The 136,496-nt window shown below is 37.3% G+C and overlaps 5 protein-coding genes across 5 annotated transcripts; 3 read left to right on the forward strand and 2 right to left on the reverse strand.

The window, feature by feature from the left end:
• Positions 1-5,976: 5,976 nt before the first annotated feature.
• LOC117306860 (dolichol-phosphate mannosyltransferase subunit 3-like) lies at positions 5,977-11,681 on the reverse strand. Its single transcript, XM_033791415.1, has 5 exons — positions 11,563-11,681; positions 10,446-10,589; positions 9,507-9,536; positions 8,270-8,347; positions 5,977-7,459 (listed from the first exon to the last, which is right to left on the reverse strand). The coding sequence occupies exons 2-5, from the start codon at positions 10,566-10,568 to the stop codon at positions 7,406-7,408; spliced, it is 285 nt and encodes a 94-aa protein (XP_033647306.1). The 5' UTR covers positions 10,569-10,589; positions 11,563-11,681; the 3' UTR covers positions 5,977-7,405.
• Positions 11,682-11,872: 191 nt separating this feature from the next.
• On the forward strand, positions 11,873-20,565 carry LOC117306861. Its single transcript, XM_033791416.1, has 7 exons — positions 11,873-12,045; positions 13,780-13,980; positions 14,280-14,416; positions 14,845-15,114; positions 16,183-17,167; positions 18,699-18,915; positions 19,891-20,565. Exons 1-7 carry the CDS (start codon positions 11,965-11,967, stop codon positions 20,514-20,516), a joined length of 2,517 nt encoding a protein of 838 aa, XP_033647307.1. The 5' UTR covers positions 11,873-11,964; the 3' UTR covers positions 20,517-20,565.
• Positions 20,566-25,017: 4,452 nt separating this feature from the next.
• Positions 25,018-38,536, forward strand: LOC117306862 (mitochondrial-processing peptidase subunit beta-like). The gene is made up of 12 exons (XM_033791417.1): positions 25,018-25,172; positions 26,639-26,791; positions 28,042-28,128; positions 28,643-28,772; positions 30,019-30,217; positions 30,597-30,789; positions 31,680-31,784; positions 32,775-32,813; positions 33,166-33,260; positions 34,750-34,901; positions 35,766-35,930; positions 37,032-38,536. Exons 1-12 carry the CDS (start codon positions 25,074-25,076, stop codon positions 37,094-37,096), a joined length of 1,482 nt encoding a protein of 493 aa, XP_033647308.1. The 5' UTR covers positions 25,018-25,073; the 3' UTR covers positions 37,097-38,536.
• A 1,787-nt stretch (positions 38,537-40,323) lies between these two features.
• Positions 40,324-111,508, forward strand: LOC117305213 (plexin-A4-like). The gene is made up of 37 exons (XM_033790035.1): positions 40,324-40,495; positions 42,872-43,981; positions 44,666-44,854; positions 47,326-47,451; positions 62,006-62,112; positions 67,691-67,823; positions 72,057-72,213; positions 73,622-73,721; positions 78,796-78,910; positions 80,042-80,176; positions 81,165-81,260; positions 82,066-82,162; positions 82,641-82,822; positions 84,836-84,990; positions 86,122-86,242; positions 86,700-86,839; positions 87,864-88,028; positions 88,480-88,573; positions 89,389-89,631; positions 91,945-92,124; positions 93,528-93,750; positions 94,420-94,562; positions 94,726-94,847; positions 96,528-96,593; positions 99,443-99,517; positions 100,502-100,568; positions 101,076-101,222; positions 102,636-102,792; positions 103,766-103,887; positions 104,344-104,416; positions 104,975-105,048; positions 105,971-106,093; positions 106,451-106,608; positions 107,837-107,984; positions 108,814-108,954; positions 109,555-109,629; positions 110,211-111,508. Exons 2-37 carry the CDS (start codon positions 42,935-42,937, stop codon positions 110,301-110,303), a joined length of 5,589 nt encoding a protein of 1,862 aa, XP_033645926.1. The 5' UTR covers positions 40,324-40,495; positions 42,872-42,934; the 3' UTR covers positions 110,304-111,508.
• A 7,282-nt stretch (positions 111,509-118,790) lies between these two features.
• On the reverse strand, positions 118,791-129,545 carry LOC117302698. Its single transcript, XM_033786699.1, has 14 exons — positions 129,171-129,545; positions 128,256-128,400; positions 127,591-127,762; positions 126,624-126,866; positions 125,667-125,784; positions 125,435-125,578; positions 124,801-125,005; positions 124,205-124,462; positions 123,054-123,287; positions 122,101-122,241; positions 121,454-121,620; positions 120,787-120,883; positions 119,758-119,907; positions 118,791-119,468 (listed from the first exon to the last, which is right to left on the reverse strand). Exons 1-14 carry the CDS (start codon positions 129,534-129,536, stop codon positions 119,239-119,241), a joined length of 2,670 nt encoding a protein of 889 aa, XP_033642590.1. The 5' UTR covers positions 129,537-129,545; the 3' UTR covers positions 118,791-119,238.
• Positions 129,546-136,496: the final 6,951 nt, after the last annotated feature.

The following is a 136,496-nucleotide window of genomic DNA, read 5'->3' on the forward strand; positions in this document are numbered from 1 at the left end:
AATTTGACACCGGGACCACCTGCCTGAGCCGAGCGATTATGTCATGTACATGTACGTATGATTCTGGTCCTGTAGATATTTTAAGCTACAAGCCCTGCGGACTTGTGGGGTACTGTTTATTGTATTAAGCAACAGAAGCAAAACCATATATTAAAGGCAGTGGACACTATTGGTATTTGTCAAAGACCAGTCTTCTCACTTGGTGTACCTCAACATATGCACAAAATAACAAACCCGTGAAAATTTGAGCTCAATTGGTCGTCGAATTTGCGAGATAATAATGAAAGAAAAATAACACCCTTGTCACATGAAGTTGTGTGTTTTAAGATGCTTGATTTTGAGACCTCAAATTCTAAACTTGAGGTCTCAAAATCAAATTCGTGGAAAATTACTTCTTTCTCAAAAAACTACGTCACTTCAGAGGAAGCCGTTTCACACAATGTTTTTTACTATCAACGCCTCCCCAATACTCGTTACCAAGTAAGGTTTTATGCTGAAAATTATTTTGAGTAATTACCAATAGTGTCCACTGCCTTTAAAGTTCTGCATTGATGTAAAAGTTAGTTTTTTCCCCTACCTCTTTGAAGGAAAATCAAATTTCCGGCTGTACTCATGCACATGTGCAAACACCTATTAATACACAATTTCAAACCATTGCCTTTGTTTAAAAGGTATTTGTTTAAATTCCCGCTTAACGTCTATTGCTTAATAGCATTTGTTTAAATACCCGCTTCTGATGATGCAAACTTTGTCCTTGGGATTGAGTGTGTGTAACATATGCTTGGGCTATCATTGCTAATGCTAGTCAAATATGTGCACTCAACAATGAATAAGACATTAGCTCTTATTGCAAGTCAAGTATGAAGCTTCTATGTGGTAGACAGCATGCTTAAGAGTGATTATATGCTTCTTAAAGTGTCCAAATATTTGAGGGAACTAACACTTCAAATGTGAATACGCGAGACTTCAGGATTTTATGTTTAATAACTCAATGTGTCTGTCAAATTCTACTCTTGAAAGTCAAACTTGGCATATTGATCTTATCAAAGACAGCAAATTCATTAAAAAAATTGTTTCATTTTTAAGGTGATATTGATTCCTGAAGGTACTGAGGAATAATACGGCTATTATTATTAAAATTGTTATTATTACTATTATATATTTCTGGTAATGAAACCAAGGATGTCTCATAAGTGAACTTGATTACTGTATCTCGCAAGCCCCTACACTTCCATGATAAGTGTTTTGGGGTTCTTTTAATGTATAGAAGACAGGACCTACATGTGCATGTATTGCTTAAAGACACTGGACACTATTGGTAATTGTCAAAGACCAGTCTTCTCACTTGGTGTATCTAAACATATGCATAAAATAACAAACCTGTGGAAATTTGAGCTCAATTGGTCATCGAAGTTGCAAGATAATAATGAAAGGAAAAAATACCGTTGTCACATGAAATTGTGTGCTTTCAGATGCTTGATTTCGAGACCTCAAATTCTAAACTTGAGGTCTCGAAATCAAGTTCGTGGGAAATTACTTCTTTCTCGTAAACTACGTCACTTCAGAGGGAGCCGTTTCTCACAATGTTTTATACTATCAACAGCTCCCCATTACTTACTACCAAGTAAGGTTTTATGCTGATAATTATTTTTAGTAATTACCAATAGTGTCCACTGCCTTTAAAGACACTAGACACTGTTGGTAATTGTCAAAGACCAGTCTTGAGCTCAATTGGTCGTCGAAGTTACGAGATTATAATAAAAAAGAAAAAAACACCCTTGTCGCACAAAGTTGTGTGCGCTCAGGTGCTTGATTTTGAGACCTAAAATTCTAAATCTGAGGTCTCGAAATCAAATTCGTGGAAAATTCCTCCTTCTCGAAAACTATGTTCCTTCAGAGGGAGCTGTTTCTCACAATGTTTTATACTATCAACCTCTCCCCATTACCAAGTAAGGTTTTATGCTAATAATTATTTTGAGTAATTATCAATAGTGTCCACTGCCTTTAATGTCCCAACCTGAAGGACAAAGCAATTATGGTAAAGTATCTTGTTAAAGGACACAAGAGCCATGACCGGGACTGGAACCCGAACTCTGTTGATCAGAATCACCAGCAGAGCTCGAGTCCTTGATTGATCAGTAGTACCCTTTTTAGGTGCACTAATACATGGAACCTACGTGTTTAATGTCCCAAGCAAAAGACAGGGTAAAGTATCTTGCCCAATGACACAAGTGCCATGACGGGGACTTGAACCCACACTCTGCCGATAAAAATTACCAGCAGAGCTCAAGCCTTTGGTTGATCAGTAGTAGAAATGATCCGAGAAAGTTGACAATAAAATAGTCATATGACAGATTGGTGGATATCCATTGCTGTAAAGCAAACATGTTTGCCGTTAACTAATACGATACATATGTCTTGTCAGCCTGGTGGTTTGTAGTTAGCGGAGGCTCCAATCCTAAACCTTAAGGTTGTGTGACATTGTTTTATTAGCGTCTATGTTTTAACTGTTGACAGTAATTACAATAATCCCCAAACCCAAAGTTGTAACTGTTGTATTGTTTGCATAAATAGTTTGCTTGAAAACGAGAACCAAATGAGTAAATAAAAATGCACATAGACTTAAGTAAACACAAGTTTGATTTTTGTGTTATTTATAAATTGTTAATAGTATCTGATTTTGTGGGTCGTACAGGTATCCAATCGTGCATTTTGACATAAAACAAAGATGGCAGTTTTGAACAAGAACTGTATTTAAAGGCATCATACACGTTTGGTAATTGTCAAAGACCAGTGTTCTCACTAGGTGTATCCCATCATAAGCATAACATAACAAGCCTGTGAAAATTTTGGCTCAAGTAGTCAGCGAAGTTGCAAGAAAATTAAGAAAGAAAAAACACCCTTGTTGGACGATTTTGTGTGCTTTCAGCTAGGAATAAAAGACTTCTAGCTAGAAGTCTTTTAATATTTTAGTGAGAAATTACCTCTTTCTCAAAAACTATGTTACTTCAGAGGGAGTCGTGTCCCACAATGTTTTATACTATCAACAGCTCTCCAATGCTCATTACCAAGTCAGTTTTTAAGTTAATATTTGTTTTGAGTAAATACCAAACTTATACCTTCCCTTTAACATGTTTAAACTAGCATCAAAATAGTAATTCATTGCTAAAAAATACATTTGAAAAATGTAATTGATCTGACATCATACTTGAAATTAAGCAGACAAAATTGAAAATGACAGAAGTATGATTAGTTGCAAAATGATATTTCAAAGACATGGTTTGCATATTAAAATATGAGTACATGCTTGAATTTCACATGTGAGCTTAATTGTTTCAGATGCTATGGTTTAAAAGAGACGGCGACAGTATGAAAAGTCAATTATACAGAACCAGTCTGGTTCTCAACTCCCCACTACTGCAGACTAGATACAAGACTCAATAATGTGATGTGATGAAGCAAAATGACTCCTTTGACGACCCTGGGTAATTTTACATTTTTTTATATATTTAAAAAGAGCAATAATCCATGCTAGAACCCAATGTTGATACCACCTTTGGTAAAAAGTTGTAAAAGTAGAAACACCAAGAAATGCAAAAGAATCAAACTGAGAGAAAGGTTTTATAAAGTCAAGCTGTTTATTGAAAATACATCAGCTAATAACAGTTTCAATGCTAATTTTGACCCCTCTTTGATGATGGTTATCAGGAAGGAAGTTGCCAATATCAACTAAAATATATAATTTATTTCTTTTTAATTCAAATTTATCAAAAAAATATTGTTGAAAATTTCACCCAGCTGTTGGCCTGTTTTGTCTTGTTTCTCCAACCCAAACCAATGTTTCTGCCAAACGACTCATTTTGCTTGATCCCACAATAGACTCGCCAGTATTCTGATAATCATTCAAGCTACCTAAATATCAATTACCTATTATTTGATAGGATTCACGTCAGAAAACCACCAACCATGCCATGCACATCAATAGATACACTCCATATATTGATTTCAGAACCATCTGGATATGGATTTGTTTCCGAGTACACTGAACAGGAAGTGTGTATTCATATTGTATTCAAAAAACAAAAATCATCCTAATTAGCATTTCTAACATGTAAAATTGCTGATTACAATGGATGGTTAGACTTGGGCACAATTTTGCTAAGCCTGAGAGCACAAAAACTTCCTAATCACAGACCGATACTGCTTAGCAGAAACCAGCTCCCAGCCTAAAGCCAATAAAGTGTACATTGTTTGACTGGCGCCTCGCCCATTTTTTGCTTAGCATACAAATTAGATAAGCAGTATTTTCTGCTTAACAGCTTTATGGGATAAGGACCTGATGGGCCCAGATTCTTTGAGCTGCTTATAAGACATAAAAAATGGTTTACCACAATAACATTATACCATTACTTGCCAGATTAAAGTAACCAGTCAAAATACCTTTCCACAAGCACCATCTGTAACTGGGTATCCTGCATATTTGTGCTTAGAGCAAGATAAGCAATATTTGCTGCTTCAGCAGCTTAATGAAATCGGCCCTGATCACTTTGTGTTTATTGAGATCATGTGATAACATTTGTTTCCTACGGGAAAATAATATTGTGGAATGATTTAGTTTTATTATGTGGGAATAATAGTGTGAGTGTTCCATCACAATGACACAAATCGTTTAATCTATTCTGGTTGTGAAGCTAAGGACTCTCAGAGTTTTGCAAACATAATCACTAGCTAAGAACCCCATGGAGAGAAGACAAAGAAGGAAGTTTCAGTTTCTGATGTGGGAGGAAAACCCAAGAGAAATATCACAGGAAAACCAAAGCAACAAGTTCATACGGGTATTTTGAGCAAAAGTGCATCCCACCCAGTTGTCATCAAATTAGCTTGGCTGTGCCATTTTGGGAGAAAATATCACATTTAAGGCAAAGCAAAATTTATGCGCACCCTGTCGACTCCCAAAATGGTGGGAATTGCATAGCTGCCGCTTGTACTGACATGCATGCACAGGGTTAAGAAGAGACTTTTGAGGACACTTGGTGGCAGCAGACTTACCAGGTAAGTCCACTGTTCTCAGAAATGTGCACAAGTTAAAAATGCATAAATGATTTGATTGATTGATTGATTGAAGAAACACAATGTGGTATGGCTGCTGTCACCTAGTGTTCCAAAATGTCAAATTATTGTCTCTTCTCTCTATAGTACAACTGAACATTTGTTTGAAAATAACATAAACTTTATTGTTGTGTCTTTTGTGTTTCCAAGCTCGATTGGTTATTACACCGGCCCCTTCCCTTACCCCCCCCCCCCCACCCTCCCCCCCCCCCTGTCCTGTCTCCTTCATTGTCTTGCTTCTTCCATATGCATTCCGCCTATATTTCACTCATTTCTATTAATTGACTCCTTCTGTTACACTATTATACTTGTCTAAAGTCATTATGTAAAGTAGACGTTAAGAAAGACTCTTCTAGGGTTGAAACATGGGGTCTTTACTAATTTGCTTTATTTTAATATTCAACATTTTATATAAATCTTTGAGTTATTGCCTTTATCAAGGTTACAAAAGGTTTTTTGTGACTTTAACATGTTTAAGTCAAATATTTATAAATCCTATCAAGTCACTAGCAAGTGAGATTTACATCAAGCTTGGAATAACTTGCTTAAAGGCAGTGGACACTATTGGTAATTACTCAAAATATTTATTAGCATAAGACCTTTCTTGGTGACAAGTAATGGGGAGAGGTTGATGGTATAAAACATTGTGAGAAACGGCTCCCTCTGAAGTGCCATAAGTTTCGAGAAAGAAGAAATTTTCAACAAATTTGGTTTCGAGGCCTCAGGTTTAGAACTTGAGGTCTCGAAATCAACCATCTAAACGCACAAAACTTCGTGTGACAAGGGTGTTTTTTTCTTTCATTATTATCTTGCAAGTTCGATGACCGATTGAGCTCAAATTTTCACAGGTTTGTTTAATATTTTATGCATATGTTGAGATACACCAACTGTGAAGGCTAGTCTTTGACAATTACCAATAGTGTCCACTGCCTTTAATAACAAGTAACTTCTTTAATTTGAATTCCTAATATCAGGCTAAAGATGGTTGCGATGTCCTTGATTTGGAGAAAGCTTTTGCGTACTTCAGAGATAGCAACCAACAATACACAATTCTGAATGAATGTGTATGGAACCATGGTCACATGCTTTGCCATCTAGAGGTTGCTTTATAAAAGTTTGACCCAAACCATAATGTAGCAACACTGTCTTTAGTCTGTGGAATCCAATTTGAGCTTTCCCTTGTGACCAATCAAGTCATTATGCCACTCAACATCTAACTCCCAAATCACTCATTTCACAAGACTAGCTTTACATCACTGAATTTTGAAGTGCGTGTTAAACGATAGCTTTGAGGGACGGAAACATATAGACATTACAAAACAAGCCCTACTGATTCCAAATAAAATCATCCTAACCTGTCCTGAGCTCTCCCAATCTTTACCCTGGTGTTGTCGAACTGACCAAACGTAGGCCCCGGCATATCAATCTTGAAGATTCGAGACAAGCAGATTATATGGTTCAAAATGGCAAGCCCATACCAACAGCTCTCTATAGAAAGAGATGTACACATGACTGTACCCACAAGGTGTTACCTCCTATAATCCAAACCATACAAATCTTCAAACCTAATTTATGTATGGGTGTTAGGGCTCGAATTTGGGCAGAAACTTGTGTAGCTCAAAATGTTTGCTTGACGAGAATGTAAATGGTGCTTAAAACATTGCAAGGTGTGGAGAATAAGAGTTACTATAAAAATAAGTATGAATAGTAGACTTGCGGGTACAACCATGTGTAAAATCTCTTGATGAGGGAGTGTTGGCTCTGAAAAGAGCCAGTTTGGTCTTGATGTTTCAAACGTTATAATCTGCTCATCTTCAACATTCTCCTGAAGACGAGCAGAGTATACTGTTCCAAACTTGAGACCAAACCGGCTCTTTTAACATGACTAGAATCAAAACGAGCACTAACAGAAGATCTAGGTAGATCTCATTTATCAAAACGTGTATAAAGCCTACTTTAATACTGTAGTATAAAGCACTGTATACTCAGTACTTTCCCCCGAGTTCTGTACAAACAAAAACCACAGGCATATTACTCGGGTGGGATTCAAACCCATGACCTTTATCTATCAGTCAAGCCCACAGTAGATAATATTGAGTCCAAAAGTAGGAGTTAAAAAACTACTGTTACGCAGCACTATGATGGTCGTGAAGCATTTGCTTAATAAAAAGTGCAAAATAAACATAGTGCTTTGCACGTATCATAAATTAAACAAGACGTTACCTGTGTCTAAATATTTGGCAACAAAATTGTGATTCTAGTTGGATTACCATTGGAGTCTAAAGCTGTTCGAGTGTCACGTAAACTTGAATCCTTTCCTTGTCAAATCTTTTCTTGCTTCCTCTACTTCCTGCAAATTGAGATAAAATTGGATTTAGTCAGATTCAGGTCATACTTTGTGAATAAAAAACAATTTCATGGCTTTGCTCTGCGGAATTCGGTGCTTAACAGCACTTGTGGAATTTGAGAATGATTGACCAAATCATGGCAAAGTAAACAACAATTGTTCACAAACCTACTTCACAATGCTGTGCCAGAGCGAAACCAAGATTTTTTAACCTTCGTATAATGATCCACACAAGTATCACTCAAAATTGCACGGTTTTCATATTACGTCGCGAACTAACACGGTCAGCCATTTATGGGAGTCAAAAATTTGACTCCCATAAATGGCCGACCGTGTTAGTCGACGAGGTAAAAAGAAAACCATGCAATTTCTAGGCATATTTGTGTAGATCATTGTATTCTACTTTTACAACATCTTTCTAACCATATCGATTTTATAACAAACGGTTACAGAACGCTTTTCAAAGACCAACTCGACCGATCCAAGGCAACGTGTTCCTTTAAGCAAGGCACTTTGACAACAATTGCTTCGTAAAAAGTTGGGAAGGTAGTGCATTTTGCTCTACCAGCCGGGCTCCTAGTGGATGATACCCATGCCTACATTCTTACAGACTGTGAAGGGGGTAGCCCCATTCCAGCCCCAGGAGTAGGCGGAAACAGGCCCATGATGGTAGATGTCTGTCACTAGCCCAAATCAGTTTAATGCAGCCCTCACCTTCAAGTGGCCATCCGTGGTCTTCAGGTGTTAAGCGATCTCTCGTAAAATAATATTTTAACAAAATAAAAAAAAGGAACAAATAATTTCAAAAATTACCTTTTTAAGGGATGCAGCTGCTTCCTCACAGTCATTAAAAGTTGCAACCCGGTAACCAATGGTTGCTAATGAGAAGCACTGGAATTCGGAATAAAAAAAACAAAGTAAATCATAAGAACAACTATAAATATAAACACAAATAGTAGACTTGCGTGTACAAACATACGTGTAAAATCTCTTTTGAGGGAGTGCTGGCTCTGAGAAAAGCCGGCGTGGTATCGACGTTTCGAACAGAATGCTTGTCTTCAGGAGAATCATAACAAATATTGGTCGGTCTATGAAATGTGTGCTTGGCCAGTGCAAGAAGAAGGGGGCGCGGCTTAATAGTCCTATCATTGTCAATGTGTTGTCTGTAATGCCATATAAATAAACTGTAAATTATTACTTGTTATAGAAAGTGCAACTTAAAATTCTATACAGAATGAGAGTGACCAATGGGCTTGCAGGCCCGATTCTTTACAAAGGCAACCAAGGCGATTGCCTCCATGCCCCATTGTCATTGCCTCCATGCCCCATTGTCATTGCCTCCATGCCCCATTGTCATTGCCTCCATGCCCCATTGTCATTGCCTCCATGCCCCATTGTCATTGCCTCCATGCCCCATTGTCATTGCCTCCATGCCCCATTGTCATTGCCTCCATGCCCCATTGTCATTGTAAAGTACAATTTCCTCATAGGGCACCCCTTATCAAGGAGAATATGCCTTTGTGCCCCTCCACTTTCAAAAATGAAGCATACAGACCTGAGCTTATAGCTCAAAACCTTGATTGGACCAGAATAAAAACATAATCATGAGGGGGGGGGGGAAATGTGCTGTTGCAATTTTGTAAAAATATCATTTTATTTCAGATGGAAATATTAGCAGCTCCGAAAAAATTGTTCTAGCGATGAGCTATCAGTAGCTTTCAGATTAAAAAACTCAAACAAAAACACGTTTTTTTTATCATTAACAATCTTGTACAATACTTTTAAGGGGCTTTTTACTGGTATTCCACTATTGTTTGCTTGTCTTGAAAATCACGTGGAAATTTGATTGGCATTTCTGTTTTTATCAAGGGATAAATTTCATGATAAGCAAATTTTTGTGCTTAGCAGCGCTACGAAATTAGGCCCTGCTGATGTTGTATGGTTTCAACAGCTGTCCAAATGTTTGAGTACAGCTGGTTTATAAATATACAATGTACAATACATTGTGATCAACACTGAATTTTTAATCATTTAAAATGTTTCAACTTACCCCAAACACTATCACCAAATAGACTGGCAGCTGTGAATAGAAAAAAGGTTGTAATTAATTTCATTAAAATGTCACTTATATCAAATAAATATTTAATGACAATGAAAAACTGTGTTTGCTATGTGACAACCTTTTTTTTTTCAATAATGCTAAGTGTGGTCGAAAACACCAAAGGAACTCTTTGAACTTGCTGTTTGAACCGTAAGGAAAGACCAAAGTCACAGTAAGGTCAAATGTCAAATATGTATAACAGAAAAAGATGACACAATGAGATGTACATTGTATTACTATACCTCATACATATTCATGATCGAGAGTCAAGTTCTTACTGGTCCATTCATCATCACATGCCAGGTGCTATTTTTGCTATTTACCGAGCATGTGTGTGAGTATTCACGCTCACAGTAAAACTAGCATGACAATAAAGAATAGCGCCCGGCAGCCCGGGTGCTATTCTACATGTACTTGTCACATGCATTTACCATGTGCGTGACCTGGCAGCCTGGGTGCTATTCTACATGTCATGTGCTTTATGATCGTGGTACTGTTCTTGTACACCACACAAACATCACTCTAGACATCCAACCATGGAGGAAAAAATTATTCCTCCATGATCCAACACATGAACAAACTTATCATGGTGCATTTTATTTCTAGATCTGGATATTATACTCCAGTAAAAATGGATACCCGCATCGCATCAGAGTTTTCACAGTCATTATTTTCCCTTGCTCCAAATCATGTTCCGGTAACTGAATAATGTATGAAGTATATTTAGACAAATATAACATTGTTTGTTTCGGTTGACTAGTAAATATGATCTCCACTTGGTATTGGAAGTTGGCAAACTAGTTTGTCAACTTCCAATACCTCGGAGAGCTCGTACCGACTAGTCGCCCGAAATAGACCATGTTATTGTGGTATACATGTAGTACTCACAGGAACAATGACTTCCTTTATTCTGGGGTCTAGTTCAATAGGAACCATATCAAAGACGAAGGCAATCCATATACTAGCAAATAACATAAACGCTGTCAACCATTCCACAAGTTTAGAAGCCATTGTCAGTTCAGTTCTCAGTTTCTGGAATAAGAAAAGAATTGAATGAGTAATGATTGTTTTCAATATGGTATTTATTGTTTCAGTTTTGTTTTCAGTTACTCATAAGTACCTGGAGGGGGGAACTTTGTTTGAGGAGTATGGGGAGGGTGCTGTACTCATTTACTTCCAAATTTGTCATTATTGGTCGAACTAGTATGACTCACGACAAATTTTGGGAAAAAAAGAATACAGCGCCCCAGTTACTGAGTCTAGGAGAGAGGTATAGAATTTTATAGGAGGCGAATTTGCAGGGGTGACTTTGTGCATGGAGATCAATGCGATGATGGAACCCTCCATCCTCCTACAAGGTCCTCAATATTAAGGGGGCAGGATGATTAGTTTACCTCAACTGTTTTTGACAAATTATTTGTTAAAAAAGGGATCACCAAAAAGAGTACAATTTTTACAAACCTAGCTAGAATGAGTATTAGGCCGTGTCCGAAACGGCGACTTCGGCTACAGCTACGGCTAGATCGCGCGCGTCTGCCTATTTTTTAACACTGGTAGACGCGCTGATCTAGACGTAGCTGTAGCCGAAGTCGTCGTTTCGGACACGGCCTTACATATCAACTATCATGGTAAAAATTAATTCAATTCATTCATTTGCGTACATGTATATATAACTTTATAAGTTATCGTTTTTCGATTCAATCATTCAATCAATTAAAGTTAAACTACAATACAATATTTATCAGTGACGAGTTGACACCCAACAATTTTGTAAACATTTACTGGGGTACGAGTTGACTTGGGTACGAGTTGTATCGAGTACGAGTTGACTTAGGTACGAGTTGACTTAGGTACGAGTTGACTTGGGTACACAAGATTACCTGAAATCATATTCAGTCTGACTCTGCTGAGTCTGAGTGTAAATAAAAAGTAAAACTGTGCAACTGCAAAATTTACACAAACTAATTATCAAATTTATAATGAACAAAACATAAAGGTCGATTACCCTTCTGCAACAATTTACAGCGAACTTTTCTTTCTTTATGATCTGATTTCGGTGGAAATAAGTTAAAACTAAACCAAGGAAACAGTGTCTGTCACTGATTGTCAGTGCAACGTCAAGCACTTGCGAAATAAACTGGTGCCGATACAGTTTATTTCAAAATAAACTGTTCAGGAGTACAGGTACCAAATCCACTTTGTTCCATCCTCGTTCTCAAAAAAATAAAATACATGTTTTGTCAAAGAGTGGTGCGTATCCCTGAGAACGAGCTCAGTTCATTGAACATCTTCTTCTCTCGTTCGTTCATCGATGATCTACAAAAGGCGGTACTCTCGGGTGGGAGAATTGGTTTGAATTTTAGTCACGAATTCCTAATCTTTAGTAATAGTTAGATTGTTGAGCAAAATGCCTGTAGAACTATGCACTATTTGTAGTCCTTCAGGACCAGTAGAAGAAGAGCAAGAGGCAAGGCTTACTCAGTTAAAGGTGAGGTCATCCTTCGATCAGGTTGATTTGCAAAAACTTTAAAAGTTCCAAACATCCCGCATCAGTGAAAACTGAAAACAACAACAAGACATTACATTGAGCATTTTTTAACTGCCTGGAATTACCTGTAAATATTTGTTGGTATTGAAAACCCATCTGTATCTCACTTTCACAAGAAAAAATGTAATTTTGTAACCAAACGACATTTTCTGGTATGTTTCAGTTGATATTTTGATAGTTTTTAAATCTCATTTGTTTGGAGTTGGTAATTTATAATAATGAATGGTATGGATGACTATATGAATAAAACATAAATCAATTTTGCAGCCTCGAAAAAGGAAGCATGCGGGACGCGAAACATTTTGTTTTTTACTTGGCCTTACATTACAAAAAATTACATTAAAATGAATTTTAAAAACAAACAAATAAACAATGTTTGTGATATTATTAGCTTCACAAATAAGTAAGTAGTTAAAATAAAAATTCAATATCCACAAAAGCACAACATTGTTTGTTTGTTTGTTTGTTTGTTTGTTTGTTTGTTTGTCTGTCTGTTTGGTAATTATTTTCTTTGTTTTTTTAGCTTTTTGGAGTTCGACTTGATTTCTTTGAAACTATTGTTGACTCAAAGAGAGACAATCAAAATGGGAAAAAAAATGTTCCTTAAATAATTAGTTTCAGGATTACTTATTCATATATGTGAGAAAACTAAAAAAGAACATATAAACATAGCCTAGTTGAGATATTGTAACCCTCCTGATGGCAAAGAGGAGAGTTACGTTATCGCAACTAATATAAACAATGACATGAACGTGTAGCCTAAACTTAAAACTGTGTACTTCATTATATTTATATGAACAGAATCGTAAGAAGTTTTTTAACGTCGCAATAATTTAAAGCAAATTTTACAAAAAAATACACAAAATGATGTAGTTAACTAAACTGCGCCAATAAAGTATCTAAACACTTACAAATGATCAGATTTATCGGAACCTGAAATAGTATACAAAAAAATAATTATTCATTTCTATTATCTATTAGGGGCTTTTGCAACTTTTGAAAGTCGACCTTAAGCCGCTCAAGTGTCCATAAATCCACTAAACAACATCGGAGCACAACACAAGATGTGTCAAAATGTGCAGATATTAACGCTGACTCGAAGGGAATAATTACTTTTTGGCATACTATTTCAGGTTCCGATATATCTGACCATTTGTAAGTGTTTAGATACTTTATTGGCGCAGTTTATATGAATCGTTAGACCACTATCCCAGGCTTTTCCTGTCGTGGGTTTACTGGCCCGGCACTCAGCTAAAATCACTGGCCTCAAGCGGGACTGTGGTCCAGTGTTATATTATTAATGTCAACTGGTCAAGCCCTGAATCTGTACAGTAATAGACCCAGTAACTGGGGCGCTGTATTCCTTTTTTCAAAATTTCGACATTATCACAATATCGGATCCGATGTCAAAATTTCAAAAAAAGGAATACAGCGTCGCAGTTACTGGGTCTACTAGTAGTAGTACAGTAAAGGTTTCGCCAACTCGCTGGGAATGTAGAGTAAGAGTATACAAGTAAGCATGGTAAGAGGCATTGCAATAACAAAACCCTTCTCACGACAGCGAAGTGAACAGGGCGAAATGGTCAACGCCGTCGGGAGGAGGGTTACGTTATCGCAACTTCATGTAGGTATAAGAGGGTTAAACATTCTGTGTTGTTGTTTGTATACTTGCAGAAGATTCTCCCAAACGATTTCCTACACAACCTGTGCTCCAACGAATCACTGGAGGGAAATAACTTTAAGTGTATCCTTCGACTGAAACTAACGACCGAGGTTGAGGCTAAAAAATGGCTACAGGCGTTCCAAGAGGCATCGTTCATGACGTGGCGAATTCTTAAGACCTATCCAGACGCTGGACGGTTCAACTCTTATAGGGTTTGTCAAGACTTAATTTGTTTTGGGGAAAGGTACTACTTGAGCTGCCAACTCTCCCATCTTGATTCTGCAGAAAAGTCCCTGATAAAAAAAATAATCTTATAACAACAATTTTTACATGTATACTAATTCAACTTATAACTCACCTCTTGCTTCTGTTCTGTATTCTGGGTGGCTGAAACATGGTCACGTAGGGTGAACTAATGTAATCTAGTGATCATGCGCGCGTGTTTTGCAGGAATATTGCCACGCCTACAATTAATTTGATTGTTGATTTGGTACCTTGCTTGTTCATGTAGGTGGATCTACGCTGCCAGCACTTCTCTCGTCCTAAAGCAGGGACAACGAGAAAGAAAGTTGGGAAAGACACCCAGTGTCCCGCCAGGATGTATCTGGTTGTTAAGAGATCCCAAGTTACTCGCAGACGTAAGTCCAGGTCAGTACAGCTAGACTAGGCCTCATTTTAGGCAGGGAATCCAGTGATTGTTGTGCATTGAGGGTTAGGCCTACGCCTTGTGCATAGTGCAATTATTGGTATGAACCCTTGACCCCGGTCTGTGTTTAGATATAATATTTGTAAAGACTTGACAGCAGTACAAGTTAGCTTGTCATTTGACTTGTCCACCGGTATTTACACTAGTCAATCTTTCAAATGATACGGATGCTTCTCAGCATTGAACTAGAGGTTTATTTCACTTTTGTCTTTCTCATATACACTTTTGTATGTTTTACCTAATGTGTGTATTATTGTATTGTGATATACCTGAGCAAAGCATTATTATCATTTACATTGAAAGATATTTCCTAATCTTTTTTGCTGTGTGTTAAAGAAAATTTGTACGTTCGTTAATATTTCTCATTCAGATCCCGAGATGAGCACATCAAGAATGGCTTCATGTTCATCATCAACCTTCGTAATGAGCACAATCATGATCTACTCAGCTCAGCCTCGCTGAGGAACAGGGACGTTTCTAAAGAGACGACGGACAACTTGAAGGCGTTGTATCAGAAAGGACACACCCCGTCTACGGCACTGGAGATTCTCAAACATAATCTACGCGAGGAATTCTCTGCGAATTACAGTCACGTCTTAGGAGACAGATCACTGTGTCCAGATCTGAATTATTGCTACAGGTTTGTCTAACATTTGTTATGTTTGTTTGTCTGTGAGTTACCAGGAAACACCATTTCATTGCTTTGCTAATTGCCGAAGTCTGTGCTTTCAAGTTTTATAAAAATACAACATGGTTTGAGGGTGATTGGTCGATGTTAGCTCCCCGAGGGGATTGGAAGTTGAAAAACTAGTTCCCGATGCGAACTAGTTTGTCAACTAATACCGATGGAGCTGATATCGACTAGTAACCCGAAAATAAACCATGTTGTTTACTATACTTCATACATATTCAGCAACTGTATTACTGTAACGATGTTACGTTGCGATGTTCATGCATGTATACAAAACAGTACAACCATCGTAACAGGTAAAGCGCATGAAAAGTAGAATAACGCCCGGGTCTGAAGTCGCACAATGGTATTGCGCATGACAAGTAGAATAGCTCCTGGGCTGCCCGGGCACTATTCTACTTCTCATGCGCATAAACCATGTGCGTGATTACTCACGTGCGTGCTTAGTAATATCAAAATTAGCACCTGGTACGTGATGATTCACGGACCAGTAAGAACTGGACTCTCGATCATGAATATGTATGAGGAATAGTAATGAAGAATACTTAATGATACCCTTAATACAAATAAGGCAAATTTTTAATAATACAATAGCGCTTGTTTGAGTTTAAACAGTTTTTTTAGGTTTTTGTTAAGATACTTTGCTCGTAATTAAGTTCTGGTTTTGCGAACAAAATTCTGGTCACAGTAAAAGCCAGGTTGTCTTGTGGGTTTTCACCCCAAATTCCAGACCTGATAAAGGGGTCTCCCTGAGTTGTGGTAGTTTTGAAATGTACCGGTAGTGTGATTACCTGACGTTTTGACCAACAGACCTTTACAAGTTACCACCGTCTTTGTCATGTCTCCTGTATTCAATAGCAGTAATGATTGTTAGTATTCATTGCAGTGAAAAATTCTTCTTCCAGCCCGATTTGGTTAAGTTGCTTCAGATTGAAGAAATCAAGGCTACAGCACCATGATGAATGTCTATTTAGTTTCTTACGCTATTTTTAATTGTTTTTGTTATGGTTTTTATAGGCTGTACTACAGATTGGCTAAGCAAGCTACTAAAGGCGCCTCAGGAGCAGACATCTACGTCAATCTGGAAGCCAGGCTCGCCTCCTACAATGAGGAATATACTGATGAATGCGCCAAGATGCAACAGACTAAGGACGGTGAAGTAGTCATATCCATCTGCACCCCACTCATCAAAAGGGTACACACTCACTTGGATCTCTGCGGTCAGGTGCTGTTTATCGATTCATCGTATAACAAAGAGGAAACCAAGTGTTACCTGTTTGTTTTGTTAGCGCACTCAACGGCTGGTGGGTTACCACTTGGGGTGATCATCACATCTTCAGAGAAGGAGTCGACCCTCACCGCGGGACTTGAACTCCTTAAGACGCAGCTACCAGATCGCGCGTTTGGTGGGCGGGGCACTCACGGCCCGGAGGTGGCTATAATGAGTGATTGTCTCCCTCTTCAGCGTGCACTCCACTCTGTGTATCCGATGACGGAGTTCATGCTCTGTGAGTTTCAGTTGTTGCAGTCAACTTGGAAATGGCTGTGGAACGACGCCAATAAAATCCTCCCAGACGACCGGCCGGCTTTACTGGCCACCACAACGGCAATGGTGAACAGTAACTCGAGTGAGGAGCTCATGGAGAAATTCACTGCCGCTCAGAGTGACGACTCCTTGAAGGAGTACACCGGGTTCAAAGTGCATTTAGCTGAAGTGTTTAAGAGAAGGAACGGGTGGGAAACATGTTGCTACGATCGGCTGCTAGTACTTCCAGAGATCACACTTGAAGTTTCCAAGGCTGCGATGCACGTCTTTAAGGATAAGATCCTGTATAAGCTGAAAAACTACACTCTAAGCCAAGCAGTGGAATTCATCTTGGGAAGGTTTGATGTAGTCTATAAGCGCCGTCTGATTGAGGTGATCAACAAAAAAGTAACTTGCCTACTGAATTCCAAATATGTACCTCTGGGACGGGACTTGGACTGTAAAGCTATAGCGCAGGTAATTTTACATTGTAGTTCTTAATCCTGTAGAGACCGTACAGGTGTGTGTTGAGTTAAATCAATCTTTATTGAGCAAACCAATATAAAAAATATCAATAGATAAAGGATAAAGAATGCACACTTAACCTAGGTCATGTATCATGGTCAACAAAGTTGGCCATGGTACAGTGCAGGGCAGAAAAAAAGAAAGCAAAAAATGTACACATAACACCGACGGAAAAGCAAATGAGCAACAACTGTAACTTAAGCTTTTATGCCCATATAGCATTTGCAAGCAGCTCGTACCATAATCCTCATAGTCATACAGTATAGTTAATACAGGAAAATACTGAATGTTGAAGCGCCTTGAGCAACACTGAGTGACGAATATGTGCGCAATACATGAAGCCACTTTTATTATAACTTTGTATTACCAACATGCCTTTTGTGGCAGCAAGCCGTTTGTACCAAAATGCCCCTTGTGACAGCATCAGCTTCTCACAAAATGCTCCTTTTGACAGCAAGCGGCTTGTACCAAAATGCCCCTTGTGACAGCATCAGCTTCTCACAAAATGCTCCTTTTGACAGCAAGCGGCTGGTACCAAAATACACATTACATTACATGTAGCAGTTGGAATACCTTGTACGAAAATTGTACAAAAAGTTGTCCTGTACGAAAATGCCCCAAATAATCTTATGCAAGTGTGGCTTGTCGTGGTCAAGCAGTTTTCTTCCCTCCTAACGAATCAAAAAATTGCAATCACTGGCTCTGTTACATGTAAATGTATGTGGTCATAGGCCCCTATCACTTGGGATGGGTCAATGTGGCTGCATAAGGCGCTTTCCATGTACATGCCATGTCCTTCGCAGTTCAGCTTTTCAGTTGACAGTAAGGATGTTATGCCTCCCCAGGGTTTATCCTTGACATTTAAAGCCATTGGACACTTTCGGTAAACAGTATTGTCCAAGGCCCACACTTCGTGTATCACAACTTATATATAAAATAACAAACCTGTTAAAATTTATGCGCAATTGGTCATCGAAGTCGGGAGAAAATAACGGGAAAACCCACCCTTGTTTCCGCACGTTTCGCCGTGTCAAGACATGTGTTTAAAATAAATCCGTAATTCTCGATATCGAGAATTGTGATTGTTTTAATGTTTTCTCAAAAAGTAAAGCATTTCATGGAATGATATTTCAAGAGAAGTCTTTCACCATTACCTTCTGTAAACCCTGTAAGTTATTTGTAAATCTGTGAACTTTTATTTTATTTTTCTGTTCCGAAAGTGTCCAATGGCTTTAAAGGACCAGCTGGCAAGTCTATTCTCTATTCCGGAGGTTTGTCCATATTTCATAATAATGGGGAGTGTGTTTCAATTCAACACCAAACTAGCCAGGCACACCACTTGCAGAGAAATTTAACTGGTCCTCCGATGTTTTAACCAGCATTTGGCCACAACCACTTATGCGGAGAACGCTGCTCCAAAAATATTATTGTTGAAGTATGAACCGGGCTAAACTCAAAGATTGTGAAACTTTAATGTTAACAGGTTGATAGCTCTCACTACACCGTGCCAAGTCTGTCTGACCAGCAGGACCATCTGGTCAACACGGACATCGGAACGTGTACCTGCCCACTAGGAATGAAAGGTGGCCCATGCAAACACCAGCATGCTGTCATCAAGAAATTCAAACTCTCTGGATATTTAGGCACACCAATACCACCAGAGCAGAAGAGCGTATATGGAGTCATTGCATCCGATCAGGGTACATATAATAGACTAATAGAGTGGCGACAAGATCTTAAACGTCTGTTAAAAACCGACAGGGTCATGGCTGTGCGATAAAGGCCCGAGCCGAAGGGCCTTTATTGCAGGGCCACGACCCTGTCGGTTTTCAACAGCCTTTACTAAGTTACTAAGGGAATTAAAGGGTAGCGGCAAGTTTTTTAACGGCCGTTTAAAACCGGCAGGGTCATTGCCCTGAGATAAAGTCCCGAGCCATTATCGCACGGCACTGATCCTGCAAGGTTTTAAACGGACAATAAGAACGAGTCACTACTCTTTTATTCCCATTCATAATTGCCCTTTTGTTAAAAAACGTCAAAAATACAGTTATAGACGCTTAAGGTTTGAAGAATTATTTTCAAAAACTTTGTGAAGAATCTGTGTGATGCGCGTGGGTTGTGTGTATGCACGCGCGCTTAGAGATAGATTACGCGCGTGCTTAGAAATAGATTGCGCGTTGTTACTAATAGCTATGAATTGTGCATTCCGCGTGATAGTATTGGCGTATGCGGGTGCCCGACACGCAGAAGCCAGCCAGTTATTAACAGCTCCAGCTGGTCATTATCAACCGTTTAAACACCCCCACGTGACGCGCTCTCCATCAAGAGGAGAAGCGAAACTGTCTGGGGTATTTATGAATACTCTTTTATTCCCATTCATAAATGCCCTTTTGTTAAAAAGTGAGAAAGAAATTATGACAATCTACTTCAAAGCGATTTTTTTTTATTTTGTGCAATTTGGTAACAATTCTGTTTGGGGCTCATTGGGTTGAGTGTATGAGCCTGTAATTCTGTAAAAATAGATTACACGCTGGTACCAATAGCTACATGTATACGCAGCGTACATGAGCCAGCCGGTTATAAACAGCTCCATTTATGTCTTTATCAGCCGTTTAGTTTCAGACTATTCCCTTATTTTATAACTATCATGGATCCCTTGGGGTTTTTTTTTACAGGAAAACCGATCTTTAAGGTTGAACCTGTGGATGAACCTCCCTCATCTGTAACATCTGCTGCAGTGGAAGCTGATGACGACTTCCCCATGCCTGTGACGCCCACCGCAGGAGATTCTGTGGAGATCACAGTAGCTCAAGAAATCATAGCCGCTGCTACAAACTTAAAGGCTCTTCCGAAACCAACTGAAGATACCTCAAAGACTGTGCAAGATCATGAAGATCATTCGTACGATATCTTATCAGTTATTCGACAACAGAAACCGTGTCTACCTTTCCTCCAACAGAACTCGTGTCTACCTTTCCTCCCTAAGAGGTCATCACTTTTGCCTCTGGATCAAAGACTCAAGAGGGTGTTCGATATTATCAAACAGAAGATCAAGAGTGAACCTGGGACCTATCGAGGTGCAATCAAGTCCTTTGTTACAAACTTTGAGAACCTGGACTCAGATAGTGCATTGGTCTCATCGCTGTATACATTCGGAAAGTCTTCTGGAGACACGTTGAAGGCAGCTAAGCGCCATAAGATGATAGCGTGGAAGTCACTACGGAATGCAAGTCATCTTAAAGAGGAGTCAACGGCTGTACCTGCGGAAGCAGAGGCAGAGCAGACTCAAATGGGACAATAGTCTTTAAAGGCAGTGGACACAAGTGGTAAATGTCAAAGACCAGTCTTCTCACTTAATTTGAGCTCGATTGGTCGTCAAAGTTGCGTGATAATAATGAAGGAAAAAACACCCTTGTCACACGAAGTTGTGTGCTTTCAGATGCTTGATTTTGAGACCTCAAATACTAAATCTGAGGTCTCGAAATCAAATACGTGGAAATTTACTTCTTTCGCGAAAACTATGTTACTTCAGAGGAGGTCGTTTCTCACACTGTTTTACAGCTTCCCATTACTCGTTACCAAGTAAGGTTTTATTTGGTTTGCGGTAACACCATGTGTGTATCTACTTGCCAGGTAGAGTTGTTCTTAGGGAACTGTCTTGCTTTATTCTACTGCCGTGGAGTAGATAATCGGAGGTTCGGGAGACTTCTCAGTTCTGAAAAGAATTGTACTGCTTTTTAACTATTACCAGGGCGGATGGTATAGAAATTAGACTGGACTACTACTTTAGCTTATAGGATCGTAATTAACTGTACTGCTGCGGAGTCAGTTTTGAAATTGGTCTCAACGTTTCGACTAGCTTGACAGTTCCCTAAGAACAACTCTACCTGGCAAGTAGATACACACATGGTGTTACCGCAAACCAAAAATACATTGATACCTCACCATGCAATGCCTCAAATCCTATATAAGTAAGGTTTTATGTTTTAAATTATTTTGACTGATTACCAATAGTGTCCACTGTCATTAATACCTCACAGTGCCTGAAACGTTCCCTTAGCCCTCTTTCTGACAGGTTACCTATCTCAATCAGCCAATATCCCTCATTCCTACATGTATGTCTCTAACATAAGTTAAAATGGGGGTTCTAGCCATCGTATTCGATACCCTTCCATGTGCGAAAATTTGTCAACATCCAAGATGATATCATTCTGAGAAAAATGGGTCTCTACATTTTCGTACGGGGATGTTTAAGTCCATTCCTGACTTTTGATAACATTAACATGTAATCAATACAGCCTTGAATTTTACATTTTTACTGACAAAAAATCCTCCTTGGATTGTTAAGATACCTTGGTTGTTGAAATCCAATAACGTTATGTTTCAAATTTCGCTCTAAAAAATTAAGCTGTAAACAAGAAACATCCCCTTACACAAATGTAGAGACCTATTTTTCTCAGAATGATGTCATCAGGACCATAAGCAGAGAATCTGCGCTTACGAAAACAGGGAATTCTGTGCTTACGGCAAGGTTATTTCACAGGTTAGCGGCAAATTTGGCTTCTGCGCGTGCGTACTCAATGTTACTAGGCGTTCTACGCTTACAAGGCTAGCGCAGAAATTCAGCGCTTGATGGTAAGCGGGAATCGTGATCGTAAGTGCAGAATTTTGCGGTAAGCAGAGCCATGAAATTGGGCCCTGATGTTTTGGATGTTGAATGGAAGAGTATCAAAAACAATGGCAAGTTTAACGTGGTGTTAGAGACTCACATGAGGTCTTCTATCTTTTTGAAAATGAGTACCCTTCTCTTCAATTAAGATTAAAATGTCTGACCCGATGTTAAGCAATAGACCTTTATCATGGTGCAGCCATCTTGATTTCTCCCATTGATATCATTGTTACCCAACCGAGGCTGGAAGAACAAAATAGTCTGGTTCTTATTTGCAAAATGATTGTTAGCATTCATTATTGATATTCGATACGAGGTACATGACCAAGATGGAGGCAGGGTGATAGAGGTCTATTGTTATAAGGGCTTACATGTACAGTCCTCAATCCTCCATAATTCTCAAATTAATGGAGAAGGATTTTAGAGGATCAGGGTGTAAAACATACTTTAAAGGGCTCTGTTTATCATTGGTTCCAGTCACTCTAAAGCCATGTTTCCAATGGACTGTTTCTGACGCTGCCACGGGGAAAGTAACTGTGTCTGGCTTTCGTATAATTCTACCGTGCGTTCCCCCCTGGACTTATATTCTGCGGCTATTGCATCGTGTTTCACAGTGTGGTCGCAGTAGTACAGCTCGGAGCTGTTCCCTTGTACTTCTACAGCTCTGCGTGAAAGTATTGCTTGACCTCTTTTTAGCCTGTTAGTTTTACATCACGGTCGCGGTTAGTTGACAGGGAGGTCAGTTTACCATTGGATTAAATGTTGTCATTCTACAGAAATCTCTTGGTACTTAAACAGACAAAAGTCTAAAGGGAACACTTCTTAAGCATTCAATTGTTTTTTCCTCTGTGCTCTTACTTTTGAAATAAAGACTGCCATTGTAATAGTCAAAAATCATGTTAAGATATTGTGTAGTTGAACTGCAGGAAACCTGACCCCAAGTGGCGCAAGCAATATTTGTCATGTGATGACTTCAGGTGATAATGACCAGTACAGTCCTCTCTTTACATTATTGATGTTCGCATAACAAGATTAAACCTAGAAAATTAGTTATCTCTGATGCAATTAAAAATGAAATGATCAGTTTGATGAGTGAACAAATGTTTTAATTTTCAAAACTTGATTTTTAACAAATGGGCATTGGGACCTAGTCAATATTCACAAAACTTTAGCAAACTTTCATTTTTCTGTTGGTTGCTTTTTTATGTTTCTGTAGCTTCTTTTTTATTTATGGGTAAGGGAATACTGACGGGTGAACTCCACATTTTTATTGATTAAAGGAACATGATGCCTTGGATCGGTCGAGTTGGTCTTTGAAAAGCATTTGAAAGTGTTTGTTTTGAAATGCAAATGGTGAGATAGATCATTTAAAAGTAGAATATAATGATCCACACACACATAACTCGAAATTGCACGGTTTTCCTTTCATGCCACGTACAAACACGGTCGGCCATTTTGTGGAGTCAAAATTTTGCTTTTCAAACACCAACTCGTTCGATCCAATGCAACCTGTTTCTGTAACTGCTTTGTTTTTTAAAGAAATAAACAAAAAAATGGCTACAGTTTTTTTTTTTTTTTTTTTTTTTTTTTTTTTTAAATCAAGTCTGCCACAAACAATGCTAAAGCCACTCTAGGTACGGGGCTATAAGAAGACCAACAAGAAGTAACTATAAATACTAATTAGTAATCTTGCGGGTACAATTGTTTATAAGATCTCATTTGTGGGAGTGTTGGCTCTGAAAAGAGCTGGTGTGGTCTCGACGTTTCGAACAATATACTCTGCTCGCCTTTAGGAGAAAATAATACGATACTCAGAGGGAGTCGTTTCTCACAATGTTTTATACCAACAGCTCTCCATTACTCTTTACCAAGTAAGGTTTTATGCTAATAATTATTTTGAGTTATTACCAATATTGTACTGCCTTTAAAGAAAAAATCTGCTTAAGCAGGAAAATAGCTTGCTTATTTTACACATATTGCTGGTAATCTAATTTTACTACAATGTAAGCCACGATGTTGTTTGCTTAAGCAAAATGTTGTGCTTAAGCAGCTCCATGAATTTTGGCCCTGGGTGGTCTGGGTCTTTAAAAGGGGGATCCGAGGCCGGCCAGTCGTTTTCAGGAATTGTTTTCGGTTGGAAAATTTGTTTCACTTGTCCATAGAGCAAGAAACTTGCTCTATGACTGGTCTAAAACTGTTGCTTGAGAGACGTTTATTGCTGGTCCCAATTTCATTGAAAATATTGCTTAACGATTTTCTGCTTAGCAGAAAATAGCATGATACCAGTCACAAATTGTACACTTGACATATGATAGCTTGGCCGGTAACCTTATTGTGCTTAGCTATCTTTTGTGCTTATAAGCTGCTCTATGAAATTGGGTCCAGGCCAGGTGTACTTCACATAATTATGTAAGGATATGTCCTAGGATTTATTTTATTTTATTTGAAGGGTTGCTGATACCTAAAGACCTCATTTTACAATTTGACTTTTCTTGTTTTGTTTTTTTACTTTGATTACATTTGTGGTTTTCCAAATAAACTTGAGCAATCAACTTGAGCAACCATATCTGTGGTGTGCATTTGTCTTTTTATGTAGCTTTTGTTTTCCAATTTTATATAAGTACCTCAAAATATATTATTTTGACTTATTTATGAGCTGCTGAATCACAAAATTATACTCTTATAATTTAATATTGTTCCGGTACCTACTGCTAAAACATCTCGGTGGTCACTTTTTGTATGACACTGCTCTAGAATTGCAAAGGTCGTGGGCTCGAATCCCACCCAAGTAATATGCCTGTGATTTTGCGCACAGAACTCAGGAAAGTACTGAGTTCAGTGCAACACACACAGGTGTATATCCGGATAAAACCAAAATGAATATTCTTCTAATGCTTTGTGGATTGTCATAAAAGCACAGATGATTTTGTGGTAGACTGCACATTTCATTTTCGAAGTGTGTCACCAACTCTAATTAATTTAAACCAGTTTTTAATTAACTTACACCAGTTTTTACAAGCCAGAATAAACCACTTAATTTCCACTTAAAGCCACTGAAATTATTGAAGAGGAATTTCCAATAAAAGGTGTTTTTTCCCTGATTATAAATTACTTCAAAGAATTGTACGATGATCTCCAAAGTGAACATGGTGAATGCCTTCCATAAAATAATTCATTCACCGTGACGTCATGATGCATATTCATGAGTTACCGGTCTTCGTAAAAATGGCGTCGTGGTTGGCGAGAACAGCACCTCTTCTCACACGAATTTCGACATCACCAGCGCTGGTATGTAACCCTTATTTGTATTTTTTTTTAAAGTAATATGGCATGAAACTTTTAGAGAGCTTTTATGTGTATGTTACAACAAGTTTTATGATGTTCTTCACAGTAATTTTCTGTTAGTAAGTTCTACGAAAGTTGAAGCCGAATCGAATGTGTAGTCGATATATATTCTGCCCAGTTTCCGGACATTGGTTGTGCTGGAAAGCGTGTAAAAATATATTATTTTTGCCTGTTTCACAACGAAAACCAAGTGTTAACGTTCTCAGTTTTGGTTATTTAATCCGTTATTACTAGCTTAGCTTGTGGTGGGAGTAGGCATTTGGTAGAACTGGTGGGTGGTAGCTTGGCATGCTTGGGTTAAATTTGTGTTGCGGTAATTTGGTTGGTCAGAAAAGGTGACAAATTCGAACTCCTCGAACGACCAGGATAAATTTCCATATGGTGCCACCACTTTTTCACATACTATATTATTTCGTATCGACCGAAAAAGTGGTGGCTATACGGAAACTTTCCCAACAACCATGTCGACCTCTGGAAAACTTTCGGTAACCTGTCGTCGCCACTTTTTTTCACCCATTTTCTCAAGAAGGATATGCCTATCTCATTTGAGTAAAACAAATAGATAGGGTTCACCTTACTCAAGACTCAGTCTCTCTCTCAATACTAAATAATACTATTTTATTTCATAACAAATTAAAAAGCGGTAGCAGGATGCAGCAGTAAACATTGACTTTTTAATGTTAAAATAGCTAAATAAAAAACTAGAAACTTGTTTCTAATACTATAGACATGATAGAGAGTAGAGTACAACTACAGATCATTTGTTGAGACAAGTTGACTGTTCAGACAACTTGAATAATTATTAATGTTCTGATCACCATAACCAGAACTTGTAGGTGTAACCAATTCTCACCATTGCTCAATGTTTCTTCCATTTCAGATATTGCCATTTGTAAATATGTTAATTTACTTTTGGGTGTGTGAAAGTTTGTTAACTTTATTTTACCTTTAAACCGGCTGTGATAACTACATGTATCAACAATACATCAGAAAGCTATATTTGTGGCTTGTGAATTATGACAATGTTTAGACCAAGTAACATGGGGCGCTGAACTCCTTTGTCGAAATTTTGACATTCTCGGTCGAACTAGTTCAGCCTAGTTCAACCGAGAATGTCACAACTTTGAAAAAAGGAGTACAGCGCCCCAGTTACTGGGTCTAGACAATGTTTAAAATCTGAGTTAATAAAACTTCCTGGGGGTCCGCTTCCTGGGGGCAAGTAAAATGCACAGTTGCCGCCTATATTAGACAAGTGGGCCATTTTACATAGAAAAACTGAAGTGCAAGTGTAAATGTATATAAGACTTTGATTGCTCTTATTGTATCATTTGGATGATGCGTGTATGGAAAAAATATAATAAAGAACTGATTGCAGATTTTAGAACTCTTACTGACTGCTTTATTTGAAGGCACGTCCAGCCAGTGTGACTGTCTGTCGTAGACATCGTTCCTCACAAGCTGCATATCAGCAAACTCTTGTCAACGTACCAGAAACCAAGACTTCAACATTGAGCAATGGATTCCGTATCGCCTCTGAAGATTCAGGGATTCCTACATGCACTGTAAGCAGGTTTTTTTATACATCTTGTTTCTTCTTCAAGAAGGATAATAATAACATCTCTTATAAGGATAATAATAATTAAACATTCTTATATAGCGCATCATCGTGAGGTCCCTAAGCACTGTCAGTATTGTCCTACAAGGTATATGTTGTGGAGCTGAGCTACATACACGTATGTACGTGTTGAAGCATGAGACCTACATGTATGATGTATTTCTTTACATAGCACCATAGTTCACAAGGTTCTGTGGCGCAAGGTGCAGCCGATCAAACTAAGAACCAGGAACACCGGGGCGAACCCCTTCATACGATAAGTTCACTGGGGTCTTTTATATGCATTCACAACATACGGAACCTATGGCTTTTTGTCCATCCGAAGCATGAAGCAATAATGGTCAAGTGTCTTGCTTTAAAAGTACACAAGTCTACATACTACATTGTATATCTATCCAAGTGTCATGACCGGGAATTGAACCCACACTCTGCTGATCAGAAACACCAGAGTCGAGATCGATGCTCTTTCAACCACTCAACCACGCGCACCACTAGATGCCAATTATTTTTAAAAGCTGAAGACTTGGGCACAGTGAGGGGCATAAATATGTGGGCGGTCGGACCAAGGAGACACAATAGAGAAATCACAGTTTTGGGGTATGGGTTATGTACTTTGGCCACTGACAGGTTGGAAGGGACATGAACACTTTGGGATAGAGGACTCATGTACAGGCCTGGAATTTCATCTTTGAGAAAACAATGCCATTTTCATTTTAGGCTATGTATGACAACATGTTTAAAGGGGCACACCATAGGCCAAGACAAGGGTAACAGAAGCTGCGGACTTGAGCCCTTTTCACACTACTCTATTCCACTGGGTTGCTTTATCCCTGGTCTGCCCCGGCAAATGAGCATACCCCGGGGAATAGCTACATGAACAAATGTAAGCGGTAAAACCTAGGGGTATACTTCAAGGCATATTTGTGTAGATCATTGTATTCTACTTTTACAACATCTTTCTAACCGTACCGATTTTATAGCAAACGGTTACAGAACGCTTTTCAATTACCAACTCGACCAATCCAAGGCAACGTGTTCCTTTAAGAGATACAATGTGATAAGGGCTTATGTGTAATTCCAGATTTCTTGTAAATCCAGGCCTGCAATTACATTGTTCCCTCTTCTCATGATCATCTACCTGTAGCTGAAAATATTTTCACTATTGACCAATAATATGATTTGATTTGTTTTAATCAGGTTGGATTATGGATTGATGCAGGGAGCAGATATGAAAATGAGAAAAACAACGGAACAGCACACTTCCTGGAGCACATGGCATTTAAGGTAAAGTAACATCTACTTATATGTACATTCAATTTGTGCACTTTTTATTTATTTTTCTTATTAAAAGTACAACTTCTGCAGATTATTTAAGTGAAGTAAACACATCACCATGATGAGTTTGACGGAACAAATCACATTACTGATTTTCGAATAGATTTTCTTTATTATTTGTGAAAACCTGAAAAGTGTCTTCCTGCTCATTACAGTACAAAAGCCTAAAAATAAATAATTTAAAAAAATGCAGCAACCACAGAAAAGAAAACAAAAAAAAAATTGGACAAGAATGTCTAATTAAAAGCAGACAAATGCAACATTATTTGAAGACAGCACATATAAACTATATTAGAGCTAGTTAGCCTCAAATGTGAATAAAACAGGCAATGACTGCAAATGTAGTGCAGATTTAAACATTGATATTAAAATGGCACAAATATAAAGAATCTTAAATTGTACATAAATAAAAAATAGTATTATGGCTAATGCAGCATTTGTTTTTTTATTTGACTGTAAACAGGGAACAAAGAATCGTTCACAGATGGAGCTAGAGTTGGAGATCGAGAACATGGGAGCTCATCTCAATGCCTATACATCCAGAGAGCAGACTGTGTACTATGCCAAGAGCTTCTCAAATGATCTACCCAAAGGTAGGTTTCATATTATTATGTGACTTGTTTACAAGACACTAAATAGTATTGATTTGACGTTTCAACTCTTAACAGAGCCTTACAACACAACACACATTAATCTGTTACGTAAGGGTAGCGGAAGCAGTCAAGTGGAAATACATTAATAATAACAATAATATCGAAGTCTTATATAGTGCATGTATCTACCAAACAAGGTACTCAAGGCACTGAGTATATACAAACTTTCAGAATGTGTTTGGGTTTTAAGAACAAACTCTACCTGGCAAGTAGATACACACATGATGTTACCGCAAACCAAATATATATTGTTTACAAGTCACAAATTAATAATGATTTGACGTTTCAACTCCTAACATAGTCTTTCTCTAAGGCTACATGACAACACAACACACATTAACCTGTTATGTAAGGGTAACGGAAGCAGTCAAGTGGATATTATACAATTAATGAATGTTTATGAGTGCAATGGTACGAATATGTTCATGAGTTGAAAGATGGAATGTTCTACTCAACAAGGCGGAGCCGAGTCAAATGGAGCATTTCATCTTACAACGAGTGAACATATTTGCACTATTGCGCGAATGAAAAACATTCATTATTTGTTTTATATAACATAAAGGTAGATCTTTGTCAATTTGATTGGAGGATACAACTTTCAAAATAAACAAAGCGTAGGCCTACAGTTTCTAATTGTGAAGTTACACCCATTTCTTTTGGGTCGGCCTGTTTGACAATGTGCGTTCTGTACAGCTATTTTGAGACACGCAGTTGCCAAATGCTAGTATGTGCCTTGTAGTAACACTGCTTCGTTACCAAAGACACGCGCACGCAGTGATGTTTTTTGCTCAGCGTGCAATAGTACTTTTCGGATGAAACGAAAAATGCACGCTGAGTGATGTAGCGTGCAGTAGTACTTTTATTTACTAACACGTGACGGACAATCCTCCAATCAAATGGCAAGGATCTGCTTGGGTGTTATATCAACATGAATGACATGAATTACGTCCATGTCACCTACATTCATTCCACACATGCGGAATTGAGTCAAATCCACATCACCTCGAACCAATCAAAACACAGAAACGGAAACCTAACGTCACTGCATGTTTATCCAATGAAATCATTGTATCTACTGAAATCAGTGGTTCTGTAAAACCAGTACCTGTCTTTAAGAGACCAGTCTAGTCCCAATGGAGCTTTGAAGGTTTCACTGAGTGGGTTTCTGTTATTTTCTTTCCTGCAGCTGTTGAGATTTTGTCCGACATTGTCCAGAATAGCACCCTTGGAGAGGCAGAGATTGAGAGGGAACGAGGGGTGATCCTAAGAGAGATGCAGGAGGTGGAGACCAACCTCCAAGAAGTTATCTTTGATCATCTTCACGCTACGGCGTACCAAGGCACGGCTCTGGGCAGGACCATCCTAGGACCTACTGAGAACATCAAGTAAGATTATGTGATGTATAAATTATGGATTGACGACAAATAAAAACAAAAATAATAGACAGAGCGCATTATGAATCACAAATTCCACAATGCGTTTAACAATAGTGTACATTTTGTTTACATAATAAGCATAATTTGTTACTCTGCAATTTGTTTGAAATAATTTTACTGTTATGAACATGTTCGACAAAGCAAATTTCTGTTTTTATACAATGAACAATTAAATTGATTTCTACATTATTAACAAATAATGACACTACCTTTAAAATAATCAAAATCACATTTTAAAGAGTTAAGCAAGTATTTATTGATATCATATTTCTAAAATCCCATATGCTTTGACAGATGATTTTATAATATGGATTTGATTCTCCTTCAGATCAATCAACCGTAACGACCTCGTTGAGTACATCTCGACCCATTACAAGGGACCCCGAATCGTCTTGGCCGCAGCTGGTGGTATTGATCATGACCAACTGGTTGGTTTGGCCGAGAAGCATTTTGGCAAACTGGGTACTGACTACGAGAATGAAATCCCAGTCTTACCACCGTGTCGATTCACCGGCAGTGATGTAAGTTGTAAATTTGCACCTTAAAGGCAGTGGACACTATTGGTAAATACTCAAAATAATTATTAGCATAAAACCTTTCTTGGTGACGAGTAATGGGGAGAGGTTGGTGGTATAAAACATTGTGAGAAACAGCTCCCTCTGAATTAAGGTAGTTATCGAGAAAGAAGTAATTTTCCACGAATTTGATTTCGAGACCTCAGATTTAGAACTTGAGGTCTCGAAATCAACCATCTAAACGCACACAACTTCGAGTGACGAGGGTGGTTTTTCTTTCATTATTATCTCGCAAGTTCGATGACCGATTGAGCTCAAATTTTCACAGGTTTGTTATTTTATGCATATGTTGAGATACACCAACTGTGAAGGCTAGTCTTTGACAATTACCAATAGTGTCCACTGCCTTTAAAGGCACTGGATTCGATTTTCACAAAGAGTTATTGGGATAACCTGTCTTCTCCAGTATTCCATACAAAGATACAGGGACATATTTTATGCAAACAATTACAGGCACTGCAGGAATACTGCACACACTGTAAGTTCATAAGTTCTCCTGAAAACGCGCAGAGTATACTGTTCGGAACAATTAGACCCCACCTGCATTCAAATTCGCAGACGCTTCTTAAGGCGTATGCGTCACGTAAAAGAATGACAATATGCTAAATTGAACAGAGCTAAAGGAATTTGACTCGACTCAAAACGAAATTGAATGGCCGAATTCTGAATGTGAAACGCAGTAACAACTGGAGAGGCAAAACAGCTTAATTCGAATGCATGAAAATGAAATTGCCTGCTCATTTTCTGAATTTGACTGGTAAAACCTATATTAGAAAAAACTGCATGAGATTTCATAGCATGAATTTATTATTATGTAATGATGCTATCCTCCATAGATCCGTGTTCGAGATGATGGTATGCCCTTGGCTCATATTGCCATTGCTGTAGAAGGTGTAGGTTGGGCTCACCCAGATAACATCCCCCTTATGGTCGCCAATACGGTGAGTATCCATCTATTACAAATATATTTAGCTGAACTTGTGCACCAATATTCCCCTACTCGGACTTAACGATCATCTCAACTAGTGCTGGGCGAATAGTGAAATTTTGATATTCGGATACCGCTGGCCAACTATCCGAAATTTACCGGATATTCAAATAGTTTTTTTCGCTGCTAGAGAACGCTATTAAAAAAAAAGAAATAACCAAAAAAAATTAAAATATTTTTTTTTTGCCGCTAGAGGGCACTGTTCGTTTGTGAATGAGATGGTATGGGCGGATTGATATTAGTTTTAGACAGTGTCACTCGGTTCATTCATAAAAATAACCGGATCTAATTTAAAGATGGCGATTGGCTTTTTCTTTTGATCGTGATTGACTCTACGTGAAGGAAAACTTTCGTAATCTTTGAACAAATTACGTCAGAAATGTCATTGTTTTAACTCTTCACGGAGGTGAGCATAGTTAAATACTTTATTTATGCTGTTTTAATAGAAGTTTCATAATGATTCAGACAAAACATTCCTATCAGTTGTCGCCCAACATCCACGGATATTCGGATATTAAAAGAATATCCGGTTACTTGGTTGTAACTACAGAACTATCCGGTTTATAAATAGCTATTCGCGCCCTATGCGGATATCCGGTTAAGAAAAAAAAGGCATTCGCGGTTACGGATAGGAAAACCTATTCGCCATTAACCGGATGTTTGAATAATTCGCCCAGGCCTAATCTCAACAGTCATTGCTTTCAACTAGCTAGCCGGACTGCCTTCGAGACAAGTTCATCCAAACAGAAATGTACAATTAACGTTTAGCTTGCATACGCTGTTTCAAGCTTAGAATTTATGGTAGTGCGAAATTACATTTCTTTTTGTAAGAAGATTTGGTTGCGAAAATACAGACAAATTTTTGCACTGTTTTTCACAGAAGTCAAAAGCACTTCTTATATGTACATTGATTAACTAATTCTCACCCCTGTTTATATTGCAGTTGATTGGAAGCTGGGATCGTTCTTTCGGTGGTGGTGCTGTAAGTACTCAATCATTATTGTCCTTCGGATGAGACGTAAAGCTGTTGGTCTCTGGTGTTTATGTAAAGCGTGTAAACTAAAAGTAGTTAAACTTATTGCCAAGAGAAGGGTTTTGCTGCAGTGTTTCTGTTGGTGGCTTCTGAAGACACCACAGCACCTTGTAAACAAGGTGGTATGTAAATGGGTCTCAAACCCAAAGACTTCAAAGACCTTTCTGAAAACAAATAATGATAAGCACTTTGAGACGCTCCTAGACAAAGCACTCTTAAAAACTAATTATTGTTACACAAATAACTTAATTAACTGAGGCATTTTTAATAAACTTGTCTATGTTTTTGAACGATTTCACAGAATGTAGCCAGCAGACTAGCGCAGGCTTCATATGAGGGTAATTTGTGTCACTCCTTCCAGTCCTTTAACACTTGCTACACAGACACCGGACTCTGGTAAGTGGAATCTATAGTTTGAGAAAGACCTGGTTATGGTCAAGTTAAAGGCAATTGCCCCTTTTTGTAATTAAACCACAGGTCATTTTAGTAAAGCCCGGTTCATACTTCCTGCGAATGCGAATGCGATACGAATGTTGACGTCACAAATTCGCAACAAATAATTCGCAGCAGTTCAACTTTGCTCAACTCACTTGCGAATATCGCTGCGAAAGGAGGGTTGTGACGTCAAATTTACGTCAAATTCGCTTCACATTCGCATTCGCAGGAGGTATGAACCGGTGTGGCGGTTTCAGCTTTCCGCCGTGTTCAGTTTTCCGAATGACCAAATACGGTAACATTACGTCATGCGATGCCTGCGCACAGCAAGCGAAAGTAGTCAATTTTTAGTGCCGTATTGAGTCATCCATGTTGCTCTCCGGTAGCTGTCATGGCGGCATTCACGAGTACAACGAGCGGCGAACGCGTGGATCTTATGAGAGAATTTGGTGTGAAGACCAAGCAAATTATCCTGTATTTATAACAAGTGGCACAAGCAGTGTGACCTGCTTAAAATTATACGTGTAAAGATGGGGGAAGAGAAATAAATATGACTAAACAGAAAAGAATCGTAGTAGAAACAATTTGGGGTCACTGAACTACACTACACTAGTGTACAGTACTCGCCAGGGTACTCGCGGCGGTATTTTTGTCTGACTACGTCACCCGGAAAACTGAACACGCCGGAAAGCTAAAACCGTTCGAACAACGTGCTGAAATGTCAGGTTACGTCACCCGGAAAACTGAACACGGCGGAAGACTGAAACCGCCACACCGGGCTTTAGTCAGCTGTTGTGCAATCAGCTAATTCTATTTTCTCTGAGTAAATTTGGATAACATGTTTTCTCTGGTTTTCCTACAAAGTAACAAGGACACCGTTTGTTGAAACAATTACAGGTACTGCAGTAATACTGTACACATGTGATCTGGTACAGCAAAAAACTGGTACTTTCCCATAAATATCCCTTCCTCATTTAGCGAGGTGACAGTGGGTACCAACTGCATTTCTGGCCGCAGCTTTCCCACACTGACACAAACCCTGGGGAAGCTGTTAACTCAGATTCAGATGTTTTATATTGATTTCTAGTAAAGGGGGAGTTACAGACAAAGTAATTTCACAGGATGCTTAATACATTACCATCATTTTAACAAGTTAACCTTCAAATAGAAATAACATCTTTTCGGGTCAATAGCAAAGTATATGCCTTTAAAGAGGTCTTCTGTAATAATAATGTTGAACATTTTTAGGGCATCATGTCTGTCAATGATGATACTCGTGACGCCAGAAGAAAACAAGAACTCTGCTTTATACGCAAAGACAACCAAAGTTTTGAAAGCTATGGTTTCTGAAATAGATATGGTTAGATATCGTTTTTAATTGAGAAGAAGTATCTAAGTTGAAATGGGACACTGCTCCAAAGAGATTACTAGTTTGTCTTTAATATAACAGGGGTCTCTACATGGTATGCGATGGTCTGTCCATTGAGGATATGCTATACCATGCCCAGTCAGAATGGATGTACCTGTGTACCAGCGTGACTGAAAGTGAAGTTACCCGCGCTAAGAATCTACTCAAGACTAACATGTTGCTACAACTAGATGGTAAGACTTGTTGCTCTCAAAGTAATTCAACATTTATAATATAATAAAATAAACAACAAAGGAGCAATCATGAGTTGAATAGGTGAGTTTTCAATCTAGTTTTGAACGTGTTGACAGTTGAGGAATTGCGGATGATGATGGGAAGATTGTTCCAAAGTTTGGGGGCACAAACGGAAAAGGCTCGTCCTTTTGTAGCGAGTATTGGTCAGGGGACCAGGAGCTAGTTGTAAGTGTGCTGTGGCTGATGAACGGAGATGTACTGAGGAAGTTTATAGGGTTTGGTGTGATAATTTGACAACACTTGTGGGTTTGAAAAATGTAATTAAGTCAAGGGGGGAATTAGTTTAGTCTAGGGTGACATGGCCGAGTGGTTTAAAGCATCGAATTCAAATTGTGGTGGTTAAGTCATCAATGTGTGTGTTCAGGTCCCGTCCATGACACTTGTGTCGTTGAGCAAGGTGCTTTACTATAATCTTCACCCAGGGGTTTAAATGGGTACATGCGAGGGTAGAGGTTGAAATTCTGTATGACAAAACTCTTTTCCAGATCTCAAATTTGATGCTCTAAACCACTCGACCATGACTAAACTAAATTCCCCCCTCATTTTTAATTAAATTTGTTAACTAACAAACAAAAAAACACAATTGTTGAACTACTTGTGTGCAGTGCACTACATTATGTCTCGAACCACCTGGCTGTGATATGCTAAATTGTATGTGGAACTCCATTTTTTTCTTCTTTTTCTTTTTCTTTTTTTCATTGATTGTAAAGTACAAACCCATACTCTGACTGCTCCTATAACTTGTAGACCCCCCTCTACTTTATTAAAGAAAAATCCCTTTTATTACTTAATTGTATGCGTAGGTTCTACCCCGATCTGTGAGGATGTTGGGCGTCAGGCCTTGTGCTATAATCGTCGTATCCCATTACCAGAGTTGGACGCTCGCATCGACGCAGTCAATGCCAAGGTCATCAGAGATGTCTGCTCCCGTCATATCTACGATAAGTGCCCAGCAGTGGCAGGAATCGGTGAGTCTTACTTTAAACTATCACTGTGACGCCACTCCATTGATAAAAATGTAGATTATGTTTACGAATCTGCCCTTAAATATAGATTCATTAAGAATCTACACACGACTGTTTCTTTACGAATCTACGCTTTACTGCAGATTTGTTACAAACTAAAGTGATAGGATTTGGGGCATGGTGAGGTATCAATGTATATTTGGTTTGCGGTCTTCTTGCTGGGTAGATTATGTTCTTTTGAGAACTTGCTTTATATTCTACTACCACAGAGTTAATGTTACTTTGTTATTGTGATTTAATAACTCATTTGAAGGGTCTACACGCCATTGATCATTTCTGGAATGTTTTTTTTGGTAGCATTAGAGAGGTTCCACAAGTCTAAGGCTACACAGCAGGCATAACATTTTTCCTATTTTAGTTTGATTTCCGATTTATTTGCCCTTGGAAAAATCTTAAAAACTGTGCTAAATAGCCTGAAAAGCCTACACCATACGTACATGCACATATGTAGGTCAGCCCTTGTACTCAATGAAATTCCCCTACAACAAAATATCATGCCTGTATATTGGGATACAGATATGTCAACACCTTGTGTTTTCACGGGATGCATAACCGGCGCGTGCATTTTTATGCTCGAATGTAAATAACAGATACAACTATATATTTACAATCGCATCGTAATATTCACTGTAATTAAGTGAACTTTTATTTATCAGGCATGCCAGTACAGAATTTACACGTTTACCATAATATGAACATATGCAATTTGACTCCATAAATGACAAGTGCAACTGGCAGTAGCCACACGGGGTCAATAACACAGTGTAGAGTTATCAGATTCAAATGGTGCTCGATATGGGGCATGGTGAACCCCCCCCCCCCCCCTCCAAATTTGGCTTCATTCTGTACTTGGATGCTCACAAATTCTTTAGAAGTGTTGTTGTTTGGGGCGGGGGTACTTCTGTACACAAGGAAAATTTTGTTTTAAACTAGGGGCACATTGGTGGTTGCTTTACCCTCTGCCCAATGTATGGCAAAGTGTAATCAGATTTCATGAATTGCATTTTTTAAATATTTTGACATTGTTTGTTTACTAACCAACAGGTCCAATTGAGCAGCTTCCGGACTACAACAGAATCAGAGGAAGCATGTACTGGATGAGATTGTAACGACACAGATACGATAATCTAATGCACTCAATCGTAATATCCTTATTAGGCCCATGTCGCTCGAGGCAATTTACAGGCAACCAGTTCCAGGCAATATCCAAGAAGGAAATTCACTCACATTTTGGTTTTCTGAGTATTTTCCATTGGGATAGTGAGATACAGCTGGAGATACAGTCTATTGTGTGGCAGAAGAGTTCCTGTATGTCCAGTGCGGTGGGTTGCCTACAATTGCCTGAAAAAAATGCTCTGTCGGACATGGCCTTTTGCCCCATGTCACATGGGGCAATTTACAGGCAACCAGTTCCAGGCAATCTCCACGAGGTAAAGGCATGCACATCTGAATGTCCACATAGATTTTGTTTGAGAAGTTACTCATGTGTTACCGAAGTGGTCCTGTAGCATTCACTGCAGTTGGTTGCCTCCAAGTTGTCTGTAAAAGTTACCTCATGTGACAAGGCCCTGATTCGTGTGCAGAACAGGGCCGCTGTTTAGGGCCAAGTTTCATAGAGTCGCTTAAGCAGAAAATACTGCTTAGCAAGTATCTGCTATTAGCTAAAATGAGCAAGATACAAAGTGTACATGTGGTGACATGATAGTTTGTCTGGTAACCTTATTCTTGCGAGTAAATTTTGTTGTGTTAAAAGCTACTTTTTGTGCTTAAGCAGCTCTATGAAACGGGCCCCAGAATACTGTCCAGTTTAGTTGTGTTCTTGGTTTGCTCAATAATTTGTGGAAAAGATTTTTATTTATAAAGAAATTATAAAAGACTCGCCTACAAAGGAAAGAATGTCAGGTCTACATAATCTTTTTTGTGGGACAATATTACTTCATTGTTTTTTGATGTGATTTGAGTAAACTTGACTACGACCAGATCGAAAACTGATAGTAATTCTACCCGGACGTTCAGATATGATTTTGTTTTAAATTTTAGATTATTGCAACTGCCGATGTCCCTTTGAAAACTCTGAAAGTGGTCAGACATTGAAATTATATCAAATTGAATTGCTGGGAGGAGTAACTGTTAATAACAATATTTTTGCCTTTGAATGTCTTATTTGCACACTACTAGTACAAAGTGCACGGCAACACCTTCATATATTGTCGCATCAGTTCAACAGCATCATATTTCAATTGTGCAATGATGTATCTCGCACTAAATGCTGAAAATGCTCTGTGCAAAAACATTGTATCTCAGCGCCTGTTGGTTTTGTGTGTACATGCCGGTTAATAGATGAGATATAATATTTCAACACTTTCAAACTAGTGTGTAATTTGAAAGGAATTTAAGGAGATTTAGCCTGGTTGCTCTGACACTGTGCGTTCAAGCCTTCTTATGAAACTTGAAACTCTTAGTAATGTATTGAATTTTAAAAAGCTATGTATGAAAGTTCAGACTCCTTAAAAATATTGAATAAATACCTTTTTCAATGTGAAGTTAAATGGAAGAAAATGGAAGAAATTGGTTTATTTCTAAGTTATATAGCATGAGTTATTTTCCACCTTGCCTGGAATTGGCCATTACCACATGCATCAAAGTCATAATGGCATGTTATGAACTGGCTGAAGGAGTCACAAATGATTCTGAAATTCCCATAGTGGCCACAAATGGCTTGTTCTAAAATGGCTGTAGTGGCTGCACGTTTTTCTGAAATGGGTGAGTGGCTACAAGTTTTTCTGAAACACTATAGTAGCCATAAAATGGCTTGTTCTAAAATGGCCGCAAGGGGGTTCTGAAATGGCCATAGTGGTGAAAATGTTGTGCAGTATGCGGAAAATGGTAATCGCAAGCGCAAAATTTACCAGTAAGCAGGGCCATGAAATTGGGCCTAGACAATACTGGTGAAAGGGCATTGAAAGGAATGACAAATGAGCATGAAACATCAACCTTCAGATCAATCCTTAAAGGCAGTGTACACTGTAGGTAATTACTAAAAACAATTGATAGCATACAAAACTTACTTGATAACGAGCAAAGGAGAGTTATTGATAGTTGTTGAAGTAGTTTTCCACTAAATCATTTGAATATCATTTTGAGACCTCAGAATTAGAATTTGAGGTCCCGAAATCAAGCATCATAAAGCACACAACTTCGTCTGACAAGGTTTTTTTTTTCTTCCATTATCTTGGAGCTTCGACAGCAAATTGAGTTCAAATTTGCACATGTTTGTTTTTTATGCATATGTTGAGATACACCATGCCAAGTGAGAAGACAGGTCTTTGACAATTACCAAAGGTGTTCAGTGTCTTTACAGCCCTCATTTAGATATGTTATTTGAAAACTCTTATTCAGAATCTGAATCAATTTCAAATTTTGGGAGATAGATATTGATATCTTTTTCCATATTGACATTACTTCAAAGTGAAATGATTCTCAAAAAGCTTTATGCTGTTGAAAGCTGTTGGACTTCTAACCAATTAGTAAGATTAATTGCCATTTATTTCAGGAGTATACCAAATACATATCAAAGTTTGGAAGATCAAATTGATATATTTTTCCATATACTATAACTTCAAAGAAGGGAAATGGTTCTGAAAATGCTTTACCTTAAAATTTAAAAAAAAAAGTGTTAAAACCCAGAAAATAAACCATTTTGGGTATCTGTGTTAAATAAAAGTGTTAAAATCCAGAAAATAAACCATTTCGGGGATCTAGTGCTGCAAATCCATTTCCGTCCGCAATGAAAGCTCACTATGAATTTACATTTTAATAATAGTTATGAATCATGTTAAAAATTATTTCCGAAAGCGCCACTTATCAAAAACAAAATTGATCATAGGGGCAGAGCAATAAAAATAGAGAAACAAACCAGGTTAAAAAGCTAGAAATTTGACATCAAAGAGAAGAGGTAAAATGTTAAAATAATGCAATATAATTATGTCCTGGAAGTGGCCCATGCAGTCATTAAAACATGTGTAGGATTCTATGCTGTGACATTTGCAGACAGATTACCCTAAACGAGAGGAAAATAATGAAATGCTGTGTCCTTATAAAAAAGGTAAAACAGTTCAAATAACAACCGGCGGTGATTTGACATTTCGAAAGAATCCCGATTCTTTGATGATGTACTAGCTCCATGCAGTTTCGAAATCGACGCCCTCTGGAGGGGAAACCCCTCTATTTCTTTAACGTCATCTTTCTTTTCTTCGTATCCGGTCCCTCATTGTGTTCATACAATGGAATCACCCAAACACGGAAATACGACGAACACACACACTGCAAGTGCAAGTGCTACTGGCACAGCAGACCAACATTTCATTAATTGGTGTACGGGACGGGAGCAATCGTCTCAAGTCATAACTAACTAGCGCTCCAAGGTTGTTGGATCGAGCAAAGGAATTTGAAATGAAATGTTAAAATCCAGGGACTAAACTGCTCACAGGAGGACACGGCTGTAGAAGGTAAATGAATTTGTATACAGTTTTAAACAGGCCAATACTCGTGGAAGTTGAAGTTTTTCAATAGACAATAATGAGAACTTGGCCTTGGGTCAAAGTAGCCCCAACTTTAGCCCACAACTTCTGTGGCCAAGGATTCTGAGAGTCGCACAAGTGGGGCTACTGCGCTATTGTAAATTTTGTTTTAGGTAGCACATTTTTGTCTTCGTAGCCCACGACCAACATAGGAATATTCGTACCGGTAATCAATTAGTGTTATCTTCAGTTTCCCTTTCAAGTTGTGTAGGGGGCTTGAAATTAATGACCATCACACAAGTCGTGCACAAGAAGTTTGATGATTTCCTTTGTACTTTTTTAAGTCTTTTCTGAAAAGTTTTATTCTCGAATACAAGAAATCTTGTTTCACTTGTAGTGTTCAAAGTCAAACGTGGCATCCTGAACTTTGTTCAAGACTGCTGAATCAATCGTGTGTACAGAACTAGTTTATTTGCTAATTGTTGTCCTTTATAAAGTGTCATTTTTTATTGTGATAAATGTTGTTGAACTTGGTTAGTGTTTGGTTTTGGATACTACAAATGTGTTGTTTCTAATTTTTATGGAACATAATGTCAAAGATTTGAAAAGTTAAAAAAAAGACGTTAACGAAAAAAAAACACAAACTCATCTGAAACATGCAACCTGCAAATTTTGCAGCCTCATTTTTCGCTTCCATTATTTAAAAAAGGGGTACTCAATTGATAGATTTTTCTTTTTTTACTTTCACTTTGATTGCAATATATGAGTGGAAATAAATTGATTGATTGATTGATCAATTTTTTGATTGATTTATTAATTGGTTCATTTATTGAATACATGTACCGGTAGTCATCTCAGGTGATCAGGTTGGCTCAGTGGGGTTTTTTTTCACCTCAGTTGACCCCGGTTCAAATCCCACCTCAGCATAATCTTAGATCTTGTCTTCATACCACAACATTCAAATATTTTCTCAAAACTTATCTTATGTCACAAGTTTTCAAGGACTAATTCTGTTGTGTCTGTTTTTCTTTGATTTTTTTTTTTTTTACTGCGCCTTGAACACCTAGCAGGGTGGATACGTGCACATTGCAAATCTTATTATTTTTACTGTGTGGATTGGGTTAAATTCAGTCCCTACCTGGTTACACCTGGGTTTTCCCCCTTTGGGGTTTCCTCACCAATCTTAAACATTTCTTCTTGTTTCCTGTCCATCATGTTATTGATGCTTATTGTGCCGGTTGTGTAATCAAATTACAAATAATAATATTTAAAATAAAATTTATATTTTCAAAAACTGGACGTCTTTCGGCATTACAAAAAGGGAAACAAAGAGTAGAAAAAACAAAAATGTTATAATTTCAGACACTCAATGAAAAAAAGGGCCTCTATTTAGTAATAGTTGAAACATAAAAATTTATTAGTTGTTGTCTAGAGCCAACACTGAAGCTAGGTGAGCATATTGCTACAATATAATCTCATTCCACTTATTGTGTGTGGCTGTGAACAATGACTTTTATTCTGAAACAGTGCAACATCTTTTAAAAGTCATTTAGGGAATTGTGGGGTTTTTTTTCAATGTTTGGGTCCAACAGTGAAATTTGTAGATTGGTTTAAGTGAACGTATGCTGGTATATTGGCAAATTTATCAACAAAGATGCGATTTAAGTATTGAAATTTTCAGCGGAATTCATTGTCAACCCTTTTGAGAATACAGCAAAAAATGTCATCAAGAATGTCAAACCCATCCAAAAACGAGGTGGCAGCGAGTACCAACCTTGTTTACAAACGGACAACAGGAAATGTGTTATCTCAAAAAATTTCCTTTAGGGGACCTTTGGAGATTCAAGTTTTCCATTGTTTCTTATCTAGGCCTAGTTGTTGATTTCTAACCTTAGGGGGCAAGAAGTCTGACAAAATATATATGTTGGTCTGGGAGGGCACATCTTTTTTGATGACAGTTTTTATTTTATTTTTTGCTCTCCCCTGGATGGCATATGTGCTTGTTTTAATTGTATTGTCCGAAGAATTTAAATAAAATAAATTGAATCAATACAATCATTTCTACTATTCCAAGTATAACAAGTATATGCTACTGGGTAAAATTTACACCAACTTTTCTCAGTGTCTCTACCAAAGTAGGACCCTACCTTGAAATGACACCCAAGGGAAGGAGTAATAGATAAATAGTGAGTAGTAGTTGAGCGAGAGGTTGTTTTCAGCAGACGCCATTTTGGGAAACTCTGATGGTCGCCTACCAAGCATCCCGGTCCAGCATATCAGCATCCTAAGCTCAACTGTTTCTTGTTGTGTTGGGTGCTTCCCCCAATTAACACTTTTGTTTGTACTTTTTCCATTTGTTTTTAGGACATAGCACTCTCTAAGATTATTTGCTGATGCTGAAAAGTTCCTTCTAAAGTCATCACAGCCATGGATCAATGTTGGATGCTAACGCTTGTATTAGTTACCTACTTCTGCTTATTTGAGTCTGCATCAACTGAAAAGATTGGAAATATCGCTACTTACAAGACATCGTCCTTCCAAAACCCAGACAGCAATGGCGAACTGAATCATGTTCTTCTTCATAACACCTTGGGCAATGTGTACGTAGGGGCGGTTAATACAATCTATCGTCTTGACAATAATTTAGAACATCAGAAGAACGCCAGTATATTGCCCACTTGCGAAGATGAACGGAATTGTGTAAATCACAATGAAATACTCTTTGTTGAACCTTTGCGGAATGCACTGATTACTTGTGGGAGCTACACTGGGCAATGTCAGCTGAGACATATAGAGGAATTGACGGTTACCGCTGAGATTGATAATTATGTAGCATCAAATGAAGACAAGACAACAATTGGCCTCTTGGCACCGGGACCTGGGAACATAGACTGGTTGTATGTTGCTGCTACATTTATAAGTGCTTTTCCCAAAAATAATATTCCTCCAGTATCGAGGAGAACTTTGGATCCGGCAGTACCAGATGCACTACTACTGTTAGCAAGAAAAGACGATGATACAGTCAATTTCAATAACCGCTATAAGACTGACCCTTTTGACATAACTTATGTGTATGGCTTTTCATCTAGCGGTTTTGTTTATTATGTCACTCATCAAAATGACTTGTCCAAAGTGGTACGGGTTTGTCACAATGCTGATAGGCCAGTGTCGACCCGTCCAGACTTGGATGCCTATACAGAGATTACCATACAATGTGGCCAAGGATCGAGTGTGTATCCCTTAGCCCAAGCAGCTTATGTTGGACCAGCAGGACCCAACATCGCTACGTCATTGGGAAAAGATTCAAGTGACTTGATGTTGTACGCAGTCTTCACCAAGGAGAACAACTCAGCTCTCTGTATGTTCAGTATGAGCGACATAGAAGGTGCATTTCTTGCTACTGTTGGTAACTGCATTAGGGGACCTGGGGGTATCAGTGTCACCCATCTGGAAGGAAATAAATGTGATTCCACTGTAAGTTAATCGAATGTATTCAAATCATCAATGCCCGTATATTTTACCGTGTGAGAGTGCTCTCAAAAATTTTTTATCACTTCCGAGGGAATAATCATTCATACCCAAAATAACCGTTGAAGACTGAAACACAAGGTAATACCACCACACACATCATATACCCATCATGGACAATAACACTAAAAAAAACACATCAAAATCAACTTAAGACTACGACGCACAGACATGACAGAATGCCGATGTTAAAAATGTGCATTGAATTGCGTATACCCCCTAGCGTTAATACCCCGTAAGTGATACAATTGAGAGTGCCCTCACACGAGTATTAAAAATTACTATTATTAGCCAGTTAAAAAAATAATAATTCTATCAGCTTACAAACCTGTAAAATCTTGAGCTCAATCGGTCATCGAAGTTGCGAGATAATAATGAAAGAAAAAACACCCTTGTCACACGAAGTTGTGTGCGTTTAGATGGTTGATTTCGAGACCTCAAATTCTAAACCTGAGGTCTCAAAATCAAATTCGTGGAAAATTTCTTCTTTCTCGAAAACTATGTCACTTCAGAGGGAGCCGTTTCTCATCACCAAGTAAGGTTCTATGCCAATAGTTATTTTAAGTAATTACCAATAGTGTCCACTGCCTTTAAATACAATTAAATCAATGACCTTTCAACCTTTCACAGAATGTTCCAGAGATCACTCCATATCTCTGTGACACCAGTGATCTGTATCAATACGCAGATAATCCTAATGCAGTTGAAGCCACACTGTTACTTGAGCAAGCAGGGACTATGATGTCATCAATAGCTACAAGCATTGAGATGAACTATACCATTGCTTTCATTGGAACTTCAAGTGGAGATCTTCTTAAGGTGAGGCAGGACCCATAACAATGTAGACTAAGACCCATGGAGGTTAAAGGGACGCATTGCCTTGGATCGGGCGATCGTGGTCTATGAAAAGCATTTGAAGCTTGACTGCACAAAACGGCGTACCGTGTTAGTTCACAACGTATAAGGATAAACCATGCATTTTCAAGCGTTTGTGTGGATCGTTATAAACTACTCTTGAAAATCTTTCTAACCATATGCATTTTATAACAAACAGTTTCAAACGACCAACTTGCCCGATCAGAGGCAAGGCATCCCTAAAAACAACTGGAATAAAGTCTTGCAATTGCCCCCTTGGACAACAATCAATCCGTCAATAAACCAACCGATCAATCGTAACATTTATTTGCTCTGAAGTTGTTCCGGTTGTGTAAAAGCATCATACGTTATTACCAGTTGTTACAAATTTGATGTACACATCATCTGGGACCAATTTCATGGCTCTGCTTACTGCAGATTTCTGCGCTTACGATCAGGATTCCCCGCTTACAAGCAATTACGTGCAATTGTAAGCGTAGAATGCCTAGTAGCGTGGAGTGCGCATGCGCAGAAGTCAAAATTTTCCGCTAACCCGTGAAATATGCTTGCCATAAGCACAGAATACCCTGCTTCCATAAGCGCCGATTCTGTGCTTATGGTAAGCAGAGCAATGATACAAAGTTCCTATTTTGTTAAAAAAAATCCTTATGAAATTTTGGGATTTGAGTATATAAAAAAAGTTCAATGTCAAATATAAGTTGAAGATTAAGCATTTAAAGAAATCTACTAGCATTAGTTGACACACAAAAAAACAAGTAATAAAGCACAAGCAGCGGCGTAACTAGACATTTTCATTTGGTGGGGCAAGTGGGGGCAAAGATTAAATTTGGGGGGGGGGGGCCAAAGAAGTGCAAGATTATTATTAAATAATATGTTAACTGATAGTTGATACACACCAATGCAGTTCTAAAACAGTCTACATAGCCAGCAGGTAACAAAAGGTTGCGAAAACAACAAAATCTTAGAGAACATGTCATTTTGTATAAGATGAAACTTTTCGACTGTATAAAAGGATTAATTTACCAACTGTGATCACCAAGTATCAATTTAGAGTTGTACATGGCATTCTCAAATAGGCTCTGTGGGTACTAATTAAATTATTGTTTGTATGTTTTATTTCAGTGTAAATACCCAAAATATAATAATATTAGGCCAAGTAAAAAAGACACATGTTTAGCGTCCCCACCCGCTTCCTTTTTACAGGCCGCCTCCTTTTTTATTTTATTTTTTATTTTATTTTTTTATGCACATTTAAAAAAAGAATTTTTATTGATTTTTTTGTTTTTGTTTTAAAAAGGGTTATTTTAAATGATCTCAGCAAAAACAATCTGAATGTGTTGTCTGAATGCCTTGACCAAAATGTTTCATTAATGTTTTGTGTGTTTCAGCAGTAGAAAAAACAATGGATATTTGACATTTTAACAATGAATGGCGGCCATCTTGAAATAAAAAATAAAAAGCCCCTCCTTCCTTTTTTTGAGAAACCCGGACGCTAAACATGTTTCTTTTTTTACTCGGCCTTATTGTGACAAGTGTAAGCCATTAAAAAAAATCAAAATCAAAATCAAAATACAGGATTGAAATTGTGGGTGTAATATAATCACATTTTAGTTATGAAACGGATATTTAAAATAGGCCTACCTCTCAATTCCACCGCTTGCTTCAAAGGAGAAGAATGGTCTAAGCAACCTTTTTCGCTGGCCATTTTGCTGTAGTAAATTTCTCCGTAGTGCATCTGACTAAGTTGTGTTACTGGAGCTATTGGTCTGCGTTCAGACCACCACGTATTAAACAGAACTTTGTGACTTCCTGCACTCTCTGTAACCGCAAAACCACAACATACATTTACCGCCAATACGATCGCGCGCGCGTTTGCATTTTTCATGCCTGCGTTATAGTCCACATACTGATATGAATAAAAGTTTTCCTTTTTACGGCAGCATTTTATGCAGCCTTAAACGATGTATATATTAGGGCCTATAAGAATATACTTTTTTGTGATTTCATATGGGGGGGGGCAAGAGGGGGGGCAAGGGTTTTGAGCGGGGGGGGGGGGGGGGTGCAGGCCCCCCTGCCCCCCCCCCCTCTGGTTACGCCACTGAGCACAAGGGAAACTGGCATTTAGTAAAATTATTTAACTAATTTTGGGTTGAACAAAGGAAAATATTGAGCATCATCTTGAATTTAGCTCTATATGTATGTCAGTCTCCCTATCTTTTTTGGAGGGTGCCAGTCGGAAGCACTTCCCGTAACTGCCCTACAGCCAGGGATCACACTCTGTGTAAGATACAACCTGGGATCCTTTAAGGGGATGTAACTTTTTATTTCAAATAAGCACATAATAAACCTCATGAGAAACTCGCTGTGTAAATTCTTAAAACCCAAAGTCAAACTATTATACTTCCTACTCTCAGGTGCATATCGAGAGTGGAACATCAGCTCGGTATTATGAGAGAATTGATCTTGGAGATGCCCCAGTTCTGAGAGACATTTCATTCGATGACACAAAGCAAGAGATAAACATACTCACCGAACAACAGGTATGTTAGTTAGAGTCTCGTCGCATGAGGCAATTTCTTTTTCACTGGCACTGTAGAGACGACCAACTGTTTATACGCCTGAAACCGTGGGCCTACTCCTTGTCCCTCTTTTGTTTGTACTCCAACTATTTTGCAACAGCTCCCATTGGTTTTGTACATGTTTTCCCAACTGTGGACCTTTCCCGAACAGTGGACCGTCTTGTCTTCCTTTGTTATATTAGTCCTTGGTTTGAATGTATATACCTACTCATCACCACTACTTGCAAGAGGACAATTCTGTTGTTCAACTTTCTTGGAAACTTTCTATCAGCAAGCAATAAGTATAATAATAATACAAAATTTTAAGTTTTTCCTATTTCTCTAAGGACTACGTCTAATTCAAAATATTATAGAAATATAAATGTAGATAAATACAATAAAACTAACATGTGAAAAAAAATCAAAAGGTGGTAGCGTTTTTGAGATACCACCGAAAATCTGGAGTGGTTATGTCTGTGCAGAAAAAATAATCTGCAATTTGAACACACAATAATGAGAAACGTTTCTCAGATTGAAATGTTTTTGAGTTCATATCTCTAAACCAAATTCCTTCGAAGGAAATTGTTTCTCAAAATGTTGTACACTATCAACAGCTGCAGTGCTTCTCACCAAGAAAGTTTTTATATTACAAATTGTTGGAGAAACTTCTAAAGGTATTCCATAGAAATTGTTTCTCAAAATGTTGGTCATTATCAACAGCTGCAGTGCTTCTCAACGAGAAAGTTTTTGTATTATAAATTGTTGGAGAAACTTCTAAAGGTATACCCTTCGTCTAAATGCAAAGTACAATATTTGTAATTATTGAGTAAAAGCAAAAATATGAGGAGTATTGTCTAAGATGGTGATTATGTTCAAGAGTAACAATCCTCCAGGGAAATATTTCTTTCTGCTGATTTTTGAGGAAGTAGCATATATGAAGACCTGTCATAATGGATTATATCAGTTGCCGCAATCTTGATACTTAAAAAATAAACATGTACTAAACTAAACTTCAACTGAAGAAGCCTTCAGGCGTCGTTGGGTTGATAGCGTTCCGACTCTCTCCGGGATTCCCGCGATATTCACTGGCGATATTCACGCGAGACTGCTGGCCCCACGGGACTTACTGCTCTTGCGCTGTGCAGGTTCATTAAGTAGTCGGCAGCCAGCTGCTTTGCGCAAGAGCAGTGATCTCACGAGAGCAGTAATCGCGGAAACTTAAACCGCCACGACTTTACTCTCACACCGCGACAGACCATTAATGACTTGTCCACAAGTCTAGCACAGGTTTGGACAGATGATGTATTTTTATTACCATAAGAAAGCTAAAAGTCGAAAATGCATAGCTCTTGAAAGTGAGGCTCCACGGTCAAAATTTTAGTTTTGTGATGCACTCCATTTCCAATAGATGGAAAAATGAAAGTCTCATACCTCGCATTAAAATGGCGTTAATTGCTTCTGTGTTTAATACCCTTACAGGGACATTTTTTGCGAAAATCCAAAAATGCTCAATGATGCCACTTGTGGTCTGTACATTTTTGTACAGAAAATTCTTAGTAGGCCTACACTGCTACACTCTGAAGGCCTACACTCTGAAGATACTCAATCAAAACAGTATGGAATTATTTTGAGCTTCTGACTGGCACTGAAATCCCTTTTTGGAAGTACAAACCCAAGATGACATTATATTTCAAATTTCAAATATAATTTTATTTTCCATCGAGGTATAGAGCAATAATTTTTCCCAAACTTTATAAAGACTCCATCTTATTTGAAAATGAATGCATTACAAAAATTAATTTTGACCTCGGAGCCCCTTTTTTGAAAACCCATCGATATACTTTATTTTGATTCCGATCTACTTTTGAATGCATAATACATTATGAGCCACTATTAGGATGTCATTCATGTATGACTGGCATGCGACATATGGCATGTGTGAGATCCAATAATAACAAATCTCCCTCGCAGTTAAAAAGGATTAGGTTTACAGTTAGATATGTCATTAAGGACTTATTTGTATTTTGTATTTTCGATTGTTTATTTTTTTTATTTTTTTTTTTATTTTATTTATTTATTTATCATTATTTAGCTGTTCCGAGCTTTCAGTCGGAACAGCTATTGTTTTCGTCCAGATTATTATTATTTTTTATTATTATTATTATTATTATTATTATTATTATTATTATTATTCTTTGTTTCTACCAAAAACCCATTGACTTAACACATGAACTTTCTTAATAACATAATATTAATTTACCATTATAAGAAACAAGTAAATGATATACCACATGAAAGCCTATGATTTGACTTACTTTTTAAATGTCGTTTGATTAAAATTCTTAATTAATTATTCACGTTACAGGGGTGTGAATATTTAATTAGCCAATTTTGTGACAGTCATATCTCAAGAAGTATTCATCCGATCCTGAAACTTTTTTCAGCTATACACTAGTCAGGTCCTGTTAATGTGATTTCCGACATAAAATTCTGGACGACGTCACCATGACGTCATGTAATGCACGTTTTGTGTCTGTGCACAAACACAATGTCTCTTGAAGTGTAAACAAACCCAGCTTTCCAAAACATAATTTATTCGATTAAAATTAAATTACATGTTGTACACTTCCCAAAATTGCTTTAGATTAAGATATATGTTATTGATGGTCATTTTAAAAGCATCAGAACTTATAGAAACAGTGTAATTATTTTAAAAAACCTGTATTTCCGGGGAAGTTTTTTCAAAGATCATGGGTACGGCGTAAAACTTGATTTGAATAGTCAAAATTGTAAAACTGTTAACTTGACCAAGTCCTTATACCATTTTCGACCGGTGTTATTGCGTTTTTTTGTTCAATATACATAGATTTCTTAAGGTAACCGACTAGCACAAGTCTAAACTTGTTCCCAAAATTTGACAAGCCTGAGCATGGTGCGTCGTGGACCGGGTTCATTTCAGCCGACGAGCGTGGACGACGAAAACAGACCGCCCGGGATTTGGAATTATTTACGGGTAAAGTCACCTTGTTCGCGCCGGGGACCATTTGCCTAAACTAATTCCAGTATTTCGCGTTACGTTCGGAAATTAGACCATGACAAACAAAAACTCTTTGACAGGAATACAAAAGCAGAGATTTTATTATGCTGACGTTTCTCTGGTGGTTGAGTGGCTCAGTTTTATAGAGCTGCTTATAATAAACAGGCAAAACATTTTGCTTTACAAAATTGCAGAAATTGAGCAGAATACCTGGATTCACAACTTGAACATGAGGCATGGTTAAGCTGCTTTTTGTGTTTAAAAAGCTATTATGTAGTTTGGTCCTGGGCCAATGGCTTTTAAAGGAAAGAATCGCAGCGCTTACGTAATCAGGGAACTGTGCTTATGCTAAGCGTATTTTACAGCTTAGCAGGGAATGTGTTCTTCACGTCACAATTCGCATAAAAATTTTTGCTACAGTTGACTAATTGTGCTCAACTCCTGCGAAACTTTCACTGCGAAAACAGTGACTTAAAAATTTGATTTGCATTCGCAGGAAAAACTGTGCTTTACTTGTGACAAAAGTAGGCAGGGGCGACTAGTGTGCTTTAGTGTTAAAGTCGCGACTACAAATTATTATTTGAGTCGCGACTACTGTTTTTCTCTACTCCGTTATAATCGTGTCCACACATCGACTACAAAATTTGTCCCGACTACCTGTTTGGTAAACCAGTTGTGTTGCTTACTACTATTCGCAACATAATTAATATTGCCCTTGCGGCATAGCGGCACAAAACTTGAGAATCTGTACTTTATCTCGACAAGTGTCGTAGTTAGGTTTGAAGTGCGACTAGTCGAGTAGTAAATTTCACTAGTCACACCCATTCGCAACATAATTAAAAATTTGTCCCGACTACCTGTTTGGTGAACCAGTTGTGTTGCTTATATTCGCAACATAATTTATATTGCCCTTGCGGCATAGCGGCACAAATCTTGAGAATCCGTACTTTATCTCGACAAGTGTCGTAGTTAGGTTTGAAGTGCGACTAGTCGAGTAGTAAATTTCACTAGTCACACCCATTCGCAACATAATTAATATTGCCCTTGCGGCACATAGCGGCACAAATCTTGAGAATCCGTATTTTATCTCGACAAGTGTCGTAGGCAGGTTTGAGGTGCAACTAGTCGAGTAGTAAAATTCACTAGTCACCCATTCGCAACATAATTAATATTGCCTTTGCGGCACATAACGGCACAAATCTTGAGAATCTGTATTTTATCTCGACAAGTGTCGTAGTTAGGTTTGAGGTTCGACTAGTCGAGTCATGATGGGAACTTGCTTAATGAAAAAGATTCAGTGCTCTGCAGAAGCATTGAATTCTGCGCTTACGTCAAGCGAAATAGACTGCTTATAGCAGGGATTTCTTTTGTTTGTGTGCTTCCAAGTTCGCACATTATTTTCCAAGCTTGCACATCACAGTAAAGCGGAAAATGGTGATCGTAAGCGCAGACTTTGGTGGTCATGAGAACCATGTAATTTTGCCCTGTTAGTAGGTTTGGTAAGGCCTACACTTCAAACATGTAAAGTCAAAAAAGATTGTTAGTACATGAGGGGAAATCTTGTGAATCTGGTCCAATTTGACTCTGCTTCACCGCGTAAGCAAAGAATTGACACATCAGAAGCGCGGATATTATCGTTTACTTAAAGCATATTTCACAGCCTAGCAAGGATATTTTTGCTTGTGCGCGGGGAAGCTTATCATATGTAATCTTTGCTTTGAACTAATTGTACAGATATTTCAGCGCCTGCACAGTAAGCGGAGAATGGTGGTTGTATAATAAATGGGCAGAGTTTGGTTGAAGCAGACAGAGCCATAAAACTGGGCCGTGTTCTACAGGGGAAATTATAGCTTGACATTTTGTGACAGTTTTGGTCTCTGCGACGTACACATACAAATACAGAGTCAGATACAGAAATTACGGTGCAGAAATCGTGCAATTGAAATGTCTCATAAGAGCGCCCCCTATCGGCAGGAGTAGGAAAATAAAGGAGTATCCTACAAATTAATTATGTGTTTTTATAAAGACGTAAAATAATATCAAATGGAAGCTTTAGGATGTTTAGCTTAATTCCTATCATAAAACATATTAAAATTATTTATTAATTAACCACCAGTGACCCTCATATGCATATTAATTAGGAAATCTTTGCAGCATCATCTCAAGAACTTCACGGCCGACTTTTCAACTGTTTGTTTTTAAAGACTCCTTGGGGGTTGGAGATTAATTTGAAAAAACTGTGACCTCAAGTTGACCTCTACTTCCGCGTCAACCGGAAGTGTCACCATATCTCAAGAACTATACAGCAGATTTTCAAAATATTTTCAGTTATAAACTCCTTAGGCATAAAATATTAACTTTAAAAAACCGTGACCTCAAGTTGACCCCTACTTCCTGGTCAACCGGAAGTGGGACCATATCTCAAGAACTATACAACAGATTATCAATTTTGGTTCAGTTATAGACTCCTTGGGCATTCAAGGTTAGTTTGAAACAACTTTGACCCCATGTTGACCTTTACTTCCGGGTCAACCGGAAGTGAACCCATATCTAAAAAAGTACAAAGCTAATGTTCAAACTTCAGTTGTAGACTCTTAGGCAATAAATATTAGCTTTGGAAAACTGTGACCCCAAGTTGACCTCTACTTCTGGGTCAACCGGAAAAGGGACTATATATCAAGATCTACACAACCGATTTTATAGACTCCTTGACATTGCAGATTATGTCATAAGGTTGTAATGTTTGTGAATTTTTGCAAATTCGATACACTTGCGACTTTTGAAAGGAAACGATGTACCTAATTTGATCTTTACTTGAAGCTTGAAATTAAGCAAAATTACCGGAACAGCTCTGTGATTGTTAGTAACAATCACTATCTCTAGTTTGTTATTGTTTTTTTTCCATATATATTTTTATTTTATTTATTTGTTTGTTTTTATTCTGATTTTTATTTTTTTTTACTTTTGTGGATTTTTTAATTATTATTTATAGATTTTTGTTATTTTATATATTTTTTTTTTTTGGGGGGGGAGGATTCATGCCTCAAATTAAATGGAGTCTACAGAGGCTATGGCCTCTGTTGCCCTGAAATTGGTCATGTTTAAAACATTTTCCCCTAGAACTAAAAAAAATTTCCACTGGAAGTGCCCTTTGCAAAATTAGTTATGGCCTTACCCTATCAATTCCAGGCCTGGGGGTAAACAAAGACAAGTTGACAAGAGTGGGATTTGAACCTGTGATCTTCAGGTCTTGTGCCGGGGCTCCACCAACTGAGCTAACTGGCCCCAGCCTGTATTGATGGTCTTTCCTATCTGTTAGGGGGATGGTGAGCTTGGGGATGCCAGTAATGATATGAGGTCGTGCAACCGTATACTTCAAGATAGTCAGGGATCATGCCACCCTAAAGGCTGAGTCACACTGCAGCGATAACGATAACGATAAAGATCACGACGCAAAGAGAACACATTCTATTTGTTGAATTGCTCCACGCAGAATTCCCACACATTCATTCAACCAATAGAATGCGTTCTCTTGGCGTCATTATCGTTATCGTCCTCACTTGGTGGCGCTATAGAGATGACATACTTGTCCTCTACGATAGCACTCTTGAAAACTTCAAGAGCCTTATTCATACTATGAATCAAATACACCCAATCCTAAAATTTACATTTGAGGCATCCGATACTTCCATCAACTATCTTGACTTAACAATCTTCAAAGGTACGAGATTCAATGAAACTGGTATTTTAGACACAAAGGTCTATACCAAACCCACTGAAACCTACCAATACCTACACAAAACATCATGCATCACACACCCCACATGTGTTCAAAGCATTCGTATACGGAGAAACACTTCGTTATGCTCGAAACACAAACAACAAAGATGATTTCTTACTCAAAGTCAAGAATTTTTCCGAAAAATTTACCACAAGAGGTTACAAAGCTTCGGAAATCGCCACAATCACTGGGAAAGTATCACACAATGAACGGTCAAAACCTGATTCATAAACGACCAAATAAACCAAAAAGCAAAACCCCACTTGTCCTAAGTACGACTAAGTACGAAGTACAACCCACACATCAACCATGGTGATCTAAACCAAGCAATCAAAAAACACTTGTCTATGATACAACGCAACTAAATACTCTCGGGAATCTTTCCGGATCCCCCCTTCGTTGCATACAGAAAAGACCAAAACATACGAGAAAAGTTGATCAGAGCTAAACTAAACCAGAGTACAACCGACTCAACTTCCCAACAGCTCAATCATACTTCACATGATTCAGGATTTATTGAAGACCCCGATGACACGCTTGACATCCTAGTTTCTCTACTAGAGGAACAATTCACCAATGGTCAGGAATTCACTCCCACAAATTCACCACCTTCACCCTGAACCTAGCGGCAAACACAACCAATAACCTTTCTTTCTCTTTTGAGATTAGAGACCTATAGATTCAATCTGAATCACCCACACCGCAACTGAAGAGTGCACGAAATTGAGGCACGAAAACATGTTATTGCTATAATTATAAAGGGGATCTGAAAAAATATCCCCGCGGTCTCACCCCAACCCACACAAACCAATGACACAACCGTCAGAACGGCTTCCTTGATTACCCCAAATATATCCACCCACCACACACTCTACGGTCAACCCAACTGACAGAGATTTATTTAAACTGACATGGGCCCCACCCATACACCTTGCAAACATTTTTTGGTTTGCAAACCTATGGTATCAAGTCAACAGTCTCAAAATGTCACTGAATTGGACAGCGCCATCATTTATTTACCATTTACTATTTATCATTATCGTTATCGTTCTCGTTATCCGGGTGGGACCGGACTTTATAACGCACAACCTGGGAAACAGCATTGTAAGGCAATCTCCTTTTGAAGATAAATTAATTCTTCTAAATTTGAAACAATAAACCGATGGGAAAACTGAGTGCGGGTAACATATAAATCACTTGTGGGTTAACAAAATGTGTGAAACAAAATGTGCATATTATCTGTTGAAAATACAATGTTTCATCTTGTATTGTGTTTACATTCGTACATGTATATATGATGGTGAAATATAATATACAGTATTAGAATGTCAGTGAAGTGTGACAGGCAAAGATGACATATGGCATATAGGAGATCAAATACTTTAATGAGAATTCTCCATGGTAATTGAAACAGACAAGATGAAGAAGTACAGTGTTATACTGTTACCAAGCCAAGATTTCATTTGATGTGATTTGAAATAGTATATTGATTTTTGTTTTAATTGTTTTCACAGCCAAAGGCTGAATTGAGACAATTTCGTACAGATATTTTCTGTTCGCAGAAATATTAAAAAATATATATATATAAACAAAAAGTTTACATAAAAAATTGTAATAGAAAAAAAAAAGCTTTTTCTATTTGGTTGAACAAATATTCAATAAAAATAGTAAACAATTACTTAGTCAAATTAAAAGAGCACCTTAGGATGACACCCTTTTGGGTGTGAAAAGCGACACAAAAACTGCGTAATATTATTATTATTTTATGTATAACCATAACAATAATAACTTTTTTAGTAGTAACATTAACTCCTCTGATGCACATGTTTTTCTGAATACTTTGATGTCATATAAGCCGGCGGATTGAATAACCTGAGATAAAAATTCTTCAGAGAAGGTGCTTCGCTAAACCCAGTGCCATACATAGAAAATAAGGATTTGAAACTGTGGCTGGGAGAATTTTGTTGGAAGAATTAGTTAGGATTTAGGATCCATTAAATTGATTTGTTTGCTGACTTGTTTGTTTTCATGAATGTTTATAAGGATAAACCTTTAGTCGGTAATTACTTCTTGGTTACGCATGTCTCTTTGAAGTTTATAGTCGGCACTGCAAACCCGATCAGCCAGAGATAAAAAACTCTTGTGTGAAAAGACTCACTAAACTCCCCTCCAGAATTTCATTTGAACAATGATAAAGGAAAGCATTTATCATGAGGTGTTGGGGTTGAAGTAGTGTGATATCTTTGATTGATTGATAATGATGATGCTGTCCAATTCAGTGACACTCCAAAACTGTTGACTTTAGATTTACACAAAAATGTGAATTAAATTTTGTACAAATGAGTTTTATGGTCAGGGTCTACGTCTGGGTATTATGTTCGTAGTTTTGTCAGGTCGACAGAGGTAGTTGACGAACATTAAGAGGAGCAGAAGAAGAAAAAAAACGGTTGACAAAATGTGTCATCAAATTGATTTTTAGGAGAGACCGCGGGGATATCTTTTTTAGATCCTCTCTTTGAAGCTCCACCTCTGGGTCCGAATCCTGTCAGGGAACTATATGGTTTGTGTTTTTAGTCCCTACCAGCTGTGTGTGTTTCCCCTGGAATAAATTTCTGGGGGTTTTCCTCTCGCATCTAAAACTGAAACCAAGCACCCTGTATAGTTATTGACAACTGCATTGCGTTCTTACTCACCCAGTTCAACCAAATTATATACCATTTGAAGTTTGTTAGTTGTTATATGTTTGGTTTGCGGTAACACCATGTGTGTATCTACTTGCCAGGAAGAGTTGTTCTTAGAGAACTGTCTTGCTTAATTCTACTATCGCGGAGTAGATTGTTCGGGTGTTCGGGAGACTTCTCAGTTCTGAATATAACTGTCCCGCTTTTTAACTATTACCTGGGCGGATGGTATAGAAATAGGCTGGGAATACTAGCTTATAACTGATTTCTGTCTTTTGCAAACCCTTAACAGAGATGTTGACAAACTCTAGGGAGACCACCAAACCTAGGGCTAGAGTGCTGGATGTAGGATGTAGCCCAGTTCATTTGCTTCCCATTTCCCTCTGTTTTGTGCTTGTCTTATCCACGTTGTAACCACTGAGATCACCCGTGCATAAACCCAGAGGTCCAAGGCTCGAATCCCATGTAGAGTGTAATGGGCGAGGGTTTAAGAGCATCAAATTTAAGTTTTGATGCCAAGTCACCAGAGTGTGGGTTCGAATCCCGGTTGTGACACTTGTGTCCTTGAGCAAGATACTTTACTATAATTGCTTCTCTTCACCCAGGGGTATAAATGGGTACCTGCGAGGGTAGAGGTTGAAATTGTGAATGAAAAAGCCTTTGGAGTGCCACGACAGCTCAGGGCTGTATACTCCCCAGGGAGCTGAGAAAGATTAAAGGGATGTTATTGGCCCAATGACCTGGGCCCTAGTGTAAAGCGCATTGATACGGTTATGTGAAATGCGCTATAAAAGAATTTGTTATTTTTATTGTTATTCTAGAAAAAAATTATTGGTTCACCCTAAGTTTAGTTGAAGCTTTGGTATCTAGACATAAAATTGGTAGCCAGTCGAATACCAAGTTTTGTGAATGTTCATTACAATTAAGAAATGCTCGTCCAAGTCATGTGTAATGGTCTGTTAATCAGCATGCAATAGCATTGAATGTGTATTTGTGATCATCTATGCATGATTGCATATTGTTGCTATTAATCATTTTCGTACATCAGAGTTTTAACCCATGTTTGTCAAGCGAATCCTTAGGCATTGGCGATGTAGGGTCCAAACTCTCACAAAATTTATGATTCATTCTCTTGGGAAATTAATGGGAAAGGATGCAAACTAATTTACCACAATTTTCACCCTTTATTTTAATTAATTACTGACTGCGAATGAAAAACTGGTGAAAAGCTAATTAATTTAACTCTTGAGATTTATCTCTTTATACTTAAAGAAGTGACACTGTCTGAGAAGTTTGTAAATGATAAACCATCTTGAAATGCCCAAATGTATACTAGCATCAGTGGGTTACATGTAGGTTATAGTAAAGCAAGTTTGGAGGGGGGGGGGGTGACTGGAGTAGATTAGATTTAAAGGCAAGTAGAGTACCTTCAGTCTTCAGTTTCTCCTGAAGGCGAGCAGAGTATATACTGTTTGAAACGGTGTCAGTTTTGCTCTTTTTGAGTGAAGTTGGAATGAACTTCATTCTAAATCAATTTGAAAGTACCCGTCTTTCTAAAAGACGTTATCCGCCATATGGGGGGCTCTTTGCAAGAGGGGTCTGGCAGGTAAAATGAGTGTTTATTCACTCTTTTATATTAAAGGAACACGTTGCTTTGGATCAGTCCAGTTGGTCTTTGAAAAGTGTTTGTAACCCTTTGTTACAAAATGCATATGGTTGGAAGATGTTTTAAAAGTAGAATACAATGATCCACACAAACATGCCTCGAAATTGCATGGTTTTCCTTTTACCTCGTCGACTAACACGGTCGGCCATTTATGGGAGTCAAATGTATAAAAAAGGTGCATTTTCCAAACCTCTGCTTTCTGGCTCTGGGCTTGATTTTATGTTGGAGAGACCAAACAAACAACTAATAATAAGTTCTTATATAGCGCATTTCACAATCACTGTCATTGGGTAACATTTCTTATTGTCTCAGCTCCCTGGGGAGTATACATTCTGGGCAACCGTAGCACTCCAAAGGCTTTTGCATACGCAACATCATTCTCTACCCTCGCAGGTACCCATATATACTAAATTTCACAGGTGAAGAGAAGCAATTATAGTAAAATTTAACACTGCTCCAAACTTCATGGGGACCCTATTAAGGCACTGGACACCTTTGGTAATTGCCAAAGACCAGTATTCTCACTTGGACATGCATAAAACAACAAACTCGTGAAAATTTGGACTCAATTGTTTGTCGAAGTTGCGAGATAATAATAAGACACCCTTTTCGCACAAGTTGTGTGCCTCCAGATGACTTGAATTTGAGACCTTAGCTGAGGTCTTTTTATAACGTCAAATATTTTAGCGAGAAATTACTTCTTTCTCAAAAACTATGTTACTTCAGAGGGAGCAGTTTATCACAATGTTTTATACCATAAACAGCTCTCTATTGCTTGTTACCAAGTAAGTTTTAATGCTTACAGTAATTATTTTGGGTAATTACCCAATAGTGTCCAGTGCATGTAAGCCGGAAATGAGGTTTGAAAAATTGCCCAGTGGTACCTTACTTTACAGGAAAATTTGAACATGTCATTGTTCCGTTGAATCAAAAACCACTTTCCACTTCCCGCTGTTAAAAACAGGAAGTTGTAACATCACACTCAGGATGCCAGTACACAGGTCACTCCCAAAAAACAATATCATGGGTATTGTTCTTTCTGTTTGTTGTTCCTGGTGTAGGGTTTATCCTATAAAAAGCATTGTTGGTGAAGTTTAGCCTGAAAGCCTACTGATTGTGGAGTTCATGATAGAGCCATTTTTTTCTTCTGTAAAATAAATCCCTCTGAAATGAAGTCACATATTCGAGAAATATTATTAGTTTTGAATGGATTGAGGAATAATTAATAGTAATTTGTTTTTATATAAGGGAAATAATGTGTGCTGAGGAGGTTTTCAACTAGTGGTTTAATCCCAAGGAGGCCTGGTTCTTGATAATTTTACCGAGACGAAGTTGAGGTTAATTATCAAGAACCAGGCCTCGGCGGGTTCAACCACTAGTTAAAAACCGATTCAACACACTTTGATTCCCATTCATAAATACCTTTTCGGTAAAAAAAACATCAACACTTTTTGGTCAAAAGTAAAATAAAAGCAAACATTTTAATTGTGCAATGATTTCTTTCAACACAACACCCCTCCAGCTATGAAATGGTAAGGCCCTCAGGTAAACAACTCCTTATAAGGGCATGTTGTATCGCGTGATGTGGCACAACTGTTTCAGCCGTTGCTCTTGACCAATAGGAATGAAGAAACTGTCTTATAAGCAGAGGTGCAGTCTCGCGTGTCACACCATGTTTCAACACTTTTTACTGGTCATAAACAAAGGTTTATACACACCCACGTGACGCGCTGTCCACCAATAGGAATAGCGAAACTGTCTGAGGTATTTATGAATAGTGCTTTATACACTGGCATCTCAAAGCACTTGTTGCTGTTTTTTGTCAACAGGTTTTAAACAAAATTCAATATGGGATTCACAGAGGTGATACTTAAAGAAAAGGAACTGGTTACATTTCCTCGTTGTTCTTTTTCAATTACACTGAGTTTGTTCAAAGTCATGAAGTTTGGTGCATGTGAAACTCAAGCCAATTGAAAGTTGCAGCTCTGGTTGTGTTACCACTAATAGTTTCCTAAGAAAACATGTTAAAGCTCCTATTGCTTATTCATTACAACGTGTGGAAAGTTAAGGATTATCATTAATTATTCTTATATGTGTATTAGTCCTTCAAGATTTAATATATTTTTATTTGTATTAAATTTCAGCAAAGGCTAAATTACATTGAGTTTTTTTTTTTAAGTGCGGCTTCAATGTCAAATTCAGTTTTGTGGTGTCCTTTAGTTTTCATCGCACAGTCCTTGTAAAAAAGCAAAAAACATCTTTTTATAATAGTCTCTAAATTATAACTTCACCTAAAACTGTTGTTAAATGTCATTTTTTCTGACACTCATCAAACATCAAAACAGATAGGTTTATACAATTCAAAGAGGAATTGTTTGTTCCAATCAAATGGTCAAATCCAATGTGGTTGTGATTAAATATTATCAAAATTTAGAAATGATCTGAAAATTATACAATTAAAAAGTTTACAGACCAATATCTAAAAAGCGTTGTCATCAAATATTATTGGTTTCTGACAAAAAATTGCACTTAAAAGATACAAACACTGTTTTAAGTTGACTTGTAAGTTTTCCCGTCCATTTTCATAAAGACTCTTGGGAAATGAATTTCCATACTCCACTGGGTTGCATTATGAAACGACATATATCATACAGCAAGGTCATGCTTACAGATACCAGTTCATATTTGCCAGGCTGACTTTCTAGGGATTGTTACAGACCGACGTGTTTGAATCTCTGTTCATGTATATATATTTGGTTTGCGGTAACACTATGTGTGTATTTACTTGCCAGGTAGAGTTAGTTCTTCAGAGAACTTTCTTTCTTTATTCTACTGCTGCGGAGTAGATTTATCAATGTTTGGGAGACATTCTGAAAAGAACTGTCCTGACTACCATTCTATACCCGGGTGGAAGGTATAGAAAATTGGCTGTGAGACCTGACGATGACTAGAGCAAGCTAGTCGAAACGTTGAGACCAATAACTGCGATAGTGCAGTTAATTACGAAGTAGTAGTCCCAGCCAATTGTCTTTGCCTTCCGCCCAGGTAGTAGTTAAAAAGCAGGACAGTTCTTTTCAGAACTGAGAAGTCTCCCCAACATTCGATAAATCTACTCCGCGGTAGTAGAATAAAGCCTAAGACAGTTCTCTAAAGAACAAAATCTACCTGGCAAGTAGATACACACAGGGTGTTACCACAAACCAAATATATATTGATACCTCACCTTGTAATGCCTCAATCCTATATCTCTGTTTTTGTAACAAATTTTCTCACACATTTCATTGCTTTATGTTTTGTTTTTCTCTTATAGAGGCTCCTGCTTTATGCTCTATTTAAGTGTTTTGTATTATTATTTATCTTCTCTTACTCAGCTTCTGAAACTTAAAGTGGAAAGTTGCGGCCAGTACCCAACGTGCCAGACCTGCATAGGGATGCCAGACAGCGACCCGTACTGTGGATGGTGCACACTGGAGAACAAGTAAGAATAATATTCAGAATTTTAACAAAACTGTTTGAAAAATTATACAAAAAATCACGAAACTGATTATCCAATGGTTGAAACAGTGATGTGGTTTTTCACTAGCTTAAACTTTCACAGGTTTACTATGTAGGCCCAACCGTGGTTTATGTAAATTGTGGATACTGATCTTTGGCATTAAAAGATTGTCAAAAGTGACTTCCATATACATCCAAAGTGATAACATATCAAAAAGACAACGGACACACATTAGTGGTGTTCACACGACAGCAATTTAACCAGGGTCGCTTGCTTAATTTTAGCATGGTTGTAAAATGAAGCAGTGTTTGACAAGCTTTGCAAGAGAACTTATACAGTAGACTTGTTTTTGTCCTTTCACACCATGTACGTACATTTCGTAAAATTATCCAACCATGCAACAATTAAGCAAGGGAACCTTGCTAAATTGCTTTCTTGTGAACTGGGCTTGATAGTTAACTTTCAAAAACCACAAAATAACTTGAAAAGCTTGGTTTGGGCATTTATTCTTCTGTTGGTAGGCGTACAGGGTCTGCCATCTTACAAATATCTGGGACAAACTTTATCTACAGAGAATGCAATAGGAACCTTGGCTTCTTCCTGAGCTGTTTCCTGCCCTATCAGGATGTGGACTGTTTATCAGACATAGCAGAGTTCTGCAAAGTCACATTATTTATCCTTAAAGAGGTGGTTCTGCATTTGATTAAAAGATTCGCTTTTACAAATCCAAAATTATGTAGATGTTACTTAAATACATATAATTTTAGAGTTTCACTCCTAATACCCCCTTAGCACAGCATTACGACCTTACGAAGATCATGCCAATCAACCCGATATCAAAAAAAAATTCAAGTCGGGGTATGATCGCCGTCAAAATCCAGCAATTTGGCAAATTAAAGACTCCGCCCAACTGTACTGCATGTTTCTACGTAAAAAGTGTTTCTGACTCGCTGTCACTACGACAAGACCAATGCCGACCAAGCGGTTTTCTACTTCGAAATGGTTGCCGACGATGCTGCTTTTTAATTACGACCACAGAGATCTCACCACAATGTTACCACGCTGCTTGTACGATAATGGCGCTCCCACTATGACTTTGCCCCACTTATTGTTGGCCGCGACCCAACTACACGTATTTTCTTGCAGCTTACTGACCTAGGAGATCCCACCCAACCAAAACACCCTCATGGAGATCCTCCAACTTTTGGTCCACGATTGGCCTGCGACTGGTCACGCTCTCGGCCACTTTTCCATCGTAGTAGCGGTGTCTGGGTGTGAACGGGGTATACGCTGGGAGCTTCTTCAGACTGGTGACCATGTCCAATGCTTATGAACTACCTTTTATACCCTTTCTTGGTGGACATAGAGGACGTTGTAGGCGTGGTTTGGACTAATTGGTCATGAATGTTCTGGAGATTGTATGTTTCGTAGCTTTGTTGAGGGTGTTCTACCCCTGCTTCTGATCCAAATGGCCTCCCCTAAGCCACCTATAGTGGTTTTGTCAGGTTCTGTGTCAACTACCGGAACCTTGTTCCATTTGATGGTGTGGTTAGTAGCTGCAGCATGGTTGGTGATGGCCATTGTGTGGCTTGGTGATGGAGGAAGAGCGAGTAGATTGGGTGTAGGGTTGATTTTCCACTACTTTTTTTTTATGTTCAAGTTGAAATGGCGCTACATAAAAAACCCTTGTATTGTATAGTATTGTATAAGGGTGCCGAAGGCGCGACCCATTTCACCGATGTACATGTAGGTACTGCGGCAAGCAAGGCAAGGAATTTCATAAATGGCCTCTGCTTTTTGAAGAGGTTGGCAACTTGTCCTTAGGGTGAACCAGCAGTTGATGCAGAGTGTGGTGTGGTCTGACAGCATGGGGGATAAATAACAACCATCCCTTTTGTGCAAGTGTTGTCATCTTTACTAGGTGGTTCAGCATTGATTTATTTATTTGTTTCTTGTTTGTCATGTGGAAACTTTTCAGTGAAAAGCTGTTTTCAACTGTTTTTTTTTTTTTTTTTGAGCCAATTATAACATTCATTAATATCAAAATAGCACATTGTATCAGAGAATACATGAGCAAAGAAATTACAGAGAACACAAACAAGTTTTAAGTTAACAGACAGTGAGACAAGGTTGAACAAAGTTAATTAACTGTATTCACAAACTGTTTTTAAATCTGGGCCAGCAAGAAGATAGGAATAGACCAAATATTTAAAATTGCACCTGTAGATTTGCATATTGGGTGGTCGGATAAGCGTAGTGGTATCTTTCCTGGCCTTCCACCTCTTGGACAAAATCAGTTCAAATCATGTTGGTGGCACTATTGGGTTTTCAGTCCCTACCTGACTGCGGGGGTTTTAATAAGAGACATTTATATAGGGCTCTTACACGAGGTACCACAGCGCTTTACAAGAAACTGTACAATAGCCAAATATTCCAGGGTTTTCCCTGGAATAGTCTACTGGAGTTTTCCTACCACATCTAACATTAAAACTTCCTTCCGTTTCTTAGCTCCATTGGGTTCTGGCTAGTAGAGTGATTAACTACGCTTTTCTGAGAGTCCTTGGCTTTACAACCCGAATAAATTCAATGAAATGAAATTAATTGCAGACAGTTAAAAACAAAACAAGGCCCACGTATGCCTAACATTAACATCTCAAATTCTTGAATTGTTGTTTATATAACTGCCTCAGTTGGAGGCACAAGGTTTAGTGAAAAGTAATTATTATTCAATTTAGCTCAGCTGTCTCGATGTATTTCTTCTTCTTTTTTCGTGCACCTTTTTTTCCCCCACTTAAACTGAAGTAAACTTGATGGCACGGTTGGCTTGTGCGTAAAGCGCTCGCCTCTCACCAAGGTGACCCCGGTTCGATTCCCGGTCGGGGCCATATGTGAGTTGAGTTGTGCGTTGGTTCTCTGCTGTGCCACGAGGGTTTTCCAGACAATCCGGTTTTCCTCCCTCAGGAAAAAATCAAACACTTTCGATCTTGGCTGTGCTCCGTGGTCATAATGGGTTGATGTGGCTGGCAGCTGAATGCGCCCTTGCATGCCTGCTTCTCGAACACGTTGTAGCCGCGTCCTTCGCAATTCAGCTCTTAGCTGCGAGTAAGGACAATTAGCCCCCCAAATTATTATTATTATTATTATTATTATTATTATTATTATAGTAAGCAAAGGGTAGGAGCCAAGAAAAAGGCTTTGATGAACAATTTTCCATCTTCTAGTTTTTACCATACTCCGTGTGCTGGGTTGTTTTGATGATCTTTCTTTTCTTTATACTGCTAATTCTATAGATTGAAGAAGAGGGTGTTTTTTCAATGACTGGCAAAAGGGATCATGTTTTAGTATGAATGCTTGTTATTTGAAATGAGACCCACCTGTTAGGAAGAGTCTTTTTTTAAAGGGCGTTGAGCGAAACACCTTCAAACAGGATATACTGTTCGAAACGTCAAGACCAAACTGTCTCTTTTCCGAGCCAACACTCACACAAAAGAGATTTACACATGGTTGTATCCGCAAGTTTACTATTTGTTTATATAGTTTCTTCCTACCTTCTAATTTTTGGCCATTTTCATCAGGGACATGTATAACAATGCCACTGATTGTTTGTGTTTAGTTTGTACCCGCTCACTTCCTAAGGAAGCTGTTCTCAAATGTTTTTGTTGTGGCCAGATTGGGCTATCATTCTTGACCCCTTTCAGCTATTGGAAATGAAAGGAAACCACTACTCTCAGTGTCTGGTTTTTGTTTTTGTTACTTTCAATTTCCAGTCGGTTAAAGGAAATTACAGAATTGGTAAGACAAAAACTTGTCTAAGATCACAGATTTGCATAAAACTTACACGGTCTAATGATGATGGTAGTAGAAAACATCCCTTGAAATATTTCTGTCTGAAATGTCATATTGATGAGAAATAAATAAAACCAATTTCCCGTTTGGAGTTTATCGCTCAGGGTGGGCGTTTTATTCTTTTTTTTTAATCGATGACATGGAAAATTTGTAATTGGTTTTTGTGTATTTTCTCATGACCGAGATGTCCGATCAATCTCAAACTTCTACAGGTTTGTCAGTTTATGTATATGGTGGATTACATTAAGTGCCTACACTGCCACCTGTTAGCAAAAATGAATTCTGTATTGTTCCTTTGACAATAGGTCAGAAGAATACCTATTGTCCTTAAAGGTATAGGGTCATAGATTGGTAAGTAGTGTAAAATGTATTTACCAAACAAGTTTACACTACAGCTGTTGAAAGCGAAAAACTGTTTTGAGAAAGAATTCCATTCAACATAATATCCAAGTAATAATGGTGAATTGGATGATTTTTCACTGCCCACACTTAAAACTTTAACTGAGAACATTTTGTTCTTTATCACATTTTTCAGTGCTTGTATTTTGTTCATCATATGTGCTTGATATTTTTCGAAATCAAGCGTCTGAAAGCACACAACTTTGTGTGACAATGTTTTTCTTTCTTCCATTATTATCTCGCAACTTTGACGACCAATTCAGCTCAAATTTACACAGGTTTGTTATTTTGTGCACTATGTTAAACAGCTACCTGAGCGGAATGTTTTCAACAGAAATGGTATTTTTACTTGTTTATAATGCACTTGTTCACCATTTTAATGTAATTTTGATATGTGTACACTTCTGAACTTTTCATAATTATCAATTAAAAAATCAGGCCCCTACCTAAAGGTTTTTTGAAAAACTGAAAACACTTCTGCCGTTGAGAGCGGGCGTCAAAGGACAATGCCGCTGACGTCATTTGTGGGAGTTTGCTTTGTTATACATCCACGCGGCAACAAAGCAGCTTTATCTACTTATGACGTTTTGAGAGTGATTACGTAACGGGGCTTTTCGCAAATCTCGCAGAAAAGCTCTGGACAAGGGCATACAAAATGATTGTTTTTTTACACAATTGAAACCTATTTATAATCATATGACTCGATTTCCTTATTCATCGAAAACATTTTAAGTGGAATTCAGCAAAGTTCACGACTTGACATTTTCGTTCAAGCAGGTCTTTAAGAAGACTGGTCTTTGACAATTACCAAAGGTGTCCAGTGTCTGTAAGTAGACTTGGAACACTAACAAGATAAATGACACTTCACAATCGACAAGCTTGCTTCTTGCGAATCCCCTCCAGATCTTTTGTTTAGTCATAGATAATTTACTTGTTAGGTAATAATAGAGAATGTACCTCATCTTTTTATTTTTTGCATTGATGTGGAAATTAAATGAATGAATTGACGTTTTCGATCAGTATATGCTCTGATCTTCTTCCAACGTACATTGAAGCATTTTTACATCAGTTTTGTGTATTGACCCCTTGCACGCGCGTCACCGCGGCGACAGATGCCACGCTCACCATGTTGGTGGTCAATAGGTTTACGTGTAAACGCTGTGTCGCCTAAAATGCGCTGTTCACTGAATAGTACAAGTTGACATTGGCCACCAAAATGGCACATCCAAGATTATTCTGATGATGATGTCAGGTGAATTGGGTCAATAAAAGCACTTATGGAGTTTCTCTTTCGTGTCCTCATTCTTGATTGTAGATGCTCCAGACAGGATGACTGTAAACTGGCAGAGGAAACCCGGCGGTGGCTCTCGTACAATGTGGTTCAGTGTGTCGAGATCAGTGCCATAACTCCCTTCAGGAGCTTACCAATCACAGAACCACAAAGAGAGGTTAGTCTTTAGAGACTGTTCCAAGAGTCAAACTATTTACTGTCATGATACAAAAATATTAAATTTGTTTTCCCGGTGTTCAAGGTAATTAAATACAATATGGGACATGTACAACGGTTGACAACAAGAAGCATAAAAATTATGAAAATTAAAGTGATATAAAAGGGTGGGAGTAACTATAAATGTAAACATAAATAGTCGACTTGCAGGTACAACCGTGTGTAAAATCTCTTTTGAGTGAGTGTTGGCGTTGAAATGAGCCGGTTTGGTCTTGACGTTTCAAACTGTATACTCTGCTCATCTTCAGGTGAATGATATTAAAGGGTGAGGGCAAGAGGTTTATACAAAACATACATAAAATATGCATGTATATACAGAGTAATTTTTTATAAGTTCTCCCCAAACACATTACAAATAAACACATAATAATGTCTATGTAATATGAAAAGACTTTAAGGTACATGTATAATAGGTATAGTTTGTAGTAGTGTGGCCCAGTTGTCAATAAAGATAAGTCACGTTTGAAAGTTTCAGCTTAAAAGTTTATATTTTTTGTTAAGAAAACAGCAAAGAACTCACTGTATTTTTATCAGGCATGATATTTTTCATATTTGTCTGTTTTTTTTAAGTAGTATTTGTTAACCCTTGGAAAACAATATCAATTCTTGTTATTAATGCCTAACAAGTCTACTAAAGCCGACACCATGTATTGTATGTAGTATTTGTACTTCATAAAGTGTTAGTAGGATCAAATTTCATATCTGTTTTATCCATGTCCTATTTGACATTGTCCTGTGGTTCAAACATGATTTATCAATTTTTATAGGACTTTTATATAAGTCATTAATCATTCTGATTGTATTTAGTCCGTGACAATTAATAGTAAGTGAATATAGCCCCCTCCCTCCACCGAAACCGAACTGTTTTTGTTTGTACATACACTTCCTTGCTTAAGTTGTATCTATTGTTAACACTACATGTATCTCAAATATACAAGCATCTTCAATCAGTCATATGTAAGGTTTTGGTGGAAAAAAAATTCAATTCAATCAGTATCGGTGTACATTCGGCATAATTGTTTATTTACATAAAATGTTGTATTTCCTGCCAGATAAGAAGGGGGTCTGGGATAGACATGCGATATGTTGAATATCTGAGCACTCATATTACTGGTACTTGTTTTTAAAATAACTATTATTATTTTCTTGGAACCTGACATCCTATAGCCATTATTTTAATAGTCCAACCTGCGGAACTCAGATAACATTTCCAAAAAGGTTCAGGTTTCGGGTTTATTTCCATGCCAATAAGCCAATACAATAGAAGGGAAAACTACTTATCAGAACTTAATATATAGTTTTGGGGAGGTCTCAGACAAAAAGCCTAAGCTTTTACAAGGTCTGGCCTCTTCTGGCATCTACATGTAAATAATAAGTTACATTCATGAGTTTTCAAATTAAGCAATCATGAATTATTATATGCTCTTGTTATTAAATTTAATAAATTCATAACCTGGTAAGGTTTGTGTAGGACTCTCGAAATACAAAAGTGGAACAATAGAATTGGCTGTCAAACTGAATACCAACCCAAAGGACCTTATCATGCACACACAAAAATCATTAGTTTCCTGACATTTCACCCTAGCAAGAGTCACTCTGCTAGAATGGAAACAAGAGGGCCCACTTTCAAGCACGAACTTGCTAAATTCAGAAAAGCAGAATCAAGTTACCAGCCCAAATTACATTAATTTTGTGTTGTTGTGGCTGGTGTTCAACTCCATGTTTTGCCTAGCAAAGAGATTTGTCTAGCAGTATTTTCTGCTGAACAGCTTTCTAAAATTGGGACTAGGTCATTAACTTCATTTTTTAGCAAAATACAAAAAGTAAAATACAAATCTTAAAATAACGATACCAAACACAATTTGTCAACCTCCTCCCCCCCTTTATTTGAGGGTAAATAAATAACTTCAGTGTGATTTTATTGAGTGAGAAACTTGACATATGGTTGGAATCCACATGTAATCTTGGAATGCTATATTGTTGTCGTTGGGTGCATATAAGCATGCCCAAGCAGTAATTTGTAATTAGGAAGTACCACCCACGGCCTCAGCAGTCTGGTGATCCATCTATAAACCCATGGCCGTGACTTTGGGATCCAAGGCCTGTTAAACAGATCAAGATCTTATCTCTGCTGGATAGGATTTATGGAAGGGATGACCGGTTCCCTATTTTTGTCACAAACAGCTGCCACCGTTTTTTTTATAGTTTTTTTTTACAGGTCCAAGGGCTTTAAGGGCACTGGGGTGGATTTTACAAAGAGTTAGGACAAGTCTTATCTCGAGTCTTAGGACTAGCCATGCCTTTTTTTTCTCTTTTTTTTCCCTGGAGGGGGAATTTTATTCAAGTTACTTCAATGTACAAAGTTACACAAAATACTGGTAAAACCAACTACTTAGGGAACGGTACAAAAATAAAAAAGGCAGATGGCAAAAGCAGGAAATTCGATGATATGCATGGCATTTAGTTAGTACATAGCAATACAAAAGGCTCCCATTTGGTATTGAACTTGTGTAAGTTGTTATTCTTAACAAAGATCCTTTTTTTCCATAACAAAATAATGATTTATTTCTTTTTTGTATCTCCTAGGACTAGTCCTAAGTTAGGACTAGTCCTAACTCTTTGTGAAATCAACCTCAGGACACTACTGGTAATAACTCAAAATAATTGTTAGCATGTTGAGGAGACCAAAGAAAATGTAAAAACACAAAACGCAAATGCCCCAACGCAACATTTTGGACGGATTCGCCACTTTGTGAAAACGGCGACAAAGTATTTAGGGGATAAATTGATGAGAACCCATCCAGGCTTTTTCTGACAAACCAAAAGGTTAAAGGTAACATGAGTTTTCTGTCATACAACTCTGACTTTTTGATGAACTGGGGTGCAGTTTTGCGGTCGTAACCAATATCTACATGTATTTCGGTTGAATTTGCCCCTTGTTTTAATTAAATTTTTGTATGCAAGTTTGTTTAAAGTTCGCCATTGGTTAATCAATGACCGAAACAGTTATCGAAATTAAGACCCGCCAAAACGCACCCCAGATTTGGTGATCAGTGACAGGTAAATCTTGATCAATGGTGTGAAACCCTTCCACACACTCTCTGCCAAGAACAGTCAAGATGTAATTATGATGATGCATTACCCAGCTGCTTGTGACCAATATGGCCTTGTTATAGGTAGGTGTGCATTGGTGCTTGACCGAGTCTGTCCTGGATATGTCTGGCTACTGGTTATTGGCTACTGGCTTTTTGGCTAATTGACTACTGGCTAATTTGCTACCATGTGTAGTTGGCTACTGGATAATTTGGCTGTTGGCTAATCGGCTACTGGCGTATTGGCTACTGGCTGCAAGCTTGTGGCGTTAATTCATTACCAATATTAATGACAAAATTAGTAGGCCTACTTATCCAAACTAAACATGTTAACCATACCAGTAGTACTTTTCAATGGATAATGTCAACACAACACACATCGACATGTATATTAATGTAATTGAAGTAGTTAAGAAGGACCCATAATCTATTTTTTAAAAATTGAAGAATTATGTTTTTGAACTTTTTGAGCTTCTTGAGTAATTGGTTTTTTGGGGGAAATATTTAATTTTATCATGTGAGAAACATGAGTAGGCACTCTACACTGGCAAGTGTATAGTCAACTGTCCTGCTTCCAGCAAAGTATTTCGGGCATTAGAAAATGTCCGCCATAAGTCACACAAAAAAAAACATTCCGGAGTTGTACAAATAAAATTTGACTAGAAGTGGGATTTGAATCAGCGACCTCTGGTTTATTCTGCCAGCGCTCTACTAACTGAGTTATCTATCCCTTTGTTCTTTCCAGGTAATTGCAGGGAAGGTGTGGAATGGTCTAACACATTCCATCAGAGCCATCCAGAAAATAGACACTTTCAAATCAACCCTGATCGATGAAGACCCATCTTGTTCAAAGACATTTCAGTAACACTCACTAGAAATTGGAATTTGTTCTTGTTCTTTGCACTGCTGGAGAACTACCAAGGGGAATATTTTTATTGGAGCAAGCACCATGAGCACTTTTTTGTGGATACCGGCGCTATAGAGGACGTCATTATTATTATTATTATTATTATTATTATTATTATGTTGTCAAAATTAAACAGATTGAATAGATTGATAAACTATTTGTATGTTTGTTTCAGATCACACTGACTGTAGAGCAGCTACCTGTGCTTCAAGATGGCCAGACATATAGCTGTCAATTCAATGATCTCCAACGAACTCAAGGGACGACGGTTGGAGATACTGTCGCCTGCAGCATACCTGAAATAAATGCTCGACCACCAATTCCTGCATTAGGTAACAACAACTCTCACTCTTGCACATCATGTTTATTCTTTTTGAAGAGGCAAGGTACTAACTTCAGGCTTCTTTTCTGACCTGCCCATGAAAGACACTGGAGACTATTGGTAATTGTCAAAGACCAGTCTTCTCATCACGTGGCGTATCTCAACATATGCACAAAATAACAAACCTGTGAAAACTTGAATTCAGTTGGTTGTCGTAGTTGCAAGATAATAATGAAAGAAAAAACACCCTTGTCACACAAAGTTGTGTGCTTTCAGATGCTTGATTTCGGGTCTTCAAAATCTAATTCCGAGGTCTCGAAATCAAGTTCGTGGAAAATTACTTCTTTCTCTAAAACTACGTTACTTCAGAGGGAGTCGTTTCTCACAATGTTTTATACTATCAACAGCTCTCCATTGCTTGTTTCCAAGTAAGTTGCTTAAAAAATATTTTGAGTAATTACCATTAGGTTCCAAAAAGGAGTTTTCCTTTATATTTTACTGCCTGATGTAATGGAAATAAACCTGAAAAAACTTAACCTGAAAAACTGAAACCTGAACCCTGAAATATCTTTTTGGAAGGTTTGGTTAACAGCAAAGTTGAAAACATAAGCTGCTACAACCATTGTGTGGCAGTAAGCATGCTGCCATCATGTAGACTAGGCGATAAATGAAGTATTTTGTTTGAATTTTGCTTCAAATGTGCCAGAAGTACTAGGCCTAAGTCCAGCCAAGCCCTTTCTCACACAGCTGTCTAGAATAGGCAGGGTGTGGGCCCAGAGTTAATGTGGGCTTTCTTGTACTCCAATTATGTTTTCAGTTACTTAAGTTGTCCTTTATTTCCCCTCTTTTTGTGGTGTTTTTCTGTATTCATTTTGTGTTTGATCGATCTTAAACATCTCTCAGCGCGTCCACAGTATTTCGCTTCTTTTGTTTCCCCCTAAGCTTCCATGTTGTAATTGTGTCCGTCTAGGTTGTCCAAGCCTTGTCTTAATCTGACAGCTAGCCGCTTACTCTAATCTATTTACCTTTGGGCACAATTTCATGTAGAGTTGCTTAGGCAGAAAATGTTGCTTAATATTTTGGTTTTCCTAAGTATAAATGAACAGGATACCGGTTACATATTGTGCATACAGGTTACATATTGTGCATGTGACATTTTAGTTTGGCTGGTAACCATGTTCTGGTAACATCGTTTTGATGTCAGTAGCTACCTTTTGTGTTTGGAAGCTCGTTGAAAGTGGGCCATGGTCTTCATAGATTAATAATATCCCCCCTCCGTTTGCTGCACTGGCTGTTTCTTCTGGCCTATGTCATATTTTGTGTAAAAAATTTTTTATTTTGACAAGAAACAATTACTTTTGATCCAGCAATTGAAAGTTGCATATCTGTAAATTGATTGATGTTTTTTTTTGTTACAGAGGACAATGTTAAAATGACACTGAGCGTTTATTCAGCAGAGACTTCAATGAATTTTGTTTTTGTGGACTTCAACTTCTATGACTGTACTCGACATCAAAAGTAGGTTGGAAATTATTTATTCATTAGGGGGTAAATTTGAGAGAAAAATTTACAAGTCTGTAGGGCTTTTCTGTTTGGGAACAGAAATCTTTTTACAAGATTGGGAATTACAATGAGAAAGATCTTCCAGAGTCCTGAAAATAAAAAACTGATTTGGTAAAAAGAGGTATAGCAGCTTTGGAAGGTATGAATCCTTGCAGAATTCTTCGGAAGGTATAATGCATTTTGAGAAACTGTTCACATCAAAGTACTGCAATTATAGAAAAAGATACCACTTTTTATCCCCCAAAATTTGAATCTGAGAAGCGTTAATGGCATTACAGTTTTTAGATTGTGTATTAGAATTGCAGATTATTTGTCCTTCGTGGACATTACCATTCCAGATTTTAGGATCTCGGCATTGATGCTACCACCTTTTAAAATGTAATTTTCACTGATTCGTTAAACGGTATGTAATACCTTCAACCATATAGGATTGTACAGACAGTGGGTTCAAATTACCAAACATTTAAGTATTTCATTTCATCACTCAACAGAATTGAAAGGTAATGTTCACACTTAAAGACACTCACACGAAATTATCTTTGAAGTTGCGAGATAATAATAGAAGAAAACACACCCTTGGCACACGAAGCTGTGTGCTTTCAGATGCTTGATGCTGGACCTCAAAATCTAATTCTGAGGTCTCGAAATCAAATTCAAATATTTTAGTGGAAAATTACTTCTTTCTCAAAAACTATGTTACTTCAGAGGGAGTTGTTTCTTACAATGTTTTATACGGTCAACAGCTTCCCATTGCTTGTTACCAAGTAAGTTTTTATGCTAACATTTATTAGAGTAATTACCAATAGTGTCCAGTGCTTTTAGGCAACAATAGAGTTTAATTTGTTTCTGTTCAAGTTATTACACAGTAAGGTATTGATATTGAGTGGAATAACACAGGACCACTTGTCCATTCATAAGATTTTTGACCTGATGCTATACTAAAACCTTTAGCCTTCGGCGTGAGCTCCATTGTAGAATTCGAGCCCTGTGTATCTCTTTCTCTGTCCTGTAGACTCAACGTATTTCCACAAACCTTAAAGGCAGTGGACACTATTGGTAACTCAAAATAATTATTAGCATAAAACCTTACTTGGTAATGAGTAATGGGGAGAAGTTGATAGTTTAAAACATTGTGAGAATCCAGCATCTGAAAGCACACAACATCGTGTGACAAGGGTATTTTTTCTTTTCGTCTCGCAACTTTGACGACCCATCGAGTTCAACTTTTCACAGGTTTGTTATTTTATGCACATGTTGAGGAACACCAAGTGAGAAAACGGGTCTTTGACATTTACCAATAGTGTCCAGTGTCTTTAAGAAAAACATTAGAATTGTGAAAGTGAAAGTAACATAGGGTTATGTTTGATCATGTTTCAATCCATATCTCTCTGATAGTACATACACAATGACATGAATCCTTGCAACATGTAAGGCAACACACCTCTGATTATAAAGAAAATCAACATCTTTAGGGAAACAAACTAAAAGTAAAGTTTGAAAATGTTTCAAGCCCTACCTCTTTGCTGGGATATTGAAGCCCACATGCACAATTAAAATGGATCTATGCAAATTGCATTCTGCATTTATTTTATTTTGCAATGTGCACTCTGATTAGAAAAAAATCAACACAATTGTAAACATGTTTTTCAGTGTATTGTTACTGAAAACCAACCAGTTCCGTATTGTTTCATGATGATAATAATAACAGTGGTCATTTTTACTGCGCAATATATGTCTAAAAGACACTCCTGGCGCAGGAGAGATACAGATTTCAATTCAATTCAATCAAGTGAGAGAAAAGGAAAATATTAAAGGAAAGGTCCAGTTTAGTAATTCATCATCATCATCATCATCATCATCATCATAGCCGTCCTCCCTAGGTAGATCCCGGAGATGGCTTCCCAACTAAGAGTCTCCATAGGTCTCTGTTCCTTGCTAGGTGTCCTGCTGCTGCCACAGATGGTATGTCAGCCTCTTCACAGAAGTGCTTGATATCTTCCAGCCATCGTTTCCCTGGTCTTCCTCTGGGTTTGTTTCCTGCAATGTGGCCTTCTAGAAGTATTTTGGGGTATCGGCCATTGCCCATTCTGTTCACATGCCCACAATACTTGAGTTTAGTTTTCCCAATTGAAGTTGGAAGATCTTTATAGTAGTGAAGCAGTTCACGTACTCTTGTGTTGCGAAGTCTGTCCCTTCTGGTGACCCCCAGTATTTTCCTCAAGCATGCCATCTCGAAAACCCTTAATCTCTGTTCATCTGCTTTCTTTAGTGTCCATGTTTCAGAGCTGTAGGTGGCCATTGGTAGAACCAAGACTCTGTACTCAAAACAAAATATTAGCTTAAAAACTGACTTGGTGTAACAAGCATTGGAGAGCTGTTGATAGTATAAAACATTGTGGGAAACGACTCCCTCTGAAGTAACGCAGTTTTTGAGAAAGAGGTAATTTCTCACTAAAATATTAAAAGACTTCTAGCTAGAAGTCTTTTATTCCTATCTGAAAGCACACAAATGCGTCCAACAAGGGTGTTTTTTCTTTCATCATTTTCTCCAAACTTCAATGACCAATTGAGCTCAAATGTTCACTGGCTTGACACCAAGCGAGAACACTGGTCTTTGACAATTACCAAATGTGTACAGTGCCTTTAAACTTATTAAGTACAATTCTTTAAGTAAAAAAAAGTCAACAACTGGTCAGCGAAAAAAATAATGAAAATGAAATGCAAATAATATAATGGATACGGAGGAAAACAATATGGGGGCATTTACGGAAGCCAGAAAGGCAAGTGGGTCTACAATGAGTTACAAAGTAAAAAATAATTTAATCAACTTTTCCAATAAGTTTTAAAGGGACGGTACAGGTTTGGTAATTGTCAAAGACCAGTCTTCTCACTTGGTGCATCCCATCATAACCATCAAATAACAATCCTGTGAAAATTTGGGCTCAATTGGTCATCAAAGATGCGATAAAATGATGAAAGAAAAAACACCCTTGTTGGAAAAAATTTGTGTGCTTTCAGATAACAATAAAAGACTTCTTGCTAGAAGTGTTTTATTATATAGGGAAGAAATTACCTCTTTCTCAAAAACTATGTTACTTCAGAAGGGGTCGTTTTCGACATTAATCCAAGACAAGTTAATAATTTGTTTTGAGTAATTACCAAACATGTACCTTCCCTTTAAAGCTGTAAATGTAGTGACTTTTTGTTCATTCCATCTATTTATTGCACAGCAGGTTGAGAAAGATTTGTTCTCATGACCACATATCAAGATCTGGTGTCATGAGTGCCTGATCAATCTGTGATCCCACTGCATGCAGTATGTGAACACCAAATTTCTCAGTGCACTGTGGGGAACAATGAACAGTAGGAATGGTGTGAGCAAGCCAATTATAAAAACAACTAACTGTTTTTATTCAGTGGCAAGTCCCATAGAGATCAGGGCACTGCCAGCAAGCAAATATTGGGGAAAAAAAACTATTTTCCCTTAGGGGAAAAAAAAAACCGAACACACTCTGACAATTCATCTCAGGTGTTTTGTTTTCATTGTGTAAAAAAGGTTCAACACAAAGTTTAGGGGAATGCATGGTCAATAAAATAAAACAAATATAAGTTAATGTTGCAAAGTTTGAGCGGTTGTTCCAACTTTTCCCACGGATAATTTTTGCAGACGAAAAGACGGGGATATCAGTCATACTTGTTTTTTTGTTCTGCAATGTTTATTCTTTTAAATATTAAAATATTTATGCTGAAAATCCAAAATGACAAAAGACTCTTTGTTGGTTGTATTAAAGCCAAGATTCTAAAGTTATACTGTTTAAATTCAAAACGTCCTGGATGCTGAAGTTTCACTGAACTGATAACATGATAAAACAAAAACCTTAAAGCCATTATTCCAAGTATAGGTGGGCTTCGTAACTTTCATACCCCTATTAAACACACAAAGTATCTTAATAAATATAATAATGTAATAGCGCACACAGTATAGGTGTGCTTCGTAACGTTCATACCCCTATTAAACAAGAAAGATCTAAATAAATATAATAGTGTAATAGCGCACACATCCACCAGTAAGGAACTCAAGGTTCTTGAACAATCAAAACATTTAAAACAGGTTTGTTTGGGGTTTTTTAGACAAATTTATGCAGCACCTGGCACAACCAGCAGGCACTGCAAACACCAGGGCAAACCACTTCATTTAGCAATAGGTGTAACTGGGTTGTTTTGTTGCATTAAACACAACACACGAGACCTACAGCTTTATGTACCTTCGGAAGGACAAAGTAATAAGGGAATAAAAGTGTAGCGACGAGTTCTTTCACGGCCGTTTAAAACAAGCAAGGTCATTGTCGTGTGATAACGGCCCGAGGGCCTTTATTACACGGCAACGACCGTGCAAGGTTTTAAACGGCCGTTAAAGAACGAGTCACTACTCTTTTATTCCCATTGATGAACGCCTTTTTGGTTAAAAAGGCGTAATAAAGTAAGAAACTCTGTCAAACTTATGCATTTCCGATATGCTTGAGCTCTGTATGTACATGTACGACGTCCATGTGTTGCATTGTTATGAATGAGACGCCTATTTCCAGCAGTTGCCGGTTCCGTTAGTGCATGTATAGTCTTGGTGCAACATGTTCCCGTTTTCCTTTTACACACAGCACCGCCAACTCACAGACGGTGCCGCATCGCCCGTAGCAAGAAACGTCTTGCACCCAGACTAGCGCGGAGTATCCGCTCACAACCAGTTATAAACACTGGTCATTATCGAAGGTTTAACCCCCACGTGACGCGCTCTCCACCAATAGGAATTGTGAAACTGTCTGAGGTATTTATGAATAATGGTTAAAAAATAAGTGTCTTGCTTAAGTACATGCAGGTGCCACGACCGGGACTCACGAACCCACACTCCACCCAAACACCAGTGCTTGAGTCCAGTGCACTTGACCACTGATGAGCCACAGTTATTTTAGAACGTTCTTGACCATGTGGACAATTTTTCATTTATTCATTTGTAACTGATTTCAATCCTCAGGTGCGGTGAGTGTGTTGAAAGCTTTTGGGACTGTGATTGGTGTGTATTTGACAATAAATGCACCCACCGTAGCAGTGAGTGCAGAGCTGCAGAAACCATCGTCACTGGAAACAATGCAAGTTTCACTCCTTTTTTTATCCCTTTTTTTTTTTACACTACTCAATAACGGATTTACACATGGTGCTATCGCAAACCTAACCTGATTATTCTCCCACCATGCATAGTTTCTTGTTTTATCTCATTCATATAAAGCACATTTTGAAAAACTCGGCTAAGGCTATCAGGCTCCATTGGTAATCTTGAAAATTTTGGGTTGAATAAATACATTTTTACTAGAGCGGGACTTGAACTCGGGCTAGATGGCTTATACCAAAGCTCAACTGAACTGAGATGATCCCTAGTCATCGATGTCTTTGTTTGGAGGTGCTAGTCAGAATCTATACTGCATAGCCCGTTTGATCAGACCCAAGTCGTACAACAACAATAGATATAATAAGAACCCCCCCTCCCCCCACCCATCCCAACCCATCCCAATGAATTATATTATATTACTATATTATATTATATTACTATATTATATAGTGAGTTTGCCTCCCTACGTGACTGGATGAACAGGCTTTCGAGCTACAGTGTTTAATTATACTTTTGTTGATCCTGGCAAACACATAAGGGTTGTTTTGTAATTTCCTGTGCCCTTACTGTTTGTCTTGCTTTGTATTTACTTTTGTTTTTATATTATTTATTTTACATACTGTCCGCTTGTATATTGTTATTGTTTAATGGCCAAATAAAGAATAAGAATAAGAATAAGAATTGAAACTCATGAAATCAGATTTATTGACACTGGACACTTTTGGTAATCACTGTTAGCATAAAAACTTTAAAAAATCACTTGTTAATGATCAATGGAGAGCTATTGATAGTAACAAACATTGTGAGAAACATAGTGTAACGTAGTTGTCGAGAAAGAAGTAATTTTCCACTAAATAAATTGACTTTGGTTTCGAGACATCAGTATTTGATTTTGAGATCTCGAAATCATGCATCTAAAAGCACACAACTTCGTGTGACAAGGGTGAATTTTCTTTCATTATTATCTTGCAACTTCGACGACCAATTGAGTTCAAATTTTCACAGGTTTGTTAATTTGTGCCTATGTTGAGAACAAACCTAGTGGTTTATGACAGTTACAAAAGGTGTCCAGTGTCTTTAACTAATCACGATGACGATTAATTCTAATTTTCAGAGTACGGCTGTTGGCGAAAACCGAGGACCAGAATTCTGCCCTCAGATTCAACCCCAGGGTGGAGAGGTTCTTGTTCCAGTCGGCATTTCAAGACAAATAGCCGTCAATGTCTCCAACTTGCCAGAGACTGACATGGTATGACATTTTGTTTTCTTAAATACAAAATTATGAAATAAGTATCAATGATTTTTTTCATAACTGTTAAGTTTGCATCAGGGATATTGAATATTATTTAGTTTTACCCTTTGACCGACTGATTTTTTTCTGTTCTAGATCAGGACAGGTCATGGGTTCAAATCCCACCCAGTGATATGCTTGTGATTTTTTTCCACAGAACTTGGGAAGTACTGAGTACTCTCTAAATGTAAATGAGTGAAAAACCACTCTTTCAAGAGCCATATGAGGGACAACTCTTTTTCGAGTGGTCTTCCACTCTTTTAGATTGAAGTTTGCATCTTTTTGAGTGATTTTTCACTCTGTCCTGGAGTGAAACTCCTCTAAAAGAGTTAAATAACCACCACTCTTTTTAAAGATTCATATAAGGGACAGCTCGAAATGTAAAAAGTTGTGTTTTTCACTCTTATACATTTAAAGAGTATACAGTGCTTACAAACATCGTTGTAATGTAAGGGTAAACGCAATAATAATGGAGTTATAAAAAAAGTACATTATGGGTTTGAATCCCACAGGAGTGATTTGCCTTTGGAACACACTGAGTATACAGTGCTTAATACACATCAGTGTAAGGGTAAAACCAAAATACAAGATTTAACTTTAAGGCAGTGGACACTTGGTGTATTTCAACATATGCACAAAATAACAAACCTGTGAAAATTTGAGCTCAATTGGTCGTTGAAGTTGCGAGATAACGATGAAAGAAAAAACACCCTTGTCACACGAAGTTGTATGCTTTCCGATGCTTGATTTTGAATGTGAGACCTCAAGTTCTAAATTTGAGATCCTGAAATCAAATTCATAGAAAATTACTTCTTTCTCACGATCTTTTATACTATCAACCTCTCCCCATTACTCGTTACCAAGTAAGGTTTTATGCTAATAATTATTTTGAGTAATTACCAATAGTGTCCACTGCCTTTAAATAATCTTTATTCTTTGCTGGCAGATCATCTACAAGTGTTCCTTATTAGTAGAAGATGTACCACAGTCAGTCGGGGCAAAAAAAGTATCAGAAAATGTCATCGAATGTAATAGTAAAGCGGTGAGTATATGAGTTGATAATATGAGTTGATAATATGAGTTGATAATATGAGTTGATAATGATAATGGGGTTCAGTCTCCTGACATTGACTAGAGCAAGCTTGCCAAACTGTTTAGACCAATTCAAGAACTGACTCCGTGGTAGTGCAGTTTGATCCTATAAGCTAAAGTAGTAGTCCCGCAGATTTTCTATTCCTTCCGCTCAGGTTGTAGTTAAAAAGCAGGACAGCTCTTTTCAGAACTGAGAAGTCTCCCAAACATCCGATAGATCTACCCACGCCGTAGTAGAATAAAGAAAGACAGTTCTCTGAGAAATTCTACATGGAAAGTAGATACACACATGGTGTTCCTGCAAACCAAGTATATATTGATAATGGTTTTATTGCACACACAGATCCATGCCATATGATTGGTCGAACATGCATAACATGTCATCTTGTTTTTGACAATGTTTACTGACATGATGTTCAAAACTAAATATAGAAGTCCTATTTGGATTATTATATGAAGCTTCGTTTAGAATACATTTTGAATGAGTTATGGGGAAATGGGCAAATTTGAATGTGTGGGAATGAAACTGAAATAATTGTTTTTGCTGAAAATGGAGAGGAAACCACAAACAATTTATAACAACAATAAAAGTAATAATGATAATAATAATAGTACAAAAATTTATAGAAAATTCTACTCAAATCAGGACATTAATTTGTTCTCCCCCTCCCCCAAGAAAATAAAAACGCAAACGAAACCAATGCGTCAAATTAACAAACTTCTTTATTCTAATTTTGATTATTTTAACTTCATAGTACACCTATAAAGCAGACGACATGAATGAGTTGATTGCCCAGTTGTCCATCAGTTGGAATGGTACCAGGGAATTTGATGATTTCAACATATTTAATGGTGAGTGAGGGTTACTTCTTAATGGCACAGGGGTGGATTTTACAAAGAGTTAAGACAAGTTATTAAAGACAAGTCTTATCTTGCGGACTAGTCCTAACTCTTTGTGAAATCAACCCCTTGAAAGATATGCATGAAATAGTAATTGAGTAAATAGTTTGTTTTTACCCTTCTATGTTTTTATAGTTAGTGTATTTTGTGTTTCTCTACCACATGTATTATATTCTTCCTTCTTATTAGCTCAGGCTTGCATTTCAGTTTTGGCTATTGTAGATGTGTATGTTATTAAGGAGTAACTATGACTATAAATATGAATAGTATACCATGAGTAAAATCTCTTTTGAAGGAGTGGTGGCTCTGAAAAGAGCCAGTGTATGTTATTGTTTGTATTTAGCGCCATGGGCACTTAAAAAAAAAATCTGTGCACTTTATAAATTTTCTATTTAATTATTATTATTATACTTTTGTTTTTGTTTTGTAGTTACACTGTACAAATGCGATGTAGACCGGCAGGATTGTAGTCGATGTTTGGCAGTGGAGACAGCAAGACCTGAGCTTGAATGTCGTTGGTGTGGTACGCAATGTTCACACATTGACAGTACAATGTGTTTAAGTAGTGCTTTAGCACCAGGTAGTCAGTGTCCAGCACCTGAGCTTGAAAAGGTACAGAGTCTTCAGTTTTATGAATACTTTTAGAAAGGAGCATTACAGAATTGGTTTTTGCTAACACATTTACTGGCAGTGTCAGCACTTTATTTAATCCTCCGTATGTGATGGGCTCTACAAAAATGAGTTGCTTGTCGCACAATCCACCTTTCAGTACAGGGCTGTTGAGTGATGGGGGGGGGGGGTAAAAAAAAAAGTTACCTAAATAAAAATGTTAAATGTGGTTTTATGCTTCTTACAGGCTATATTGTCACATTTTTTTAAAATAAAAACTTGTTTTGGTCGATGAAGGTGAATAAAACTGTTCTTTAGTTATAGAAGAGTTTGCGGTGACACCATGTAATAACTATCTCTAAATGAATTGGGGTGGTTCTGAAAAGAACGGTTTAACTGTTAAACCAACGGTTCTTTTTAGGGATAGTTATTACATGGTGTTACCGCAAACTCTTCTATATCTTATTTCCACCATGCAAAGTTTCAAATCCTACTGTTCTTTAGTTTATGTTTTTCTTACTAACAGGCTATTTCCCCAGGAAAAACAAGTGTTTAAGATATGGAAAAACTAAGCTTGTTGTATGCTCTTTTCAGCCATGTGTAGAACTCAATAAAAGTTAATTGCCCCCCTTGTGACTCATTTTCACAGCGTTCATCACATACACATACACTGACAAACCTGTAGAAGTTTGAGAGCGATCGATCATCTGGGGCATGAGAAAATAGTGCAAAAAAATGATTACACATTTTGCATGACATCGATTAAAACGAAAAATGAATGAAACGCTTTAATACTGCGAGGTAAACTGAAACTGGGAAATTGTTTTTATTTACTTTCTCATCAAATATGATATATTTCATACAGACAAATTTCAAGGGATGTTTTCTACTATCATTGTCATTAGACCGTGTAAGTTTTATGTAAATCTGTGATCTTAGACAAGTTTTGTTCTTGCCAATGCTGTAACGCTCCTTTAACTCTGTATGTCAATAACTGAGAATCTTTTTCATCCTACCTTATATGTTTTTTTATTATACTTTTTTATATTCAGGTTCATTTATCGGTTTAATCCAGCTGTCAGTTTGTTTGTTGTTCTAAGTTTTGTTTTGTTTTGTTTTCTGTACTTTTTGAATCAAGGCCAGTTTTAGTGTTGGATATTATACACATAATGAATGTTTATGAGTGCAATGGTGCGAATATGTTCATGAGTTGAAAGATGGAATGTTCTATTCAACGAGGCGGAGCCGAGTTGAATGGAACATTCCAGCTTTCAACGAATGAACATATTCGCACCATTGCACGAATGAAAAACATTCATTATTTGTTTTATATAACATCCAAGTAGATCTTTGTCATTTTGATTGAAAGATACAACTTTCAAAACAAACAATTTCAACTGTAGAAGCTGAATGCTAGTAATTTTACTATGCCTTCTTGCAGTAACACCTGCTGCGTTACCAAAGACACGCGCACGCAGTGATGTTTTTACTCAGCTTTTTCGTTCCATCCGAAAAGTACCATTGCACGCTGCCAGCGTGCAATGGTACTTTTCGGATGGAACGAAAAAGCACGGTGAGTGACTCAGCGTGCAATGGTACTTTTATTTGCTATCACGTGACGGACACTCCTCCAATCAAATGGCAAGGATCTGCTTGGGTGTTATATAATAATATTTATCTTATCTTGGAAAGGAGTTGAAACCAACGGTTCTTTTCAGAACCACCCCAACTCATTAGAGATAGTCATTACATGGTGTTACCGCAAACCTTTCTATATTATCTTATCTTACCAATTATCTTACTGGTCTCTGAACAATGTTTTGTTAAGATATATATCTTATTTTTGTTAAGATATATATCTTATTTTTGTTAAGATATATATCTTGGCATATTGAACTAGACAACACTTTGATGGTTTCGGTTTTCCTTGTTTTGAATTTTGTTGAAAGTGCGTTGGAACATTTCGTTTTTTGATACCATCATTGATTGATTGATTGATTGATTTCTTCTGGATAGGTTTTTCCAGAAACTGGGCCATTGGAAGGCAATACTGTCATTGCAGTAACGGGTACCAACATTGGTCAGCGATTTCAAGATGTCCGAAGTGTTATGGTTGGCCAACAGGCATGTAACCTGACTGGACTGGAAGATCAGTATATCACTGGTCGAAGGTAAATTCGGTTGTGATACTATAATAACTGATATTTGGCCTTATATTAAATCTTCAATCAATCTTCCTGCATTCACAAGAAAATTAAAAAAAAAAACTTCTTGATGCTTATTCGTAGGTTTATTTAAGTATATTGTTAACTTACTCACCATCATATATTAGCCTCTGTCGTGTATTCTGTTTGTCTAGTCTGTCTTGTGTTTTCTTTCTTCTGTATAGTATTTTATGTTGTTTGTCTGTCCATAGGTTAAGGCACAAAAGCCTCTGCTTCACCCTAACCTAATTGTTGTCCTACTTTAAAAGCTTCCTAATATATAACTATCTAAATCATTGTAAACTTTCATATCCTAAGATACTAAGTAATACTGTAAACTACTCATAATTTGAATATATTTATAAAACTTTGTAAAATGTGTAAGTTTAAATGTAGGGCAGCAATGAAATAAATGTGTGCAAATACAAATACAAATACAAATAATGTAAGGCCGTGTCCGAAACGGCGACTTCGGCTACAGCTACGGCTAGATCGCGCGCGTCTGCCTATTCTTCAACACTGGTGGACGCGCTGATCTAGACGTAGCTGTAGCCGAAGTCTTCGTTTCGGACACGGCCTGAGCTGACTTCAGATCAAAAAAAAATCTGTTCTTTTTACTCCTAATATTTAATAGATGTTAAATTTTCCATCGAGGATAAAAAATATAGATTTTGGTTTTACCAATACACACCAATGTGTGTTAGCACTGTATACTCGGTACTTTCCTGAATTCTGTGGAAAAAAATCACAGGCATATTACTCGGGTGGGATTCGAACCCACGACCTATAGCAGTGTCATGCCAATTAGACTTTATTATTATTTTTTATTTATTTATTTTATATATATATATTTTTTTTTTTTTTTTTGGGGGGGGGGCTTTTTTTAGGCTATTCACTTAGAAGTCAAAGACTTTACCTTAAAATTAGCTGAAAGATCAAAAACCATATTGACAGTTTTGTATGGCTGAAGATGTCAGCTTTTTGGTTAGAGAAAATCTTATATAAAAAAAAAACATGAAATGTGTGTAACTACAGCTGCTATGACATTTCCCTGTGGGTTTTTTTTCCTGATGATATTATTTTACAACTCGTTTTTAGTGTGAGCTGTCTGACTGCTTCAATGAGCCCTGACATTGAGCAGACTATTACCATCGCAGTGGCTCCGGTAGACGGGGGTGCAGACCTTGCAAGCACGGGAACGGTGACGTTTAATTACAGGGTAAGTTGATGTTGTCAAATCTATGAATAGGGGTGCACCCCACTAAAATAAGGAGAAAACACAGTGTGAGCTCTTTATAAGTTTGTGTAGGCCCTCAAAATATTATGGTTAAGTGCCTTGGTATAACCTCATCGAGAAGCACTGTTTTTGAGTCCTGTGATAGAAAACATTCACCCTGGTTGTGAAGCAAAGTTAATCACTGTACTAGCCAAGATCCCAAGATCCCAATGGAGAGAAAAAAAGGAGGAAGTTTTTGTTTTAGATGTGAGAGGAAACCCCCTGAGAATTAGTCCAGGGAAAATCCACACAGTCAGGTAAAAGGGACTGTAAATCCAATCTCTCCCCCCCCCCCCCTGGCATGATGGGAACCGGGTTCCTAGAGGTAGAAGGCCATGAAAGATACCCAGCCCACCCGACTACCCTCATGATTTATTTTGTTCGTCTTCCTTGATGACAGAATCCTGAAATAACGAGCTTTGAGCCGGTGGTTGGACCAGCTGCTGGGGGTACTCGGATTAAGATCATGGGCCAACATATGAATACCGGCAGAGACATCACAGCTATGATTGATACAAACGTAGCATGTGACGTAATAACGTAAGTATGTCAGCTTCATGTAGGGTGCATTCGATTAGCTTCCCTGTGTCGACCCAACGGTGCTCATTCGGGTGAGCCCAAGAGCTAATCAAACGGTCACTTGCCCTCTCGAGGTGATGTCATGCACCTTGGGCAAGCCCCAAGTGACCCGTTCCACAAGCAGGGCACTGGGGGCTGACCTGGGTGAGCCCCTGGAATGACGACAAAGCTATTCGAACATACTGGGGGCAGACCGTCGACCCGGGGAAGCTAATCCAACGCACCCCATATTGTACCCATTTTTTGAATTAAAGATATGACACGATGAGAACGGAGTGTTAGTTGAAAGAGGAATTTATTATGATACAACTACAGAAATCATGGCACATGCCTTGGCCGTGCAACCGAGCTGGCATGTAAAAATGCATGACAATAAAGATTCTACACTATCCCTTGTTCAACTAATTTTGAATGAAAATAAGAGAAAAAAAAGAGGGTATTAATGCCCTGCTGGTTTAGTGTGGTCCAGCATCCCTCTCCACAGGGTTAGGGGTGGTGTAGCAGCAACAGTGACCCCCCCCCCCCCTATACCTCGCTCCCCAACCCCTGTTTTGATAGACGAACCCTGACAGGAGGTGTACGGTGTTTTGTAATGACCAGTTGTGATGAAAGGTGATATGACTTGGGGGTTTTTCACTGACAAGAACAACATCAAAATAAATGTTGGGTATGGTTGTATTAATTATCTCCACTTAAAATAATAATGTAATGGGAGACTTTTGGACAGTCTTTTTTCTTAGTTCTCACCAGTACTGCGCGTGCTTAGAGCTACGCGTGCAGCATGCAATATTGAGCATGTGTGCGCAAGCTAAGAGCCGCAAAAAAAAAAAACGTTTTGTCTGCTGCTGCCAGGGTCTCAAACGTCTCATTGAAAATAATCTGTACATGTCTTACCACCATCATTAAATAAATATTTATTGAATTGAATCAAAAATTTCAATACCGAAACTACAGTAACAATCTTCGAATTTTGTCTTTAATAAAGTAAAAACAACTCCCAGATTGTGTGCCATAGTGCAAATTCGACAGTGGGCAGAAGTGGTTTGATCTCTGTGACATTTGACGGAGCGGAGAGGAACTCGCAGGAGAGCTTCACCTATCAACCTAATCCAACGGTTTCTGCCATACAGCCTCAAAAAAGTGTTGAATCGTAAGTTTCTCATACAGTGTAATACTGTAATTTAATAAGACGTTTATTCCGTACTCTTGTTGGAAAATCATGAGAATTGATCAGTATACATATAGAAAGGCAACCAAATTAGAAGCGATAGAAAGGCAACCAAATTAGAAGCGATAGAAAGGCAACCAAATTAGAAGCGCAATATAAGTACAAATGATAAATAAATGACTAGTAAATAACTATTTACAAGAGCTTCATGCTTCTCCTCAATGAACCCAAGTCTCAACACTTCTGGTGTGACAGGTCTTTTTCTTCGGCTGCGCCACGCATCTAGAACTCTCTACCACTTAATTTTAGATCTTGTCTTTGTACTACAAAATCCAAATCTCTCTTGTTAGGGTTTATTTTGCCTCCACCAAGAATTGCGACATTTGACAATAAGGCATTCAAAATGCTGTCTCTTCTTTTTTATCTCTGCCAGAGGTGGACGTTTAGTGAATGTGACAGGTGTGCATTTCGAGCAGATTCAGTCGCCAATGATCGTAATGAGTGCAGATGGTGAAACTTTCAAAGAAGTACGTTGGTAATTGAGGCTCAGACGTGGTATTCTTCCCACTTTAAGGCCTGGGGTCGACTTCACAAAGAGTTAGGACTAGTCCTAACTTGGGACTAGTTCTAAGAGATATCAAAAACGTACAGCTATAGTCTTAAGTTAAAGTCGACTAGTCTGAACACTTTGTGAATTCCACCCATTGTCAAAGACCAGTTTTTATTTTATTTTATGCAAACCGCACGACACACAAGGCCTGAAGGCCACTTCAAGGTGTGGGATACAAATAAAATTTCCAGGGGCACAGTGCCACCTACTCCTAGGGCTGAAACAGGGTGTCCCCCCCTTTACAGTACACATGAAAATAGTACTCTCAATTTGGTATCCCAACATATGCATAAAATAACAACGTGGACTAAATTGATCATCAAAGTTGCAAGAAAATAATCATTAATAAAAGAAAAAACACAATTTTTGCACAAATTTGAATACTTTCAGATGCTAATAAAAGGCTTCAGGCCTAAAATCTTTTGAGTATTTGGGTGTAGAAATTACCTCTCTACTATAAGAGATTTTTTGGTGCAAAGTTTAAAATTTTAGAGCGTTATTTTATGACAAACAACATGCCATGCTCAAAAATCAGAAAGTTTGCACCGACTGTACGCCAAGTGTGACGCAGTGACACTCACACTACGCAAAAAGTGCATAATAGAAACTGGGAGTAGGTTTTAGCTTTTTATTCACACTCCGGTTCGAGCATCTGACTGGAGGATTTGCGGTCACCGGAAGATAAATATAAATAAATAAAAACCAAAATCTACATTTTTCTCCCACCGATAGGACTGCACTATGGATACAGACACTCTGATGATGTGCAAAACCCCCAATGTGATCTCAGCATTTAACGGATCAAGGAGTGCTGCAGACACCGAGAGTCAAGATGCTGGATTCACAGTGGGTTTCATACTGGCCAACTTATTCATCGAGCTAGACACGTTTACTTATGTCAAAGACCCAGTATTTTACCGATTTGAAGGAGATGGTAACATCCAGGACTTGGAGGGATCTAAACTACAAATACAGGTTAGTTTATTATTCTGTAACATTTATTTCAATTTTGTATACAATATAATAATGCACAAATACAGGTTAGTTTATTAATTCTGTAACATTTATTTCAATTTTGTATACAATATAATAATGCACAAATACAGGTTAGTTTATTAATTCTGTAACATTTATTTCAATTTTGTATACAATATAATAATGCACAAATACAGGTTAGTTTATTATTCTGTAACATTTATTTCAATTTTGTATACAATATAATAATGCACAAATACAGGTTAGTTTATTATTCTGTAACATTTATTTCAATTTTGTATACAATATAATAATGCACAAATACAGGTTAGTTTATTATTCTGTAACATTTATTTCAATTTTGTATACAATATAATAATGCACAAATACAGGTTAGTTTATTATTCTGTAACATTTATTTCAATTTTGTATACAATATAATAATGCACAAATACAGGTTAGTTTATTATTCTGTAACATTTATTTCAATTTTGTATACAATATAATAATGCACAAATACAGGTTAGTTTATTATTCTGTAACATTTATTTCAATTTTGTATACAATATAATAATGCACAAATACAGGTTAGTTTATTATTCTGTAACATTTATTTCAATTTTGTATACAATATAATAATGCACAAATACAGGTTAGTTTATTATTCTGTAACATTTATTTCAATTTTGTATACAATATAATAATGCACAAATACAGGTTAGTTTATTATTCTGTAACATTTATTTCAATTTTGTATACAATATAATAATGCACAAATACAGGTTAGTTTATTATTCTGTAACATTTATTTCAATTTTGTATACAATATAATAATGCACAAATACAGGTTAGTTTATTATTCTGTAACATTTATTTCAATTTTGTATACAATATAATAATGCACAAATACAGGTTAGTTTATTATTCTGTAACATTTATTTCAATTTTGTATACAATATAATAATGCACAAATACAGGTTAGTTTATTATTCTGTAACATTTATTTCAATTTTGTATACAATATAATAATGCACAAATACAGGTTAGTTTATTATTCTGTAACATTTATTTCAATTTTGTATACAATATAATAATGCACAAATACAGGTTAGTTTATTATTCTGTAACATTTATTTCAATTTTGTATACAATATAATAATGCACATTTTTGTAGGAATTGCAAAAGCAGTAATGGTTTTGGTTTAACACTCAAATCGATGTGTGTTAGCACTGTATCATTTTTACTTTCCTGAGTTCTTCTGTGAATAAAAATCGCAGGCAAATAACTTGGTTGAGGTTCGAACCCACAACATTTGCAATTCTAGAGCAGTGTCTTCTGTGAACAAAAATTGCAGGCTAATTACTCGGTTGGGGTCAGTCTACCCGCAACCCATGCGTTTTAATGAGCTTTTGCCCGATTTTATCTGCAGTGCTTGGTGTGTTTTTTCATGTGTGACCTCGGTTCGAATACTAATTAGTGCAATGTAGCAGTACATTGAAGTAAAGAGCATATCTGTCGATTTGTATGAAACAAATCGGTGCAACTCAAATTTTAAAAAGAGAAATTTGTATTAAAAAAATGGCTTTAAAAAGAAAGAAAACAAGTCACAAAAACACGACAAATTGTCCTGGTTTGAATGTCAGCAACAGTCCCAAAAAAAAAATACAAGGATAGATTATTTAATATTCTTCCTTGAAATGTTAAAAGCGAAACCGGATTGTACCTAGTCCAGTCAGGATACAGCGATTTCCACCAGTAGTCCAAAGCCACGTTACGAAAAAATCAACCATTAAACAGCATGGTTTTCCTGCACGGTGGTTGGCCGAGGATGGCACCATCCATAGCAGCTTGCTGTTTTTCTTGGGTTTGGTTCCCCCGACCGCCAGGCTAACGTTAGTCAATAACAAAAGTGCCTGGCTACTATGAGCTACTATATACATTTTGTAGTTCTTTCTGTATTTTCTGTATTTTCTGTATTCAATATTGCTGGTTACACTTGTTCACTTGAGACTTAATTGTTATTTTGCGCTATATAAAAACTTGTCGTTATTGTTATTGTTATTATTATTATTAGTAGTATTATTATTAGTAGTATTATTATTAATATTGTTATTGTTATTATTATTATTGTTATTATTATTATTATTGTTATTATTATTATTATTGTTATTATTATTATTATTATTATTATTATTATTATTATTATTATTATTATTATTATTATTATTATTATTATTATTATTATTATTATTATTATTATTATTATTATTATTATTATTATTATTATAACTTTTTTTTCTTACATGGTGTAGGGGGAGAGACTGGATGATGCACTGACTGAATCCGAAGTGAAGGTGTTTGTTGGTAGTGAGAAGTGTACAGTAGATGTCTTGGCAAACTCCATCTTAACATGTACACCACCCAAGAATCAACCTCGACCCATAGACTTTAGAAGTAAAACAGAGACCAGTAACTTACTACCAACTGTATATGTGAGTCTTCTTTCCATTTTTCATTTTTATTTTGTGTTTTTTATTCCTTTTAGCCATTTTAAATCTCTTCTCAAAATTGATCTGATGTCACAGGTTTTCAAGGACTCATTTTGTGGTGTCTGTTTTCTTTGGTTTTGTTTTGGGTTTTACTGCGCATTACAAGCCTTTGTTAGTATTTTTATTATTTACTGCTTGGGATTTGTGTAGGAACAAAACTTTTACTGATGGGGAAATGGAAGTTTAATATTAATGTTTAAAGCCATTATACACTTTCGGTACAGAAACAAAAAAAAGTTCACAGGTTTACAAATAATTTACAGGGTTTACAGAAGGTAATGGTGAAAGACTTCTCTTGAAATATTGTTCCATGAAATGCTTTACTTTTTGAGAAAACATTAAAACAATATCAATTCTCGATAGCGAGAATTACGGATTTTTTTTAAACACATGTCATGACACGGCGAAACGCGAGGAAACAATTATGGGTTTTCCCGTTATTTTTTCCCGACTCCGATGAACGATTGAGCCTAAATTTTCACAGGTTTGTTGTTTTGTACATAAGTTGTGATACACGAAGTGTGGGACTTGGACAATACTGTTTACCGAAAGTGTATAAGGGCTTTAAAAGAGCCGTCTTGCCAACAGCGGGTTTGTAAACACAACTAGAAAGTTTGTTTTACATACAATTAGTGGTTTATATCTATGTTTAATTGATCAACCAGGATTTTGAAGTGCATTTAAAACTTGTCAGCAGTTGTCGTTATAGTTGATCTATAAGACTTTAAAAGTAGCGAAGGACCAATACGATCAGAGAGAACACTCATTATTTGGCATAAATAAATAGTGCCAATCTTCTTTAATCGGACTTACAAGGAGTTGCAGAAGACCTATCTGAAGGCACCTTCAGGTATTTGTAATTGTAGTTTTTATAAGATTTGTAAATAGATTGAGACAAATTAAGAACTCACTCCGCGGTAGTGAAGTTAATAAGGATCCACTAAAAGCTAAAGTAGTAGTCCCGGAGATGTTTTACCTTCCGCCCAGGTAGTAGTTAAAAAGTAGGACAGTCCTTTTCAGAACTGAGAAGTCTCCTGAATTTTGAAAATCTACGCCGCAGTAGAATATGAGGCAAGACAGTTCTCTACAAAACAAATGTACCTGGCAAGTAGATACACACATGGTATTAAACTAATTCACCTGATTTCATCATCAGAATAATCTTGGATGCCATTTTGGTGGTCAATGTCACTGTGCGTTATTCAGTGAAGTGCGCATTTTAGTCAACGCGCGTTTACTTGTAAACCTATTGACCACCAAATTGGTAAGCGTGGCACAGTCGCTGCGTGTGACATTCGTGGAAAGAGTCAATAACCAAATGTATAATGAACCTGAATTATCCCCAGGTCCTATATGGTGAGGAACAAGTCTTGATTGGCTATGTGAGATATAATACAGAACTTAACCTGGGTCTGTTTATTGGCATTGCTGCTGCAGTGCTACTCCTACCAATCGTTGCGGTTGCAATATTCCTGTGGCGCAAACTACGAGGTTCTCGGAAGGAGATTGGGGAGATTCTGCTCCAGATGGATGATCTAGAGAAAGGAATGGCTGAGGATCTTAGAATAGGTCAGTTTGTGCTGCTGGAGTAGTAAAAAGTGTTTCTTGAACTCTTATTTGTATTATTTCATCTTGGAAGTTAAGTAAGAAGAACCAAGAAAGTGGGGAGTCCTCTTTTTTCTAGTTTATCTGTTGATAGTATAAAACATTGTGAGAAATGGCTACCTTTGAAGTAATGTAGTTTTTGAGAAAGAAGTAATTTTCCACGACTTTGATTTTGAGACCTCAGAATTAGATTTTGAGGTCTTGAAATAAAGCATCGATCTGAAAGCACACAATTTTGTGTGACAGGTTTTTTTTTTTTTTATCATTATCTCCCAACTTCAACTACCAATTGAGCTCAAAATTTCAGGCTTGTTATTTTATGCAGAAGATAAACCAAGTGAGAAGACTGGTCTTTGACAATTACCAATAGTGCCCAGTGTCTTTAAGCATTTTGTGGTACATCATTTTTCAACGAAAAATGTTGTTGTCACAATGAGACCCTGTCTTGATAAGCGGGTTATGTATAGTGTAAACTATTAAATCGATCTAATAAATGAAATAGTTATCTCCAGATATTTTATGAGTACAAACCTGCAAAATGTGGAGGACATTATTCAAAATATCTTTTGCTTAAAACAGGAATGAATAATCGATTGTTTTATTATTACAATATTTATGTTTTTTCCCCCACAGCCTTTGCTGAGCTACAAACCAATGTAACGGATTTAACCCATGATCTAGCTGGTACTGGTATGCCATTTGTCAGCCACCGACAGTACGCTACCAACATGTTATTCACTGGTCTTGACATCCAACCTACGACCTCTGACCCAGAGGTGAGTAAAAAATAAACTAATTTCTAGTCATTTCTTTATAAATATTTTGTGTTCAAGTTTGGGTAGAAAAAATGTGCATAGTAGAAATGAGCATGTTGTGACTGCTTGTGGAATGCAATGTTTCTGATGTCACTCTTTCTGATGTACTTTTATTTGTGTTTAGAATCCTGAAGAGAGGACGGAGAGGGCCATGGTACAGTTCAATAAACTACTTGTCAACAAAACCTTCTTGCTAGCCTTCATTCAAGCCTTGGATGATGATAAAAAGATCACTGTAAAAGACAAGTAAGTCTCTATTGATCTCTTGCACAAATGTCACACACAGCTTAAAGGATTTGGGTACTTTTTGTAACACAAAACACAATGTCTACTGATTTACATTAAACTTACATTGCTTGAAGATAATGATAGTAGAAAGCGTACCTTAAAATATTAGTTGCTGAGGTGCTGTAGTTTTTGAGAAATGAGTAAAACAATGTCATGAAAATACGCTTTTACATGCTAAAATAATTTTCGTCTCATGATCACTGAGACGAAAATTATTTTCATGACATTGTTTTACTCATATCTCAAAAACTACAGCACCTCAGCAAGTCATACTTTTACTGCTTTCTACTATCATTATCTTCAACCTGTGTAAGTTTAGTGGACATCTGTGGACATTGTGTTTTTTTTTTTGTCCTACAAAAAGTACATAGACCCTTTAAAGGGTTGGGGTATCTACAAACAAACAATGTCCTCAGATTTACATCAAACTTACATGGTTTGAAGATAATGGTGGTAGAAAGCTTCCCTTCAAATATAATTTGCTGGGTTGCTATTTTTTTTTTTAAATGAGTAAAGCAATGTCACAAAAATGTACAATGTATTGACGCGACTCTCCTGAAAACATTGGTCTGTGATTTTCACTTTTTAAACTTGACAACTATCGGTATTAAAGCTGAAAACTTCACATCTTCATTCACAGTGAGTAGGGATTCATGTGGTGGCCAAAATTTTAAAGATGTTCCACAAAAGGTATCAAAACCCTTGGACTGATGTCTGACATGCTGGTTATTTTGGAGTACGATGGCAAGCATGTTGTCCTTCCACTAAAATGCATACTTTAGTGTGTGCCTCGCACACACATTAAACTGGCGCAACTCAGATTATTGGGGTTAAACAAAGACAATTTGACTAGATCAAAACTTGAATCTGGCACCTACATACTAATGTGCCGGTGCTCTGCCAACTGAGCTATCTACTAATCCTTATGCTATTACCAACAGACTCAAAGCACCGTGCTTGCAAACATTGGATCTATTACAAATCTGTATAATATTCTTCATCCCCAATGCAAATTTAAAGCCATTGGACCCTTTCGGTACAGAAGAAAAGAAAAAAAAAAAGTTCACAGATTTACAAATAATTTACAGGGTTTACAGAAGGTAATGGTGAAAGACTTCTCTTGTAATACTAGTCCACGAAATGCTTTAATTTTTGAGAATTATGAGAATTACGGATTTGTTATAAACACATGTCATGACACGGCGAAACGCGCGAAAACAGGAGTGGGTTTTCCCGTTATTTACTCCCGACTCCGATGTCCGATTGACCCTAAATTTCCACAGGATTGTTATTTTATATATAAGTTGTGATACACGGAGTGTGGGACGTGGACAATACTGTTTACCGAAAGTGTATAATGGCTTTAATATGTGTTAGATCATTTGCGTACATGATTCTAAAACATAGGATTCAAACTGCTTCTAGCTACCTGGCAATTTTGGTGGTCTAGTTGGTAAGACACTGCTCGAGAATTGCAAAGGTTGTTGGTTCTAATCCTACCGTAGTATTTTGGCTGATTTTTTTCACAGAACTCGGGAAAGTACTGAGTATACAGTGCTATTTATCGGTGTAAGGATAACACCAAACATAATTTACTTATCTCATTATTTAATTAACTTTGTATGTGTATAACTTCAGGTCAACTATAGCATCCCTTCTGACGGTTATTATGATGCTGGAGAACAAATTGGGATATCTAACTGAGTAAGTAATTTTTGTTTTATTTTTTATATTAGCCCAACTGGAGGTTTAAAAAAATGTTTTACTTTTGTTGGGACGAGCTTGGCGCAAATTTTTGTGTTTACAGGGAATAAACTTTTCAATTCACAGGGGCTTTTTGGCAAAAACTTTGATAAATGTAGATAACTCCCAAACCGAAAGCGTCAGCAAACTAACATTTTGGATTTATTCGTTTGGTATGATAATGTAGCACTCTAATTTTTTAGAAGAAGATCTGAGAACCCATGAATCACCACTTGGTACACTCTTACAGGCAGAGACTCTTGGACATTATATAATTATAGGCTGCAAAAAATAGTTTGGGCCTGACGTTTCGACCCTATCTGCTGGATCGAATCGTCAGACCATAAACTATTTTTTCCATTTATAGCATTGGTCCTTTTGGTTGGTAAGCAGTTTGCAACAGATTATTTATTTTCTCATATATAACGGCTGTCACTTGTAGGATCAGGTGTGTGGTTTTTTTTTTCAAGATTTAACCTGATTTTGAGGTTTTTGCACTGATCTCCCTGCACAATCAGAGTTTTTTTTAAAGAGACTAAAAGTGTGCCATCACAGAGTTAAAAAAACTTGGCCCTTTTGACCAAACCAGATATCTATTTAACATGATGTAGGGAATCTGTAAACCACTTCAATTATTTATTGGTTGTTCTATCGGCTTTATAACTTCACACAAACAGACAATTTTCAAGTTGTTAAGACTTTTCGTGTTCGTACAATCTTGGCCAGGTCTTTGTTTTGTGTTTTCATTTAGTTTTCATAGTGGTTTTCTATTGTAGTTTTTTTAACTATTGTAATGTTTTTAGGAAATTGAGTTTTTTTGTAATTCACCAGTATGTTGCGATTTTTTAAATAAATAAACCATAAAACATTGTGTGTTTTTTTTAACAACAAAGAATCAAAAGATACAGGAAATCCTGAATTGGCAATCGATACTGTAAAAATTAAGATTTTTTTACTTTCAATTTCATTTTTTTGAAAAATTCAAACAAGCTTCTAGGGTTTTTCTTCTAAAGAAGACAGGAAATATACAGTTCAATTTGATGTACTTATTTTCTTGTTATATTTTCACCACCCACATGAGGTATATCACAAAATTTAGTTTGACATTTCCCTTGCTCTTTAAGTGGTTTATGGCGCAGCACTAGTACAAATCTAGGGTATATTCCTATACAGTACAGACTTACATAAGGGAAATAAACCAATGGACTGTGTGTGCCTTATCTTCAATTATAACACCCCTTGCAAGTATTCTGCCTGCTCATTGGTTTAGAGCGCGTCACATGACATGTCTTAATTTTGCTAGACGACGGCCGTGTGATAGTGCGCCGTGTGCTAGTCCGAAGACTAGCACACGCCGTGCAGTACCCAGAGGTCCGTTGCGTGTACGAGGATGATAAATTAATAGTCTGTAACCATTTCGGATTGCACGACACTACATGCAGCACAGTAAAAGTGTTTGCAATCTGTATTCGCATCGTCCGTGGATTGTAGCATTCAGGTCTGTAACTTAATAATAATAGTACAGTATTTAGAAATGTTTGGGGTGTTATAAAACAAATATTGACTGCTTTTACTCATGCAAAGGTTAAAAACTATGACTCCCTCGGTGATCCCACGTAGCGGGAAAATAGAACGCTCCGGGATCACCTCGGGAGTCATAGTTTTAATCATAGCACTCGAAGCAGTCAATATTTGTATACTATCTTCCTTGCATCTAAATATTAGTTGTAGCTTATATTGACTGCTCTTTTGTATCAGGAGCCAAATAAAAAAGATTATCAATTGCACAATGTAAATTAAGTTCACAAATGCCCCTATTGGGAATTACAGGGTTTGTGTGGTTGTGATGGCCCTGTCTGTCTATCAGGGATGAGATTTGTCAGTCTTTTATCTGAATTCAGACTTTTGATGTCGGCTTTGTGAATAAAATCACGCGAAATGTTTTCCACATATATAAAGAATTCCTGCTGTTTGATCTACTTCTCTAAAAGCTCCTCTGAATCTAGAACTCCTTAGTTCTTTTTTTTTTCATTCATAATCGGTTTATTATTTTAAAAACAAATTCCCATGGCGACCGGAGGTCGAATTACAGGAAAATATACAGAGATTAAAAAATCTGAAAAAATCACACTATTTCACATTATATTAAGAAATAATTGATTAAGGAGAGACAAATATTTGCAATGTATAAAATAAATTGTTCTGAAAGTTGCGGGAAAAAAAAAAAACCTGGATAAAAAAAATTGCTGGCACAGGTAGACAAAGGGCGCATAAAAAGCTGCATTCTATTGCAATTCAGTTATTAAAAAGGCGTGTGAGGTGAGGGAGAGGGCTCTATCTATAGCGCTCTGTTCGGCATTTCTGGTGTAGTCACCGGAGTGTGGGTTCGAATCCCGGTCGTGACACTTGTGTCCTTGAGCAAGATACTTTACTAGAATTGCTTCTCTTCACCCAGGGGTATAAATGGGTACCTGCGAGGGTAGAGGTTGATATTGTGAATGACAAAGCCTTTGGAGCGATATCAACTGTTGCCCAGGTTGTATACTCCCAAGGGAGCTGAGAAACATTAAAAAAGGGATGTTATTGGCCCTATGACCAGGGCACTAATGTAAAGCGCATTGATGCGCTGTATAAGAATTGGTTATTATTATTTATTATTTACCAAAAGGTGGAAATGGCATCATTTCAAACAAACCTTAGAATTTGTATCCCTGTTTCAGAGTTGTTTGTTATAACAATGACTCTCAGCCCCTGGTCTATTCAAGTGCTCCATCCAATGTATTGTGATTTATGTGATTTTTAAATTTCAGCATCATGATAACGCTGATGTCAAATCAAGTAGGGGAGGCTGTAGATAATAACAGACCAAAGCAGCTGTTCAGAAGGTATGTAATATCAAGAACTTGGGAATTAAATAACTCTAATACACCAATCCATTAGGCTCCACCCTTGGCGCACGCTTCATTGAGAAAGATATTTTCATCTTAAACATTGTTCTTCTTGTAGCCCCTTACCATGAGCGGCTATTAGCCATGTTTGGAGCAAACTGGCATGACAACAAAATAAAAAGAATTAAAGGGTGGCTGCAGTAGTTTTTTTATTTTATTTAAACGATTAAACATGACTTTTTAAACCTGAAATATTTTTTTATATTTTTTTTATTGGTTTTCAAGAGATTAGGGGAACCCATCCCGCCCCTAAAAGGGAGCCTTCTTGTGACGTCATGTCGGGAACCCGAGCCGTCGGGTCCCCTGGCTGTGTGCATATAGAGACGTGTGCACTGTGTGGCCTGGTACCTAGGCGCGTGTAGTTAGGAACCAGACTCTTTTTGCCAATATGTTTGAATTCCCGACGTGACGTCGATAGGGGGGCGGCAACAATCCACAAAAGGGGGGGGGGCATGACTTATTCGCTAATTACGCAAGTGAGATATGTCGAGGAAAAAACAAAACACATTTTATTAATGTTCAATACATATATCAGAAATAAATGACAGCAAAATTAACTGTTTTATTTTAATTCACTGCAGCATCCCTTTAAAAAAATCGCAACTGCCATTCCCACTTTTTTAGGAGTCAATGATTTTCTGAACTTAGGTTTCATATTTGTTAAGTTATTTGTGATCATTTTTAGCTTGAATGTGTCACTACTAATTATTATTAATTGGAGTTAGTTGTGTGGGAATTTGTTTTTCTTCTCCAATTTGCTTTGGGCAAATGTGTTTTATTGTCTGTGTGGTGTTTATATTTTTCTACATTACAGAGTTTCCCTCATAGTTTTGTTCGGGGGGGGGGGCAGGGGTGAAGGGATCATTTCTTTTTAGATTTAGATTGATTTGTAAATGTTTACTCTTTTCTGTTTCCAATTAGAACGGAGAGTATTGTTGAGAAGCTTCTGTCCAATTGGATCGCACTGTGTCTTTATGATCAACTTCAGGTAAAAACTTAAAGCCCTGTCGCATAAAAATGCTCTATACTATTGAAAGCTGTCGTAGGCTTCTCTTACCAATAGTTTGTATTGCCATTCATTTTACCAAAAGTATTCCCTGCCCTTTAATTCATGGCCTGCGAGAGCACATTTTTTCCAAAGGGTCCTGGATTTTCCAGAGAATCGGCGAGCGCGGAGTGACCATCATTTTAACTTTCTAACTATTTTGGCCATAGAGTTATTTATAAGACCTAGATGGCACTCTGGTGATGCTGCATGCACAAATGCGGTGGGAACTCAAGGAGACAAGTGCGCCATTTTGTAAGATGGACATCTTACAAAATTCTTATAAGTAACTCTATGATTTAGGCCTACTCTTTCTCTAATGTACGCCTCATTTTTAACATATAAACATATTTTATATTGAATTGCCTATGCAGGGACAATAAAGTTTTATCATTGTATTGTATTACCACATCACTTGTACTAATTTTTTTTTTTAAATGATCTCGACAGGACCGCACAGCGTTCCCCCTCTTCCTTCTCTACAGTGGAATAAAGGTCCAGACAGAGAAAGGGCCAGTCGATGCTGTTACTCGGCAAGCTCATTTCTCACTCAGTGAGGAACGTCTTCTGAGAGGAAGTGTTGACTTCAAGGAGATGGTAAGTAGGTCAATCCATCAATATTGTTTGTGTGTTAAACTTTGGCTGGTGTTTTATTTATCGCCTCATTTGCCAGGATACCTACTAATTAGTTCTCTTAACAATAATAAAAGTCACTAGTAAGGTTAAAAGTTTATTGTTTCCACGGTAACGTTGTAAAACAGGCAATAATATATACATGTTCCAAATAATACAGTTTAGCGAAGAGGAAAAAATACACTTTTATGATACTGCAGGGGGGCTCACTAAGAAAAAAAACTTATAAGCGTGAGTCCCAGACAGATACATCCCTTGAGCCCGAACCAAATACCCATGTAAGGTATTACAGGGCTCGTCTTTAACACTACCTTCCCCTTACGGCGTACATTGTCTAGTAAAAACTGCTACCACTTCTCAACTTGCCCTACTAAAACAGTTCAACCTACTTGTTTGAAATGCTCATATTTCTTCCATTCAGATAAGAGTAACACAATTTTTTTTATTTATTTTCGAGAGTTTGAGTATAACTTTACTTGCCTATTATACTGGTTGTGGTTGCTACTATTAATGCACCAGCAAAATGCAGTTGTGACCATACGTATTTTAAAATCAGGGCAAGTAAAACTCCTTGGGCGCAAGTGATTTTATAAACCCGGTGCCTACTTAACAAAAAGCTTAAAGACACTGGACACTGTTGGTAATTGTCAAAGACCAATCTTCTCACTTGGTTTATCTCAACATATGCACTAAATAACAAACCTGTGGAAATTTGTGCTTGATCGGTCGGCGAAGTTGCGAGATAACTATGAAAGAAAAACACCCTTGTCACACGAAGTTGTGTGCTGTCAGATGCTTGATCTTGAGACCTCAAGTTCTAAACTTGAGGTCTCGAAATCAAATTCGTATAAAATTACTTCTTTCTCGAAAACTATGTCACTTCAGAGGAAGCCGTTTCTCACAATATTTTATATTATCAACCTCTCCCCATTACTCACTTCCAAGTGAGGTTTTATGCTGATAATTATTTTGAGTAATTACCAATAGTGTCAACTGCCTTTACAAGAGCAAGGCCTGCAATTATTTCTTATAAGTAAGTCATGATGTCATAAAGATCACAGCGCTCAGGCAAACATAAAACCTCAAGGCTCCAAAGGTTTACCCAATCCCGTGAAGTTGGGTAAACGTTTGAAGCCAACTTTGTTTGTGTTTTTGCCATTTTCTGTTTTGTTTTTTAATATTGTTCTAAAAGTAATTAGTTACTGTTTTTAAAGAATTTAATGAAGATTGAATAAAATTCCTCCTTCTGGGGAAATAAATAATGAAATTTTGAAGCCTCAAGGAGTCAACTGTCTCCCCAAAATCTGTTCACACCTCAGTGAATGAAGCACCACCATGAATCCCTTTTAACTCCATTCTTATCTATATATTTTTCAGACATTGAAAGTTGTAGTGGACAGTGAAGATGGAGAGAAGAAGGAGGTACGAGTGATGGATGTAGACGCAATCCCACAGGTCAAAGAGAAGATTCTAGACTCAATGTATCGCAACAAACCTTACTCTAATCGACAGAGAGCATCTACAGTCAACCTTGGTAAGTCAAATGCTAGATAACAAAGTAAAGATTTTGACAGAGGTATTCTCCTGACAATTATGACTAGAGCAAGCTGAGACCAATATTTTAATAGTGGAGCTCAGCTGAGTAAGTCCCAACAGATTTTCTACCTTTTGCCCAGGTAGTAGTAAAAAAGCAGGACCGTTCCTTTTAGAGTCTCCTGAGTTCCGGAAATTTGCTCGGCGGTAGTAGAATATAAAGCAAGACAGTTCTCTACAGAACAAAATCTATAAAGGGCAGGCATTTCTGTCACTCGGGGCAACTTTTACAGGCAATTATGTGTAGCCTTCACCTTGAAGTTGCTGCCTGGTCCTGTGATGTTTTTTTGTTTTTTGTAAGTGTTTGTCTTTTCTCTGCTCATTAGTTTTAACCTAGGAGTTTTACAAAGGCACTGTACACTATTGGTAAACTACTCAAGTTAATTGCAAGCATAAAAACTTAATTTGTAATGAGCAATGAAGAGCTAAACAAATATTGACTGCTTAGACACCCTCGCATGCACACAACAACCACAGTTTGTAATACACCAGATGGTGGACTGTACTTTTACGGAAGAAGAAGAAGAAGAAGAAGAAGAAGAAGAAGAAGAGTGGCGTAGTAAAACAAGTCACGCGAGGTGATCCCCGGAGCAGCCGTTCTTCCCGGGGCTTTGCCTCAGGAAGATAGGCTGCTCTGCTGTGGGGATCACCAAGATCTTAAAATAATAAAAGACTTCAGACCTGAAGCCTTTTATGGGCATCTGAAAGCACACAAATTTGTTCAACAAGGGTGTTTTTTCTTTACTTTATTCTCTTGCAACTTTATTCTCTTGGTGTTTTATGCATATGTTGGGATACACCAAGTGAAAATATTGGTCTTTGACAATTGCAAAGGTATTCAGTGCCTTAAAGCTGATACATGAATTAACCCTTTCATCCGGGTTCTTAAAATAATTCCCTTTCAATCTGAACAGAATGGCGGCAGGGCAGATCTGGTCGTCTGGTCTTGCAAGATGCAGCCCTTCCTCAAATGGCACTCGGAGATGACAAGCAGACTGAGAACTTGCAGAAACTCAACACACTCAAAGAACTTGGGGTGAGTAGTCACAGTTATTGTACAAATATAATAGAGGTTGGTACCTTTTGTAGAGCCCCAACTCACTGTCAATTAACATGTTTGTAATGCAATATATCTGTAGAATGTTCAGCTTCGTAAGTCGTCAAGTTTTGTGGAAAGAAAACAAAAATTATTAAAATCATTCAGAAGAACATTAGTTTGGTGACATGGTTTTACTTTCTTAAAAACTGCAGCACCTCAGCAGGTAATATTTTATGCTGACTACTATCTTTAAAACGTGTAAGTGAGAGTAGTTGGGATTCATGTCAGGTTCAAACACTTGATCTACAAAAGGTATCAAAAAAATCGGAGCACACTGATCGAAACATTGAATTTTTTGTGGCTATAGTTCTTTCCACAGCTCTAAAAATTATTACATGTTGTTTCCGTCGTGCAAGGTTTCAAAATCTTACTTTGTGTATTGTTCTCTTTCAGATTCCAGATAACTCACTCATGGCGCTTGTCCCCAAAGAGACGCTCCATACCTCCATCAATGAAGCTACCTCAGGTAATTCAACAAAATGTCAACCAAGAGCCTTTTATTTAATTTTTTGTTTTCCCACAGTTTTTATTACGCGTTTTTATTACTCATTGATATGTTTACAGTTATTTACATTTATTTACTTCTTTTTTTATCTTCATGCACTTTTTTCTTTGCAATATTTGTATGGTTTTTCAAGGCCAAATAAATAAAAATTATAATAGAAGTAATTATAAAAAGTGTTAAAATTCAGAGTTTGAAAACATCAGGAATATCAAATGTGAGGCTGACTGTTGGTGTTCAGGCTGGTTCCAATTTCATAATTTTCCTGATTTTGTTTAATTAATGTGTGCTTAGTTTCTTGTCATTTACAGTAGTATTCTAATGTATTTATTTTTTTATAAAACATTGATTTTCAATATTTGATTTTTGTTGTTGTTATGTATTTGTTTTAGGACTCAATTCCCTTTGTGATCAGTTGTCTTTTGAAACACCGGGGTTAGGTTCACTTGGTCAGATTTCACCAAGAGCTGAAATTGCTCCAATACTTATTTTACCAATTAATTTTTTTCCATTCTACATAAGGTTATGGACCAAATGACGCAAACGTGTTTCCTCGAGATACTGAACAGGAAAATGGTACAGTCCTCTGGCATTTGGTAAGCACCTTGCTTTGAGGGACGCCCGTTAGTAATACTACAATAAGTAGTTTTTATACAGCGCTTTATCTATGGTGTCTCAACACACTTATAATGTATCAACATGATATTTCTAAAGAGGTTTTTGAAGTTTTTGAACGTTGAGACCCATTTGTATCACTTTAAAAGGGTTTACAAGGTGCTGCGAGGCATTCAGAATCCATTGCCAGAAACTAAGGTGCAAAACCCTGATACAATTTGAATAATTGAATCATAAATCATAAAACATTACACAAAATAAAGTAAACAACTATGTTTTGAAAATGTATTTGGGATTTTTTCTTGAAAGTTGGAAGAATGGTATGCATGTACCTTTCCACAAACCAGTGGCGTACCACAGAAAGAAGTGTACATAACGATTTTTAAAAATAGCTGTTTGGAATCAAATCAAAACCAAACGTTGTTGGGTATTTCGGTTGGCTCAGTGGTTTCTGTCCCTGGCTTTCACCTCTGTGAACCCTGGTTCGATACCATCCCTGAAGCCTTGCATGGTCTGGGTTTTAGTCCCTGGGTTTTCCCTTTAAACAAAAACATGTTCATGTACATCAAAGGTACACAAATTAAATATAACATAACAAAGCCTGGAGTTAGACCAGTTTTTAAGAAGGTAAAACGGAGAAAGATGCAAAAGAAAACTGAAGAACATCGTAAAGTGACATTCATAAATACCCCAGGCAGTTCTTAATCGCTTTTCCTATTGGTGGAGAGCATGTCACTTGGGGGTGTTTAAACGGTTGATAATGACACAGCTGAAGCTGTTTAAGACCGGCTGGCTTTATCGCACGACCACGACCCTGCCGGTTTTAAATGGCCGTTTTAAGAACACGTCGCCTACTCTTTTATTGCATTATTAAAATGCAAAGTTTTGATTTGACTGTTGCAGGAAAAACCTCAAGATGATGTTGAGGAGTCTGAGAAGCAGAAGAAGAAACGGCAGAAGGAACTAGCTCTGACTGGAAACAAGAAGAGCAGAGATATTACGTTCCCTCGTCTGCTCACCATGAAGGTATGTGTGTGGGAGTGGATGAGGTTGGTAATAAGGTAACCTTGTTCTCAGAGCTATATGGTCAATTTAAAGCAACGTCATGTGCGTAATGATCAAAAGATCATCTGAAACATGGGGATACATTTCAAAAACTAAACCAAAATCAACAAATTAATGTTTCCCCTTTCACTTTTGGTGTCAAAAACATCGTTCAAATTCCTATGATAATTTATTTCACTTTTGACCTTTACAGGGTATAAATCATCCAGGATTATGTAGATAACATGTTCCAGGCTATCCAGACGGTAGAGAGCACCCCGCTGGCCATCAAGTATCTCTTTGATAATGTATTTGACCTTTGACCTTTGACCTTTCCAGGGTATCATCCAGGACTATGTAGATAACATGTTCCAGGCTATTCTGACTGTAGAGAGCACCCCGATGGCCATCAAGTATCTCTTTGATTTCTTTGATAGTCAAGCGAGTCGTCATGATATGGAAGACCCAGATATTGTACATATCTGGAAGAGTAACACGTATGTATTTAAAGAATTAAAAAATGTCAATCAAAAATGTTAACGGCTTTCAGCCAGTTTAGATATTAAATAATAATACAAAATAACCTGTATTCATTTGGTGCCAAAATCCGCCTTAAAAGATGTAAAACAAAAAGACAATAAACATTGCGATAAATATAAAACTTGAACTGTAAACTGAAACAGGAAGTTCATGAACCCCTCAAAAACATGGAACTATTAAAAATGGAGTCCTAAGAAGGAGTGGAAGGAGAACAGTAATACACCTCATGGATTCAGACAATGCAAATTAGTAAAAGAACTCATTAAATAAAGGAGTAATTAATTAAATAAAAGGACATAAAAGTTAAACACACTAAGGACCTGGCTGTTCCAAACTACTGTAGCAAAAACAATAAACAGAAAAACAATGACTGAAATTTTTAATAAAAGGAGTAACAATGAAAGGTATTTCAAAGTGAATGATTAAGAAAGTTTTTATCATAAGTAAAGCATTATAGAAAGTTTGGCTGGGAAATATGCTTTTCTGATACAGGCAGTGGACACTATTGGTAATTACGCAAAGTAATTATTAGCATAAAACCTTACTTGGTAACGAGTAATGGGGAGAGGTTGATAGTAACATTGTGAGAACAACTCCCTCTGAAGTGACACAGTTTTCGAGAAAGAAGTCATTTTCCATGAATTTGATTTCGAGACCTCAGATTTAGAATTTGAGGTCTCAAAATCAAGCACCTGAAAGCACACAACTTCATGTGACAAGGGTGTTTTTTCTTTCATTCTGATCTCGCAACTTCGACGACCAATTGAGCTCAAATTTTCACAGGTTTGTGTTTTTATGCATATGTTGAGATACACACCAAATGAGAAGACTGTCTTTTTCATTTACTATTAGTGTCCTCTGTCTTTAAAGCTCAATATCAAATATTAAAATGTCCACAGATTTACACATGACTTACATTGTAAAAAGATTTAAAACCTCTTTTAACATATTTTTGCCCGACATGCTATATACTTTTGATGCTTCTTGTTGCTCTCTTTTGTTCAGGTTTCTTGATGCTTCTTGTTGCTCTCTTTTGTTCAGGTTTCTTGATGCTGCTTGTTGCTCTCTTTTGTTCAGGTTTCTTGATGCTTCTTTTTGCTCTCTTTTGTTCAGGTTTCTTGATGCTTCTTGTTGCTCTCTTTGGTTCAGGTTTCTTGATGCTTCTTGTTCCTCTCTTTTGTTCAGGTTTCCGTTGCGTTTTTGGGTAAGCAGTATCACCCATCCAAACTACATCTTTGACATCCGACCTACACCATCTGTTGAGTCAAGCCTAGGGGTCGTAGGTCAAGCCTTCTATGATGCATGTAACAAATCTGACCATCAGCTTGGATGGGTAAGTAACTTTGTAAGATAAACATTTGTTTTAAATGAAAGCCCATTTTGAAGTTTACAGTGAGAAGTACACTGATTTCATGATTTCAACATAATTTCAGGAGCTATAAAAAATAACAGTTTTGTGGTTCGCCCACTTTCTTCATAACAAAAGTTGATAAAAAACAGACTGCAATCTCCATCAAATTTAAGATTTAATGACGTCTTCCATTGAGCTGTGTGCTAAAATCGTGCCTGCAGGCTGTAAAACCTGGCTCTGTGTCACTGCATGGAGGTAGATGGTCTCTGTAACTCTTTGTGCTCATTGCACGGGATATGCTTCAGGATATGAGATGACATTGGTAGGGATTTATTATAATAACAATATTAAAGTCTTATATAGCGCACGTAGCTACCAAACAAGGCTTAAGGCACTAAGTATATACAAACTTCCAGAAAGATAGGTTACTACAGTGATGAATTCTGAGACCCAATTATTTAGCACCTTTAAAGGTTTTACAAGGTGCTACAACGCATTAAGCAGCCACAACGAGAAAAACCGGGGCGAACCCCTTCTCTTTCGATAAGTGCACTGGGTTCTGTTACATGCGTTACACAACACATTGGACCAACGGCTTTACGTCCCATCTGAAGGACGCAGCAATGTTTAAGTGTCTTGCTTTAGTACGCAAGTGTCACGGCTGGGGATTTGGGAGGGTATTCTTGGGTCAAGTGTCCTAACAATTTTGGCCCGGATTGTAAGTCTTTTTATGGTTTTAGTGGTTTACTGCTTGCTTGTTTATTTGTTTTATTATTATTATTATTTATTTATTTTTATTTTTTTCCCCCAGGAATCCTCAGTCAATAAGCTTTTGTATAACCGTGAAGTAACTAGATACCGTGGTCAGGTTGAGTCCTACTACCAAGGCATTGCAGACATGGAGAGGATTGAGACCAGCGACCTGCAGAGGGAGTTTGATAAGACGTGTCAGGTTAGTTCACAAAGAAATTTTGTTCCAAAATGAGATAATTTCATTTCAGGGACCTGTCTTATCCCTAGGGCCCATTTCCATACTGCTTAATAGTGTTCTGCTTAGCAGAAATTAACTTGATACCAGTCACACATTTTACATATTGCATTTTGGTGGGTAATCCTTTTTTAAAGCTCCTTTTGTGCTTAAGCAGCTCTATAAAATTGGGCCCAGTTCTTTACGTTACCAGTTTAGAACCATTGTTTAGCTTGTTATGTTTGGTGTTTGTTTGGTTGTTTTATTTCCATTCATACTTTCATACATACAGATAAAAAATAACATATGAGCAATACAAAATGTATCATAAATTGTAGAACAATACAATACAGTATGAATGGGGCTGACATACAGAGATGTACCATCTGCACCTGGCATCCTGCTCATTTGTTTTACTTTGCCGAGAATTGTTACGAAATATTCTGCCTGGTTTATTTGATGAGATAAGTTGGTGTGATTAATTAGAGCAAACAAAACAAAAACACTTACTCATACACACTCATCAAGGCTTCGTTTTTAAGCAGCTGACTTTTAGTCTGTGATTTCCTTGTATTTAATCCACAGAACTTTACAGGTTTGTTCAGCAAACTCAGTACCTTGCTGCAGCTTTACGAGTTCACCAATCGCAACAAAGATTTGGTAAGTTCATCCTTCATTCTCCTTTCCCTTTGTTACTTTGCATTATTGGCTTATATTTATAGTCTTGGCATTTGGGTCTGAGGCAAGTTAGGCTTGAAGTCCAACAAAGTGATCATGAAAAGTAGAGCTTTAGATTGTTAAGTCCTCCAAAAATCAATGACCAATACAAACTTCTTGGTTGAGAAGCACTTCAACTGTTGATAGTATAAACTATTTTGAGAAAGGATTCCCCTTCATGAAGTAATTAATATAAACACCAAAACTTATGAATCTGAGAAATTATTCATGCATGAATCATTTCTCAAATCTATCTTAAGATCTTAAATAAAAGGCACTTTGTATAATTAAAAAATAATAAATGCATCAGTGGTAAAGAATTATAATTTTGTTTATCCCTTACCCTGCTGTGTGATTGTTATTTTTTTAACTGAATTTAGTGTTGAGTTATCTCCTTCGCAATATTGCTACTTTTTAATGGAAGAGAAAAGAAAAGGATCACTTAAAATCAACAAAAATGTAAATTTAAAAAAACTGCTTGATTAGATTCAAACAATGACTCAAATATTTGCCTCCTTTTTTAGCTTCTCAGGGCCATGGAAGAGGATGACATCTGTGAGCAAGAGAATCTTTCCTACGAGCTTGAACAAGTGGACACTATCCTACAAGATGAGTAAGAGGACAATTCCCACTAGCCACTGGCTGTGTAGGTTTTCCTACGACATCATCATCACCTCATGCACGTTTGTTCGTCACATTTTTAGCACTATGACATTTTCAGTACTTTGTAAGCTATCTGTTATTACTTACATTTGGTGCACAGATATCGAGTGAATATACCTTTATCACGGTGTGGTCATCTTGATTTTACTCCATTCCAACTCATTGTAACCAAATTGAGGCTGGACGAAATAATAGTCTGGTGTCAGCATGCGCGATGAATGTTAGCATTAATTACTGCTATTGGAAACAGGGAACATGACCAAGATGGTGACAGCATGATAAATGTCTATACACCTTGTACATGTATATGTATGTATTTTCTAAAAGAAATTATTGTATTTGTACTTGACACTTTATAAAGCACCTGTGACCTTTTTAACAAAAGTATTTTATGCAATGTAAAGTTTATTATTACTAATATTATTTTATTACATTTTATTACTACTGTAATTGTTGTTGTTATTATGCATCTATAATATATATTGACCAAGAGAATCTTGTCTTTGACAAATGATAACCAATAATGACCAACTGGTGTGAAGCTTGTCAGCTCATTGCCTTCAACTCAGTTCAAGTTACCTCACCGAATGTTTGACTGCCATAAATTGCCGTTTACTTATTATTGTGGAGCGGTCTGATAGTCTAATGCACTGCAATCCAGTCTGGGTATCATCCTTTTCATGTCGCATTGTGCTGTTGTCTTTGGATGTGAAAATCACTCACTATGTGCTCCACTTTCTAGAAAGTTCTAGAACTTATTATAGTTCAAGTTATAATGAATTAGAATAACAGTAGAACTTATTGTTCTAGTTATAATGAATTAGAATGAAAGTTAGCTTGATGTACTGTATAAATATTTACTACTTTTATTTTTAGTGTACGATATGTCACAAGAATGTTTACTTAAAGTTGTTATTAATCTGTGTTTTACTTACAAATCCGCAAGGAACTCGAGTTTGAAATTAAGTGGTTTGTGGATTGCAGGGTATAAAGTATTGACCATCAGCCAAAACAAATGGTTTTCTTGATTACATGACTTCATAAATTAATTAATTATTTCATTTATGAGGCATCCTTGGCTGATAAATTCTGAAAAAAATTATGACTTTGAAGTTTCGTTAACTTTAAACCAGAAGCTGTTTTTCTCTTGCCAATATAACACCAAATCTGAAAACTTTATAAGTGTTTAATTCTAACATTATTGCAGTTATTACAACCTTGCCAACTTCTTGATTGCTTCGGTCATCTGTAGGAGAATTATGAAATGGAGAGTGACAACTTATTTTGAAGAAAGAAATTCTTCCAAAGTATCTAGCGCTCTTACCACACTGAATTTGGAGGAATTGAATTGTTGTTGACTGCAAACGAAAATAGTGGAGCAGTCCAACATGGATTTAAGATTAAGATAGACAGGATAGAACATTTGGGGTTTGAAGTGGATTTATATGTAACTGCACTGGTCAACCTCTAGGGATCAGTCTAAACAGGAGTGTGGGGTTGAATTTGAGGATCTTAGGATTTCCAGTGTTAGTTACGGTGTATCTGTATTGGGCAGGCGTGTCGCAAAAGGCAGCTGGCCATGTCCACCTTACAATTTTGCATAACACGATACATGCGATGACTATATGGTAGAGTATTAATTTTGGTTTCACCCACATAGTTATAATAATAATAATAATAATAATAATAATAATATTGAAGTCCTATATAGCGCACGTATCTACCAAACAAGGTACTCAAGGCGCTGAGTGTATTTAAACTTTCAGAAAGATAAAATTATGTTATTGCAGGGATGAATTCTGAGACCCAATTATTTAGCACCTTCTAAGGGTTTACAAGGCTACAGCGCATACAGCAGCCACAGCCAGGAACACCGGGGCAAACCCCTTCTCTTTTCGATAAGTGCACTGAGTTCTTTTACATGCGTTACACAACACATGGGACCAACGGCTTTACGTCCTATCCGAAGGGTGAAGCAATGGATGTGTATTGGCACATTTTCTCAGTACTTTCCCGGGTTTTGTGAAGGAAATCACAGGCATCTCGGGTGAAGCAATGGATGTGTATTGGCACATTTTCTCAGTACTTTCCCGGGTTTTGTGAAGGAAATCACAGGCATCTCGGGTGGGATTTGAACCCACAATATTTGTAATTTTAGAGCAGTGTCATACCAACTGGACAATATGGTACTTTTATACAAATATATACAACTCGTGACTGCCACCCCACCCCCCCCCCACCCTTTAACTGAATGATTAACTTTCTTCTTATGATTTGATAGAATCAAGAGCCACCGAACTTTCCAAACATAGGTGCAGTACTTTATAAAGTAATTAGAATGACATAACTGTTATGTAAAGATATTTAATATAAAGTATAATTGAAATAGTAGAAGTTATGAAGTATTTGTATTTGATTAGCTAGCCACTAACATTTGAGTATTTTTGGAGCTGTATGACAGGGTCTGTTTGTTTATATGCATGCCAACGTTTGTTTAAAATTTCAAAGATATGTTGTTGTTGTTTTTGTTTTTTTTCTTGTCTTTTTTCATGAATTGGATGAAGTGTTTTATAGTACTTATATGTGTAGTTGATGGAGACGATAATGATTTGGATTCTTAATAGTGAGATTAATGTTGTTGGTGCATTTGAATAGTTTGTGTGGCAGTCGTGTTTTTAGGCAGAGTATTTGTTTTATGCAGTTTTTACAAGGGTGAATCAAAGCATTGGCCCCTTGCGTCTGTACCTAGGAGTGCGTGTTCGCGGTCAGAACCAATAACTGTCACGGTGAAATCGGCCATAGGTTTAACACTGGCCAATGACCGAAACACGTACTGGTGACAGCTTCTAACATTTAGACATGTAGAAGAATTATGTCTTTTAAATATAACAATCTGAATTTGTTCTAAAGTTACTGATCTTGCCTTTGATTAAGAAAATGCAAATGACAATTTTCAAATTGACAATATTAAAGACAGTGGACACTATTGGTAATTGTCAAAGACCAGTCTTCTCACTTGCTGTATCTAAACATATGCATGAAATAACAAACCTGTGAACATTTGAGCTCAATCAGTCATCGAAGTTGCAAGATAATAATGAAAGAAAAAACACCCTTGTCGTACGAAGTTGTGTGCTTTCTGATGCTTGATTTCGAGACCTCAAATTCTAAATCTGAGGTCTTGAAATCAAATTCGTGGAAAATTACTTCTGTCTCGCAAACTACGATACTTCAGAGGAAGCCGTTTCTCACAATGTTTTATACTATCAACCTCTACCCATTGCTTGTAACCAAGTAAGGTTTTATGCTAATAATTATTTTGAGTATTTACCAATAGTGTCCACTGCCCTTAAATTTATTTTAATGAGGACGAAATTTTATTAAAACCCATACGGACTGAAAATTGAAAATATATTGTAACATCAACGCACACCACCGATCTTGGTTCTGATAAACTGTTTAGCGCATGTTCTTAACATTGACTGATCTTGCCTGTAATTGTTAAGAAGTTGCAAATTACATTTGTAAAACTATTGTTTTAATTCTTTTATCAGAAAGAAAATTTTATTTAAACCAGTCTAACTGAAATTGCAAATAAATCATGCAGTTTCATCAATGCATACCACCGATATAACGGTTCACATGGACTTTGAGGTAATCTTGAAAAACATTGACTGATCTTGCCTGTAATTGTTTAGAAATTGCAAATGAAAATTTTCACATGACAGTATTAATGTTAATAAAAAGGACATTTTAATAGAAGCTGGTTGAGCTAAATATGCAAATGTATTATCTGCATACAATCCATACCACTGATTTAATCCACACAAGCTTAAAGTTAAAACTGTTAATAAATAATTGTTAAGTGTTCTAATCGCAAAATCAGGCAGAACCATGGACAGTTGGTCAAACATAGAATTTGTAGTAGATCCACAAAGAAATGTAAAATATGTTTGCAGTGTTGTTTGTTTTATTGTAATTGCACATTCCATTGTTTAGTTTTTACAATTTTACGATCAAAAAATGTATTTGGTTAAATTTTCTATTAATATAAAGAAAAACAATTTAAGTAATTTCTAGCTTGTTCAGCTTGTTAAACTCGGTGCTTTCCTGCGGGAAGTCCGGGCGAATCCCAGGTTTCTCAGGTGAGATTCGAACCCACGATTCTAGAAAGAAATGGTCTACGTTGCTTTTGTTGTTTGTTCATCATGTGTCTTTAAAACAATTGTGTACCTTGGGTCTGTGGTAGGTGTATCGTGTGCTAGAGTATAGTGTTGCAGGTTATGTGTTATACTTGTAATAACCAGAAACAAAGCTAGGTTTATATAACGAATATTTATTACACAGATATTTTGATGACCTAAATTTAAATGATTACAACTTTCCATTAACTTGTAAAGAAAATGATGACAATCAACCTATTTTTGTGTTTTTTAATGCAAAATCAATGTTTGATTGCATAAGGATTCTTACGAGAAACACTACACCAGGCAATTTTGTCTCTAAAAACGTTTACGATGCGGTTACACGTAATGATAATCTCTTAACGAGTTGGGGTGGTGCTGAAAAGAACCGTTGGTTTCAACTCGACGTTTCGATCAGGATGCTCTGATCGTCTTCTGGAGAAAGCATTGCACACCTTATATGTCCATCATGCAATGTTTCAAATCTTACAGACTATAGTCTTAGAATGACAACACATTTCTGATCCTAAATCCGAATGGATTCTTGCCATCAGATACATTATGGAGTGTTCATGTCGATCTTGTAAGAAAACAATTTTGTTTTGAATACTCTTTTCAAAAAACAATGATTCAAACTAAAAGATTTCAAATTATTTATCTCAGTTTTCCTTTTTGCCCCGTAAGTCTGTTTTTATTTGCACAGACACAAGTTTTTGATCACTATACTTATAGCTTTATGCAATAACTGTACTATTTAGTGTACTAATATATAAAATCTAACTGTCTTAAATTGTATATAAATTGACACCTGGTGCCATTTTCAATACTCTTTTGTACTGAATTTGAACAAGCATACTCTTTAATAGTGACTTTAATAGTGTTTGCTATTTTTTCACAATCTTTTTATGTCAAAAAAATAAACCTGTCTGCTTCTACAACAGAACTACCTGGAAGTGTCCTTTTGTCTCGATTTGTATTTTTGTGTGTGAAGTTCAGGTCAAATGTAATCGTCTTGCTTATGACCCCCCCCCCCCCTTTAGTTTTTAATAAGGGAATCAATGTGTTGTGAAGAGGTCTCAACTAGTGGTTTAAACCCAAGGACGCCTGGTTCTTGATAATTTTACCGAGACGAAGTCGAGGTAATTTATCAAGAACCAGGCCTCGGCGGCGGGTTTAAACCACTAGTTGAAAACCGATTCAACACACTTTGATTCCCATTCATAAATACCTTTTCGGTCAAAAACATCATAACTTTTGGGTCAAAAAGTAAAATAAATGCAAACATTTTGATTGTTCAATGTTTTCTTTCAACACAACACCACTCCAGCTATGAAATAGTAAGGCCCTCGGCCTGATCGGGTAAACAACTCCTTAAAAGGGAATGCTGTGCGCGTCGCGCGTATCGCGTGATGTGGCACAACTGTCCTGACCGTTGCTCTCGACCAATAGGAAAGAAGAAACTGTCTTATAAGCACAGGTGCAACCTCGCGTGTCACGCCCATGTTTCAACACTTTTTACTGGTCATAAACAAAGGTTTATACACACCCACGTGACGCGCACTCCACCAATAGGAATGGCGAAAACTGAGGTATTTATGAATTTATTTTATACTTTTTGTTTTGCCCCTCCACAAGAAAAAAACATAATAAATCAAAAGTAAAGGTTTTTTTTGCCATTGTGTATTTCCCCGCTTGCCCCCAGGCGAAAATGTTTGGGTAGACAACAGCCCTAATTAAACAACAACAATTCAAAATCCATCCTGTTATTATATGTTTTACCTCTGACTTTACCTACCCCTCCTGATTGTTTGGTACGGTCCGCCCCTCGCATCCTCAACACCCCCTGGCAGGGCGTGCATCAGTCCATCTCTTCTTAACCGCACACCCAGGCCATGTGAGCCAAATTCAAATGAACATGTGCACACAGTCTGCTGGTGCTCCGTATAAAGTAATGGAGCAATAGTGATGTATTGCTAGTATTTTGGTGAAGGGCTCTATGTGCTGGTGTATTTTGACCTGGGTGTGACCATGGAGGTAGACAGAAGAAAACCTTGCTGCTGTAACCAAAAGCATGGGTAAGTTGCAGATCATAAACATAATACTTAAGATGTAGGGTCATACTTTGCTAATGTCCACGAAATTGTGTAATGTCTATCCGAAAGCTAACTTGAAATGATACGGTAATGAAGGGTCCAAGCCCATGCTCGACTCCTCCGTTGCATCATGGAGGTAGAAATAATATATCTATTTCTACCTCCATGGTTGCATTACCCTACTGAGCATCCCATAAAGTTATAAAAAATATTTGAATCTGGAACAAAATATTATTAATGCAAGATCGTTTCGCAGCTTTCTGAGGGTCCATTCGCTAATGCTGCGGCCACGTATGCGGTTGATACGGGATTCGACGTTCGTGTGAAAATACTTTGGACATTTTGTTGCAGATTTCACAAAGTAGACACTGTCATTGTACTCGGCTGAAATTTTCACAGTGAAAAAAATCATCGGCATCGTTCACATTAAACGATCTCAATGACCCTGGAAATATGGCAGTTCATAAATTGTGTTCATCAAGTCATACAAACAGTTTATTTTTAGCATTTACAATTTAAAAATATTGCATTTCTTGAAAACTCCAGGATCACTGAATGAATGCTAAGCGTACTGATTTTTTATTGAAGAGGTTTAGTTGTCAAACTTCAACTGTCCGTATGCGATTTGTCGGGATTTTGTTTGCATGTCTTCTTTCTTCTTCAAACTTTCTTCAAACTACATAGGGCATATTGTGACACGAAAATACCATACCCGACAAAACTTTCATAGGATTTGTTGAAATATATTTTCTTAGAAAGATTACCCAACTATATCCACAGATGACCAGCTACTTTGAAATAATACAAAGTATTTTTGTACGGTGGTCTGGACAGTGCTACACGTTGAACGCCATTATAGTTGCTTGTGTTCCGTTCGCGTGATGGTCACGTCCCTCTCCAATGTGAATAGTCAAACATTTTGCATAAATTCCACATCCGACCCGCCCCTTCTCAGCAGAGTAAATGCAGTCTTTGCAAAGGAATTTGGAGATTAACCTATTTCTAAACGGGTAAATTTCTCCCTGTTCAATCACTGGTCAGTTAGCAGCTGTATGGCTTGTGACTGCCCCCACCCCCCCCCCCCCCCCCCCCCCCCCGCACAAAGCAAAGATATTCTGTCACACAACAGGTAGACTGCCAACATTATGGCTGCATGTTTTCAGCTGTTTATTAATCTGTAAGTCGCAGGTTCCAGTCCTGCTGCAGCCAATTTTTTTGTTAAACCCCAAATTGTTTAAAATGTACCAAGTCAGTTCCCCTTGTACTTGAGATTACGATTAGCCTCAAACTTTGGAGTTTCATTACTAAATGTACACCCGAAAAACACACACGCAACATGTTTTTTCTTGCATTTCTGGTTGTTTTACAACCATAATTGCAAGGAACAATTTTACAAGAAAAAAACAACAAACAAAACATATTATGATTCTTCATAATCAGTTGTTTTATTATCATTTAGGCTATGATGACAACCATTTCGGTTATCAGCAAATCTTGCTGAAACAAAAACTTGCACACAACATAGACCTATATAAAAAGCCATGTTTTAAACAGTATGCTTACAATTATACGCGTTCTCGTGTACATCTGTACATAGCAATTAGAAGAATCTTGTACAAACGATTTCATCATTATGTTTACGCCAGTTCAGTCTAGCGCCCTCTTGAGGTCGCTCTTGGTTCACTTCATGTTATGACATCTCTGTATTAGTCACCGATTATTCCTGACCGGTTGGCAGTATTAAAAGCCGTAGTTTCTCATGAAAACGAGTTCTATTTTGATCGTGTATGTTTAGACATCCAACTACTACTCCTTTAGTGGCGTGGTGGCAGCGGTGGTATACGAACCCACGCCATCTATATTGAATTTAATCCAGGGTATTTTATTATTAGCAGCCAAGTGTCAATCAACAAGCTCCACATGAATTGCTTATCACACACCGAGTCAGGCATGAATTTTGACTCCCCCTATTTTTGTTACTGTTAAAAAAAGATCCTGCAATTCTTTGTCATTTTACCCCTTACCCACCCAACTTTGCTAAACCACTATCCTCAGAATTTTTCATAATATTTGTTATACTTAAAATTTAATATAAACTTCTACAATTTGTTATTTTCATACACATTTCGTCACATTAAAGGCAGTGGACACTATTGGTCATTACTCAAAATAATTATTATCATAAAACTTATCTTTCACAATTACCAATAATGTCCAGTGTCTTTAACTTAATAAAAATAACCTGCTGTTAAACAAACATTCCACCACTTACCGTTTGTCCAAGCTACAGGTTCTTGTTGTAGCTTCTACTAATTCCTGCTTTTGAAGATATGTTTGTCAACATAAAGCTATTTCACTTGCTGATCAACATAACAGCACACGTTTTACAAAAAAAGGCATTACTCATAATTATATCAGGAAATATAGCAGCATATTTTAAAAAACAAATTAACACTCTACAAATTAATTCTACCTTGATTGGATGTCACCGTTTACAAGAAAAATAATTTTATATTGTTGAGAGATTTAATTATGTTATAAGAATAGTTGAACATTCAAGCTTTAACACCTGCAGTTGTTTAACAAGTGCTGTCCCAATGGGGTGTTTGTTACTACTGTCTGTGCCTAAGGCAACTTTCACAAATACAGATATCATGGACCTCAATAGACTTGATCTTTTGTACCATGCCGTCCAAAGGCTCGACACAGCTGAAGGAATGATCTTCCATATGAGACGCTTCTACATCGCAGCCTGGAGGACAACGCATAACAGGGTTATCCAATGCACAGCCTGGCACGTGGGCAACGGGGTAAGGGATGACTGTTTCAATAGGGTTGCATCCTATGTCACACACACACACAAAAAGTGGAGGGAAATCATTATAACCAGGCATGATATTTTACATTGAAAAGATTCAACGAATACAAAAAATCAGAACATATTAAAGTTGCGGGTTCAAACCAGCAGTTGAAATGAAAAACTTAAAAAGAAAACACATAGGCTAGGCCTTATAAATTCAGATTGAAATGTAAAATTTGATGACATCATTCACTCACATTTTGTTTTTGTAACGTGACAATACTGAATTTCTAGTTACATTCTGTAGTAATTACTATTCTGTAGTACTCACCACAGACCAAACATGGCCTCGATTGCGTCAGAGTTTGTAATCCACACCGCCTCCTTCTAATCTGAGAGCCACGCCCGCACATTCTTTCCCCTTCAAGCTCACAGTCCAACCAGTCACCCCATTCCTCGGTGCATTCTTCTGAACTCTCATCTGCTGAAAGATGTGGTATATTTTTGATAACCGTCTCTCCAAACAAATATATTGACAAAATAGAGAGACCGCCCATAGTAGGGCTAGATTTGATAGCTAAGTTGGCAGAGCGCTGGCACATTAATAAAGAGTTCGCAGGTTCTAGTCCCACTCTAGTAAATTTGTCTTTGTTCAACCAAAGATTATGTTATAAGTGAGTAAAACTCTCCTACATTTTCAAGCAAGTTGACCATTTGAAACCATTCATTCAACTGCATCGGATGCGTACGGTGGAACACTGCTTTGGACCAACGTTGCACTCTTATCTGTGTCTGTGTGCACAGAGGCATTGCATGATGGTATGGTGCAGGGGATATTGGATTTCAGACAATGAGAAGTTTTGTTTTTTACACGAATATAATTTTAAAGCTTACTTTCTGTCTGACAGTCATTTTTGGTTGACTTTTTTTTTTAATCTTGCCTTGGTTCAGATCTACATAAAATAGGGTGGAAGTTGTCTCAGTATACTGCTCCTTTGTGGTATATAATGCTTACTGTATTTGAATCAATAAAATCATTTCAGTATATCATTTAAAAATTTATCATCTGAAAAATTACATAAAATTGTTACTTATGCCTTACTCTCTTTTAATCAATGTAATGTAAAGCATTAATCAAGTGCCATTTTGGGCTCAATTTTAAAGAGCTACTTTAGCCGAATATTTAGCACAACAAAATTATGCTTTACCAAAATAAGGATTACCAATAAAATGTGACGTGTACAATCCGTGTCTGGTACCTTGCTTATTTTTGCTTAGCAAAATAAATTTAAGCACTCTAATTTTCTGCTTAAGCAGCTCTATGCAACGGAATCATGATGCTAATCTAACCACTACATACCTCTTGTGAATGCTTTCTCAATATGTGCTTTGCAGACGATATCCACAGATAAATCTTGCAGAAGTGAATTCCCCTCTGGGTTACGTGAAGATATAATCTACAAATAACAATAACAACTTCACAAAATAATTTAACTTCCAAGAAGTTTTTGGACAATTGAAAGCATTTTGCACAAATAATAGGTAGCCTAAAGGTCTGACGTCACACTTTCAAGGTGTGTGAATAATGCCAGATACCGGTTTATAGAGCCTACTGGTGGCATGAACAGACGATTCATGTACATTTGACTCACTTAATTGTTCATGCATTTATGCTGTAGGCCCTAATGCTTGTATACTGTATTGGTCTTAGCACTATATAAATCCAGTTATGAGTATTATTATTGCATGTATAAGTCACTCTAATTAAACCATCTTTGGGTTTTCCTATGCTATAACACACCTAAAATGAACCTCCTTATGTCTTCTTTTCATGGGGTTCTTGGTTAGTATGGAGATTAAGTTCGCTTTCTTATCATTGCCTTCACAACCAGTAGAAATAAATCAGCAAATAAACACTGCACTTGAAATTGTGTGCCGTGCTCAGAGAACAAAGAGAAAAACTAGCGGGTATGTTAGTGCTGCCAAATAGTGCCAGAAAGTCTCCATTAATGTGAACCGATTCTCACCTCAATTCTGACGGTATCATGCTCTGTCATTATCGGCCCAGTGTCATGAGTCTGGCATGGCTTAGGTAAGTAAAACAAATTCTCCGCCTCCAGTACTCTGTTTAATGTGCTGATCTTCCCATGCATGAATACATTGGTAGAGTTCGGTAACGCATTGACTGTAGCCACTGAAGAAACGTAAAAATAAAAAAAAAAGTCAAAAGGAAAATCAAATGTGCATGGCCGACTTAAGAGCACCGAACAACGAGCACCCTTATTCTAACTATGTGAGCGATAATAACTGGTCATACAGTAGGAGGGTTGACTGTGTACTATGCATAATATGCATTCACCACCTGATATCATACAGGCTGAAAATAGTTTATTTAGCATTCGAAAACCACAGTGTGTGATATAAATGGTAACAAAGTAGAAGAGTCGACTGTACTATACTGTGTAGATGCACTCAACAATAATAATATCACACTGCAGACTGGCACAGTTGATCTATCAATTGCATATTTGCATAAGGCACAAAACCATCATCCAATTACTTGAACAGTAAAGCAATAGATACGATCTCTTGTTCATTTCTTGTAACTATAAACATTTTCTAGTGTCCATTGTACCCTAAATTGTTTTGTTTTTTATTTCTTGGCAATACTGACCCATTTGAGGTTCCATACAGACCCTACTACATCCTTGGTAACAGCACATCTTAGTTCCAGGGCAAGCTGTATGGTAACTACACTCCTCAGTACACAGTGAATCCTCATCGTCAAGGTGGGGGCTTTTAGCTGGACATTCATCTATGAGTAAAATAAGCTCAATTAATGTCTACTACAGGGCCACAAGGTCACAAAGTAAGCAGCAAGGCCACAAAAGTGACAAGGGCGAATTTCAGGGCAGCATAGATTCAAAACAGTCAACATTTTATGAAGACAAATCATTGCTACAAAATATTTGGAACTGTTGATATCATATTAGGTATTCTAGTTTAGACACAGTCCTACTTTAGATCGTATGTATTCTCGTTTAAATATTAAGCTGTAAACCACAAGGGAAACTGACTGAGTAAATAGACACAATACTTCTATAGATCTCAGTCATTTAAGTTAACACAGTCGTACCTACATATCTCAGGTATTCTACTTTGGACACGGTCCTATTAACATATCCCAGGTGTTCTAGTTTATACACAGACAGAAGCAACCACTTAGGGCATTGAACACTATGGTAATTACTCAAAATAATTGTTAGCTTAAGCACGTACTTGGTGAAGAGCAATCAAGAGCCGTTGACAGTATAAAACATTGTGAGAAACTGCTCCCTCTAAAAGTAACTTTTTTTGGAGAATTATTAAAGATTTCAGCTTAAGTATTTTATACTAATTTATGCATCTGAAAGCACACAAATTTGCGCAACAACGGTGTTTTTCTTTCATTATATTCATGCAACTTCGATGACCAAATTGAGTCCAATATTTAAGGGATTTGTTATTTTAGGCAAGTTGGCCACACCAAGTGAGAATACTGGTCTTTGACAATAATACCAAAGGTGTCCACTGTCTTTAAAGATCTCAAGTATTCTTTATAGTTATATAGACAAAAGTCGTGCTTACATATCTCGGGTATTCTCTGCTCTTCTAACAGCAGTTGTCCTTTGGATGCCACCAGTGACATTGTGACAAACTCATCCTCTCTGTATCTTCCCTCAATTCTCATCATATCCAGAGGAAGAAGTTGCATCTCAGAGATGCACACCTTGGTTGGCATCAGGAGAAGCGGCAACAGAGGGCGCTCACCGTTCACTACTTGAACATCCACTGTCAACCGCTTCATTGGGGGTGGTACGTCTTGGTACGAAAAAGAAAATTCAGGTAAAGCTTGAAAACCAAATCGCAAAATTACAGAAAAAATGTTCTGCTCTCTGTTAAAGGAACACGTTGCCTTGGATCGGACGAGTTGGTCTATGAAAAGCGTTTGAAACAGTTTGTTATGAAATGCATATGGTTAGAAAGATGTTTTAAAAGTAGAATATAATGATCCACACAAGTATCACTCAAAATTGCTCGGTTTTCCTTTTACGTCGCGAACTAACACGGTCGGCCATTTATGGGAGTCAAAGTTTTGACTCCCATAAATGGCCGACCGTGTTTGTCGACGAGGTAATACGAAAACCACGCAATTTCGAGGCATATTTGTGTAGATCATTTTATTCTACTTTTACAACATCTTTCTAACCATATCAATTTTATAACAAACGGTTATAGGACGCTTTCAAAGACCAACTCGACCGATCCAAGGCAACGTGTTCCTTTAAGTTGGGGTGTCTTTTGTGCACTGATTACTATTTTATGGGTCTGGTCATTTTTTTTTTTAAAGAAGAAAACAAACTCGTAAACATCATTGAATTAATCTCCAGAACTATGAGATGAGAACCAAGGGGTGTATTTAGAAAGTGGTCCCCCCGTTTTCATTAAGACTTTATTGAAAATGAGTGGATCACAAAATTGCAAATTACCTGGAAGCCCCCTCTTTAAAGTACATGTAAAGCATTTGTACCCCCGTTAAATGTTATAATGTTTTCAAACATCACTTTAGCTGGACGCGCGCGATTAGCAACAATTGTTTTACTCCTTTCCTGATTTCCTAAAAGCATTTTAAAGAAAAAAATTCAAGCCAATTTCCCACCATGACAATCTCAACAAAGTCATGTCGGAATATTATGTGAATTTTTTTTTGTGCAACCTTACCAAAGAAGAACACTAACCCAATCTAAATGTTTCTCTCATAGCCGTCGATGGTATCCTGTAGTCTACCTTCACCGAAGTCCGTCCTTTGAAATTCTTAAACGGAGTGAATGTAGCACTGAGCAGCGCCGCAATCACCATGTCAGCCGGACCAGCAATGCATAAATAGGTTGGTATCCTCTCATGTTGTCCAATGTGATCCATGTAGACACGTAGGCCGTCCTGGGTTGTGACGCTTACCAGACCATGCTCGGCATAGATTTTGGCGTGAAGAATACCTAAACAGGAAATGTGCATGATTTTGTCTTCATGTAATTCCATGGGTAATTACTATATTAAAATGTAGTACACTTTAGTTCACGTGAAAGGAATCATTTTTAGAACTGCAAATTCCCAGGAAGACATTCCCAGTGAAAAAAAGTCAATGGGATTATATGGGATCCCATTGAAAATTTGAATGGGATTAATGGGAATTCAATCGGATTGGTGTGGAAGTTCGATTGTCAGTTATTTTACTTTGACCTTAAAACACACATAATTATTTTCTGTTTGTGTATAAATTGTCTAATTTAAACTACAACGAGACGGGCACCAGACATTGCAGTCTCATTCTTACCAGATGGTGTCATACGTAACGATGAATACGTTATACCCAGCGGAATGTTTGCTTCCCCCTGCCTGGCAATAACTGGTAGCTCAGGCGCTGCGATACTCATAGCCTGATCATGATGCATGTAGTTAATACACTCCGACACTGACTTATAACCCCACAGCATCATATAATCAGATAGTCTCTCCGAGTTGTCTTTATACATGCGGATCTGCCACAAAGTTCAAAACAAGTTGTGGGTTATAGTCAGGTAATTACAGAAAGGAAAATAAATGACAGCACTTTAATTATGGAATATTAGTAACAATATCTGCATAAAGTTTTGTAGCAACGACAACTTCATCAGATTCAAGAAAAACAGCTTCCAATCTACCAAGGTTTATCAGTCCAGGGCAGTCGTAACAAAGGGTGGAAACAATGAAGTAGACATAATGTCAATCTTAGCATTACATCGTTCTTAGATAGTAGGCCTATCACAAAGTTTTACATAAACTTAACAATATTTTGCTAGAGTAGTTAGTGTTTAGTAATTGCCTTTTCTGTGCGCCTTAGACGTCTCTTGCATAGTTAAGGAGTTTTATAACTAATTTAATTTAAATGGTTTGACTAAAAACACTACCAAAAACACCTCCGATCTTACCTCTATAGTTATCTTACAGACGTCTTGTACACTTACACCATCGCGCAGTGTGACTTCAATCTTCTGCAGTTTCTCTGTACATTCTGCGACGTTACTGCACGAGAACGATGGCCTGTTCGTGCCTGTATTCCTTATAGTTGCAAGCTGGGGGAGAGAGAAATTCAATCGTCAAAATTCCTGACGTAACTTCGTAGTTCCAAATTGTGCAACTCAAGAAGTAAAATTGTCTCACCTCTTTCTCCACCACCTCAAGATCTATTCTGAGTTGGAAGAATTCTTCCTTGGATCGGATGTAGAGGTTTTTGACGAGGAAGGAGCGAGCATTGTCAGGGAAGTAGGTGAACAAGTTACTGCAAAGAAACAACACAAACCGCGGAATGTTAGGGAAAATGGGTAAGTAAAGAACATTTGTTTGTCCACGTGCCAATAAGGCTCATCAGGCACAGACCAGATATCCGATTTCCCTGGCATTAAACAACTAAGAATATTTCTATTCCGTGGCCTAGATAGGATGCCAGTCTATCGTAGGTTACTGTCCCAGCTCTCACTGGTACCCATTTGTACAACTGGGTGAAGAGAAGCAATTGTGATAAAGAGCATTGCTTATACAAGTGATACGACTCACCAGGTCAGGACCTAAACCCAAATTCTGTAAATTACAGATTTAAAGTCCATCGCCAAGACCGCTCAGCCACGAAAAATAGGAAGCTGTCTGAAAATTAATCCCTTTTTTACATTGCAAAGAATTTGGAGATTTTGCCTATCACCAACAAGACCACTCTAACATGTTTAGCCGCTGTCAACATTGATATGCCTGGCCTGGTGTAAAAAGCAATTGGTTTATATCTGCAATGTCAAACCAGGTTTAATAATAATTAGTTCTCCCTAAAACATACTTATTTTCGTTGTTTTTCTTCAATTTTTAAACTCCGGTTGTAAAGCCAATTGGATTCTTAAATAGTCGAACTCAATCTATATACTTTCTTAGAACCCCATAAGAAGGAAAATTTCAGTTTGGGATGTAAGAGGAAAACCCCATAGAGTTTTTCTTTGAGAAAATCAACGAAATTAGGTAGGGACTAAAACAAACAATCCACATAGTGCCCCAGCTGGATCTAGAGGTTGAGGGCGAGGGTATAGAGACCTACGCCAACCCGACCGTCTAGACAGCCAAGGAAAACTTCCTTACTCTGTGATCAGACTCTTGGGCTCCGAGTGGCGCGTATTGACACGAACATCAGCAAACCAATGAGAGACGTCCGGTTGATCATCCTCGTTCTCTGCATCACATGTCTCTGGTGTTATTTCTTGGGTCTCAACGTGAATACGGCTCGTCCAATCAGAGCAGCTCTGATTCATCCACCATGGAGGCATGACTCGAGGCCACCAGGTCCAAGTCTTTCGCGGGAATGGATACCAGAAGCGAGGATACCTGGATTTGAAAAACATTTTAAAAAGTTAGTTCTGTGGGTATGAGGCTTTGCATGGTGGAGATAAACACGAAGTCTTACATTTTTCGATGTAGGCCTGTCAAGCACACTGGACTCTATAGCTCTGGTGGCAGTGTCAGGTAGTTGCACATGAATTGCCAACCATGCCAGAAACTACCAGAAACACCAGGGCCCAACTTCATAGTGCTGCTAAGCACAACAATTTGCTTAGCATGAATTTTCTTCTTTGATAAAAAAAAGGATACCAGCCAAATTTTCACGTGATTTTGAGGATTTATAAGCAAACAACAGTTGAAAGTTGAATACCAGTAACATCAATATGCAACAAATGGAAATTTGGTTGGTAATGCTGTTTTTATTAAGGAAGAAATTTCATGCTAAGCAATTTTTTTTGTGCCGAGCAGCTCTATGATATTGGGCCCAGGGTAAACCCCGTCTCTTTACGAAGAGTGCACTGGGTTCTTTTACATGAATAACACAACATAATAGGGGCTTTGCGTCCCATCTGAGGGATGAAGCAATAAAACTGTAAAGCGTCCTTGCCTAACAACACAAGTGTCAAGACCGGGACTCGAACCATACTCTGCTGATCAGAAACACCAGAGTTTGAGTCCGGTGCACTTGATGGCTCAGCGATGACGCAAATAGCTTGACAGATGAATAATACATTTCTTAAGAAGATAAGCATAAAGTTGTGTAACTAACCATTGAGGCCAGATGGCAGGTTTCAACGGCTCATCACTCAACATTTGATCCAGGCTTGACGGGTCCATCCAAGATGATTCTGGTATGTTCCAGTTTGGAGGGGTCGGCCATTGTGGACACCAAGGCACAAACACCATACTGGATAGGACTCGGTTAATACCATCCAGTGATCCTATAACAAAATCAAACAGTGATAAATCTTAAAAGTGTATTTCGGTTTGATGTTAAACCATGTCATCGACTTTCCTGTGTAGATTCGATCCTTAAGAATTTGTTTTTTATTATAATGTCGTCAAAATCGGGAGAGTACTTAATCAAAATAATGTTTAGCATAAAACGTACTTGAATGGTAACGAGCAATGGAGAGCTATTGATATTATATTAAAAAAAATGTGAGAAACAACTCCCTCTGAAGTAACGTAGAGTTAATTTCTCACTCAAATAATAAAATACTTCTGGCCTGAAGCTTTTCATTACTCTCGAGTCAAAATGTTCACAGATTTGTTATTTTATGCATATGTTGGGATACATCAAGTGAGAATAATGGTGTTTAACCATTACCAGAGGTGTCTTGTGCCTGTAACTACTATCTGTGATGGGGGGGGGGGGGGTTAGGAAATCGGCGAGGTTAATCAGATGATCTAGAATCAAGAGGGAAAACTCACCAACAAACATCAGGTTTTTCTTCCCGTTGTTTCTTGACTGCTCGTCATCAGGAGCTTCATAGTGTTCATAGAAGTTTTCAAAGCGATCCAGCTGTTCATATTCTCTCAGATTATCTATAGGTTCCCACTCCGGACTACCGGATTCCTATCAAGAAAAATTACAATTCTCGCCAACTTGATCAAAATGCTGTAATGTTTCTCATCTGTACACGTCAGAGATTCCGACATTTGCATCTTATACAATCAGGGATATTTTACAACATTAGGGGAAATATGTAGATTTACATTCTACATTTTCATAATCCATGAGATTTTAAAATCTGTTCATCAGAACATAATATAAAAAGGTTGCCTTAATTTGTTTAGGGAACTTTCTGCAGAACCAGTGCGAGTTGGCAGCTTTGGTGTTCATGTGTATTCCAATGTTTTTTTTCTCCCCACTCGAGTAAGTTTTTCAAGAAGATGCTATAGTTTGAAAATCTTAACCATAAACATCTTCTAAGAGAGGAAATAAATTCGTTTAGTGTTGGCCTATAGTGACCCATATCCTTGAGACATTATGTCTTTGCTTAACAAAGACTAGCAACGTGGCCTTCATCATAATGCATTTCCAAGCTTTTGTAAAAGTCTTGGATGTGATATGCGTTGAACAAATAGAAATGAACTGTGGAGCACAAAGCGCGAAAGCTTGCGTTTAAAAAGTCCTCATCTGCAAACATGCGGTGGGCGTTCTATAATGGTTCTATCTTCATATTTCATCAATTTGATTTAAAATAATAAAAAAATTATATTTATATTAAAAAGAAAAATGGCGGGGGTTCGAACAAAACGGATTCCTAGAAAACAAAGAGATACCGCAAAAAAGAGAATATCACAACACTAAACAGCCTTCTTAAAAAAAATTGTTTTTGACACCTTTGGATAGAAAATGACGTTTGAATTCTCATCTTGTTTTACACTCAGCATGCCTCCATGGTCCACTGAAACCTTAACACGGTACATTCCTTCGGTGGAGTCACTATCCCGTATCCGCAAACCGCCGAACTGAATGACCTGTCCCTCACTGGTCTCCAACTGCAGCTGCGGTTCATGGGCCTCTCGACCCGGCACGGTGGTTTGGGAGGACGTAGCGGTGATGTTGATGCGGAGTCTACGCTGGACGTACGAGACGGGCTGAGGTTGCAGGTGGAGGTTCCAGTGGACAGCGTGTACATCAAGACAAAGCAATCCATGACTGTGCATTTGGGTTCTGCAAAAACACATCGATGTATACAACTTCATTCTCAAACATTCATGGACACTACTAGTGGTTATGAAAGTGGTAAGTGGCATACTAGAAAACTACCGTTCATCACACATGATGCATGTGTTGGTTAATTTTTATTTTTTTTAAATTGGGGGAAACAAAATGTGTAAATGTCTTTGTTCAACCATTACTTGATGGTTGTTTCACAAACTTGGGTGTGAGAGTGGCAGTCAGAGAATGAATTCTGACTGGCACCCCTAAAAAGGATATGGAAAAAATAGAGGGAGACTACCACAAACATAGGGCTAGATAGAGCGCCCTGCCTGGTTACAGGTTCAAATCCCGCTCTATCCAATTTGTCTTAGTTTAACTGAAACATAAGTTTAAACAAAATGAGATGACATTCGGCACCTACTTCAAGGTGAGGTTGAGATGAGAGGCGTCCAAGTCGTTCAGCTCATCGTTTTCATACCGTCGCTGTATTCCATCGGCTAGTACCCATCCAGTCGGCAGGGTCAATAGGCACGCGCATCTTGCTAGACATACATGATAATGATATTATTTAGTGAAGCATTATATGGTGCCAAACGAAGATAAATGAGAGTGCATCCTAGCTATGAGTCTAAAATGGTGGTTAGGATGGAAGTGAGGATTAGGAAATTTCAAATACTACTGGCAAGAAAGTTTTGATTTGTAGTTTTTTTATTTCCAAATATCACAATAAATAATCATAAAACATACAAGACAAAGAACAAAGGGTGATAAGAGGAGGGCACCAGGAAAAAGCCTAGGCTTGTACAGAGCCTGGACCCTTTATAATATAAATTAATTGGTTTTAGTTTATAACAATAACAATGTTGATTGATGAAATAAAAGTACAGTGAAAGGTATAATGCATACAGCAACAAATAACACAAAACAATGTTTGTTTGTAATTAAACTGTTTTACACAATTTGTTTGCTATGCAGCCTTAAATACATATTGAGAGTTGATAACAAAAAGGAAAATTAACAGGAACATAATTACTTAAAAAATTACAAAACTAGATAAACTGGAATGGATAATCATGGTAAGCGTGTAGTCGTTTTAAACATACTAGTTATAAGTAGGTTTTTCAAGTATTTTTTGAAGCTGTGCACAGTTCTAAATGAAGGTATTGGGGTGTTCGATGTAGCAGCTTATCATTGTTTCGTTTCGGATATTTCAGTAATATTTGTTGATATGATAATAATTGCATCTTACCCGAATCCTCGTTACACTCCAACGCCTGATTGCAGTTGCACAATGAAACCTTCAGACTAGCTCCACCATTGCTGTCTGATGCACCTAGGGAAGCCTGGACCCCGAGAGGCACGTAGGTACCCTCCACTGAGGTGATATTGCGAACCTCCAACAGCGGAAGGCTGGGGTTACTCCTAATGTTGATGGTGACCTTGGCTGGAAGGCTAGCCCTTCCTTGGCTATCTGAGACCAGATAGTAGAACGTGGTTATGCCATCAATGTCACCAGCTGGCCTGTAGAAACAAAATTAAGCATAATGTTTTATAGGGTCGATAAGATTGTGTCATACACATTGGTTGTTATCACTGATACTGATTTTATAGTTTGTTCTATAGCATTTTAGTGTTTTTGTCTGCACTGTTTGAATCAAGGCAGTTTTAGTTTTCCCAGTACGGGATATAAAGTTCTTATATTATTTTACAGATCACTTTATCATTAGTCAGATACAATGTCATTTGTGAATTTTGTTGCTGATTACAGCGACTATACTTGTGTCTACAAATATATAACTTTTCTTCAAGAACGATGAATGTACAGCCAATTACTTTCTTGGGGGAAATTAACATTCAAAAGGTTAACCCCTAGATTTATCTTTGGGCAGAATTTTCTGGCAGTTTTCCCTCAAAGCTTTCCTGGAAAGTGTATCTTAAAATTGGGCTCATGATGGGCAGACTTACTCGTAGATGAATTCACCGGTACTGGAGTTCAGAAGTCTTACTCCACGTCTCAAATTTTCATTCAGGATCTCATATTGTAGATTCTCATCAAGTTCGGCACCGACGGGAGGGCAAGCCTTGAGTACACCGTAGAGGGCGTGTTTGGTATCTATCTTGTATGACTGGCTGACTGCTTGATATCTATGCACATCAGCTGAGGTAAAGACAACAAACATGGCCGACGGGAGATAAAATACAAAAAAAGTACCTTAGGATTTTTGAACAGTTCGAATGTTTTAATGCTATATAAATGTAGATGTACACTAAAACTACCCTGTGAACATTTCATTTTCATCTGTAGTGGCTATGTTTGTCCACACTGGACGAATAATCCGTAAATGAAATACACACACTGAGAAATATTTCATGCATAAAACTGTTCTCAGATTGATTTATTTAAAAAATTCCTTTCTCTAAAACCACATTCCTTAGGCCTATATAGAGGAAGATAATTTCTCAAAATGTTAAACATTGTCCACAGCCTTCTTACTTACTAAGTAAATTGTTATAGTCATCATTAAAAATTAAAGTAATTTCGATCACTTGTCAGACCCTCTAACGAGAGGTCCTCCTTTGCCTCATTAGCCATGATCATGCAATTATTGTTGCTAATTTTTGAATCTCTTCTTTTTTCTTTATTTTTCTTTCTTCAATCACTCGTGGCACAGCTGCTGCAAAACTTAAGATGTTGTCTTCTTTATAGTTTTTGTTTTTGATTTTGTAAGCTAATTCATGTGATATTTTATGCTTGTTGATGTTCTGGTTGTCATTGTTATTTAAATCCATTTTCTTTTCAGATAAATCTAAACCTCTGCAATACTCTGTTAAATATATTTGTTACTAAGTGACTTATAAGTTGACATAAATCTGATCTCTCGCCTCCTTGGGCAAAAGTCCAGCAATTGTCTAAGGTATCTTATCATGATATCATGAAAGATATGATTTGTAAAGTGAACATTTTAACAACCACTTATTTGGTAAATTTAAAGGTAGGCCTATTATACAGAATTGGGATACAAAAATGATTATTTAGGTCTAGTTTGAAAGCTTATTATGTGATTATAAAGTTTGTGCTAAAAACCCTTTTTTCTGTGAAATGATTTTCTCTATGAAATAAAATCTTATCGAGAAAACTATCTGAAAACCTATTAAACAAAAACCTCAATAGCTAAAAAATAAATTTATGTTGATACATAACAACATGAAAAGCACTTGACCTTATTTGTTACCTTCATGAAAAAAAGAACAAATGTACCTTGTGCTTCTGCTTTCCTAATAATAATGCGTTTAATCTTTCCAGATTCAACAACAGTGAGTATCATTGACAGCAGTTGGCAACATTTCAAAAACTTAAACAAGTGAATTGTTTCGAGTGACAAGAAGGAAAAACATTATAAGAAGGAAACACGTTAATAGCAGAAGGAACAAACATTTGGCAGAAGGACGTAATATCTGGTAGGGTAGCCTGCTGTAAAATGTTACATTGAATTGGCAACGTTCCCAAAACTAAAGGCTCACTTGGGGAGAGCTTCTGCCTGTTGTCAAGAAGAAATTCAAGCTTTTAATAAATATCCCGGGGCTACTTTTGAAAACCCCTCCTCAACACTCGTATCTATATTTACATTATTTGCTGAAGTTGAATTTGAATGGTTCTAATAGTATCCGCCTGCACAGTACTTAAGCAGCATGCAGCATCATAGTCCAGCTTTATCCAGAAGACGATTACAGTATACTGTGATCGAAACGTCGAGTTGAAACCAACGGTTCTTTTCAGAACCACCCCAACTCATTAGAGATAGTCATTACATGGTGTTACCGCAAACCTTTCTATATAGTATTAGAGAGGCACCCACACCCAGGCACCCACAAGAAATAATTGGGTTAAAATTGCCATCGGGGATAATGAATACTATTTGGTTTTGCCCAAAATACGATGTGTGTAAATCACTTAATAGACCTACTCAGTAGGCCTACTTTCCCCCTGTGATTTTAGTTTTTTAAATCCACGGCATATTACTCGAGTGGGATTCGAACCCGCGATTTCTGCCATTCTACAGCAGATGCCAGTTCGAATTCTTGCGGCAAAGTAAGATTATTTCGCAAGATTTCAGAGAATGATGCCAAATTATTAGTTAGAGGCCATCATTTGCAACAGTCAATATACATAATTGCAGCATTCAATTCAAAACCAGTAAAAACAAGAAACCACTTTCTCTTTCAAACCAAAAACAAGTTTATCAACTCACATTTGCAAACAGTAGCAGACGAAAAAGCTGCCCAGCTCAAAATCAGAGCGAAGTATCCAAGTGACTTCATCTTTGCAGAAGAGAGTCAACAACCATACACACAAACAAGCCCAGAAAACATTTAATAATGTTACGCAGACAAAGCTTGCACTGTTTATATCCATGGTTTACTAGTTTTGGTCAAAGTTCAAAGTGCTCAGCAGAAAATAAATAAACCAATACAGGAGTAAATGCTCAGAAACTTGAAAGATAAGTCATCAGGGTTCATAGTTATGAATGCTGAAAAGTGTTTACTTCGGCTTAGTCCATTCCCTTTTTTTGTGTGTGTCATTCTGCTAAGCACAAAGCACACAACACCAAATGGTACACTTTACACAATATTGCAAATAATAAATCATTTGAATACAATGGGAGTCTGTAGAGTCAAGTTGATGATTGGGTACAAGGGTTTACGTCTCTGTCAGAGTATGGAATCTGTGGCAGGGTCATGGCTACATATCTGGCTGTCTAATGATGATCTACCCAGTCGAGGGAACTTGTCACACTCCCACAAGGGGTATAAACACCAAACTGTTGGCAACAGCCAACCTCGCTCAAACATTGGTTCAACATTTTAGGCTATGGTTATGAGTTGCAAAAATCAAGCAATTGTGATTCGGTAACAATACTCATTTCAGTCATTGCGAAATCAGCAGTTATCTTGGTGGGATTCGAACCTACAAGTTACAACCTTGTGATTACAAGTTCTGAAGTCTGACCACGGGACCACTTCTGGTGTGGATTCCCTTGATTTTCAATCAGATTGTTTTCCTGGAATAACGCCATATTTTGAATTTTAATCAATATGTCCCAAAGCTCTGACAAATTTGGACCACTCACCTTCCCCAAAATAATTATCTTTAAGTTGTTTTATTTATTCCTTTGGATTTATATTACATGTTTCTAGAGGTTAATGGCACTTCTTAAGAATGCATAAGTCTGCACTTACAGTCCATAGTCATACATTACATCTGGTGCCGTAAGAGGGTAACTTTAAAAAGGAACTGTGGTACACAAAGCCATGAAATTGGGCCCTCCAGCTTATTCACTTGTTCTTGCTCTTTCGTTTAAAAACAACATTTGTTTAGAAAATTTACAACAGTTTCCTCAAACCGCTTCATTTTAATTCATTGGAACTAATGCACATTATTTTTTGGAAAGAAAGGTACATTTCTTGTACATTGGAATTGTTTACTTCCAAATAAATTATTGAAACATTATATTTTTGTATTTTTTTTTAAAGACTTTTGTAATGACCTGGACGTGTCTATGCCTAAAAATTTATTTAACAACTTATCGTGATCTTACTTTAATATAGATTTATCGTTTTTCTTGAAGGCAACTGGATATAATTGGTTCAAATTCAATGAGCTAAAACTTTTTTTTAATAGAAACTTTTTTTCTTTTTTTTTGCAATGATATTCTGACTAGAAACTATTTTAAATACATTTTTAAAGGCAAAACTTCGCTCCCTGGATGTTAAAGATCAAATCTCAATCCGCAGTATTTTATCACCAACTCTTTTGAACAGACTTGCAGAGATTGTAAATTAAGAGTGACACTCGTGTGTGTATAATGTAATCAGTGGTTGTACTTGAACTAGCTAAAACAATGGCAACCTCAAAAAGACATTTCTCGTTTATTCATTGAGGTGCTGAGTTGAAACCTCTTTGCTCCAATTCCGGAAAGAAAAATCATTTAGACCCATGCACTTTTGTTACTTAAATTTTTTACTGGATTTTAATTTTATTTAACGGGACCAAAACTGAAAAGAGAGAGAAAAAAATACCTACACGTTTGAAATGTTTTACTTGTAAAAATACCTTTCTTTTTTTTTTTTTGCTGGCTGGTTTGAGTTACTGTTTGCTTGTTTCATTATTTTGTTTGCAGTGTATACAAACCCCTTATTACATTTAAATTTGAGTAGACCTGTTTCTTGACATGGGGATGGATATTAGACATGAACTTTTTTTTATATTACCATGTCTCGGAGGTTAGTATATTATTTATGTACTAACCTCCGAGACCTGTTTACTGACATGGGGATGGATCATGGAGGTAGTGGAGGTAGTCTACCTCCATGGATGGATATAGGAATTTCAAACAGAACTTGTTTCAGGCATGAAATGTTTCTGTGTGCTTGTTTCATTATTTTGTTTTCAGTGTATAGAAACACCTCATTACATTTAAATTTGAGTAGCTGTTATCATCTATATATTTTGTTATTGTAAAAAAAAAGATATATATATATATAGGGCCTTTAGTGATGGAATGTGATACTAAAATAAAATTCTCCCAAATTTTTACTTAACGGGGTATTTTGGAACGACACAAACCTCAAGAAAAATTTTGTTTGTGGCGTAAACTTTTGACACTAAACATGGAGGACATGTTTTGCAAGGACACAAGCAAAATAATAGTAGATACAAATCAGAGATATGACTTTGGGGGTAATTTCGGGGTAAGCCATTTTTTATATTATTATTCCTACTAGTAATTTTTTTTTTTTCATTGTATACAAAATTCTTTAATTTTGCTTCGTATAATTATTTGCTTTTTATTGCTTTTTCTGCAAAAATAGTTATCTATATTATTTGTATTTCTTTGTATATTGTGTGCGGCTACGGATCATGGTATTGTTAACTATGTTGTTCCTCGCTCATCTTTGAGTATCATTATCTAGTGTTTTGTTTTGTGTTGTTATGGCAAATA

Source organism: Asterias rubens, chromosome 2 (assembly GCF_902459465.1).
Source record: "Asterias rubens chromosome 2, eAstRub1.3, whole genome shotgun sequence".
Taxonomy (NCBI): Eukaryota; Metazoa; Echinodermata; class Asteroidea; order Forcipulatida; family Asteriidae; genus Asterias; species Asterias rubens.

What these genes read in the sequence shown, in the direction of transcription:
- LOC117305213 (XM_033790035.1), top strand. Translation starts at nt 42,935, where the DNA reads ATGGATCAATGTTGGATGCTAACGCTTGTATTAGTTACCTACTTCTGC. An exon ending in TGATTTCAACATATTTAATG is followed by an intron (nt 82,163 to 82,640) that starts GTGAGTGAGGGT and finishes TTTGTTTTGTAG; the next exon opens with TTACACTGTACAAATGCGAT. An exon ending in CTGACCATCAGCTTGGATGG is followed by an intron (nt 107,985 to 108,813) that starts GTAAGTAACTTT and finishes TTTTTCCCCCAG; the next exon opens with GAATCCTCAGTCAATAAGCT.
- LOC117306861 (XM_033791416.1), top strand. Translation starts at nt 11,965, where the DNA reads ATGCCTGTAGAACTATGCACTATTTGTAGTCCTTCAGGACCAGTAGAA. An exon ending in CAAGGCTTACTCAGTTAAAG is followed by an intron (nt 12,046 to 13,779) that starts GTGAGGTCATCC and finishes GTATACTTGCAG; the next exon opens with AAGATTCTCCCAAACGATTT. An exon ending in AGTCATTGCATCCGATCAGG is followed by an intron (nt 18,916 to 19,890) that starts GTACATATAATA and finishes TTTTTTTTACAG; the next exon opens with GAAAACCGATCTTTAAGGTT.
- LOC117302698 (XM_033786699.1), bottom strand. Translation starts at nt 129,536, where the DNA reads ATGAAGTTGTATACATCGATGTGTTTTTGCAGAACCCAAATGCACAGT. An exon ending in ACGTCATTTTCTATCCAAAG is followed by an intron (nt 128,401 to 129,170) that starts GTGTCAAAAACA and finishes TTTTCTTGATAG; the next exon opens with GAATCCGGTAGTCCGGAGTG. An exon ending in CTGTATGGAACCTCAAATGG is followed by an intron (nt 121,621 to 122,100) that starts GTCAGTATTGCC and finishes ACGTTTCTTCAG; the next exon opens with TGGCTACAGTCAATGCGTTA.
- LOC117306860 (XM_033791415.1), bottom strand. Translation starts at nt 10,568, where the DNA reads ATGGCTTCTAAACTTGTGGAATGGTTGACAGCGTTTATGTTATTTGCT. An exon ending in TAAAGGAAGTCATTGTTCCT is followed by an intron (nt 9,537 to 10,445) that starts GTGAGTACTACA and finishes TTCTATTCACAG; the next exon opens with CTGCCAGTCTATTTGGTGAT. An exon ending in CAGCTGCATCCCTTAAAAAG is followed by an intron (nt 7,460 to 8,269) that starts GTAATTTTTGAA and finishes CTCAATTTGCAG; the next exon opens with GAAGTAGAGGAAGCAAGAAA.
- LOC117306862 (XM_033791417.1), top strand. Translation starts at nt 25,074, where the DNA reads ATGATGCATATTCATGAGTTACCGGTCTTCGTAAAAATGGCGTCGTGG. An exon ending in CAGGGATTCCTACATGCACT is followed by an intron (nt 26,792 to 28,041) that starts GTAAGCAGGTTT and finishes TGTTTTAATCAG; the next exon opens with GTTGGATTATGGATTGATGC. An exon ending in CTCAAATGATCTACCCAAAG is followed by an intron (nt 28,773 to 30,018) that starts GTAGGTTTCATA and finishes TCTTTCCTGCAG; the next exon opens with CTGTTGAGATTTTGTCCGAC.